General features: G+C 31.4%; 13 protein-coding genes, 2 long non-coding RNA genes and 1 pseudogene across 24 annotated transcripts in view; 8 read left to right on the plus strand and 8 right to left on the minus strand.

Annotated features, from left to right (window-relative positions):
• The first annotated feature begins 13,760 nt into the window (after positions 1–13,760).
• LOC114415332 (probable trehalose-phosphate phosphatase J) lies at positions 13,761–16,779 on the plus strand. 3 transcript variants are annotated; one of them, XM_028379963.1, is made up of 10 exons: positions 13,761–14,382; positions 14,480–14,620; positions 14,715–14,786; positions 14,905–14,991; positions 15,085–15,150; positions 15,273–15,374; positions 15,503–15,650; positions 15,782–15,882; positions 15,989–16,081; positions 16,232–16,779. In XM_028379963.1, exons 1-10 carry the CDS (start codon positions 14,119–14,121, stop codon positions 16,298–16,300), a joined length of 1,143 nt encoding a protein of 380 aa, XP_028235764.1. In that variant the 5' UTR covers positions 13,761–14,118; the 3' UTR covers positions 16,301–16,779. The 3 variants fall into 3 exon arrangements, 2 of the variants coding, with proteins under 2 accessions (XP_028235764.1, XP_028235765.1); XM_028379964.1 differs by having other exon boundaries at positions 13,762–14,382; positions 15,782–15,852; XR_003667348.1 differs by having other exon boundaries at positions 13,763–14,382; positions 15,782–15,897; positions 16,232–16,263.
• A 7,636-nt stretch (positions 16,780–24,415) lies between these two features.
• LOC114415334 (NDR1/HIN1-like protein 13) lies at positions 24,416–25,793 on the minus strand. The gene has a single exon (XM_028379965.1). It carries the CDS (start codon positions 25,384–25,386, stop codon positions 24,607–24,609), a length of 780 nt encoding a protein of 259 aa, XP_028235766.1. The 5' UTR covers positions 25,387–25,793; the 3' UTR covers positions 24,416–24,606.
• A 4,378-nt stretch (positions 25,794–30,171) lies between these two features.
• Positions 30,172–31,855, minus strand: LOC114415335 (ethylene-responsive transcription factor RAP2-4-like). The gene has a single exon (XM_028379966.1). It carries the CDS (start codon positions 31,316–31,318, stop codon positions 30,410–30,412), a length of 909 nt encoding a protein of 302 aa, XP_028235767.1. The 5' UTR covers positions 31,319–31,855; the 3' UTR covers positions 30,172–30,409.
• A 12,207-nt stretch (positions 31,856–44,062) lies between these two features.
• On the plus strand, positions 44,063–46,794 carry LOC114415336 (transport and Golgi organization 2 homolog). The gene is made up of 5 exons (XM_028379967.1): positions 44,063–44,228; positions 44,355–44,538; positions 45,373–45,579; positions 46,178–46,369; positions 46,442–46,794. Exons 1-5 carry the CDS (start codon positions 44,146–44,148, stop codon positions 46,592–46,594), a joined length of 819 nt encoding a protein of 272 aa, XP_028235768.1. The 5' UTR covers positions 44,063–44,145; the 3' UTR covers positions 46,595–46,794.
• Positions 46,795–50,382: 3,588 nt separating this feature from the next.
• LOC114415337 (uncharacterized WD repeat-containing protein C2A9.03-like) lies at positions 50,383–55,629 on the minus strand. Of its 3 annotated transcripts, XM_028379970.1 has the most exons (10): positions 55,434–55,501; positions 55,198–55,327; positions 55,017–55,103; positions 53,270–53,318; positions 51,958–52,092; positions 51,766–51,876; positions 51,581–51,672; positions 51,397–51,502; positions 51,196–51,282; positions 50,383–51,105 (listed from the first exon to the last, which is right to left on the minus strand). In XM_028379970.1, exons 4-10 carry the CDS (start codon positions 53,297–53,299, stop codon positions 50,695–50,697), a joined length of 972 nt encoding a protein of 323 aa, XP_028235771.1. In that variant the 5' UTR covers positions 53,300–53,318; positions 55,017–55,103; positions 55,198–55,327; positions 55,434–55,501; the 3' UTR covers positions 50,383–50,694. The 3 variants fall into 3 exon arrangements, with proteins under 3 accessions (XP_028235771.1, XP_028235769.1, XP_028235770.1); XM_028379968.1 differs by lacking the exon at positions 53,270–53,318 and having other exon boundaries at positions 55,198–55,353; positions 55,434–55,629; XM_028379969.1 differs by lacking the exon at positions 53,270–53,318 and having other exon boundaries at positions 55,434–55,518.
• A 5,771-nt stretch (positions 55,630–61,400) lies between these two features.
• LOC114415339 (probable beta-D-xylosidase 7) lies at positions 61,401–65,334 on the plus strand. Its single transcript, XM_028379971.1, has 5 exons — positions 61,401–62,190; positions 62,253–62,422; positions 62,524–62,621; positions 63,351–64,124; positions 64,471–65,334. The coding sequence occupies exons 1-5, from the start codon at positions 61,504–61,506 to the stop codon at positions 65,058–65,060; spliced, it is 2,319 nt and encodes a 772-aa protein (XP_028235772.1). The 5' UTR covers positions 61,401–61,503; the 3' UTR covers positions 65,061–65,334.
• Positions 65,335–77,782: 12,448 nt separating this feature from the next.
• On the plus strand, positions 77,783–79,986 carry LOC114415340 (phosphatidylinositol transfer protein 3-like). Its single transcript, XM_028379972.1, has 5 exons — positions 77,783–77,909; positions 78,036–78,212; positions 78,537–78,635; positions 78,954–79,196; positions 79,513–79,986. The coding sequence occupies exons 1-5, from the start codon at positions 77,835–77,837 to the stop codon at positions 79,741–79,743; spliced, it is 825 nt and encodes a 274-aa protein (XP_028235773.1). The 5' UTR covers positions 77,783–77,834; the 3' UTR covers positions 79,744–79,986.
• Positions 79,987–81,099: 1,113 nt separating this feature from the next.
• On the plus strand, positions 81,100–86,366 carry LOC114414292 (annotated as a pseudogene).
• Positions 86,367–87,389: 1,023 nt separating this feature from the next.
• Positions 87,390–91,679, minus strand: LOC114415341 (2,3-bisphosphoglycerate-dependent phosphoglycerate mutase-like). Of its 4 annotated transcripts, none has more exons than XM_028379976.1 (10): positions 91,611–91,679; positions 91,425–91,490; positions 90,254–90,527; positions 89,851–90,074; positions 89,415–89,533; positions 89,156–89,312; positions 88,695–88,796; positions 88,491–88,610; positions 87,845–87,901; positions 87,390–87,767 (listed from the first exon to the last, which is right to left on the minus strand). In XM_028379976.1, exons 3-9 carry the CDS (start codon positions 90,522–90,524, stop codon positions 87,857–87,859), a joined length of 1,038 nt encoding a protein of 345 aa, XP_028235777.1. In that variant the 5' UTR covers positions 90,525–90,527; positions 91,425–91,490; positions 91,611–91,679; the 3' UTR covers positions 87,390–87,767; positions 87,845–87,856. The 4 variants fall into 4 exon arrangements, with proteins under 4 accessions (XP_028235777.1, XP_028235775.1, XP_028235774.1 ...); XM_028379974.1 differs by having other exon boundaries at positions 91,591–91,679; XM_028379973.1 differs by lacking the exons at positions 91,425–91,490; positions 91,611–91,679 and adding an exon at positions 91,060–91,361.
• Positions 91,680–95,061: 3,382 nt separating this feature from the next.
• LOC114415342 (protein DOWNSTREAM OF FLC-like) lies at positions 95,062–96,975 on the minus strand. The gene is made up of 2 exons (XM_028379978.1): positions 96,435–96,975; positions 95,062–95,630 (listed from the first exon to the last, which is right to left on the minus strand). The coding sequence occupies exons 1-2, from the start codon at positions 96,589–96,591 to the stop codon at positions 95,299–95,301; spliced, it is 489 nt and encodes a 162-aa protein (XP_028235779.1). The 5' UTR covers positions 96,592–96,975; the 3' UTR covers positions 95,062–95,298.
• A 6,753-nt stretch (positions 96,976–103,728) lies between these two features.
• Positions 103,729–104,831, plus strand: LOC114415343 (FCS-Like Zinc finger 6-like). Its single transcript, XM_028379979.1, has 2 exons — positions 103,729–104,218; positions 104,342–104,831. Exons 1-2 carry the CDS (start codon positions 103,923–103,925, stop codon positions 104,508–104,510), a joined length of 465 nt encoding a protein of 154 aa, XP_028235780.1. The 5' UTR covers positions 103,729–103,922; the 3' UTR covers positions 104,511–104,831.
• A 4,548-nt stretch (positions 104,832–109,379) lies between these two features.
• Positions 109,380–110,442, minus strand: LOC114415344. Its single transcript, XR_003667350.1, has 2 exons — positions 110,180–110,442; positions 109,380–109,842 (listed from the first exon to the last, which is right to left on the minus strand). It is a non-coding gene; the product is annotated as an uncharacterized LOC114415344 (long non-coding RNA).
• A 4,215-nt stretch (positions 110,443–114,657) lies between these two features.
• On the plus strand, positions 114,658–130,079 carry LOC114415345 (acetyl-CoA carboxylase 1-like). Its single transcript, XM_028379980.1, has 32 exons — positions 114,658–115,267; positions 116,080–116,451; positions 116,821–117,027; positions 117,106–117,267; positions 117,487–117,579; positions 117,668–117,763; positions 117,845–118,018; positions 118,427–118,520; positions 118,864–119,051; positions 119,132–119,182; positions 119,255–119,294; positions 120,621–120,745; positions 120,829–120,945; positions 121,039–121,113; positions 121,205–121,261; positions 121,390–121,494; positions 122,217–122,303; positions 122,384–122,575; positions 122,655–122,843; positions 123,003–123,113; positions 123,200–123,286; positions 123,369–123,545; positions 123,965–124,042; positions 124,142–124,264; positions 124,451–124,720; positions 124,839–125,179; positions 125,459–125,696; positions 125,795–126,150; positions 126,244–126,457; positions 127,096–127,272; positions 127,409–129,562; positions 129,669–130,079. Exons 2-32 carry the CDS (start codon positions 116,104–116,106, stop codon positions 129,723–129,725), a joined length of 6,783 nt encoding a protein of 2,260 aa, XP_028235781.1. The 5' UTR covers positions 114,658–115,267; positions 116,080–116,103; the 3' UTR covers positions 129,726–130,079.
• Positions 130,080–130,654: 575 nt separating this feature from the next.
• LOC114415346 (tRNA modification GTPase MnmE-like) lies at positions 130,655–134,752 on the minus strand. Its single transcript, XM_028379981.1, has 8 exons — positions 134,126–134,752; positions 133,796–133,917; positions 133,372–133,575; positions 133,221–133,280; positions 132,824–132,962; positions 132,287–132,405; positions 131,508–131,735; positions 130,655–131,102 (listed from the first exon to the last, which is right to left on the minus strand). Exons 1-8 carry the CDS (start codon positions 134,703–134,705, stop codon positions 130,908–130,910), a joined length of 1,647 nt encoding a protein of 548 aa, XP_028235782.1. The 5' UTR covers positions 134,706–134,752; the 3' UTR covers positions 130,655–130,907.
• A 3,502-nt stretch (positions 134,753–138,254) lies between these two features.
• The window catches only part of LOC114415347 (sulfate transporter 1.3-like), a 4,799-nt gene continuing 3 nt past the window's right edge, over positions 138,255–143,050 (minus strand). The window contains exons 1-14 of one of the 2 annotated variants that reach the window (XM_028379982.1): positions 142,939–143,050; positions 142,330–142,685; positions 142,163–142,211; positions 141,854–142,061; positions 141,495–141,675; positions 141,254–141,319; positions 141,032–141,145; positions 140,784–140,900; positions 140,566–140,692; positions 140,065–140,351; positions 139,773–139,963; positions 139,352–139,437; positions 139,143–139,219; positions 138,255–139,028 (exon numbers count right to left, since the gene is read on the minus strand). The exon at positions 142,939–143,050 is cut by the window's right edge and continues 3 nt beyond it. In XM_028379982.1, the coding sequence (XP_028235783.1) occupies positions 138,885–139,028; positions 139,143–139,219; positions 139,352–139,437; positions 139,773–139,963; positions 140,065–140,351; positions 140,566–140,692; positions 140,784–140,900; positions 141,032–141,145; positions 141,254–141,319; positions 141,495–141,675; positions 141,854–142,061; positions 142,163–142,211; positions 142,330–142,668 (1,986 nt within the window). In that variant the 5' untranslated portion in view covers positions 142,669–142,685; positions 142,939–143,050 and the 3' untranslated portion in view covers positions 138,255–138,884. Of the gene's footprint in view, positions 139,029–139,142; positions 139,220–139,351; positions 139,438–139,772; positions 139,964–140,064; positions 140,352–140,565; positions 140,693–140,783; positions 140,901–141,031; positions 141,146–141,253; positions 141,320–141,494; positions 141,676–141,853; positions 142,062–142,162; positions 142,212–142,329; positions 142,686–142,800; positions 142,913–142,938 lie in introns of those variants that run through there. The other variant, XM_028379983.1, reaches the window with a different exon arrangement.
• On the plus strand, positions 138,916–141,030 carry LOC114415349. Of its 2 annotated transcripts, XR_003667352.1 has the most exons (3): positions 138,948–139,052; positions 139,312–140,357; positions 140,520–141,030. It is a non-coding gene; the product is annotated as an uncharacterized LOC114415349 (long non-coding RNA). The 2 variants fall into 2 exon arrangements; XR_003667351.1 differs by lacking the exon at positions 139,312–140,357 and having other exon boundaries at positions 138,916–139,052.

The raw sequence follows: 143,050 nt of genomic DNA on the forward strand, positions 1-143,050 counted from the left end.
ATTTATATTTTAAAATAAATAATATCATTATAAATATAAAATCATGTTATACACAATATTATTAAATAAAACATTTATTATATTACTACACAATTTTAAAAAAATATACTTTTTAAAAGAATGTACAACACCAGGTTAGACTAAAACGACTTTAAATATAACTTGAAGATGTCTTAAAAATGTACTGAGCCTAATTAAAAAAATTTAAATCTATCTAAATCAATCTCACCTCAGGTCAAATCATGCTCACTCACCCCTAGTTATTATTTTTGGTATAATTGTTGTTTTTACTTTATGATTTTAATGTCTGTGCATGCATGATATAAATAATTTTTACAAATCAAGCTTAGAATAATTATAAAAATAATTATGATAAAAAATAATAAAATAATCATACATACAATTTGTAACTGGGTAATAATATAAAAAACTTTTATAGTATTTGTCCTGATTACAAAGTTGTTTAATTTACTCCAAATAAAATAAAATGGAGTTAAATAACCCATTGCAAAGAGGAATTTCTAGAATATTTGATTTCAACTAATAATCATATGACACATAATTAAGTATTATTAATTTTGTAAAATTTTAAAAATTAGAATACTTGTCATATAAAAATTAATCATGATCATGAACGCTTATTGGTATCGAATTACATAATATTTTTTTCATCTTAAATGATTGATGCAATTAAGAAAAATATATTAATCATTTTTATTAAGTGCATAAGTTAAAGAACCCCCTGCTTAGTCTTATTGTATACTATTGTTTGTGGATGTTTATTGTCTTGTTTCACCATCTAGTCCCGGGCTAATTCGTGAAAATATGGATTTTCGTTACCTGGAAGGGTCGTCGTTTCTCTCATTTTTGTGCATGGGGTCATTTACACTGCGCTGCCTTTTCGAGTAAACTAATTAATAGTTTTTTTTTTCTTTTTAATCCTAATTACATATATTTTTTTATTCATCTAATTGCATTTCTTTTAAGGCTGCCTTGCAAACTAAAGATATTATGCTATATTACTACGAAGTACTTTTGGATCGCTGCCCCTGATGCAGTGGTTAAACCTAGTACTTCTGTTTGTGATAGATGTGCAGAGGAGGGCATTGATTCACATTGTCAGATTTAATGGTCCATATCCTATATCTAAAAATACACATGAACTAAAAAATATATAAAAATGTAAAATAAAGTAGCGTTACATTATTAGATGCAATGTGTTTTAGATGGGATAGCATAGTAGAGCAATCAATTAGAGTTTGGACCAATGGACCATTCTAGCTAGTGCTCCATGCACTAATAATAGAAACAAGCATTGGAACGAAACTTCCGTAAGATAACGTTATCAGTGTATAAATTAGATTTACGACAATAATTTTGTTTGTAGAATGTTCTTATTCCCTTCACTAAGTACATTTAACTGGATTCTTTCCTATAAAAAATTTCAAAAGATGGGAGTAATCTAAGATTTATCTAGTGGGTTGATTTACTTTATACGAATAGAAAACAGTCATCATTATACGCATAAAGTACACTCTTTTCATCCAATTCCAAATCTTCTATGGCAACCTTATTGGTGCCACTCATTGAGGTATTAAATCTCCCCATGCGTGCCTAATACGATTTTGGGCACCTAATCTTTGCATATTCAAGTAGAAAAATATGAGATGTAAAATGTCACCAGGGCATTCAAACCTGTAGCCTTTAAGTTGTTTGCGACTTAAAACTAAAAAGAGAATTGATGCAGGGGGTTTAAAATGCACCCAAGTTGCTCTAAACGCACAGTAGCATAATTCCGCTGTTGAGAAGAGGTTGGAGGGGGGGGGGATAAGGAATTAAAAGATGAGTGGGCATGGTGGGCATAAGTGGGCTTAGCACTAAGCCATGATTTGTGGGTCCAAGATGAATCATTGCCTAGCCATTGTGGCTGGCAAGTCCCATCACAAAAAGGCAAACTAAGTGTGGGCCCATTGGCCTGCTGCAACTGGGTTTTCCTTTGTTAATGGGATCCATTATTATTATGGGATCTTTTTAATCAATATTCTTATGATTTGACTAAAAAAATAAATATTTAATATAAAAATTAAAGTGTAAAAAAAAAGTAGGAAAAGTGTAATTTTATGTATTCTAAAATTTTATTTTTTGGTTTTTTAATGAATATCGTAAAAAATATCTATTAGTATTTGTCTATTATTATTTATATTTTTTTTTATAAACCGAAAGGGGTGTAGTGAAGGTCTCTCTCTGGGTTTTCTGAATGGTGGCTGGCGGTTTTTTCAGTTGATTATGAGATATGATTGTGTGCTCCCACAATGGCCTTTCCAAATTGGGGATAAATCTTGTATCTCTGCGAGAATGAGATTGAGAACCTTTTTGAATGGTGGATGTACGGTGAACACACCACTTTGGAGCCTATTTGCAGCGATCATTTGGATGGAGGACACACCTTGAATTTGAAGCCCTTGCAAATTGCATATTATAGCATATCCCTCTAACGAAATTTCCCCTCCTTTATAAGTAACAAAAAAATCCATGTCAAGAACATCTCGTTTTACTTAAATATATCATGTTGTAATTTGAATTATAAAAGAGAACATTATCCCACATGCTAAATCAAAACAAAAATTATCGATGCTCCAAGGAGCACACTGAATCTAGCCAGGGACGGACTCTTGCACAAAAGTCTGAGGGAAGTATGTACCCACTCACTTGAAAAATTAAATAGCTGCATTTTTCTTCTTCTTATTATACGCATGGTTGCTTTCACAGAAAAATTGTACAGCTGAGTTTCAAAATCATTATTCTTTAGATGATTTGTTTCTATTTTTAAGAGACATTTTTATACAAGGTAATTGAGTTTAATTTTCACATATTAATTGTGAGTATAATGATTTTTTATATTATCAACTAATGAATAATAATAATAATAATAACTATTTCTTACAAGAATAATGAACTATTGTTAGTGTTTGATCATTGCAACAAAATTAGCATTTACAATTAGTATTACTATCCAAGACTTGATATTAAAACAATTAGTATTACTATCCAAGACTTGATATTAAAGTTGTTATCGATATCTTGTAATGGTTTTAATTATTTGAATTTACTGTTTTTTTACAGGATTGAATTTACTGTTTTTGGTTAAATATTTGTTGAGTATGCTAATTACTTCACCCGTTGTAGTTTACATGAAATTTAAGATTTTAATATATATATATATATATATATATATATATATATATATATATATATTAAAGAATGTAATTAATTTGTTGAGTTTCATAAAAATATTAAACAATTTTCTAATATATAGATATATTATTTATTTATTTATCTACTCTTACTTTTTTTAACAACATCTATTTTTACCGTATACTACTATTGATTAAGAGTAGTTAATGAAAATAAATATTTAATGTAATATTAATTTTATAAAAGGACATTTATTTTAAAATAATTTTTTTCTTTAAAATATCATATAATTTAGAATATAAGAAGTATATTGTATTCTTTTTTTAGCTATTGTTAATTTCTTTTATATTTACCCATCTAAATTCTATTCCCGTCTAGAATGAGTATACTTTTAAAGAATGGAAGAAAAACATTTAAAATAAAAAGAAAAACATTTAAATTATTTTAAGTTGCATGGATCTAGACTTTTCATTATGAACCGAGCAATCCATTTTTCTTACAGCTTCAAGTTTCTTTGAGGAATAGAAGCACCTTGAGGAGTGGGATCTCTTAAATCACTCACTTTAATGATCACTAAGTGTGACTATATCTAAAAGCCTTTAAAGGTATAATCTCCGAAGATATCACCAATGCTTAAGGCTAAAATATAATTTTTTATGTCTTATCTATTTTTTTTTTGTTTCAATTCGGTTCCTTTGCTCTTAATTTAAAAAATTTTACTTTGATTTTTTAAAATGTTTTTCTTAGACTAAATTAGTCTTTTGGTTAGTTTCTCACCCAAAGATCATGTTTAGAAATCAGGTAAAAAAATTACTTATGAGACAAAAATATTTTTAGAAAAGGATCATGATCATTGTTTTTGCTTTCATTTTATTTTATTCACTATTTTGTATTGAAACACATATTATAATAATTTTAAAGGTAAATTAAACATACACTAATTACGTTAACTTAAAAGACACATGACAAATCATGAAAGATATTATACCATATATTTGATACGTCAGTCAAAATTAATATCATAAGCATAAAAAATATATAAAATGGTTGATTTGTTCTAACAAGGATACTTTCAGAAACTAAAGTAAAACTTTTTCAAATTTAAGAAAATAAATTGAAAAAATTAGATAAGAGACTAAAGTTATACTTTAACCTAAATTAAATAACTTCTACTTTTGTTTTTTTTTTTTTAATCAAGACAATCGACCGAAAAGAATAATTAAATGAGACGTGGACATTTTAACTTAAACCAATAGAAGAAAGAAAATGAATTAAAGAATCTTCATGCCCGAAGAGTAGCAAGACCAAGACCATAACCCCTATGTCACAAAGGACATTTTGAAGCGCATTGGATTCTACCTTTGACCCAAAGAGGTTCATGCATTATAGCATCTCTTGTATAAAAATCAAAAGACACTATGGCCTACGGATTCTACCCTTCGTTTGCAAGGTTGGCAGCCAAAAAGGGAGTGAATTAAAAGTTGTATCAGAAACTATATATGACTAATAAGTTAAGACATATATATTGGAATCCAAGAGACATTGGAACTTGTAAATATTGCAAATGTAATCAAGTATTGCTACCTCACAATTTATCTTTTGTATTAAATTGAGGGAAACACGAGATGATTGATAGGTTTGTTGAGTTTATATTTTGCTAGAATTTAAATTGATGTTAAAAAAATGGATTAATGTTGTTTGAGAATAGAACTTTAAAAATGAATTTGATAAAATTAGCAAAAAAAAGTTAGTTAACGACGAACTAGTACATGAGTACGTCAATTTGGTTATTGCCAATCTTCAATATATTTTTCATTTCTTTTCAAAAAAAAAAATTAAAATACCATTTTCGTCTTGAAAAAAGAAAAAAAGGTTAAACATTAATTTAATTGAACACTAATATATACAAGGTACGAATATTTGATTGTAATAAAATTTATTTGGAAATAAATTAAAATATCATGTATATTAATCTACTTTTCATCATCTTTAAAATAAAATAAACAAACCTTTAAACTTTATGTGTCAGGGGAGTTTTTAAATCCTAATCAACGCAATTAAAATTAAAATAAAGCAGAAAAAGTAGAAAGCTTATTAAAAAATAATCAAATTTATTAGTCAAATTATAAATTTAAACTGAAATATAAAATAATAATTTAATTTTTTTTTATGAAGTAGGATATCCATCTATAGAAAATCAATGATTAATTTCCAAAGATCGACTTTTTTCAATATAGTTTACAAACATATATAACTTTTTGTTTAAAGAAAGTGTATATTATTCATACTTATTGTTCTTGCAAGTCTTCTGGGAACCTAACCTAAATACAATCTCTAGGCGAATTCTTGGAATTAGGTATATGAAGATAATCTTATGAGTTATCATAGTTGTCTGGAATGAGTGAGGATGATCTGAAATTACCTTTCCCTACACATGCAATTGGGCCTCAGTCCACCCTTAAGCAGGATGATCGAGGGCTTGTCCGTGACATTATCCCAGAAGCCGCCAACGCTTAGGCATGCATTAGCGTATATAGGAAAATCAACCAAGAGCTTTTCGATATACAACACTTCTTATTTAAAGTATAAATATTTTTTAACATACTTCATATTAATTTATAATTGTACTCTTAAATTTGGACATATATTATAAAATTATTTATTAATTTAAATTTATATTTATAAGTTTCTAAATTTATTTAACCTTGTATATTGTATCTTTCAATGAATTAATTTGAATACAATATATCTTGTAAATTCAAGCCATTTTTATTTATAAAGTCAAACCAAATAACTTAATATTAAAACACAAATTAAAATGAATCATTTCTCTCTCTTTCTTTGTCTCTCTCTCCATATATATATATATATAAAAGTATTGAAAATTCTTATGAATTTGTTAATCAATTTTTAAAGATAATAATTAATCTAAGAATTGATAAATAAAATATCTATTACATAATATGATATTGATAACATTTTACTATTCCACTGCCTAATGAAAATATATCTTACGGGCAGATGCCACTGTATGCTTTTTTTTGTGAGCAACTATAGTTTCTCATATATTTTAACTGGTTACAGTACATTGCACACGGAACAGACTAGACCTAAAATATTTAAAGTTTAATTTTGACACATTACTAATAAAATAAAGTTTACATTATAAATTAATTAAAATTAATTAAAATTTATTAGAAAGTAAGTTTTATTTTGATAGTGTTAGTTAGTATAAACACATTATTAGAAATTATTCTATATATGATTACTTTTAAAATAATTATTATAAACTTAATAATTTTTAATTATATGATCATTAATATTTTAGTTCATGTATTGCATGGGCCAAACGTAATATATAACTTTATGATTATAATTATTTATTATAAAAGGTGAAAAATTATTTCAATTATACTAGAAAAACATAGAAAGTATAAGTCTATAAGATGCCTTCACCTCGTACACCAAAAAGATAACAAATATCTTCTCCTATGCTCTTTTATTTACGGGTGAGTATACAATTTAGTTTGTTTAAGGTCTAGTTCGTGAAATCCATATTTTAAGTGAACTAGATAAATTTGTTTTATGAAATAAATGAATTTTTTTAGGTTCATATTCAGTTTGTCAAGCCTGCAGATAAACAAATCGGTCCACAGGTTCAATTAATAATTTATTTTAGAAAAAAATATATTTTTGGTTGTTTGGCACAACCATAAACAAGAAAGAGGTGTGACACAGTGAGAGGCATGGGGTTGTAGGGAGGCACGGAGTGGAAGAGAAAGGTGCGATGCGTAGAGAGGGGCGACGCTTGCGAGTCGCGGATGAAGGAAGTGACCTTCTCGTGTGGTGTTTGGCAGGGGTAAGGGAAGTGTGACATGATGTTGGTCGGGGTAGGGAAGTTGCACATAGTCGAGGAAAAAAAAAGTGAAATTGTGGGCCTTGCGGCGAAGTGAGGGTCGAGAAAAGAGACGCGTGATGGGGTGAAGGCCAGGGAAGGAGATGTACAGTGGAATGAGGGTTTAAAATGGAAGGTTTCAAAGTCTGAAGTCTCAAATTCTCAATCTGTATGATTTTTATTTTAAAATTAATTTTGTCTTGTACGAACTACCCGCGAGCTCACAAATAAAAATTCGTAAGTCTGCGGACTTAACAGACCTGATTCAAGTATTACTTATAATCATACATATTTATTAAAAAAAAAGACTCATAATTTGTCTGAACCACGACCTTAACATATCAGTCCGCGAACCTAAACCTATATTCTCACCTCTACTTATATTTGTTAAAATAACATAATGATAAAATGTTATTGACAAGTTGTCAAGTGGTTAATCCAACTTTAAAAGAGTTATTTCGCACTGTCAATTAATTAGTGAGTTATTCCTCAATTTCATATAATAATTATAATTAATGACTTGTTTTTTTTACTTATTATTAATTTTATGATAACAAATTATTCAAATTCAGATGATATTTGTAAATAAATTTGTTGACAAGTTATTTTAAAAAACTTTTATGTCTATTAAATGTAACATAATATACTTTATTTATATTGATCTAAATTTTGAACATAACATCTAATAATTTTTTATTATCCGTAAATTAAGAATTAAAATCATATATAAAAAAATTATAATAACTTAAACACTTTATTCAACTATCTATATTAAACTATATGGTGTGTTAAGGTGAAAGAGATCCTCATAAGTCATATATAGTCGGTTCTCACCCAATGGAATAAGCAAACTCAAAGTAGCTCCATAATATTGTAGAGTGTGGACACGATGGATACACGTGACCGTATCACTGCTATCTATTATTTTACAAATCCCACACGGCTCAATCAAATCAGAACTCCTGTCATTTCCTTCTCCGATCTTTTTATTTTCCTAAAAGAATAACAGAAATTGTATTGATATAAAAATTTAGTATAAAAAGTTGTTAATACAAAGAGATAAAAAAGAAAGTATAAAAGATAAAATGGTTGATGTGATAGAGATAAATAAAAAAAGTAATATTATAAAAAAATGTATAACAATCATAGAAAACTATGATGGACAGGAGGGGGAACAGCTGAAAATTTACACATAAGAAAAGCAGTCACGTATAGAGAAAGGCATCCTAGTTGCTAAAATTCCTTCGTCGTTTTGGGACCTTTTGCTATTAAATTTCTATCTTTGGTTTCCGTTGGAAGCAAAACTATGCTTAGTTGGATTATTTGACCTTTTTCATATTCTTTAATAACAGCGGCAAACATTTGATTCAAAAGGGCCTCCAAAGTCCAAAGCAGTTATTGCCGTTTGGTCCACTTAAATTTTGTTTTCATATTCAATGATAACCTATTATGTTTCCTCATGACTTAATGCAATTGGAAACACACAAAAAGAAGTTCTAGAAATAACAGGATTCACCAATACGAATAACAGTTTTATTGACTGTTACCTAAAAGTAATTTTTTTTTATATAAATACAACATTTAGTATTATTAATATTTTATTAATAAAAACTTACCGTATTAATATTTCTGATACTAACCAGTAAGTCAGTAATCCTTCTCCTTTCCCCCGTTTTTTCTAAGTATTTGTGGCCACTATTTACTCTTTAGCATGCGATCGAAACTTCTTTTGACAATACCTTATTTAATCTTGTATAAGAAAATAATAATTATTAACGGGAAATGAGAATATTAAAACCATAGTCTGAATTTTAAATTTATCTAGCCTCATTTCGTTTGGACATGGAAGTTTGCCTGGAAGAATCTCCAAGGCCACCAGTTTTGACTGTACGTACGTAGGATACGAATTGTAGATATGGAAAGAGCAAGAAGAAAGCTATATGACTTTTTAATATATTTTACTCGAGCCATGCAAACCGTTTGAATTTTAAACAAATGAAAAGATTAATAGCACATTTTTTATACATTTTTTCATTAACCCTTTATTATTGAATAAAATTTATGTTGATCGATCGTAAAGAAAATAAACTGAAGCATTCAGCAAAAAAAAAAAAAAAAATTGAAGCTCACTTGATTTAAAAGAAAGTTATTCAATAGTGTTTTAAAGAAAAACATGCTAAAAGTAGAGTTTTGGTTGCTATACATTTTTAGTGTAAAAGTTTTTACCCTAACAAAAAATTAGAAATTATAGTAAATATAATAGTTTATGTTTACATGACAATATAAAATATCTTTATATTAGTATATATACTTATTTTGTCTAAAAAGTATGTCATCAACATTTTCTAAATAAAAGATCCATTAGGAACAACTTTAATGAACTACTATTAAAGTGGCTTACTTTGTTTTTTTGTAGTCTTGTCATGCTATATGTAATTTTTTACTTGATATATCTTAAGAAATTTTTTTTCTTTCTCAAACAATGAATTTTACAACGAGAAAAAACTTTTGATGAAGATTCGAAATTGAAAAATAGAGAAGGTGTATATTCTAATCTTTTCTTTTTCATTATTTTTATTTTCATACAAGATAATTCCCAATAAAAGTAGAAGTTAATTCAAAACTCTTAAAAGTTTTTTTAGAACTCTAATTTTGTTTTATTTTATTTTATAAAAATAAAGAGAAAAATAATAAAACAAATAGAAATTCTAATGATTTTTTTTTTGAAAAAAAGACATTTATTATAATATTCTAAAATTAATTTATTTGAAAATAAAACGAGTTAAAATTTATAATAGGTGGCTCACAATCTCCTAAAAATAATAGAAAGAAATAGGTATTATAAATTTTCAGAGCTTTTTCTAAATCGACAAAATTTTAACTATTGACAATTTTAACTGGTCAAAACACTTTAACACTCGGTGAAAATTTTAAGAGGTGAGTATCAAAGTGAATATACGTCGGAAGTGGAGGAGGGAGAATAAAAAATGAAAAAAATCAGTAGCATTCCTGTGAAAGATTCACCTCACACACATTTTCAATTTATCTCTCACAACTTAAATAACTAAGCTGACTTAAGAGAAAACAATATTATTATAATATATTTAATTAGTATAAAATGTGATTTAGAAAGATAACACTAAGAGTAAATACGAAAGATAGTCATATTTTTGCATGTCATAATTAGTTATACAACATGATGGGTTTCTTCGCAAATAGCATTTTTCATAAATTAAATGTGACTTTGGCTCATTTCAAATTAATGGTACAATTTTGAAGGAAATATGTAGGATTATAACATTGATAAAAAAAAAACCAACTATTGGTATATTATAACAAAATATAAGTATATGTATAATAAATAATGATGAAAGTTGTTAACATAATACTACAAAAAACAAAAATTAACGACTGCATGTACATTCATTTATCCAAGTACATATCCTTAATTATTGGTACATTCAATGGTTGATATTTTAGGTATGTAGGATTCTCAAGGTTCTTAATTATGAAGGCAATACATTTTTTGGGGTGACAAAATATCAAAATTAAGAAAGGCGAGAAAAGAAAAAATTGACAAAATATCAAAATATTCTTAGCATATGAGTATCAACCAATGTATAAGTACATAATTGCTTGACAAAGGAATGCATGAACTAAAAGCCGAATGGCCTACTTCGTATGCATTTAACTCTATATTAACTAGTTATCGTTGGCATACTTGATGGAAAACGATACAAAAGAGAAACAAAACTAAGAAAGGCAAGAAGAAAAAGAAAGTACTTATTATGCCCCTGGTTTTGAAGTATATAGACAAGGTAGGTAGGTGCTACTTGTCTAAGTTTCAGAGAAACTATACAAGGGAAGATCAAGTGGTTCATCTATCATTGGTTGATAGCTCATATGCTAGGAATATTTTTTTGTACCTATATTCTAAATCGCAATATACCACATACAAATTAAAAATGGAAACCAAGAAAAATTGAAGAAATGTCGTTACCTACAGAATAGAAAATAAAGAATGTGGAGAAGTTTAAATACCTTATATAATAAGAGAGATAGAAAGGTCCTGTTTATGAGATCAATGTAAGGGAATGGGGAAAACAAATAAATGTGTCTAATGCAAGTCAAGCTTGAAGACTATGTGTGCATTTGGTTTGCCAATTTAGAGACTCCAAAAAACGTTTTACACTTCTCCAAGTCCTCAATGGAGAAGCAATAATGCTGATGGATTGAAAAAATGCTAGTTACGAGTTCAACCAAACGATAATCCAAAACAACCTCATGGACTTGTATTTTCTAAAAACTTACAAATTAAAAAAAATACTGGACTTCAAGTACTTGCTAAAGATTGCAAAAGCAAAATTGTAACCTATTATAAAAACTTATTTCCTCTCTCAATTTTGTGAGTGAATTTTACGTTTGTTGAGAGAATTCTCAATTGCATTTCATTGCTAGTATAGTATATATTTATAGATCTAATGTTTATATATAATTGATTGATAAACGATAAGTCATATCCTAATCCAAAATAAGATAAGAGATAAGATAATAAGAAATCATATCTATGTTAATATAAACAAAGCTATAACAATTAGATAAGATCTACATTCAAATTACATGATCAGTTAGGATAAAAGATACTAGTAGATAAGATCTTCATTTAAGATTATAGGATAATGCTGGTTCATTATGCCCCCGCAAGATTAACTTGTTGTCTGTAACTTTGATCTTGTATCCAAGACCTTGAATTTTATTTGTTGCAAATGATTTGTTAAGCTAATATTTTGTGGATACATGTATGACCAGAAGCCTCCCTACTTGAACTTTCTCTTTGACGAAATGGTAATAAAGAGAAAATGAAGAATGGGATTTGTGCACAAATAAGTTGCACCAATGTTATCAAATAGTAGTTTAGGTGGACTATGTAGTGGAATATGAATTTCAATGAGCAAAGTTGCAATAGCAATTGCTCTGTATTCAGTTTCCGTTGAGGACTGTGCCACTGTTTTTTGCTTTTAGAGCCATGAAATTGGATTACTACCAAGGAAGATGGTGTATGCCAATGTAGATTTTTTGTCATCGATGTTGCCATCCTAATCAATATGTGCAAGATTGATTGATACTATAGAGTACATTTATAGTCTATGTACAATTTAGTGATAAGTGATAAGATCTATCCTAATCTAAAGTAAACTGTGATAATTAAATAAGATATGCATTTAATTTATAGGATGAACTGGGAGATAAAAAAAAACTAAGATAAAATCTTTATTTAAGATTACAAAATCATTTTGTTCTATTGATTTTTGCATTAGCCAAATTTATATTTTCCATCAGAACTAAGATTCCTGCAACGTATAAAATACAATTATAATGACAAATTATCCTACCATTTAAGTGTTTTATTTTTTTGAACCACCCGAATATAAACTTTATCCATATTAGCTGGCAATTCTTATCTCATGAAGTTCAAGACAATAAAAATTATTAAGGTGGGGTAAATTATGTGGTCCTTTTCCGCTTTCTAAGCTAGTGTAACTAGGGGTGGGAATAGGTCAGACCGGCCTACAGAGACTTACGATCTGGCCTACATAAAGTCTGGCCTGAACTGGCCTATTTAATTAAAATGTTAGGTTCAGACTTTTTTAAAAGCCTATTAAATTAAATAAACTAGGCTTAGGCTTATTAAAAAGCCTTATAAACTTGATAGACTGGCCTATATATATATATATATATATATATATATATATATATATATATTATTTTTTGGATACCAATATATAATATTATTTCTTGGATACAATTAATTTTTTTTTGAAACTATCAGATTTCAATTACAATTTAGGACTTTAATTACAATTTAAGTGTGAGTCATGTGTCCTTTTATATTCCTTATTATTTTGATTGACTTTTTTTTTAACTTTCCTACTCCATAAAATATTAAATATTTATTATGAAGAAGACTTTTAAAAAGGCTATCAGAGGTCATACTTTTAAAAAGGTCAGGCCGAGTTAAAATAAAAGTCTTTGATAGGCTATAGACCAGACTCAGACCTCAAAGATTTACGTAGACTAGGCTGAGGCATTTCAAAGCCTGACCTGACCTATTCTCACCCCTACCTGGAACCACTTTCAAATGGTCTTGCTTTGCACACTACAGAAACAGCAAAACCCCTTTCTGTTTCACCATTCAATTGTTCCTCCTCTAGTCAAATCTAAAACCCTGATTCTCATATCATTAATTAATATAAAACTGCCCGTAACACTATTCCATTATTTTTGTAAGATTATTGAGGACGCAAACTATTAGGATTATTCAATATTGACTTGAGTAATAAGTAAAAGTAAAACTAGTTATGCAAACCACATATTCATCATCCAAGAATCTTTTCTGATAACACCAAACAATAAAAAGAAGCGGTCTCCGCTTGGAAATGTGGTGTCCTTTTAACTTGGACTACAGGATAATGCATATAATAAGTGGTAAAAATGTAACGAAACTACACGATCCTTGCAGTGAAGGTTCCAAATTATTATGTACACTTTTTTTTTACAGCAGAAAAAGAAAATAAAAAAGGAGGGTAGCTGTGTGGGGGATCATGATGGTGGCCCCTCCTATATTGCATATTTAGTATATGGTTGCTGAAAAGTACAAGAAGAAGAGAAGAGAAGTGGTTGTTTCGTCGGTTTGTGCCGTGAAGCCTAAGTTTATAAATTGACCAGACACACCTGCCTCGTTCGTGACTTGGCTAGGCAAAGCCAACTAGTAAAATCAACTCTGATTTTTTTCCTAGCAACTTTTTTCATTCTATAAAAGGCCTTATTCAGCAGAGTAATAAGCCACGTACCACAATCAACCTTCATCTTTTCTCTTCTCTGTTTTTCCACTCCTTCTCCACACCCCTCCCTTTTATTTCCAATATTATTCTGCCTAAGCAGTTTCTTCCAAATTTCCTTTTACATTTTCCAATTTCTTTATTCTATCAAAAGGGTTAATTTGAATTTTGAAGGAAAGGAAGATAGATATGATGACGAACCAAAATGTGGTGACTCATGAGGTTATTAACACGCTGATTGCCATGGCAGCTTCCATTTCAAACTCAACCGTGTTGCCAAGTGCAACAGTACCAGAATCCATGGCTGTGCTTGGTGGGTTTTGGGGGCTGCCCCATAATAAAAATCTTGTGAAAAGATTGGAAGGAGCCAAAGTTAGTGCATGGATTGATTCAATGAGAGCTTCTTCCCCAACTCGTGCCAAATCAGAAAGCCAAGAAAAAAGATCTTGGATTGTAAGCACAACATATGATGAACATGTTACATGGTTTATGATTCTTGTGTGGTTATGCTCATCACCTGACTCTGCTTCTATTTCACCACTCTTTGCAGCTTTATCACCCTTCAGCTCTGAACACCTTTGAACAGATAGTATATAGTGCCAAAGGAAAGCAAATTGTAGTTTTTCTTGACTACGATGGAACTCTCTCTCCAATTGTTGCAGATCCGAATAAGGCTTTCATGACTAGAAAGGTTTTCCTTTTGTTCCCATTTTTCTCTTATACTCATATCCATTGAATAAAGCTTATGTTTGTGATTAATCTGAGGCTTTGGTTTCTCAAATTAGATGAGAGCAACACTAAAGGGTATTGCAAGACATTTTCCCACAGCAATCGTGACTGGAAGGTGCAGAGACAAGGTACATTTTCTTCAAAGAAAAATAAGTACAAAAAGTGACATGGAAGTGATTAAATGATTCTTTATTTTTCTTCTCTTGAGAGATTTAATTGGAGTTCTTTCTGATTTATATTTTTCAGGTATATAACTTTGTAAAATTGGCAGAACTTTACTATGCGGGAAGCCATGGCATGGACATCACTGGTCCAACAAAAAGTCCAAAGCAAGTGAGAGAGAGTTTCTGAAACTAATCAGTGTGTCGAAGATTCTATCTTTCTGTTTCTTTCTGCTTAGCTTTGCCATTTGTTGCTTTGTTTCAGGGTAATAATAATAATAAAGCAGTGCTGTTCCAACCCGCGAGTCAATTCCTGCCAATGATCGATGAGGTTGGTTTTCTCTTTTTTCTTTTATCTAAATGCAAACCTCTATTTCATTTCCTCCCAAATTGGCCTGTGGCAGCACATCAGATATTAACCGCGTCGTACGTTATCAAAAAATAATTTTTCAGGTGTACAAGATCTTGTTAGAAAAAACGAAGACTGTCCCAGGGGCTAAGGTTGAGAACAATAAGTTTTGCTTGTCCGTGCACTTTCGTTGTGTAGACGAAAAGGTACCAGTCAACTTACCATATAATTGTTGAATCAATAGAATTACCAAACCCACACGCACACGCCAAAAAACTTTAATTGTTCGGAAACCATTTTTTTAAAAAAAATTTGTACTCTGTTTTTTCCTTAGAGTTGGGCAGCGTTGGCGGAGAAAGTTAGATTGGTGCTCATTGAGTATCCACAACTTAGGCTAACCCAAGGGAGAAAAGTGCTAGAGATCCGTCCAACCATCAAATGGGACAAGGGCAAGGCTCTTGAATTTTTGTTAGAATCATTAGGTGAGTAGATAACTATATATATTAATTCATGCAAAAATAGCCCTACTTTGATATCTCACCTAGCTATGCTACATATATAAGTCATATGTTTGTTCTGATTCACTATAATAATACTATTTGCATATTTCTAGGGTACGAGAATTCGAATGATGTATTTCCAATCTATATTGGTGATGATCGAACTGATGAGGATGCTTTTAGGGTAACAAATGCTGCCACGCCTAGCTTGCTAGTTAGTTAGTTAAAAGTATATATATTGCTATTCTATATATTTCATTTTCACCTGCATATGTTTATTAATTGACTTGTTAACATTATGGATATAATATAATTAACAGGTTTTGCGCAGTAGGGGTCAAGGAATTGGGATTCTCGTTTCTAGAGTTGCAAAAGAAACAGATGCTTCCTATTCCTTGCAAGATCCATCAGAGGCAAGTGCTATATATTCAATATCCACCACAATTTATTATAATAATTTAAATGTTTAATTCACGCATCAATCTTGTATATCTTTATTGTGAATGGTGAATCTAAGAAATATATAATGTAATTAACAAATATCTTAATGGTCACATTTACAGGTTGAGCAATTCTTGCGGCGTTTGGTGGAGTGGAAAAGATCGAGTACTGTGACTCCCGCAAGTGTATAGAGTTTGTAGGATGGATGTAGATGATCAGTTCAAAGAATTGACACCACCACCTTAGAATGGTGAAGGGGTGATCGAATTTTATCACTTTTTTTTTCTTGTTGATAATGGAAATAGCATTATTCCATTATTATTATTATTATTATTAAATTTTTAAGGACAAAGTCCGAACAAATAGATTCCTACACACGTTTGCATGCGCATGCGGATAGTGAAAGGCAGATGTTTTATGCCGCAGTTGCAAATGGCCCCCGTCAACTTTGTTGCCATGAATTGTACTTATCGTACATGTGGCCAATATATATACTGAAAAAGATAACTACAATTGATCTCCAACTTCAAAAGCCGATTTAGACATTCAGAAATACTAGTAAATTAAATGAGTTAGTTTAGACATTTTAATGCGGTAATAATCCTTACAAACATTTCATATTAGTGATCATTCAATTCATTTGATCCCCCTCATCGATGGTTTTCCTTGACTGCTCGACGTATGGCATATATATATACCCATCTCAGTGAATATTTATACTGCAAAAACAACGCCTTTTTCATTATCTTTTTTATTTAATAGAGTATCTTTTTTTGCTTTTTACATTAAAGAGGTGTTACATGTATTTGTAAATCTAAATTTTTATTAAGTTCCATTTCTTTAATTTTCCATCTTGTTCTTACTCGTATCAGACACAAACCAAACTCAATTATGAGAGACCGCAAATTTGTAGTTCATCTTTAACTGTATATACAGTGCAGTAATTAATACCACTATTTTAGGACATCATGAACCTCGATCAATAAATGGATAGTATTTTTTAAAATTTCGTAATATATTTTTATTATCTTTTACTTCTCATTTAAGTAGAATAGTATTTAAGAAATAAACATAAATTAGAGATATAATTTAAATTAAATAACTATTGTTATTTTAAATAAAACGTTCTTTTAAAGAAAACTGAAAGTAATACGCAGTTACTTTCTCCATCCTATAATAATACGTTATTAGCTTTAAAATAACTATCATTTTTAGTTTTTTAATATAACATTAATTACTTATTTTTACTTAGTATATTTATTATAATATATTAATATGAATAAAACAAACTAAAATAATTAATGATGATTAAGTTAACTTTATGCAATTATTTTTTAACAAACAAAAATATTTTTTGTAAAATTGTTATTTTTTTAATCTATTTATTATTATTATTATTATTTTTATAAAATAATGTAAGATGATGATTATAATTACACGGAGGATGAAGTATTTACTAATTAAAATGTTACTGTATGAAGGCAGAAGGCTAAAGATAACAAAAGATACAAAAACCATGCGTAAAATCTTGAACTTGGTGTCTTTTACGCTCATTTCCATAATATAATAACTAATGTCCTAATTAGGGAAATAAAATAAAAACATGTTAAAAAAGAAAATATTTAATACATTAAAAAACTATGCTACTACATTCAATATTTAGAAGTATATAATAAAATATGTTTAATGATTTCTAACCAATTAAGGGTTATATTAACATAAAAGATCATATTATCTGTTTTATAAGGAAAAAATAATAATAAGTATACGTAAAATTCATATATGAGTTTTTATTTATTTTAAAATTATTTCAAAATAAAATAAATAAATATCGTATGTGTATCAAATTTCTGCAGTGATATATTGTTACTCGATATAACTAATTTTAATTTTCTCAGTTTATCTACAATGGTTCATAAGATATTCTTATATTTCACATAAATATGTTTATTTTACATCATTATATATATATAATGCATGATGATAGTAATTAAATTTAAACATAGATATCATATAAACTACCCAAATCTCTCATCACAAAACAAATCCTATATACAAGAAACTAAACAATTTAGGGACAAAATTTTGCCATTAATGACAAAATTTTAAAAATTACATATCAATTACATTTTAAAATTTGATTGGCGTAATTGAGGTTATATATATACTCCTAGATCAGAGGGAATAAATAAAAAGAAAAAAAGAAAAGCAGCAACACTTATGAATTGTAAGAACATATATAAGAAAGTTTTAATGATTAATTTTGCTTAAATTTAGAATAACATTAAATAGTTAAGATAAATTCTTTAATTTCTCATCTCTCATTCTTTCTCACTAACATATACACTGACACACACATGCACGCATGAGAAGTATCTTGTGCTTAAAAAATTTCTCTGTAAAGATACTTCTTGTGTCACCAGTGTAACAGTGTTATATAGCACTCCGAGCTTGAAGACTGCAGGCGTGTTGAGATTGGACTCATGTTTGGATGACAGCTGTTAACGTATAGTTACGAGCAAAGTGTTTTAAGTGAATTTTAAATATTTATTATTTAATTAATTAATCATTTAAAATTTTTTAAAATAAAATAATTGGGTTGTTAAAATTAATTTTAAGCTATTAAAAAACAATTAATATTTTTTCAAATTAATTTAGCCATAAATTTCATATTAAAAATAATGCTTGACGTAAAATAGGTTATAAAAAGGTTATGTTTGATTATTTATTAATAATGGATGAAATAAAATAAGGTAAAATGAAATATGATGGAAATATTATTTGTTACCTAAATATTTTATAATAGTATAAAAGATGATTATGTCCCATATCTTAAAGTAAAGAAAAAATGAAAATGTTTAAATAGAATAAAATAAAATATAATATGTATTTCATTAAGTTTTATTATATTTCATATGTAACATGATTCTGTTTAATTTCATTTCACTGTATTTCATTATTTTCATCCATTTTCATCAATCAAAATGTAGCTTAGTGTTTGATATTTTTTCTTCCTACAAAGTTTTGATAAAGTTAAAACGATGAAATATCGATAAAAAAAATGACGAAAAATAACATATAGTTTAAATTTTTGAGTGTTTTTAAAATATAATAAACATGAAATTAAATAGTGTTATTATTTTATTTGATTAAAAACAATGGAAATAAAAACCTTTACACGTGAACTTCGATCCTTGCCATCAGGAATCGTGCTGTAACATGTGATGGTCGATCTGATCACAAATCCTTGAGTGACAAGCATAAAAAAAATCAAAGTGAGAAAAATAAATTTTCATTGTGTAACCAAGAAAAAAAAAAATCAGTGTATGTGTTCTATACACAGCAAGCTTTAATATGTAAATCGTACATCTTGGCTGGCGTATATCTTTCTCAATCTCACCATGGATGGATGACAGATAATTTTCGTGTCCTGGATAAAATATTTATATGTCTCACTTTTTTAATTTTATGATATATTCTAAATTTGTATTAATTTAAAATTTTAAAATATAAATTATATTATCATTTAATCTCATTTTGTAAATAACTCTCTTAAAACTGTTTTTATCACATACGAAAACTCTTTTTTTTTAAATTTATTCTGTTTAATATATCTTATTTTATTCAGATATGGGAGAGGAATCATGTAATAATATATAATTTATACCTTTTAAAAATTAAATAATAATTAATAAATATTTTTAAAAAAAAATTAATTGACGACAGTCATGTGTTTATTATGTAACATTATTTATAATCTACGTAGTAATTACTTTGATTATATGTATTCATAACTATTATTTGTAGTTGATATTGCAACAAAAAGAAATTGATTTCATTGAAAGTGTTAGTATAATTTCTAATAAAAGTTGAAATGTTTTCAAATTGAAACGGATCATTTTAATAACAAGAATAAATAATAATTTATTGGTAAAAAGAAATATCTTTCTCAAAATTTAAATATTTCCAGACATAAAAAAAGAAGGTTAATAAATATATTAAACTCTATTGAGTCTCACCCTATTTTATTTTTTTGGTACAGAGTCTCTCCTTACGTTAATAGCTATTTACTAACAATTGTAATTTTTACTATTTTAATAAAAAATAACTATTAATTAATGTTCTCTACATGTGAATATTTTATAAATTTTTACCAAAACAATATTTAACACACTAATTTTAATTAAAAAATTATGGATTAAAAATAATTTATTTTTATCATAAATATTTTTAAATCACTATATTTTATAATTTTAATATAATAAATATTTAATTTTCATTATCTTATCCGCTTTTAAATACATTGCTAGTGAATTTCACGAATGTTAATTCAAACATATTATATGTTTTGAATTAGCATTCTTGAAAGTGAATTTCCTCTTTTAATCATAGTTTATTATATTAAGCATATTAGATTATAATTAAGAGACAAAAACCGCATTCTATGATAGTGGAAAAAAAATTAAGCATGTTTGATTATAAGAACTTTTGGTTACAGTGAGAAAGAATAACAATAAATATAGTTTATTATATTTTATTTGAATGGCTAAGATTAATTAAAATCTATTTCACCTCCCTACCCAAAAAAGTCTTTTTTGCGTTGCCATCTTGTGTAAAAAATCTACTGATTAACGCCAACGTTAAAATCTATTTATAATACGATTTTTTTTTATGTGAAAATGGGAGAAATATTACATATTAACTATTAGATCTTATTAGTTTTGTAAAAAAAAAAAACACTATCAGATCTTATTATAAATAGTTAATATTAAAATATTAAATTATGTTCATTTTTTACACGTTATTTTTCTAAATAGTTACGTGACATTAAAATTTGGAGTTTTTGACCATTCGTACACGAATATATGACCTGGCTTTACTTTTCTAATTCTCTTATATAGAAATGGTCTATCTCACGGTCTGTGTGTGTTTTGCATCATAATAATAGATGTGTTTCTAAATTCTATTTGGTTAATATATATTTTAAAAATCATATCACTATAACTGCGCGATCCATTGTGATTTCTCTATCTTTGATTATCATTATCCATATGTTTCTGTACTTTGTTTTCCTTCTGCTGTTTCTTGTCCTGAATTATGCATCGCATTACTAAACTCGCAAATAAGACAACTAACATGTCAAAAGGATTAATAACCCTAGCGTACATCCATCATTGAGTCATAAAGCCCTCAAAGACACTTCCATTATTGCCCTCAACCCTATTCCACTACATGGTCCAAGTGCTGTGAACTTAGTCAAGTAATTACCAAATATAGGAAATTAAAATTGAACGGGATATAGTCATATAGATATAGTACATGACAATAATAGTCTCAGATTCTCACTATAGATAAACCTGCTCGTTCCTGTACCTCCCAACTTGTATACTAGCCCTCTATCATCATCCTTTTGCCAGACAAGAATTTAGAAAGAGGCATAGCTAGGTACAAGGGTTAATTAAATTAATTAATAAAAACTATATATGTAATTGGATTATATTGAGTTGAGAGAGTTCCACCACAGGGAGCCAGGAACTCCAAATCTGGAGCATATTTTTTTATAATTGTGATCTTGATTATATGTTTAAGACAGTTCCTAAAGCTATAAAGTGAAGATCTGGGACATTAATAAACTAATTAAAAGAAGCACTTATTACGGCAGAGGGCTGATAAAGACTCTAATTCCCAACATCGATCCCTTACTATTAACAATTGGAAGCCCCACCCTTTGTTTAATTAGGATATTGAACTGAAACAGAACCTTTAATTTTCTCACAAAGAGATGGTGTACTAAACCACTGGGCACCCAGATTTGTTAGAGCCCCACCTCAATCAAATATCATCAAAGTGGAATCTCAAAATAGTAATATATTATAAAATGGAAGAGATCTGATTTTTAGTTTAATGGGTTGTTTTCAAAGGGTTAGGTGTGTGAAAGGGAAACCCACTACTTTGTGAATCTTATAAATGGTTGAGGAGGAGTTGGAATCCACTCAAAGTGCTTATTTTGCAGAAGACATTGGGATGCTTAATGGGGACACCAAACATGCTTCCAAGCCTCAGAACCCAGCCCTTCATTTTCATACGCGTAAAGATAGGTTTCCACTAGATTCAGTTTCATCATTGGTGCCTTAATTAAACTGAAATAAACTAAGTCTTAGAAGCTCCAATTATTGGTAGAAGACGGGCACTCCCCCAACGCATCCATCTGAACACCTCATCACACTTAATTTGATTAATTATGCTAAAGACCAACAGCTTTCATTCATGTTAACTATTATTCATTAGTTGAGAGAGCTAAAAATATAAAGCCAACCTGCTATGTTTTATTTTTCCTATTATGGGTTATACTTATATCGAGGCAATTTAAGATTTATACGCCTTTCATGAGTCGTAGGTTATAACCTTTATGCTAGCAATAAACCCAAGAAAGTTGAATTACTAGATTACACTCTACTTGACAATACCAAACCCATCTTATTTCGATATATATATATTTAAAGCTTTTCCATTCCCCACCATAAAAAACTCCCACACCCTAGTAACCTTTGTTATTGTTTAATTAAATATTGGTCAAGTTCTTCCTTTTAACAATTAACTAGGTAGCTACCAGCTACCAGCCATGTGGTTCTCTGCAAATGCTTTATTTTACCATGGAGATACTCAATAATGGATCTTCATGGTCATAGGGACATGAATTGGTCCCCGCATAGAGGGTCGAGCTTATATAGGTTTTGGTTGTTCATATATTGTTGTGTGTATGCAATGTCCAAAATAAGACAAACTTCGTACGATGTCGATTAATGGTAAGTTGTTGGTTAGCACCATTTTGGAATTAATAATTGGATAAGCGCATATGGCCGAATTATTGTTGCTGTTGCAGGGAGCAAAACAGTGGATGATTTTAATTTGCATAAAAGAATTATTAGAAGGACAAGTACCAGAAAGTGATTAGCCATAAATCTATGTGCATAAAAAAAACAAATAACAAAGGCTTTATAGCATAGCTTTCGGCATCCAAGCCAGCTCCTCAAAGGGACTGATGTAACCATAACGAGCAAGCACCTCACTTTGGTGACTATACAATGCCAAAGAAAATGCTTATATGGGCTGGCATTTTACCTTACCTTTCCCAGAAGCTGAAACTTTTAATGTGTAGATCACTGAGCGCTTCATAAGAGGGGTGTTTGTGTTTGGACATATCTCAAACGTTTGGTATCTCCTTTTCACATTTATGGACTCAAGAAACTCCAGACATCCAGTGTTTTGCACTTTATAAATGTTGTTCGAGTTAGAGAACATATATACCCCACCTGAAAAACTAGGGTTTTTTTTTACATAGGAAAATGATTTTCCTGCTACATTTCTTTTGACCATATTTTATTTTTACACAAGAAAAAGATTGAGCAGAATTAACTCGTGAGAGCCTGGGAACAGTATGTTTGGGGGAGAGAAATTAAAAAAAAATAAAGGAAAAGAAAATATTGATAATGATACATTTTTTTCATTTAATTAAAAAGGAAAAAACTGTATGCATTAAGCAGAATTTAAATAAGTTGTTCATAAGTTCTTTCAGACGTGACCTTAGGCATAAATATCTTAAATATCTTATTGGGTTCTTCAGCAATCACCATATATGCTTATGCTTTTTTGTTACTAGTCCCTGAAAGAATTATCTTTTGTAATAGGCTCTTACTACAAAAACAAAATAAACAATTTAAAAGTTGTCAGATGAAAGACAAAATAATTGTAGAGACAAAAAAAAATAGGAGCATACGTTTACATGAACCAACAAATAATATTTATTATTTTATTTATCACAATTAGAATTTTTAACCTCACTAATTACCCTCTCTCGCGTAGCGTTTAATACTTAGCATTTTGATGTTGTACATCTTTTGTCTTTTCAGATCACCACATTAATTTTCAGTAAGATAGTTGTTTGTTCATTGAACTTGATTTACATTTTCAACTGAACATCGACTAATAGAGATAAGAGGATTATCATGAGTTTACATTACCCTGCACCTGCTTCTTATTTTTAAGAAAGGATAAGACGAGTAATATAATAATAAATAAAGATGAGTGCATAAAAATGATCGTAAGAGTTTATTATACGGATATGATTATTCAACATTAAATAAAAAAATTCATTCATATGAGATAACATATTTTTTTATCCGTAAAAATCAAATATAAATAATAAAGATTTACAAAAACTCACATATTATTTAATCAATTTAGCTTATATAAAATTTTTAACATCTACTTTGACAAAACATAAAAATGATAATAGGCAGCTAATATACACAAAGGATTAATAAATATATATTTAGAACATATATACATACATACAACCTTTTGCGATTACTATAATACGGAAGTTCGGTCAAAATTAAACCAAAGCATTACCGAAGAAGGAAACTTTAAAACAGCTGAAATGAAATTCAAGTGAAGAGTCCGATATAGATAAATATATATCTACGAATCTAGCCAGCTAGTGTCGTTTAGTTTCGCATTGTTGAGAGAGTACGTGAGTGGTTTTGGCCAACGTATCCAACTTCACTTTGCACGTAACATCGAATTTCATTGTCCCACTACGCAACAAGCCCATTTTCATGTGTGCTAGGGCGTGAATGGCCAACGAGAATGTCACACTCACTTTCTTCTTATCGTTCCTGACGCTTTCCTCCACCTCCTTAGGGAGAACGGCTTTTGAGGATGATGTTAAAGTTAGCCCAAACGTTGTCGTATCGTGAGAGTCTTGACGGAAAGTAGGGTATGCTCCTGAAGCAATATTCTCTTGTCGCCTTAGAGAGAGGGAGACATGGCCTTTGCCATTATACAAAATTCCCACGTCGGAATTTGGATTGTGGACTTCCAAAGTGACGTCATATTTGGGGTGTGGCTTGGTCTCCACGACCTTAAAGCTTGTGATGGAAAACTTAGGGTCCTCTGGTGTGAGTAACATGGAAAAAAGACCACCTAGAACGGCTCCGAGAAGAATTGCAAGGACCAAGAATATAATGAAGAACAACACGCAACACAAGCAGCAGCGTGACGTTTTTGCTTCCTTGTTGGGAGGAGATTTCTTATGGCTCTCGGCGATTTGGGCGTTTTCCGGCGGCGGAACACGGTAGACTTGGTCCTTGGGGACCTGGACAACGTAGGTGCCAGGGTCTAAGTCTGGTAACTTGAGTTTGTCGGTATTATGGTTCTTTTCAAGAGGTGGGGGTGATGGCGACGGTAGCGATGACGAAGACACCCGCTCCTCCATGAGAGTATGAGGAGCGGTGAGGAGGAGACAGGAAAAAGGGTGTTGCAATAAGGTGGGAACGTTATTAGAGAGGTAAAGAGGTGCGTGGATTGCATGGGGGCGTCAAAGTGGCGTTAGTGTATGCACTATGCGTGAGAGGGGTGGTAATCTGTGATTGAGAGAAAAAAATGGGTCACGTTTGTGGAGATGTTCCAATATGAACGGGTCAACTGTGTCAATTACACAAAGGTGCATCCATAGGTAGATAGATAATTAGATTTGTTCTACTTTAGCCAATTTCTTCAGAATTGGAAAAATGAAATAGAGACCTATATATGGATGATGCTGAAGATCATAACAAAACCGTAGAAAATGAATCCAAAATTATACGGTATCATCCGTCAAGCAGGTTGTAGTTCATTTAATTTGCTATGAGTTTGTATACCGATATGATGGGGTTTGATTCTTCAACAGGCCAATTACATATTCCTCTAAAAAGAAATGAAATGAAGCAAACACACTTAATTAAGAGGGGGAAAAAACAGCCTAACATTGCACTAAAGGAAAAAAAAGAATCCTATATTGGAGCTATGATTGTTAATAGTGTGATGTACCACCCTCCCAAAACAAAATTGAGTTTTGTGAGATTAAGACAAAGTTACATAAGGAGGCCCAAGACTTTCTCCACACTGGACAGAAAGGTAAATAATGATAAAGCCCAAATAGCATACCGACAGACAAAGCCCAAATCTTAAGTATCTGTATAAATCTGCCTACAATTCAATTAATTTATATCAATTCCCGCCTAGCTTTTATTTACAATAGTTTGTTCGTAATATTACATATATTTTTTAACAATATTATTATATACGGGTGTTTATTCTTAAAACAAAGTGTAGGATGGGAATAAAAGTTTAATAGAACAGAATGGAAATATTTTTTTCAAATAAAATTTATTATATATGCTTCGTTTCTAGGAGGTTTCATAATTTTGTTTCTTTTACTTTCTTGATTTAGGTTTGCTGTCATTTTCTGTTGAATATTTTAGATTGATATGTTTTATATTAATGTGGGATAACTCAATGTTTGTGGGCATTTAGATTTGGATTTGAATTTTTTTTTTATTCCAGGTCAATCGAGAGTTAGATCCCTTAGTGGGTTTGTTGTAGTTTGATGTGTTTTTGTACTATTTTTAAAGTCTATGAATTTTTAAATTTGCATAATGGCATTGTTGTGGCTTGTATTATTAGTATTTTTTTTACGGAAGTTGATTACTAATTAAAGCTAGGTCTTTATGGATTTAATTATTTGTACTCGTGTTATATAAATTGAGGTTAACGAGCATTTGCATGAGTCTTAATGATTATATTTGCATGCTACAATTATAGGCGCAGCTACTTCAATTAATTATTGCAAATTTGTAACGAGTTATTTTTTTTTTTACTTCAACAAGTTTTTTTTATGTTTTTTTAGAGAATTTTAATAATGTTAAAAACTTGTATTATTGCTTTTCTAAGGTTAATTTTTTTTTTTGAACAAATCCAAGGTTAATATTAGGTTGCGGGTAAAGTATGTTTATTTATCGGCCGTTTATACTGTTAGGTTTCCTAACCTATCTAAATTGACAAACTTTAGTATTTGCTGGTTAAGCCCTATTTATGATGATGAGCTTGTTTCTATATTTATGCATATAGACCTCTTGGCCTACCTAGGCTAAAAGCTCTGCTGCCCTTTTTGTACGCCTTGTAATAAAATAAGGCTTTTAATTTTCACCAAGAAAAAAAAAAGATTCAACTTTTAAACAAATTAATAAAGCATGATATATATATATATATATATATATATATATATATTATTCTTGTCGTTTGAAATTTACATTATATTTCTTTTAACTTATATATTGATGATACACTTATACTTATTAAACTATGCTAGACAATAATTGTCGACTAATAAGTAAAGAGTAAAGTCTTACTTTAACCTTTACGTTTTTAATTTTATGAAATATTTATTTTTGTTTTTCTTATCTTATAAAATGTTACACCGTTCAATTCTTTTCTCCTATACTTTCATGAATTCAAGAACTAAAGTAAACTATATTTTTCAAACTAAAAATTAAAGTATGAGTTTTATATAATCAACGCCTAAAGTTAAGTTTTATTTAATAACAAAATGTACATATATAGCAGCAGGGCCAGCAACTTCAAACATAGTCATATGTGCCTCTAACAGTTATCGCTCTCTCTTTTTGTTTATAGGATTCATTGAACCAAAACAAACAAGGGTGTTTTGCAAATCTAAATCTGTACACGCACAAACAGAAATCAAAACTTAAATTACTGATTCTGTAATCGTTAAAATTTAGAAATAAATCAATTGGGTTTAATTATTTGGTTTAAAAGTCAAAAAGCACGTTTTGAACTCATCATAGTTGTTTTTTTTTTTATTACAAACTCATCATAAAAATAAGAATTTGTATTGATCCAAAAGTAATGATTATGTTTTGAAACTTAATCCAGCTTACTATAGAATTGATTTGACTTGAAATGTATTTTTTTGAACTCATTGTAAAAAAATTATTTGTAATTATCTAAAAGCAATCATAATATTTCAAAACTTATTATAAATTTGATTTTTTTTTTTATTTTACTGTTAGTTTCTCGGTTGATACTTAATATAGAAGATATGCAGATTTAGCTATGATAAAATATTTTATTATTTAAAATTAAAACATTTCATATTATTTCTACTTACATACAATAAGTTGGAGATCGATTCTCTCCCTTTTGTCGGATCATGTTGTTGGGACTTGGGGTAAATGCTCATTTTTATTCTAAAGGAACCTTATCATAACTATTACAGAATTTACTTATCAACTTAAGAACTTAAAACAAGAGGAGAAAAAATAAATTAAACAAAAATTGAAATCCTAATTAGCCAAGGTTTCAGCATTAGGATGAAATTATCTTCATCTTGGCAGAGTGATAAGTTGTTATACTTTCTCTATTATATCTATTGGCATGTTGGCTGCATCGGCATCATCGTCAACAATTGGACGTCACGTCCATAAAAGAACAAATACTATGTGCCAAAAAGAATAAAAAGAAACAAAGATAAGCAAATTGCAAGTATGATTTTCTTTTTTTTCTTAACGAGATTTTATCCTCGCTTAACTCGCTCTACTAACACTATCTTCTTAGATCTCAGGATTTGATTGTGCTATGGTTCTGCTTCACTGACCGGATAACGTACTAGTATTTGCGCATTGAAAGATGAAAGATAAGTCTTAACCCAGAAAAAAATGGAGAGATAAAGAAATTTAGTTTTTATAATAAATGTAACCCATAGTATTACTTCGGTTTGAAAATAAATTTAAATTTTAATATATCTTACAAACGATGGCAAATTAGAGAAATTTAACTAATGATTTCGTAACAAGAAATATTAATATTCATGCAAGATTCTCAGCGTTCGAACTAGCATAGGAATAAATTCTCACAGGTCTAAAAAAGCAAAGGAGAACATGTCTTCCTAACTACACCATATGTGAATTTATGAGGGAGGCATTAGCGACGGATTATTATAGTCAGAGTAAAGGATAATAAGAATTAGGGGATGTGTCTCATTGAATGAAGTAAATAAATGGCAAGAAATCACCCCCCCCCCCCCCCCCCCTATCACATGTGATAAGATTGGGCAGACAATATTGATGAGAATAAATCTGAAGTCAAATTACAACTGAACTCAATTCACACAATGTAACATTCAGCTTATTATGTGAACCTTTTTGTTGGCTAAAATTTACACGAATTTAATTATGGTGTGTATTTTAGTTTATTTGAATGAGACCTATCTATTAAGAGTCTAACTCAATAGTTAAACAAGACGTATCAGTGTTATAAATTCTTAATATTATATTCAATTTTTATGAATAAAAAAATAAGAAAAAATTTGCCTAAATTTTATCAAATAATTAGACATTAAGAAATGACGTGTAAATTTGTTGTTTTTTTTTTATAAAAAAAAAAGTCATGCCTAACATTAACACTATGTTTGGAAAAGATAAAGGAAATAAAATGAATGAAAATAGATAGGTGAAAAAAGAAGAAATAAATAAGTAAGAAATAAAGTGAAAATAAAATTATAAAGTTGTTTGGTTAAAAAGAAAAATGAATTATTAATTATTAATTTGTTGAAATTGTATTTCTACATCAAAGTTGTATCATATTTTGTACAATAAAAACGAGATATAGGAAAAGAAGATAGAATTGTGAAATATGATATATGCATGGTGTACGTGACAGTTTGAAAAAAAAACAAAAGTTATAAAAAAAATTATTATTAATATAACTAATAAGTTTGTGAACGATCATGATTCTTGTTCTAGATCACTCATCACTGGAAATGGTTTTTTGGCTATAGCCCGAGAGATTCATAAATTGAATGGAATACTGGAAAATGAATTATACTGCACTTCCTTGGATGCTCAACTACAATCCCTAGTGTCGTGTTTCCAATTTATCGTGAGAACACTTTGTTAACTAGTTTTTAAAATTAGTTAACAAAAAATCAACGATATCAATAAAAATAAAATTAGTTATACAAAAATAATATTTCTGTAGGGCTACTCAGCGTTCACGAATCACTTATAGTGGGAAAAAAGATTAACATCGTAGAGAAGTGACCGACGTCATGTAGCTCATTGAATGTCAGCTGTTGAACAGAGTGTATTTCCTGTATAGACCTGCATGCTATGTTGAAGAATGAAGAGTGTATACATTAATTCAGGAATTGTTAACACACAAATAGTAGAATAATATATTTTATAAGATGATGAAATTGAAGTAGATTACAGCGATGCACTTGAAAAACATATTAAGCGGACTAATTCTCCCTGGTCAAGCAAGAAAAAAACCAGCTGTGAGCAAGGTAGAGAGATTATACACAGAATAGTACTAGCCCTGCAATTGCCAAAAACTCCATTGCAGTAGCAGCCACCTAAGAGACACTAAGACCTAGACTAGACCATACATAATAGGACACTTCACAGAGAATCCCAATCGATCTCATAAGAGGGGTACTTCTGGAGATTATAATTATCCGAATCACCTTCCCACTGAGCCTCGCTCACGTCAGCAAACGTCAGATCCGAAAGCGGCGAAGAACCTTCCGACGACCAGGACGCAGCTTCCACCTTACAAGAGTTGTTGTTCTCCTTGTCGGAAACAACCTTCTCCGCGAGTTTGGAACGCGACTTCCTCGGAGGCTTCTCGGTCTTCCCCTGTTTCTGCAGCTCAGCCAGGCCTTCGCAAATGGCCTGAAGCTTGGCGTCAACAGCGGAATGAAGAGGCTTGTACTCCCCGAAATCACCACCGACGGAGGAACCCTGGTGTCGCAGGTTTGGGAAGTTGAGCCTGGCGAAGTCACCTCGGAGCTTGTACGCGGCCTTGTCGTATGCCAGAGCGGCTTCCTCGGCGGTGTCGAAGGTTCCCAGCCACAGCCTGGTCCGGTTCTTGGGAAGTCTGATCTCAGCCACCCACTTTCCCCAGTGCCTCTGTCTCACCCCTCTGTAAAGCTTCGTGGGCTTCGGAGGCATGCCCGCGTGCTTCATGGGGATGGGCTTCGGCCCAAGGAAGCTCAGGGTGTTGCTGCGATTCTGATGCTGCTGGGCCTGGATCTGGATTTGGGCTTGGATCTGAGAGATCTGAGATGGGGTTAGGTGGTTCAGGCCCACAAGAGATGTGGGTTGCGCTTGCCCGAAGCCAATTAAGCTTTGGGTGTTGCTGGATAACCCGTTTGAGTAAAGATTAGGGAGGGAGGGGGAGGAAGGGAAATAGTTGGGAGAAGGACTTTTCATAAAAGGTTCAAGAACTTCCATTAGTTCTCCCCTGAATGGATCTGAGTGATGTTGAAACTCTGGGCTGCTGCTGTAAAAATCCATCAAAGCTGCCATGATACTAATTAATTCAACCTGCGTCTTTCTAAAACTTGAAGAACAGGTGGTTAATTAAAACACCCACTGACAAAAAAATTTAAAAAGTTTTCTACAAGAAAGGAAAGGATGAAGGAGATTTCAAATAGACAACCTCTTCAGTCCCGGAAATAAAAAAAGAGAGAGAGAAATTAGCTTTGAGGGATCAAAAATAACCCTCTTGGCTGGTTTCAAAGAAAAAAATAATTATGAAAATTAATTTGACTAGCGAAATTCGACAATAAAACCTGGATCTCGTTTCTGAAAACACCTGGCTTTCGAAAAATCCTTCTAAGTTTGCTTCTTGGTGAATTAATAGACAAACCCGAAAATCTTAGCTTGAAAGACAGATGATTAACAGAAAGGGATTCAGAGAAGCGGGGTGTTACAGAGGGGGGAGGGAAGGAGAAGAAGAAAGATGAACCACACAAACTAAAAGCTCTCGAGAAAATGATGGAGACAAAAAAAAAATATATATCTGTGAGTAAGTACCTCTCGCCACTCTTGGTTTTGGCTTTCGGAGTCTCTCTCTGTTATATAGCACCCTATCACCTTGATTACTATTGTTAATCACTTAATCAATCCCCTAATTATCGCTGTCGTAACCACTGGTTAGTTTCAGCTAATTGCAGTTCATGACGCAAGACACACCCCTCATCGATTAAGGTACCCACCAATCAATTAGCAACACGTGGTCCTATCAACGTTGGATAATTGACACGTGCCCGCTCCAAACCGGCAGGTGTCGGTGTCTTTTACGTTGTCATTTTCTTTGGATTGTCTTAAGCGTGTTGACCGTATTTAGTGCGAGTTCAGACCAACTACTTATCCTCAATAGTTTTGAATTCTAAATTTTCTAATGCATCCTTCAATTCCTCTCTTTTTCTATTGCCTCGGTTGTACGTTTACTTTACTATTCAATTTAATTTAATTAGCTTAGAAGATTGAACTTCTGCATAGATGAGTTGTTTTATGAAAATAACTATCAGTCCAAGTTAAAGAAACAAACGACTAATTCATTCTTTAAGTGATTTTTTAAATAAGTAATCAGAAGATAATGTATATCTTATGAGGAGGGGCGTCAGTGTCCCATTTCAGAAGTGGAGAGCCGTTTCCTCTTTTGTTTATGGGCAAGATAATGGATGGTCAGTTTATAAATTTAATTTTATATGTATCAGTTAGTATTGCGTTGTTTAATATATAAATAAATAATTGAACCAACTTATGTGGTAGATCAGACGGGAAAGTTTTCTCTTGTAGTAGTTAGTAAGTAGAACTAAAATTAGGTCATATATAGTACAGAATTTCTGATGAACCATAACAGAAAACCAGAAGAATGAAGAGCCTAGAGTCCTGGACGCAGAAAAATGAATGACGGGGGCCAAGCCTACCCAGCAAAGATACATGCTATCATCCACCAGCGCAATTTCAATATTTATCCTCATTTTTTTTTAATCTGAGAAAAGTTATTAAATAGATGAAAGAATAAAATAATTTTATGAAATTAATTTTCTTTGTTAGAAATAATGCAGCACAACAGCAAACATTCCAAAATTTATATATATTATGAATTGTAAATGGAACAAATAATAAACATTGTGATGAAAAGTTAAAATGATGCATATTTTGGAGCTTTTTTTTTTCCTATTAGCACTACATATTTACTATGGGACAAATGGATTACTATTTTTTTGAAAATAGTATTATATTAAATACTACAATAAAACCATTTAATTAAAAAATTATTAAAGATTTAAAGTTTAGCGAATTAATTAAATAATTAGATAGTAATATAGTAATAATAAATAATTTTATTTTTAAAAAAGAGAATTTTATTAATTAGTATCTCAGGGTTAAAGAATCAATAGTATAAAGTTTATATCAAAAATCATTTTCAAGTGTATTAATAATATTTTTAATAATACTTATTTAGTCTTTATTTATTAATTACTTTTAAGATAGTGGTTTATATTTGTCATAGATAAAAATATAAGAAAAACAAATATCATATTCATGATTTTCAAAAATGTAAAGTACTTAAAAATAAATTTAAAAAACTTTAAACCGACAGATAAATTAAACCATAGAAAGAAACAAATTACTTCAGTACTATTATATATTTTTCCTGCGACCTATGTTCAAATCAATACTAGTATTAATAGGAGATCATAATTAGTAAAGACTACAGATCATTAATTAAGCAGGTAGAAAAACTGGTACTGGTAAATGGAATGTACCCGAAAAGAAAAAGTTGTTAGTTACGTTAATTCGCGGTCAATAATAGTATTAAAACCTAGACAGTAGAGAGGTACCTAGAATGAGGTGGCTACGTGGGCGTCGAATCAGAGCCGTTGGTTGTTCAGAAGAGGCAAGATGAAACTATTGCGAGACGATGATGTCATGGTTACATAGAAAAGATAGTGACTGTTACCGGAGTGGGCCCAGAACGGGGTGACCGGCGGGGCCAGGGAGGATAAAAGGGTCACTTCACTCACTGCCAGTGCCGCATGCTTAACCATGGTTAAATTTGCGCGTTGACTGTGGTTGGGTATAGACGTGGTTTATGGCGTAGGATTGAAGCAACAATAATAGAACATGGGAGTGAGGCAAACTCTTGAAATGCGGCGCCAGTAGGTGCGTGGGTGACATGGAATGGAATCTTGGATTCCACGCATTTTTTGTGCGCACTCTTCTCGCCTCGCCTACTCATAACTCATACGTAAAATAAATTACGTAGTATTGTATAATTTATTCTATTTAATGATTTTTTATTTTAAATATTCTTTATCTTGTGTAAAATCAAAACAAACATTTTAAAATTCTTAATTAAATTAACTAATTTTTAGTTATGACAAATTAGTTAATTTAATCTTATAAAATAGATCATCAAGAGCAAATATTCTAGTCATATTTTGTGTTATTATCACTTGTTACACTTTGAGTTACTCAAATAATTTAATTTCGTAATAGTACTGCTTCGACTCCCTTGGTCAGACAACGCACGACCGGTCTTATATTTAGTTTTTTTTTTTTTACTCACACATTTGAGATTAGAAAACTATGTACTACCTGCATGCCCTATAACTAAATTTAATTACTAGATACATTGATTAAATAATTCAATTAATAATATTTAATTTTAAAAATCTTTCTAAAATATCCTTCATGTAAAATATGAATAAATGATTCACAGGAAATAATATTTTATTAAATAAAAAATATAATAAAAATATTATCATTGAGATAAAAATTAGTTAATATTTACTTATATTGATGTTTAATTTTTTTTATTAATATTTAAGTCGAAAGGAAGTACCTATTATAGTTTCTTCAATCAATCGATCCTCACTTCTCTTCCATTTTTAGAATCCAATCGAGACCAGCGTGCCATCAATCCTTAACTCCTAAGCACCCCTAACTGCTCACGCGTGGAGGCGTGAAGATCTCGAGATGGGATAAATATCGGGATAAGATATTCTCTCAAAATATCGAATTGGTCAATTACAACACATCCTTATATGTATCTTGATGTTTGTCCTAGAAGAATAAATTACACTTTCACTTTGATTGTTTCTAAATCTCCTTTCTCTAAGGCATGATTTAGTTCTAAAAAGAATAATAATTTACATTTGACTTTATTTTTTTTTATTGAAATGACTTTGAATCTATTTATCACTTTATTATTTAGTGAAACTGGTGTAATTGTAATAGTGGATGATTTGTTTTCTTAATACTTTGTATCCTGATCAAAACCAGCAAAGATTTAGTCAAAACAAAAAAAAATTAATTTTAATAGAAAAATACTACATTCATTTAACTTTATATAAAAAAATATATAAAACATTTCACAAAATAATGCCTCAGTCTAATGTAAGAAAAGTTTTTGAATTCCAAAAGAGCACTTATGAAGATAAGATACTTACCCTTACTCGCTCCAAATTAATGAGAAAATGCTCAAACCTACTACTTTCCCTGTTCAATTTTTTGTTTTATTTTTTTGCTTAAGTATATTTTTAACTTTTGAATTGTTAAAAAAATAGCTCATATAATGGTAATTTATGAATGATAAAAGAATCTATGTAACAAATCATAATCATTAAAGTAAGATGTGAATTTGGATTACACGAATTCCGGATTAGTGTTAGCCGCTAAGGATAAACTTTATGTTTTTTTTTTTAATTTGTATTGTTTATGTAGTATTTCTTTCTTACTTTTTAATTTTTATAGTTGAGGTGAATAGGTGGTGAATGGTGATGGACGAACTCAAACTCGGTGTGTTGGTTAAGTTAGTTGACCGAATTGATGAGGTCATTAATGAGAATCCCGACAAATAAACAAATAATAAAATTATTTTTGATTTTATATTTTTCAGTAAAATTTTAATTTCTCATTTTTTTAGTTTATCCTATTAATTTTATAAATATTTTTTTAATTCATATTATTACAACAACTTGGTAAACTTAGTAATACATAACAAATTTTAAGAGATATTATATCGTATGAGCGTTTGTTATGCTAATCAAAGTTAATTTAGTTAGTGTAAAAAATTTACAAGAGAAACAATTTAGTTTAATAAAATAAACATAATAAAAAATTAAAATAAAAACCCAAAATATATTTTAGCGTATATTATAATGCAATGTATTTTTATAATGAATTTTTATCTCTTTCATTCGACACTCATTTTATCTTATACGTTTTTTGTTTTATTCTCAAACTCTTTCTTTACTATAAAGTTGTTCGTCAGATTACTTGGATCAGAAACGGGATACTGAAATGGTTCATTTAATTCTAAAAATTGACTTTGTGAAGAATTTATATTTTTGTTGGTACATCGTGAAGATATGACATAGAACTGATTTAACCGGTTTAATTTTAACATTGTAAAATTATAAATATATATTTTCTGTTTAACAATACTTGTATTATTAAAAGTTAAAATAATATTATTTAATTATTACTAATTTATATAGTTGTACAAGTTTTCTTTTGGTATATTAGTTGTAGAAGTTTAGTGGGATTTCAACTTTCAATTTACTTTTTTTCCCTCACATATTCCCATATCTAGAAAGAATAAATGCGGCATAGTCCACTTTTCTACTGAAGGCTAAATTAGATAGATTCCTTTCATATTTATCATGCTTGTGTATTAGTTTAAATGGAGTTAGAGATAATAGGTAAGTTTGTTTAAATTAAAATAATAATAATTTTAATTAAGGGAGTATAGTCTAGAGGGTGAGAAAGTTATAAATTTTGTGATATTGTATTCAATTTTTACTGGTATTTTTTTAAAATAAATGTTTTTATGCAAATATTTTTAAGGGAACAAATAAAATTTACTTTTTAAAATAAACAAAAAAACTATTTTTTACGTAAAAATAATTTAAACAAACATACTTAAAAATAAAATAAAAATCTTATTTTATTAAAATAAGCGTTTATTTTAATAAATAATTTTAGATAAACTGATTCAATAATTAGAATGATTAGCTTGTTTTGTTAGTTGTTCACCGGTAGAAAATAATTTCGGGGGCCAAAAAAGTATAGTATATATTTTTCATTGATAATATTTCGAGCTTGAATAAACCTAATTTTTAAATTAATACAATCACATTACAAGCTAATGATTGTAAAATCATTTTCTTCAAATTAACAGGAAATTTTGAAAATACCGTTAGACGGAGTTTTTAAACTTAATTAAATATGAGAGTTTTTTTAATCAAAATAGGGCGATTTTCAAATAAATAATTAAAATGAGTAGATTTCCAAAAAAAAATGAAATGGACAAATCGGATTTCATATAAAAAAAGTGTTTTGAAACACGATTTTACTTTTCAGTTTTCTATATTTTTTTATTTTAAAAAAATTCTGTGGCAGATGATAAGCTGCCACAAATTGTTTCGAAGCAGCCACAAATTGTTTTCTTTTCGTATGTATACTTATTTTATTCTATAGAAGAAGAAATTAAGAAGATAAATAAAATAAGTTTAGAGAAACTATCTATTTTCTTATCATATAAATACTCATGAGAAAAATATCAAAGTTGAACTTAATTATATGTATATCGTCTGTCTCCAAAATCACTTTCTTCTGGTCCTATGTCACTCAAGCTTTGCTTCGCACATGCTCACCATAAAGTATTTAGTATCTACGGTGAACAATACTGACTGATCAAGAAACGCTAAGTTTAGGCAATTCACATTCTAACGCATCTTTCTTGAAAACATGTTACTTGCTTGTCACGGTAAATTACTCCACAAAAATATAACGACTCTTCATCTTATTAATAATTGTACCGATAATTATTGATTACGACCAAACTCCGTCGTTCGATTACCATGTCTCTCTGAAAAAAATAATGTCAATTTTGTTGTCAAGACAAAACCCAGCTGAATTATATATAAGAAGTTTTTGCCCCAAAATCTCGAGTTTTCCTTTCAAGGCAAAACCTAGCTAGTCGAGCTCGAATTTGATGTACAAAGTTAGAAGACAGAAGAGATTTATCATTTATGTGATTCACTATATCGAGCCGGGACTCATATTCCATGACCAGTGTTGAGTGTTATCAAATTTATTGATAATACTCACAAGGGGCAAGTTGATTGAATTTTAGGACACAATGTTAGTACTGTTTAGCAACCACAAACAAGGCCGAAAATTAAACGAAAGCAGGTAGCCCAAGTTACAATAAGGTAAGAAAGTCCAATTGATGGAAAATGAAGAATTAATTGACTTTGTCACATTGCACCCCGATTTTCAACGATTTGAGCTGGAAAGGTGGTAAGATAGAGTAATGGGGTCTCAATTGATTAGAGTGGCATGCATTGTTGAGAAGCATAGGGCATTTCTGCAAATGGAGTAACCAATCCAATGTAACCGTCGTTTTCAAGTCGCAGCCAGAGATATTTCGATAGGATTTGGTGGGGGCGCAAGTTACTCCAATTTCAACTTTTTCACGGCACCGCACATGCCTAAGGATAATCATATCATGTCCAATACCTTCCACCATTCTTTTATATTCCCTCTAGTAAGCTCTCAAAAGCCTTAGGAAGAGGAGCTCTTATTAAATGGTTTTTAATATTTATTTATTTATTTAACTTGTTGGAATTATGGATTCACACATAGGTCACTAAGCCCATTGTGAGTGTGGGCATAATAAGGAGAACCAACATTGAAGGCTAATGGATATTTTAATAATACATAATGAATTGAGGGCCATGGTTGGAATGTTTCTCGAGAGAGAGCAAGTTGCATGCGCCTAAAGTGATCTCTCTTTTGTGCCATTCACCTCTTTTCACCACAACTTTTTTCTTTGCCTTTCATTTCGCTGTTTCACAGAGAAACGCAAGCCTTTTTGGTCTAATTTATTTGTGCCAATCGGGTACTTCACATCAAAGACTCCCCTTACGAAACTGTGCCCATAATGAGTGGCTGTGGCATATGGGATAAGTGGTTAATTAGTTAATCCAGAATTAGCTATTGAGGAGCTTCTGAATTATTAAAGGCAATTTGAGTATCACGTGAAAGATTAGTTTCACAATCAAAAGACGTGAGAAAACCTTATTTTAATTGTTTGAAATTAAAAAAAAAATGAAACTTTACCTTTTATCTTACTTCCAAAGTTGCAACAACATTTTGATTGTTGATGACCAACTTCAAAATTTAACTTGTATGCAAACCAAATTCCAATATTATTGCTCGTCAGACAAACTGAATTTTTAAACTGTAAAATTATTTATTATTACAAAAAAAACTGTACTATATTATTTATTGGTTCATTGGTTTAATTGAATAGCATAACCCTCTAACTCATGATTAACACAATTAGATTATCTCATACTCACTGCTACTTGTCCACTTTGTATAGCAATACTTAAATATAATAACAGTGATCATATTAACTAATAATTCATAATTATTGTGATAAACGAAAAGTACAAATTTAGATTATACAATCATATAAGAATGATCAAGAGGATACATGTGTTTCCATTCAGAAAAAAAAAGAGATACATGTGTTCTTCATAGGCTAGATTTTTTCCCCATGTGTCTTTTAAAACTTAAATTAATGAACTTAAAAAGATGCCAAGATATTTGATAAAATTAAATTATATAAATGAGTCAAATTAAATGTTTAATGAAGTTTACTTACTTTATGAAATAAGAGTATTCGAATGAAAGGAAATGTAAAGAAGGATAGAAAGAAGAGAATGAAGATCTGAAAAAACAAATGAATTATTTAGATAGTTTTAGGTATTTATATATACAGAGGGATAAGTGAACAATGCTTAAATATCAATGTCTTTTTCAAAACACATCCAAACTTTTAAGAATATTTGGTTGTTTCGGATAAACAACCAACCAATACAAATTAATTTTTGTTTAAAAAAAAGACAAATTAATTTTGGTATATCACTATATCTTATTGAATATTTAAGTTTGGAGGTGATAATATATTAGGTTCGTAAAACTTGTGGGCTTGAAACACGTTGTTTGTAGAATTCAGTACTGTTGAAACACCATCAATGTGGACTCTAAGGCGTGACCCAACCCTTCACGACAATTAAATCCTGATATGTATATTTTTTCTGGACCAAAGCCCCTAACGTCCCCATGAAGTTTAAACTAAATACTAGTATTTTGGATTTCTAATAACATATGTAAATGCATTGGGCTGGGCTCAACAATCACATCATTAAACTGCAAAGGGAGGGGGGTTGGACTAGGAGGAAGGAACGGGCCTGAATAGCCCGAGTTCTTTTCCCTGCTATTTTTCCATGTTTGAAGTGATAAATGCGAATATTTTGTTTAGTTGTCAAGTGTGTCATTTGGAGCAGGGTTATGTATGAATAGGTGGAAAATAATAAAATCAAGGGGAATGAAATACAATAATATTATGTTTTATTGTCTGAGTTGATAAAGTAAAGTTGAAATATAGTACAAACTAATGAATCTTATTTTATTTTATTCTATATTTGTCTTTCTAATTTAGGAGGAATGAGATTAAAAGAAAATCATTTCATTTTATCATTACACATTCAAACAATGAAGTTGATGTTTTTATTTCATTATGTTGTATTTATCTTTGTTCTATTTTAATTCGTTCTATTCTTTTTCATCTCTTTCTATCAATTCAAACATAGAGTGAGTGATATTACATCTTTTTATTCACTAGTCATTCAATCCATTCATTATAAATTTAAGCAAAACACTCACTTATAAAGATCAAGTTTAATTGATTGGATTAATAATTATTACTGGATTATTAATAAACCATCAGCCATAATTTTCTAAACCAAATAATTAAAATATTGAATCGACCATGATTATAGTAGGAGTAGAGATTTGTTGTAGATTCTTTTAAAAACAAACCTCGCAAGGAGAGATTTTTTTTTAAAAAAAAATTTGTTAGCAAGTGAAAAAAAGAACTCTATTTTCATTGCTTGAAAGGTTTCATGACCTAGCCTTATAGTTTACCAATGGATCTTGGAATTAAGCTCCATGTCTCAGAAGGAGGAGATCCTTTATCTAACCTCTCTGCTTGTAAGAGGATCATTCGTCACATCATACATCTCAGTATTTTGAGAGCTGATAGTATTCAACTCATAATTAAGCTCAGCCAATACATGGTTACTCAAATGTTTTACTTACAAGAAGTTCAACACCAACTACATAATTTGAAATAATCTCCTACGCAATTACTTCTATTTCTAGTTCAATCTTCTTTCACTATTTCTGCTTAATTATGCAGATGTCTACTATGGTAACTGCTTATTAGAGGCTCAATAATGCCGGTAATTTTACCCGTAAGCACATGTAACACGTTGAATATTGAACCATTGCAACAACCACTCTTGAACACTTTTGGTGGAAGCAAGTCGTCAATAATTTTGAAATTTTACCTCAAATAGCTATGCTGTTTTGTGTTAACAATTCTTCTATTAAGTTAGCCTCAATTCCTACCTTCTATGATAAGTTCAAGTACATTGGCATCGCCTGTTATTTAATCCGTGATTACATTTCTTCTGATTTACTCATATTAATTCATATCTATATATCAAAATATTAGCTTGTAAACTTCCTAACCATGCCACTTCCTTCTCCATTCTTCTATGTATGCAAAAACAATATATAAAAATATATCTAATATAGAAATTAAAATATGATTTAATCAATAATTATTTTTTTCATCAATAATGTTTTTTTGAGTAATTTTTTTAATCAATTTTTTTGAGTAAGTTAGAAATGATTGCTTTTCTAAAAAAAAAAAGAATTTACACTAAACACATACTTAAAGAATGTATCACAAAGATTACATTTGGATAATTGAATAAATAATTATTTTTTAAAAATTTCAGAAAACTAATAAAAGTAAATTAATTAATTAATAGTACCTGGTTTTGAATTTTCATCAATGAAGTTTTACGATAATGTAAAAAATAGTTTTTTAATATTATTAGTATAATTAGATGGTACTCCCTCAAGACTCAAACAAAAGTAAAATTAACTAATTTTTGTAATAATTAAGAAATTTATTTAATAAATTAAGAAATATTATCAGCACCTTCTTTTCATACTACCTTCTCCAATAATCTCTTTATGTTGTTTGAAAATTGTTGAAAATTATTAAGTTGGATAGATCCCACTCATCATTTAATAATAAATTTTAAGCTATCAAATTTTTTGTCCAACAAAAAATGGGTTGAATTATTTTTTTTTTAACCCAGATATCTCTTGGCTAAATTAATGATTAATCTCTTAATGTATTGAAATTGATTTAAGGGATTGTTTTCTTTCAACAAATATTTTTTTTTCATAATTACCTATCAGTGAAAGAATCTCTAACCACATACTTATGGGACAAGATACTACCAACCATGTTATATCTTGTTGATAATTAGATACTTTGATGATAATTTTTTTATTTTTGAAAGTAATATTATTTACAAATAAAAGAAATAAAAATACTTAACAACATATATAATAAACAACATTTTTTAATGATAATAATTTTGTGCATATTTATTTTATGAAAATAATCATTTAATATCATTATCGAGTGAATTATAAAAAAATTGTTTACTAAAATTTAAACATCTATAAATATGTTATAAATAATTTTCACCGTAAATGAAATGGAAAGTTGGAAACAATGTGAGTGTATATAAGGAATGAATTAAGTGTGATAAAGGCCTATAATCTAAATGTTATATAGATCAATAATTTTATTACTTTACTAAATACTGCATTATTATATTTTAAAGGAGCTGAACTCATTTTGTTAGGCATCTATTAGCCTAAGAGCTGTCCAAATTAATGTAGGAGACTGTAATAATGAAAATAATGCTTTTATTTAAAGTTTAAATTTGAAGAAATAAGCCTCATCAAATCATTTCGTTTAGGTTGATTAAGATTTCTCTGTTTAAGAGTAAGATCCACTTTGATTGAAGTTTAATAAGGTCTATTAGCACGGTAAGATATAGTTGACAAATTTTTAAATGAATTTCAGTATCTCAAAAGGATCAATATTTGATATTTTTGGTCTAGGGATATCTTGGGTTAAAAAAATGATAATAATTGAGTCCACGTAATAAAAGAGTTTGAGTAATTTATATATGAAGTGATTTGAACCTCATCAACATTATTATAAAAAAAAACAAAAAAAAACTTGCATGTGACCATTTGATTTGGTTCTTCTTCCGAATTGGTGGCTTATATTACAGAACTATTCGAAACATCATATCGGAAGTAGGAATGAAAAGCTGTCCTAATTATAGTTGTATTAAATTCAACATGCTCCTCTCAGCGGCTAAATTAAAACAACGAATTACGAACCTTTCACTGGGTCACGTATGTGCATCATCACCACCAATTCAATAAAATCTTATAATTAATGCAGGTTTTATGGCTTTTAATTCGCTCCATTCTTATGCTTTCCTTGGACACAGAAAAGAAACTATCCTATTACCCCATCAGAGTACTGAAGGTCTCAAACCACCTAACAAAGCAAAGAACTTCGATTTTGAATGAAGATAGACCAAAACTAAGAACCCCAAATTTTAATTTGGACACTCTAATAGTACTAAGTACTAACACCATTTTTTTCTCTTTTTATCGTGTCACATCACTTATTTTTTCTTTTCTTATCTCATTGTCTATGATCAAGGAGGGTCCACCAATTTTTTCCCAAACTTATTCAGTTTGAATTGTATCAATGCTACTAACATACCAGCATAGTAGCATGTACAGTTACGGTGTCATTTTCTATGCTTCAACGTTAGAGAGCGTGTAACTGGAACGACTCATTTCACAAGATAAGGTTGAAAAAACTTGCAAGTTTTCGGGAATTAATTTTGAATGATTTAATTTTTACACAGTTAATGATCCCCTTTTGAGCCACTACATTTTCTTTTGAACCTAACATCCTAGCTTGTAGAGTTCACAGCTTGGGGCAAGGACATAAAGCAGCAGCTAGCAAATAAAGATTACGATTTTAATTGAAGAATTATAAGATGTAACCTAACTAATCGGTTGTTTACAATAGACAATTCTTTTTTATGCCTCCACCTCGATCATAATTAATGCTAGCATTAGTTGTGTAACGGTGCTGTGTTAAAAATTAGCTACTTGCTTTAATGAAAAAAATGGATAAATGAAAATAACCAACTTAGCTTGTTAGCCTATAAAGCCATTCATTCCGTCACTTACAAAACTACCAATATACGTTGTTGCTATATTGCTGGAAGCTTAGAGAGTAAGATACATTGCCTGTTTGGTCAGTGCTGCATTCAACTCAACGATTCTGAACAATGTGTATAGCTTTGTTTCTTTGGCAATGCCACCCACTGTACCCTTTTCTTCTTTTGAATAACAGAGATGAATATCACAATAGGCAAGCTTTAATTTCTTCTTCCTGTGTTTTTTTTGTTTAACAAATTTTTGGTACTTGTTGACTTGTGCAATATATGCATGCACTTACATAATAATTATTTTTTACATAATCATTATTTGGATGAAGGCCTACGAAGCCAGTGTCTTGGTGGGAAGATTGTGATATTTTGGCAGGAAGGGACGAAATAGCAATGGGAACATGGTTGGCTTGTTCCACACAAGGAAGGGTGGCTTTTCTCACCAATGTTTTGGAGCTTCATACCCTCCCTGAGGCCAAACGTCGTGGAGACCTACCCGTACTATTTCTCAGGGTATATTTAGTACGAATTGTGTTATTCATACAATAACTCATACAACATTTTATATAATACTAACACTTCATGAGTTTATCTTTTTTCACAGCATCATTGTTACATCTCGTAAAATTTCACTCTCTTTCTTCATAGTACTTGTATAATTTCATTAATTTGTTGCATGAATTGTTATACAAATAACGTTTCTTGGACTCAGGATTTTTGTAACTTCACTGTCTGGCTAACAGCAGAGAAATTAAAAGAAATGAGATATGCATGTTTTATAGGAGAGAAAGAGACAAAATAAGTGAGGATCTAATTCTCTCAGACACGTTTCGTACATCAAAGCATCACTATCCTAAACTCCAACAGTCATGATTTTGTGTATACCTAAATTACACTAAGTTTAAGCCAACCAATGTTATAAATCTGTCTCACGTGTTATTGTTTTATACTTGAAGTGATGATGTGTGTTATTAGTTATTGTATTTGTCTATTGAGTAAGCTACTCACCTCAATCCAAATTTTTAACTCACTTAAATTAACCACGCATGTTTCCTGTTTAAAAATAATTGTATGATATCAGGGATTTAAAAAAAAAACCCTATCAATTTGCACTTTTAACAGAACTATAGCATCAGCTTTTCCTTTTCAAGCACAAAGAATAAGAATGATGATTACTACTATCAGGGAAGGAACATTTTGTTTTACATCTTAAGACACCCGAATTCTTTTCCAATTTCCATATTATGCATAAGTATAAATTGGTCAAATTAACTTCCAAAGTGATTGTTCATATTTCCTCACTAATTCGTTTTTGCTTCTTGTATTCATGTTGATGAACAATGGCAGAGCAGCAAGAAACCGAAAGAATTTGCGGAAAGCCTAAAATTAGAGGCTCATTATTACAACGGGTTCAACATAGTTGTGGCTGATATTGTGTCGAAATCAATGGTGTACATCTCCAACAGGCCCAAGGGACAACCTATTACCATTAAAGAGGTTCCACCAGGCCTGCATGTACTTTCAAATGATAAGTTAGATTCGCCGTGGCATAAGGTTAGTTAATATGGTTATTACATTACGTCTTCTTATATTAAAAATACACTGTCTAACTTATTCCTTCATTCCCTCTAATACACAGTACTATATTCTTGTTTAAATTCTATGTTATTTAATAATCCAAACATAAATTCTGGATATAAGCTACGAAATCAGGATACAGATTACGAGATTTATAAAAAAAAATGTGATTCAATAATAATAATGTGTTTAAAAGAGCATATTAATATTTTTCATTTAAATTAAACCTTTACTTCAAACCACAGAGAAACTAAACGAGAGGAGACCGGAGAGAGTTGTAGGGAGGAAAAAAATTGTCATTTTCTAAGAGAATAGTTTTTTTTTTTTTTCATGTTTTATTTGTAATACATCTGGACAGGAAAACAATACCTTGGTAGATTTGTTAACCAGCCAGTTTAAAATTTTAATCGTGACACTATAATTACAGTTTGTGATGGCAAAATATCAATGCTATTATATCAGCTTTACACGTCCTGCGAAGGCAACCAGAAATATTAATTAATTCTTGTGTATGTTATGTTTTGAAATTTTCTCTATCAAAGCAATCCTACTTTTAGTTTGACCCCTTTTGCAGGCTCTGCGCCTAGAATTCAGTTTCAAAGAACATGTAGCCAAATATGGGGAAGGTGAGATACCTGTGAAGGAGGTGATTCAAAAGCTAATGAAGGACAAAGTTAAAGCTGACAAAAGCTCACTACCTCGTATTTGCTCACCTGATTGGGAATTCAATCTGAGCTCCATTTTTGTTGAAGTAGAAACACCACTGGTAAGTTAAGAATTATTTCGATCGATCATAATCATGGAATGCATAACCTTTGACTCCGTCAATATAATACAGGGTCTATATGGCACCAGGAGTAGTGCTGCATTAACCGTAAGATCAAGAGGGGAAGCAAACTTTTATGAGGTTTATCTGGATGACACCAAGTGGAAGGAACATGCTATCGATTTCCATATCGGGAAGTTGAACTATAAAGCAGTCACGGATTAAGTAGCCTAGGCAAAAGTAATATATAGCACAATGCTCCACCATTCATAAACGAGGAAGGATCAAAATCAATTGATCCATTCTCTTCTTATTTGTGTAATTCATATTGAGAAGATATGCCGTCGATAAGCACGGCTAATAATAGAGTGCATGTATGAAGATTAGCTAATGAAATGAAGTTTATGATCATTAACAGTACAAAATTGTACCGGCCTAATTTACTAACGAGGGTACTAAACCAATGCATCTGCTTATTAGGGTTTCATTCCTCGTTCCAATAATATTAGTTTCGTTTAGAATTAGAAGTGCTATTTATTATTCTTTTACCCAGATCCAGAACACCAGTTTGTTCCTATCTTCACTCGGTTAATTAGTGATGCTTGGCTTGATTCGATCTTCATTGATTGTGGGATGTGGTCATCTATTAGAAGTTGATATGTGCGATTAGGAGAGAAAGATAACAAAAAGATTACTGCTTGAGAAGGAAAAATGAAACTGAGAGAAGATGAAGCTTCTGTTGTGAGTCTCGTGACTCGACTGAAGAAGATGATGTTTAGCAGTAAAAGGGGAGTGGGAGGTGTCACGTTGAACTGGGAAAAAAATAATTGGGAATTGAAGAAATTCAAAATTCAAAATTAAATTTGAAATTTAATAGTAAACGTAGGTTGGAGTGGGTGGTGTGAAATTGGGAATGGGGGAGAAATTGAAATGCCATTTTAAATCTTATAGTTTAAATTAATGTGAAAAATAATTTAATGGAATTAATCATACATTATAATTTATTAAATATAACATAAAAATAGGGTGTGAAAAGAGTTTAAAGAATAATACAATTGTGGGGTGTGTAGAAATTAGATAAAAAGGATATGATGACTAATAATAATTTTAATGAGAAAAAAAGAGGGCTTCCTTAGCACACAGGGAGATGTATTTAGCAAGAGCGACTTCTTAAATCTCAGGTCCATGAGCCCATTTTGGAAACTCTGCACCTAAAGAGCCAAGACCTATTGCTAATGGGCCTAACAATCAATTGAGGGGTATTTTTTTTCTGCACTTCCGAAATTGCTTCGACACTTTCTATATTACTCCCGGAAGCAATTCGGTGAGTGCAGAAAGCAATTGCCTCAATTGGGGTGTAGGGGGACGAAGAACTCAATGTCTTATGGCCCTCGTTAATTCCGTACCCTTATCTCTAAATTCACACCACAACTATTTTCCATTTTTTTTACAAAAATACTTTTGATAGAAATTCGTTTCCGTTGTGAACTCAACACAATAAAAAACCTGTGTTTGTTGTGTCAGTTTTCTTTTAAAAAATAACAAAAATAAGCTTTTGTTTTATTAATTTTTTGTAAAATATTTAATCCAACGTATTGGTAATTTTTTTAAAAAAAAATTAATACAACAAAAACCTATTTTGTGTGTTTTTTTTATAAGAAAATTAAAACAATAGAAAGAAGTTTTCGTTCTCAACTCGTCATTGAGAAAATTCAATCCTTCCATTGATTCTCTTTTACTTTAATACATCAAAATGTCATTTTTTACTTAATTTTTTGTAAATTGAACTAATTAAACTATTTTAAATCTCCCACTCAAAGCGCACTAGCTACAATATTAGATTTTATCTAAAAAAATCTAACTTTTTTATTTTTAAAATCCTAATTTTGCTCTTATAAATCCTTCATTTTTTTACTATATTTCTATTATATTTTAAATATGATCTCATGTGTAAAATTTATCATAAACCCTTCAAATATTTAGATAAAAAATGAGAATACGAAAGTTTTAATTATAAGTTAGCAAAAAACACTAAATTTATTTAATTCTAAAAATATATAAACTATATTAATTGTTGAAAAACATAAGAGACCACGAATGGTGGATCAAATCATCGTAGCAAGTGCAATTAGATTGTAAAGTCTTCACATCGATAAATTAATCAAGATGGTATACAAGTAAACTAACGACTCGTTTCCATTTAATTGTTGTCACTCGGAGCTTCCCAATGGCATTGCAAGATTACTATAAATTCCAACGTTGAAGGTTTTGCCACCTTCTCGCGTATCCATCTCTAGAAAATGACCACCTACATGTTGAGTCGGTTTCAGAAGTGGCTCAACTGAACAACCTGTCACTGTTTTTACATAACTTGCTATCTGCTATGACCGTTGAACAGATTCACATCTTTAATTAACCATCACACCCAACTTAAACGGAGATGATCAAATTCTAACACATAGTCTCAAGAAAAATAAGCATGTTGTATTTAATAATGATGATGTAGACTTTGGTGCCAATTTTTTTAAAAAATAGAGTGGTAGCCCGCGTATGAAATTGGGAACTTGTTACGCAAACGCAGGCAAAGCTTTAGTGGGACACTTTCAGGATACGCGTATGTTGCATACAGATTGCAGTAAACCACGATTTTTCGTATTCCATGGCATTTTCCTCACTCTGTCTATCTCCTGAGTGTGTACACGATCACACTTACCACATTTTCCCTTTGACCAATTTAATTTAATAATGTACAGTTTGCAGTAAACCAAAAATTTTGGTATAACATCATAGAATTGAATATGGGACGACATAAAAAGCATAAAAGTAAAAGCGAAAAAGTAAATATTAAATCCAGGGGTAAGGGGGGTTTCTTGCATGACTTAATTTTGTTTTGTATGTGTTATGTGGATGGGAGTGGGACCTCATTATCGATCGAATGAACGTCAAATCTTCATTTGTGTTGTGTTTGGTCGGTAGTAAAATAATGATTCATTGATTCTTCAATATTTGGACACTAAACGAAACTCGTCGTCTTTATTAGCTTTAGAACAGTCCAGGCATAGTATGTGTATGTGTAGCATAGATTATAGATATTTAAAATGAGCATAATGTTGCCCGTGTCGACGGCACTGCCGCATGCATGCCTTGTATTACACGCTAGTTTCGAATGTAGTACTATTCAAATCAATGTGTTTAATTTTCTCTGTTTTTGGTCAAAATGGTTTTAATTAATCTCTGATTACTTAAATAAAATATGACAAGAAGAAATCTAGGTCACCCGGGAGAAAAAATAAAAAAACGAATAGGTCGCACGCAGGGGCAATGGACGCACGCCGACAAGTTGGCTTGATGGTTTGGGACATGCATGCAAGTGTGCGACTGCCGTGAGGCTCACGAGTGATGACACACAAGCTTACTTGGGATTATTAGGGGAACTTTTGATTTGAGTGATTTTTTATTTTTATTTTTTTTAAAATTTTAAATTAAATTTATTTTAGAAAAAACAAAAATAAAAAATAAACACTCATCGAAAACGTCGAATATGTCAGACATTCATAATAATACTTTAAGATGATATTAAAATAATTTTTGAGTTTAATTTATGTATATAAAATATTGTATATATTGACAATCTTTTCTCTTTTACTGTAAATCTCGATATTTATTGTACTTCATAAATAATTATGACTTTCATCAGATGGTTCTCATAATTTTATTTTTTTATTGTAATTAAATTAACGAGAACACAAAACTCTCTTTAATTTATGATTAAAATAAAGAAGCCTTTTAAATTTGTAGCTTTCAGATTAATTAGTCCCCCTTCCATAGACACAACCCGGCAACACCCTTCTTTTGTCATAAAAAGACAATATGTAAATAGAAGTAAAGTTAGAAAATGAAAAGTAGAAATAATTAATAATATTAAAAAAAAAGAGTCAATAGTCCATCCCTTGTCATTATTCTAATACACATTAAATTCTCAACTGAGAACATTATAACGCGAGACATTCAAAGAACAGGAAGATCGTATGGGAAAAATAAGTTTAAAGCAATATATTGCTATTGTTTTTAATACACAATAGCATGCAAGGAAATTCTTACAAAGGCAAGACTAATCAGCTATTCTATCGCTAATAAAATTGAAATTAAAGAAACAAAAATAGCTTCCTAGAGCCAAAATTTACAACTTGCTTCTCCACTAAATTCAACAGAAAAATAACCCTAGAAAAACACTTCACCATATATATTTTAAACCTATTTTAGAAATCCTCTGGTGGATATGCACATGGAGTAGATTGCTGTACATCTTGAGGCACTCCACTCCATCAAAACGAGTCTAGGTAATTATAGTGACGTTTTCTGTTGAACTCTAACAAGCTACCATAGGTTCGGTCAGCAATACCCACAAATAGAGCTTCTGTGTCTGGGCTAAAGGATATGCCAGCAATCTCACCAAATAGGTCAATCTCTTGACCTTGTTCATAACCTGAATGTGAGTCAAAAATATGGACGAAGTCTGCAGGTTCAGCCATGGCCAAAAATCGTCCGTCCGAAGTGAATCTTAGTGCTCTTATTGCACCCATTCTTCCCTTTAACACAGCCATAGATTGTGAAAGATTTCTTATGTCCCACAACCTGCATGTTTTGTCCTGATTCCCAGTGGCCAATATTTGTCCATTTGGGTGCCAAGCTGATGAAAAAGAGTAGTCCAAGTGCCCCTTTAGGCTCCCAGTAATCTGGGTGATACCATAAGATATATAAAATCAGAAATCATATTAAACATTAAGGAAGATAAAACCTTACAAACAATTGCAAATTGAAGATACCTTTCCAGAGTTAGCATCAGCCATCAAGCACTCAGTACTGTCCCCAAGAACAGCTAACAACCTTCCATCCGGACTAATAGAAGTGTTCTGCAAAGGCCAATATGTAAACATAATATAACTGCTATTTTCCAAAAAGTGTTGCAAGAGATGAAGAGTTGAAGACTATAGTAACAGGAACATTTATCAGTTGATGACACTCACATTAACAGACCAATCATACTTGAAACAACCAAGAGAAGCAAAATTCTCTGCATCAAAAACCCGAAGTTGGGAATCATTATTTGCTGTGATTACCCTCAACGACCCACTGCAAAGTGAAGGTTCAGTTACTAACTAAACCAAAAACAAAAATTTCAAAGATAAAGTTCTGTGTTTAGCTGCTTACGCTGGATTGCGGTAAACATCCACGGCATTGGTTATGGCATTACCATCTGTAGTTATTTTACCACAGAATAGAACTCCAGGTTGCTTCAAATTCTGGCCACAAATAATTCAGACGCATTAAAGAGGGGGATTTCATATAGTTAATTATTATATTGAATGAAAATATGAAATAATGATCAATCCTACCTTGCATATAAGCTCACCCTGGAAACCACCTGCCACCATCAGATTTTCCTTAACAGTCATGGTGCTTATTTGCACTCTGGAGACAGGCTGAGCTAAGAATCCAGGATGCGTCTACATAAGAACAGAAGAACACTCATATCTAATGCATTGAGTACAAAAGAAACACATCTGATTAACTAAATGGCTACGTACAAGGGTTGGAATAATTGGTTTGGCTACGTTAAGCACTTCTTTACTTCTTTGTAGTAATGCGGACCAGTGCATCACTGAATAATTTTGCATAAGGTATACATCATGCTTTGAAGTTGCCCACAACAAATTCCTCAGCTGCACAGACAAGAATTGATGACATTAATACCAACAACCAACAGGGAAAACGAAAGAGAAAGATATGATGTGGTAAACAAGCCACCAATATCAGTCTAAGCACCAAGGTCCAGAATTGAACATGGCCCTTTAATTAGAAATATTTCTATCAAATAACAATTAATGTAATTGTTAGAACTAAGAGTAGTAGGGTATACAGTGTACCATGTCAGAGTATTGTGGCATTATTGTTTTAGTATACTGTTATTGTTATTGAGTCTTTGTATGTCTACATTTGTACATGACCTAGATTAGTGTAAATAGTACAATGTCAGTTTTAAGTGCAAGAAATTCTCTTTTACTATTTCCATAATAATCCCTAAAATTTCAGCACTCTATATTCTACAATGAGTTACACAAATGATGCAATCAGAAGTAACTGTAGTGCTATTTTCTGAACTTAAATGACAGGAATTGTATTTGTGGCAGATGACATTGGACTTAAAGCACAGACTTATAGATAGTAGAAAAAGCCTTCTATCTTTGTCATTTCCTTTCTTGCAAGAGGTAGAAGTCAACTAATGGGGCGTTAAAAGATGGGCATAATGCATGCCAGTGGCCAAACTACATATGATAACTTTGATTTCTGGAGGGGAGAACAAGACAAAGGTAGAGAACTAAAAAGGGCTATGGTTAAAATCATGTGTAAACACCACAATGATTGTTACACAATGAATCGTGCAATTTCATTGAAATCAACAATCACTGGTGCATGCACGGTTCATGATCTCCAATAGGAAGGCCGGAAAAATACAAAACTTCTGAAGAAAACTTGATCATACATGTTCTTAACAAATAAAAGTAAGCGCTTTATGATGATGATGTGGAATTGCAATTTCTCTAAAATACTATAGAATTTATCAAACAATCACAGTTCCATGAAGTATGTGTTATCTTCATATAAATGCTAAATGTAACTTCTACATCAGTAGTCAGACAATAGACTATCAAAGTAGGAGAAAGACTTTACATAAAGTAAAGTGATTAATGATAAATATTCTATAGACAAGAAGATCCTAGAAATATACAGCTAGGCATGAAGCATGAAGAGGCAAGGCCTCTCTTGACATGGACAAGATCAACACTAACTAGTAACGGATATTGTAGATCCCTCTGGTCAGATATTTTCCTATCATACCATAATATAAGGTCCTGCCAAGCTGCTCATATTCCACCTGCTTTAGAAGCTGACATAGAGGGCCCAAATGCAAAAACAGGTTAAGCAATAAATTAAATTACAGGAAAAAAAAATAATGTTACAGCCACTACTGACACAAATAACAAAGAAGAATGCATGCTTGTATAAGGGTAAGGGATTTGATCATACATGAAAAGTAGGAAACATTTAATGTGGAACAAACATGGAATTGCTAAAGATTATTCAAGCCTTAAAGGTGCAGAATACGGTACAGATTCACACCTTAGCTTAAGAATTAGTAAACAATTGTAATTGCAATGTTGCAGTTGTAATGGATATTCTGCAACTGTATTAGTACAGAACTTACCAATATTATAGTCCTAGTAGTAAATAAGAAAGCTAATTGCATTGTCAAAAGTAAAAAGAGAATACAAGACAATCTGTCAACATTGTAAGCTTTCCTCTCCGGGAATTAAACAAGAAAACCCAGAACTAAAATATTTGGCTTCAAAATCCAAAACAGATTGCTTATTTAAAGAAAATTAATCTAGGGAAGGCTAACTTTAATAGTGTAAGACTCTGCTAGTTCCACTTTGAAACAGTATTGGTATAATATTACACAGAATCATTATTTTAGTTTCTGGGAAAAGATGGAACAAAGTCAATAAAAAAGCTCTGCTCGTCTAATCCAAAGTGTTGCATGTGGATGTAGATAGGTGCTGTGTGCGCACCGTCATTATGTTGCAAGTAAGCACAATAATACAGATGGAACAAAATCTGTTCACAGGAAATCACCAAATTTTATGAATGTCAAGTCATACCATAGCCTTGATGCATCCATATCCATAAAATTGGCATGAAACTGTCTTGTCTGTAGAAAAGAATATCTGGTGTCTATTGGAGATAATTCTTTTGAAAATTTGACTCCCTTTGTTTTTTAAGAAAGAAAGTTGAATAACAACCAAAGTGAAAACGGATAGAAAAAAGCATCCTTGCAAAACATTTACCCAAAAATATGAGGATTTGGTGAATAAAATTCTGGCATAAAAGCCTTCAGCAAATTATAAGGAAACTGCTGAAGCATCCTGATCAAGAATTTTTCATAAAGAGGATTCATTTCTTTTCTAAAAGAAATAAAATACAAAATCTAGACATTGCATAAATTTAACCCAGAACAGAGTCGTCTAAAATAGTTATTGACATAATATATTATGTTCCCGTGGAAGAAAAAGGTTTTCACATATTAATCTCGAAAACATCAGAAACTTGAACTTTAGTTGAGAATTTGTACATATAAAATGCCAGAGAGACTTTATTATCATTTAATCCTCGTATAATGGAGGTAGCCTACAATTCCATCCGTGTGTAAAGGAACAATACAAAATACATAGCCCCGCAAAACTAGAAAAGCAAAAGTATGCATAACAAAACTTTTCAGTCAGATAACTCACAGCCAGTATGGCTGCGAACAACAGTAAGAACTCCCTGCAGGTATAACCCATTTATCTGATGATGAAAATAGTTCATAAAAAACAGAATAAAAAATTATTATAAAAATTAGAAAAAGTAAAATAAAGACGATAATATGCCAAATCAATGAACGCATGCTTATGGTTTTAAGTTATTTAATTATAATAATACCCGACATGTAACAGTAAAAGGCATAACATCCCAAATGAATGACCCCAATACGCCCGAATGTTCCGGAATCTACAACATAACAAGCGAGGATGAACGAAGTCTTTACCTGAAAGTGGATAATTGTGGATTTGACAAGCCTGGTATTGAAGAAGAAGTCATAGAAAGTTTCCCCCTTCTGCACTTGGAAACACTCCTGCGAACAAAAAAAGAGAAAGAAAGAAAGGTTTAGAAAAAACGGTAGGAAGTGGTATTCATTGATTTGATTTGCAAACAAAAGAGTGAGTAACCTTGTGGAGGTGGTGAGGAGAGAGAGAGAAGTTCTGGTAATTTTTGTATTGCTTGAGTCTGGTCTCACGGTATTTGTCTCTGCTATAGTTAAGCCTCTCCCAGGGGATTCCCTGAATATCTTTCCCGTTTCTGGCTTCCGAACAAGTGGTATCAGTCTGTTGTTGCAAAAAGCTCTAATTAATTGATGGATTAAATGAAACGACGGCGTTAGAAGTAAAGAAGTGATTGAGATTACCGTCGGAAAATCGTCTTGGAAGTGGACGATGTATTCGAGATCGTCATTGTTGAAGTGCTCCATGGTTAGCCAAAAGGACTGAGACGGAGAATGCCTGGTGCTCATGTACTTATAGGGGAAGTACAAAGGAGCTTCGTAGGACTGGGACCCACCCAGCGCAAAGGGTTTTCTTTTCATTCTCTCATATAACGCTTCTGACACCATTTTTTATGGATATATGGATCATTTCACTATCTGTACCTTCAATTAAATGTATGTGATTAATTTTTTATGATAACAATCAGAGGAAATGATCCAATTAAAAAAATCAGAGACTATTTTTTAGAATAAAATAAATACCTAATTAAAAATTTGATAAAAATATAGAAACTGACGGGTCAATTTAACTTTATTTTACCATTTACGTTTAAAAATATTATTCTTTATTTTTTAATTATACTTTATTTTAAGTAGAATGAATTGAAAATAATAAAAATAGAGGAAAAATACGATATACTGTTGGAATCTATAAAAAAAAATAGAAATTAAAAAAATAAGGATTCTTTATCTATTTAAATGAAAGAAAAAAGTAGCATACAAAAATAAATGAATTATATAAAAATATTAATAATCAATAAAATGTATTTTTTTAATTCTAATTTTTTCTTAACATAAAATTAGTTATTATTTTATGAAAAAAAACTACGTTATAAATAATTTTGAAAAAGAAACCATGGAAATGAAAAAAAAAAAGAGTGATCGTGTCTCCTCATTTAATTCCAATTTAGGGGAAATCATTTTTTTTTCATTTCATAGAAATATTTTTCTTTCATATTATTTGTCCTCCCAAATAAATGATAGAAGTTTAGTATTTATATCCTAATTCTACAATTTCCTTCTTTTTTTTCATTCTATTTCCATCCAAACAAACAAACAATGATTTACAAAATTATTTGTTTATAAATTTTAATTTTTATTAATTACTTTTTCTATGTATATTCATAGTTAAATAATTTTATTGGATCTTTAAGAAAAATATCACACTTAAACCTATTTAAAAATCATTCCAACAAAAAAAAATACATTTATATTTTATATTAAATTTAGTTTCATTGAAAACTACTTTTCTCTTCCAATAAAAAAAGTATATTTATAAGATAAAAATATTGTTTGAAATTAATTTAACTGACATAAAAATACTCTGTCAAATTAAATTATGTATTATGAGGAACGCATTTTTTTTTTTTAAAAATATATGATATGATATGAGGAAATATTATATATATATATATATATATATATATATATATATATATATATATATATATATCCCTAGATATAGAATAAAGATAATAATTGGACACTTAAATAATTCTGTAGACCGAAAAGTATTTTAAAATAACTTAAGGATAACTGACATTTTTAACTATTTTTTTTTTTTGAAGAAAAACTTTTTAACATGAGTTACATAATAAGTGCATATTTTTTTATAAAAAGAAATCATTTAAAACAAAGCTTGACATAGCTGGGGAAAAAATGAAAGCGTGGTCCCCCTTGAACCATTGGTTGCTTCGGAAGGAGAAATACAATCCACCAGTAGCGATTTGCGGAGTCCACGTGGCTGGCTGAGACGAATGTTCACGAAGCCTGGCGATCGGTGGTTCCACCACGTGGCTTGTGCCCAAGAATGGCCCACATACTTTGATTTCCACAATATCTAACACCGTTTGGTCAGCGTTAGTTTAACCGTGATTCGTTTGGTTAAGTCGTTGACTTGAGGTACACTCGCGAGTCAGGACACGGGTTTCGTTTAAGTTTCACCGCCTCATCCCAATTGGTACAGTATTTTCAATTTCACCTGTGTTTCTTTGAGAAACAAAATGAATAGACCAATATAAAATTATATTCATTCATAATAAAATTTAATGTTTTTATTTTATTTAATTATAGACTTGTTTCTTTTTTAGAGAGAAATATAAACTTGATTGAGTTACTCTAACTTTCAAATGGAGGAGGCTAGAAGGGTAATGCCAAGTATTGCGAACAAGGAGAATGAATGGTGGGGACTGGGGATAATTCAGATTCAGAAAAGGTTAAGAGTTGTATCGTGTACAAGTACAAACGACGTAGATGCTGTTTTCAACATAATAAAACTAGGCTGTAATGGAATGTGGTAGTGTCTGCCGTGAACGACGTCAAGACAGCATTGAATACTCCAACAGCTACAGTAAGTAAGGCATCACTGGATTGTCGTTTAGTCAACAACAAGGAAAAGAGACGCCACGCTTCAAAATACATTAGGAAACATTACAATTTTATTGTACTATCAATTATTAATTTACTATAAAAAAATATATTTATTTAAGTATTATTCTTCATATATTTGTATTTTAAATATTATTTTCATCACATACATCATCTTATTTTATATTTAGTTTTTCATTATAAAAATATAGTTTTTTTCCCTCACTTCTTAATATAGGACATTGCAGACTTGCCTGCATGGGCAGATTGGGATCATACCGTATCATAAATCACAATCAATGAAACATACACACCTGCACGCAAACTGCAACAACGCTTCTGATGTTAATCTCCACGTATAAAAGTTTTTTGTTTTTATGCTGTCATATTATTTATTAATATTATTATATAATAGAAAAGGCCTAGAAATAAATTTTATACGTTTCATATAAATAACGATAATTATTTTCGTATAATTTTTTAATATCTTAATAGCCTTTTGGAAACGCTTTTACTAATAAATTTTCTGTACATTAAATGTTTTTTAAAATTAAAGAAATAAAAATATAAAAACATATAAGAAATAAAAATATCAGATCAAAAAAGAAAATACAAATTTTCTTTACTTTCAATGACAATATGGTAAAGCCGTAAAGACTCTATCTTACTAAATATGAACAAATTAAAAAAAATGTTGAAATTGGAAGACTATATAAATTAAGACGCATAGTGCATTTCACTGTATATAACTATATATGACTGGTCTGTGGAACCAAAACTCTGAATATGTCACCGGTTTAAGTGCATGCACTTGCACGGTTAACGGGTTAAAGGGTAGATGGATGAAAGGTTGATGTAGAACTAATAAAATTTAGAAGACATTTATTTCCTGAACTATTTTATTATTTTTAAGAATACTGGATTATAAAAAAATTATCTCATGTTTGTTAAGAGCTCATAGAAAAATTAATTATGAATGTATTTTATTTTAGAAAAGATAATATTTAATCCCAATAAAAAGATAAAAAAATTATTTTTATGAAATATGAATATCTTTTCATGACTAAAAATTCATATATAATCTCTTACTAGTCATTATATCACTTGTAAAATTAATATTCCCATAATTTGATTTATTTTAGATTTCATTCCTACATTTCATAATAATTTTTCATTTTCCTACTATACTCTTTTTTAATAGTCAATTTTTTCTCCTCTTTAAATTATCATAATCGTGAAATACATAAAGAGAAAATGAAGAATGTAACTAGAATTTTTGTAAGAAGAACATTTAGTAATAATTATATATATTTCTAGAAAAAAAAATCGATTAAGCGTATCTTTTGATTATTCTTGGAAATATAAAAAGTAACCCCAACTAATTTAAATTATTAACCAAATGTATTTTTTAATAATAACCGAGAGCATTCTCATGTTATATTCTAACAAATATTGTCGAAAATTAAAAAATATATATATATAATTATATTTGAAACAAACGATTCGTGATACATTAATTAAATAGTTGGCTCTAGGCTTTAGATAAATAATTAGTATGTAATTGACTCTTTTCTATATGTTAAACAATATATGTTTTTTTTTTAATTATACTCATAAAGAAATGCTTTGATTCCCGATCACGTGCATAAAAAATATATAAAACACACTTTGATGTATGATCAAATGTACAAAAATTAACATATCAATCAATAAAAAAACAAACATAAACTTAACTTATCATGCATAACAATGCATGACTCTGATAATATAAAAATATTTTTTATATTTTTATTATATTAAATTAAATTCTTAAAAAATGTCTCTCTTTTTAATACATACATATGACTGACTGATAATATAAAAATATTTTTTTATATTAAATTAAATTCTTAAAAAAAAAGTCTCTTTTTTTTGTAACATATTAAAAACATCTTATTGCACAAACATACAAGACATACATGAGAAGAACAACACGGGAAAAAAACACAAATAGAGCAAAACAAAAAAATACATGAATAATGGATGTTGATAAATTGAAAGCATGAAAATAACTATTTACTATATGTATTTAAAATCTAAAAGATCAGCATAATAGTTTAAGATTATGTACATTCACATAAATGAGAACCATCTATTTTGTAAAAAAATTTATGTTCGACTCCTATTAATCATCGCCAAATATATTTAAAATCTACATATTGTTTAAGATGATTATATAATATTTTTGATACATTGAATCTTATTTCGATTCAAAGTTAAGATTAATAAATTATACTTAGATACTTTATGATGTTAATCAGTTAAATTTTTTTGATGTTTTTGTAAAATTTTGCATATAATTAATCATAAATTACAAGCGGACCTTTAGTGGCTTAAGCGTATTTGTTGTGAGCTTAAGCGAGCTAAAACATAATGAAGAAAAAAGTTACTCAAAGAAAAAGTTACCGGTAGGCGATTGGCAATTAGTTATAAATTTTTGGGATATAGATAATTTTGAATAATAGATGTTATGTCATACAAATTTGTCTCAAAACTGTTCACTTGTTTGAGTTTTCAAAAAAGTGCTGGAAGTTCAGATTCCATCAATAGTCTAAATTGATTAACATTCATATTTTATTTTTATCTTAAAAAAGGCTGGCTAGGTTTCTAAATTCTAATGGTTAGATTTAGATAAGAACGCGTCATTATTTTAGTCTGAACTTAAAAGAGGTAGCAACCTTCCATGTCTTGGTACTTATGTGAAGAAGTTCTTAAAGCATTAAAATAATGAATATAATATTTTTTTAAAAATGAAATAGTTTTAAATATGAAAAATAAAATAAGCATGTTATTATTTAAAATAAATCTTTAATTTTGTTCATTGGTTGATATATTGTTAGGAAATTCAGTTTGACAGAAATTCTTTAATTATTTCTCTCATTAATAAATAAAATTAAATTAAAATGATATTTTTTAATTTAATCTACCAATAATATCAATTTTAAAGAAACTAAGTTCTAGCCATTAAATATGTAAAATCAATTTTTTAAAAACTAGATTATTTTTCTAGATAACAAGTTTTACCACATGTTATTATAATTAATAGACATTTATCAGATCTATCATCCTAATTGATTTTAAATTATTTATTAAAGACACAATGAAGAGAAGAGGAGGAGAATTAAAACTTTATATACTTCTCTTGTCTTCTTGTATCTATAGAATTTCAAGAGAGAAAACAGAAAAATTCAAAACATATCTCTTCAGAAATGTCCAAAAGATACTAAAAAAATTTAAAAAGCTATTTTTATACGCAATCAAGAATGCTCTATGCTATCTTAAAAAAAAGAAAAAAATAAAAATAAAAGAATGCTCTATGCTCGGTTGAAGGTTGGGATGCTTGGCAGTTGGCACTGGTTTTTCAAAGTTTTGGGCGTCCAACATTAAGATTTGGGAGCCCAACATCTCACACAAGTTGGACAATTACTTCCTGGACCTCAAATTTTGCTTCCTGCGTTTTTTTTAAGCTTCTGGAAAACCTAATCTGAAATGTGAAATTACATTATGAAAAGATCTTTCAAAAACGTAAAAGAAAAATTACATTCCAAAAAGATCTATCTAAAATGTAATTATATATTTTAAATTAGGAGCAAGAAACAATGATGGAGGTGCAAGAAGTAATTATCCATGGTGCTTGACACTCTACTAGGAATTGGAATAGTTTATTTTGATTGCTTTCTTGGACATTTTAAGGTGAATTCTTCCTTTCTTTATTACCAAACATGAGAACTTAGTAACAAGTAACAATAATTGAGAAAAAGGAGTGTAGTAGGATGAAGTTATAGTTTTTCCTCCTCCAGAGCAAAGCATGGCCCTCAGCATCCTTTACCTGAGTCTGAGTCTCCTCACTGTCACTGTTCAGTCATCTAAACCAGAAGCACCTTTCGCTTGCGACTTCTCCAACCCTTCATCCAGATCCTACCCATTCTGCAACCCCAAGCTCCCCATTCCCCAAAGAACCAAAGACCTTCTCTCCCGTCTCACCTTGGACGAAAAGCTCTCCCAGCTGGTCAACACCGCCCCTCCCATCCCCCGCCTCGGCATCCCCGCCTACCAGTGGTGGAGCGAAGCCCTCCACGGCGTCTCAGGAGTCGGCCCCGGCATCCTCTTCGACAACAACTCCACCATCTCCTCCGCCACCAGCTTCCCTCAGGTCATCCTCACCGCCGCCTCCTTCGACTCCCGCCTCTGGTACCGAATCGGCCACGCCATCGGCATCGAAGCCAGGGCAATCTTCAATGCTGGCCAAGCCAATGGCCTCACGTTCTGGGCTCCTAATATCAACATCTTTAGGGACCCAAGATGGGGCAGAGGCCAAGAGACTGCTGGTGAAGACCCTCTCCTCACTTCTCGCTATGCGGTTTCTTTTGTCAGAGGCCTTCAAGGAGATTCCTTTAAGGGAGCCCATCTTCTAGCCTCTGCGTGCTGCAAGCATTTCACCGCTTATGATTTGGACAATTGGAAGGGCGTCGATCGCTTTGTCTTCGATGCTCGCGTATGTATGTATGTATATTCACTCTACTTACTGTCTTTTTCTCATATACATTATTATTTCAGGTATCTTTGCAAGATTTAGCGGATACATACCAGCCTCCTTTTCAGAGTTGCGTACAGCAAGGACGAGCCAGTGGGATAATGTGTGCTTACAATCGTGTCAACGGAGTTCCCAACTGTGCTGATTACGGTCTGTTAACCCAAACCGCCAGAAATCAATGGGATTTCCATGGGTGATTCTTCATTAGTTGCTTCTTTTTCTTGCCTATTTCTTCTTAGAGAAACGGTTTAATTTGTTAAAATTGATTTTTTTGGGTTGAAATGAAACTATCAGGTATATCACTTCGGATTGTGGAGCAGTGGGGTTCATACACGACAGGCAAAGGTATGCAAAATCACCAGAGGATGTTGTAGCCGATGTTCTTCGGGCTGGTATGTTCGGACCGATCGCTTATCTTTGTTTTTTATAATAATTGAAAGCATTCAAGTTCAGACTGTAATTACCTAAATCGCATGTTCCTTATACATAAAATCATACTAAAGCTTCTGTCACTTGTCTTTTGTCGGTTTACGATTATACATGTCTTTTGAATGTTAATAATGGCCCTGTGCCACTACACTACGTACACAAAAAAACTAAAACAACCAATGGAGAAGCAGCCATGAGTCAACTCTGGGCCCGATTCGAAGGTACTTTTTTTTACCAAAAAAAGGTTCAAATGTTTGGGCCAAGTGTTGGGCTTTCCATGATTTTATCCATTTGCAAAAAAAGAAAACAACAACTTTCTGGCAGAGAAGACTCCCACACTTGAAAGTTGAAACTAGCCTAATTAAAATTGGGTCCGAACCTTACTCGTGAGTCCAGACAGAATGAGTAACCTTTAATTTATTTATATATTTTTAAATGGATCTTATATTAAATTATTAATTACGTTTTAATGTAAATTATATATAAAGATCCAAGATATTAATAATAAAAAATTAAGAATTAAATAATTTTTTTAGTGGAGAGGAGGGATTATGTGTCTTTTCTATAAGAACTTTTGAAGAGGGAAAATGCAGTGTACCAAAAAGGAAGGACTACTTCCTGAATTTAGTAACACGCAACGCTATTGTAACTGAGATGGATTTCAATGATATTTTTTTAAAAAAAAATTGCAGGGATGGATTTGGAATGTGGTTCTTATTTGACATATCACGCTAAATCAGCAGTGTTGCAGAAAAAGTTAGGCATGTCTGAAATAGACCGTGCCCTTCAGAATCTGTTCTCTATTAGAATGAGGCTAGGCCTATTTGATGGAAATCCAACAAGGCTCTCATTCGGCTTGATTGGCTCCAATCATGTATGTTCCAAAGAGCACCAATATCTGGCTCTTGAAGCTGCAAGAAATGGCATAGTCCTCTTAAAAAACTCTCCCACACTTCTCCCACTTCCAAAAACAATCCCCAGCATTTCCTTAGCAGTGATAGGTCCCAATGCCAATTCTTCTCCGCTAACTCTTCTAGGGAACTATGCTGGCCCTCCTTGTAAATACGTTACAATACTGCAAGGCTTTCGGCACTATGTTAAGAACGCGTTTTATCATCCCGGCTGTGATGGTGGACCCAAGTGTTCTTCCGCTCAAATAGACCAGGCAGTGGAAGTTGCAAAGAAAGTGGATTATGTGGTGCTGGTTATGGGATTGGATCAAAGTGAAGAGAGGGAAGAACGCGATCGCGTTCATCTTGACTTGCCGGGCAAGCAACTTGAACTCATTAACGGCGTTGCTGAAGCTTCTAAGAAACCAGTTATTTTGGTCCTCCTTAGTGGAGGGCCTTTAGATATCACTTCAGCCAAGTATAACCACAAAATTGGAGGAATTCTCTGGGCTGGTTATCCAGGGGAACTTGGAGGCATTGCACTTGCTCAGATTATCTTTGGTGACCACAATCCAGGTGATTTTTCATTTGTATTTGATTATGAATAAATGTCTTAGATATAGTAAGCATCTTTAACTTTAGTCCCTGACTTTACATTTTTTTTTTTTTACTTTTAATCAAAATATCATTCACTACAGTCCTGTTTTACTATATTTTTTCAATTGAATTCAGGTCCAAGGTAAATCATATTTTGCAACATTTTACATGGATTAAAGATACTAACAGTTGTAATCTCAAGAAGGACTAAAGTGAAGATTTACTAGTATTGTATTGATGAAGTAACGAACAAAGAAACAAAATGGCCTAATAGTTCATAAATTTTAAAGTTTATTACTGAAATGGTGTCACGAATACAATGTAGGAGGGAGACTACCAACTACTTGGTACCCAAAAGATTACATCAAAGTACCAATGACAGACATGAGGATGCGAGCTGATCCTTCAACCGGCTATCCCGGGAGAACTTACCGGTTTTACAAGGGTCCAAAGGTGTATGAGTTTGGCTATGGACTAAGCTACTCAAAGTATTCCTATGAGTTTGTTTCTGTCACACATGACAAGCTTCACTTCAACCAATCATCCACTCATTTGATGGTTGAAAATTCCGAAACCATAAGTTACAAACTAGTTTCGGAGTTGGATGAACAAACCTGCCAAAGCATGTCACTCTCAGTCACAGTGAGAGTTCAAAATCATGGAAGCATGGTGGGGAAGCATCCTGTATTGCTGTTTATTAGGCCTAAAAGACAGAAAAGTGGAAGTCCTGTGAAACAGTTGGTGGGTTTCGAGAGTGTTATGCTTGATGCAGGGGAAATGGCTCATGTTGAATTTGAGGTAAGCCCTTGTGAGCATCTTAGTAGAGCAAATGAGGCTGGTGCAATGATAATAGAAGAAGGGTCTCATATGTTGCTTGTGGATGATCAAGAGCATCCAATAGATATACATGTTTGATGCTACAGATTTATTCTTCAACGATGTCAAGATAATTTTAGCGAACATGTCTCTGAAACACGCTGCATTTTGGGATTATGAGACCAAGAAATGTACTATAATTTGATTTGAATCTTGGCTCCATGGTATTTGCATCTGAAATTCAGATGAACGAAGAACTATTTGAGTGTTGCATGTAAAAGTTGGTCCTCGTCGATTATTGATCGGGATAAACCTGGTCACTAAATAGAATTGTTGTATGCATCATCTTATAGTGTGTTTTTTTTTTTCTTTCTTTCTTCGCTTCTAGAGAATGCTTAATATGTATGGTTACAAATAATCGTGGAATACATTCCACGACACTAGAGTTCAATTGTCCATTAACTAAGTTTATCAATTTACAAAATAAAAATTACTGTTTTGGAAGGTTAAAAACTAATAATACTTCATTACATGTTGTTATATCAGAACCATCTTTAAACCAGAAAAGAAGACAGTAGAAAAGAGCACAACCAAATAACTACCTCTAATATATTCCCTTTTTATACTACCTTATATAACAACAGTATTATACAAAGGGAACCCACCCTAACAATATAACAGAAAAGGTAAAACTGTAAAACTGAATGTGTCACACCAGTAACACATGTCATGTGGAGATTAATAGCTAGCCACCGTGTAGTAAAAGACTACCTAATAATATTTCGTAAATGATTGTTAAGAATGTGTGTATATTTTTTTTCTCCTTCTTTCTTGAACTGGACTGAACACTTTCTGAAGCCCAGCTACTAACTAGCGTTTTTATGGTGGGCTAGATGCTCAATGGCCCAAAATCTTTATAAGCGAAGAGGGTGAGATTCAATGGTTGTAAGGGCTCTTTGCTTGACGATGGTAGAGTTCTTTTCCTTCTCCACTACATCAATATGAACTCTCATTCTCACAATTACATGCATTCTCACTAAAAACTTTGCTCCTTTGTTACCATGTCCTAGAATCGTGATTCTCTCCATCCACATGTAAGATGATGTGCACTAAATGTCTTCAAGGGTATTTGGCGTTCACTACAAAATTCATCTCCAATTATAAGGTGTAACTACTCTTGGAACTTCAGTTCCAGCAATATTGATATGATTATAGTTGATTTTATTGGAATTGATATCCATCAAGAAATTCATTAGGAATTTTCCATTTCTGTCAATACCAATTTTCAATTTGTCAATAGTAAGTTCTCAACAAATCTTTTGAACCTAAAGTAATATTCCAATTGTCTTGATATCAACTAACATAAAAGACTAATTGTCGTGTGTATGCAGTAAGAAAGCTCATTAATTAAGTGAAATCAATAACATTAGGAATTAATCACAACAACAAATAATTAGAGAGTATGTTAATAAGAGTGGTAGAGAGTATATATTACATCAATTACTTCTTCTTTTTTTCCTTTTTTTTTGTTTCTATCAGTGTCTAGGTGTAAATCAAATTGGACTCTCCACAAAACATTTCTCTAATTCTCATGTATTATTGTTTTTTGGTAATGGGATGAAAAGAAAAATAAAACAAAAAGCCAAAGTTACTTGTGAATTAGAGTATACATTACATCATTTCTCTCTTTGAGATGCTCTCATATCTTTGCTAAAAAAATCTGCTCTATAATTGCCTTCGTGAAAAGAGTGATGAAGCATTACTTGCCATTCTTCACTCAAACTGTCACGGATGCTTTGGAGATAGTGGCATACACGTGAGAGGGTGAGAAACAATGATTGATCAACATAATACCCCAGCTGGTCCCAAGCCAAGCCATATTTAAGCCATGTAAAAGTCTAAGAGCTTTAATATTCACATGTAAGTATTATATTGTTCACACGTGACACGGGATTACTTAAAGTTTGACAGACTATAAGATTAAAGACTCAACCAAATCCTAAGAGTCTGCAATGATGATGAAGATGGTTTTCTGGCCCAACCAGTCAACAACTAGATATGTTAAGTCCTTTATTAATTAGTTGTTGGGTGTGGGTCCTAGGATTTTAGGATAACTTGAATACTTAATAACAAGTTGCATGTCGATGGAACATGGGTGGAATTTATTGCCCACTGGTGGTAGAACTTGCGAGACTAACAATAACAAAGGAGCTTAAAGCTGGAAAGTGACTTGGGTACATAATGGGAAAGCATCGACCACCAACTCAACATGTGTGAATATTCAACTAATGTCACATTGTTTCGGGTTATTGAGTCCTGCTGAGAATTGGTTTCCAGCTATTTTAAAAATAGTGGGTTGAGAAACTCAATTTGTTATCCTAATAGCTTTTCCGGTTCCAACAGAATTATTTTCGGTGAAAGATAAATATATGGATTCTAAAGAAAGAAAATAATGAGAATGCATGTGGTACATAACAGTTAGACTAAAAATTTATTTGAAAACTATTTAGTTTAGTTTATAAAGAAAATGAGAACTTAACATATAAGGAAAAAACGAATTATGGTGAAGGATCGATAGCCTATACTAAAATAATTTTTATGAAATATGTTGAATGTTCAATACTATTATATTCCTGATGATGCTGGGAAGGTTTGGCGTGGGTAAGGAGAAGAGTAATGCTAAACACGTACATTTTGATACACCCGTACAAATTTTATTACTTAATTATTATAGTAATAAACTTTATTTTGGTGTTTATATATCTATTTTATAATAATTAATTATTACCAGAAACTAATGCGAAATCAAAACTACTTGATTTTCCGTGAGAAGAATTGGTTACAGTTTAATTGGCTTTCTTTGCAGAATGGTCTTTAGAGACATTAAATGCAAAACCAGTACGTCTTCATTTTTCTTGTTGCTGTCAATGTGATGGGAAGATAAGGTCACAACGAAAGAGTGACATTCAATGTATATATAGTGTCACGTAGACTTTTCAATGAATATTTATAAAAAATAAAAAATAAGTCAAACTTTTTTAAAAATTAAAATTATCTTAATAATTTCATAAAATTCTTTTTTTATGAATTTAAATGAAATTATATATCGATAGTCAATAATTTATGAATATTTTTATTTAAATCTTATTTTGGCTTCAACCCAAATATTTTTGTTTAAGCTCCGCTACTGCCAACCGCTAACATACCATTCAAATATAGGTAGATGAAGAATTAAAGTAGCATGCATAACTCAAACATGGTGGATCTGGTGAAATTCAGGGCATGGGCTTGGTTACGTGCAAAACTCAAAACATTTTCATGTATCAATGCATGAGTGGTGTATGGAACCAATCATAAGTCTTGAAGAAAACACGGGCACATGGAGTGTTTATATATCCTGTGATGGACAGATTTTTTATTTTAAAATGTTGAGTTGTGTGACAGACAAAGGTTTTTCGTCGACGTGTATATACGGACCATACGGTGGACAATTTCCTATGTTTTTTTTAGCAGGAATAGAGTTCTGTTCTTATGATGACAGTACTCTTTTTGTATTGTGACTTTAATTTCATGTTCTTGATGCGGGCTTTTTCTGATTCAATTTTTTGTGGTATCGGTATTGGTTATAGAAGAAAGACAAAAAAAAAAAAAAACTACTAATTGCTCTATCACATCAATAACTCAACACTAATCTTGCATATATATATATATATATATTTTGATGAATGTCTTGCAATATATATATTACACTCTTGTCTTGCCTTGAAAAAAAAGTAGCATGCATAAATAATGACTTCATTATTATAGCTTTAATTTTCACAAAACGAAAACTCAATAAAACTTACACTAGTTGAGTGGTTTTGTCGTATCAAATTGATGTTTAGAAAACATTTTCAATTCAAAATAGATAGACGTAATAATCTTAGACATGCAAAAAGAAATTTCTCTGCTCATTAACTCTATTAGTACGGTGACATTCAACTGCCAGCCCAACCACACTATTTAATTTAAATCCCTCGACGGCCTCTTTTCCTTCTTTCTTTTTTTAGAATAAAATATATTTATATTCCTCAACTATTTTATATTTGTTTTTATCCCTCAACTCGTTGATCGGTTTTGGTCCATCATCTATTTTTTCATTTAGTTTCTGGTCCTTGCCATCAAGTATTTATGTTAAATATTGACGTGATAATTTTTTTATTATTTTAAATTATTTTGTGATGCTTTATTTTTTCATACGGTTTTAAACCTCTGGAAATTATTAAGGGACATTTATCCTAAATCTTCCATACATCACCATTAAAAAACAACTAAGAAAGCATTCTTGGAACTACCAATTCCAAGCAAACTAATTTCACAGGTTTCCATTTACCATTCTAATGTCTACCAATTGGCACAAAGGGGCTTAGCATCCTTCAATATGCAATTGCATATAGCTAGAAAATTTGACAATGGTAAAAGTAAAACCCTTTATTTGCACGATACGATATCCTTTCTCAATTTCATGTTACCCTCTTTCATTTTCGATCTTCATAATCAAAGTAAATTATCGCAACCACAAACATTGATCTGGCCGTCAAGCCTTCGCGATAAAGCTTGGTACATCGTCGCGGATTTTGTGCTCTTTAGTGGTGGTTGGGTGTGAGTTGAGCACCACAAGATGCACTGGTGGGTCAAAGAGCATGCAACCCTATTCCCTTAATTTCTTGGTAAACCCTCATTTTTCCTCTTTTTTTCATCACTCCAAAATCATGAAATTTCTCATATGGAACAGAGATTTGAATGTGCTCGAGTCAAATTTGCTCGTTAGTGAGGTGTCATGGCGATGACTGAGAGCCCACGACAGCGATGACGGCTCATGCCTTCTCTCAACCCATTTTTTTTCCTTCAAATGAGAAAATCTATTGCTTACTTTTTCTTTTTTCAGTTTCTATTTTGATGTTTCTTGTTTTTTGTTTTTATCCTTATAATGAAGTTGGAAACTTGTTTAAATTTTTCTTCGCCATTAGATATTCTTCATTTCTTTTAGTATAGATACTTTTATCATTGATGTTAAAGTAAAATAAAAGTAATTTTTGGCGGCTGCCACAAAATAATTAATCAAAATTTGAATAATTTTACAAAATATTTTTTGGCAGATAAAAATTGCTAGAAAAAAAATGTCACAACCTGATTGACATGTCATCAACAGACGTTTAATACTAGAGATAAAAAATCAAATGAAAACATAATTTAGAACCAAGACGGGTCAACATTTAATTGAGAAACTAAAAATAAAAATCTAAAATAATTGAGAGAGTAAAAATATATTTTACCTGTGTGCAGATCTCTTTATTATAGCTTTAACCGAATAAAGAGTATAAAACTAAGTTTTTTATTTGGTTACACATAAAACCAATTTAATAAAGAGATTTTTTATAAAAAAAATATTCAATGTATGTTATACAAATAAATATTAACAATTTTTGTTATAAAATATATTAATAATAATAAAAAAATACATTTATAGTATATGTTTTAGGTATTAAATTTTATGATAATTAATTATTTTATTAATGTAAAGTACTATACATTTAATATATGTATATATTGAATTTAATAAATTTAGTAAACATATTTAATGAATATAATATTTAATAGTATTGTTTAACGTAACTATATATTATATTCCATTTTACTAATTGCTATTCTAGGGATAATGGTTAAGAATTAATAAATAAAAAATATTAAAATTATACTAACAAAATTGAATATTATACTATCAGTTTTTTTATTATTATATGTGTGTGAACTTAACTATATAATAATATTAAATATTTTATTTACTAAATGTAACGAAATTTTGTAACCATTATTGATTACCTTAAAGGGGTTGTTAAAAAGTTTAAAAAAAATTAAAGCATTTGATATTTAATGTTAGTAATATGAAAATTTGATGAATATGATTTTCATATGAAATTTGGATTATAAACGCATGTGTGTATTCTGTAATAAAAAAAACATATGTGGATTTAATATGTTTTATATTCATAGTTCCTATTTAATGATAATTATTGGGTGTATGAAAACTCTGTAAAGAATTTTGATTATGTGAGAGTGAGAGGCATAAGTATTAATTATTATATAAATTAATATTAAAATTATAAGTCATGTGATTCGTTTTAAAATGTCATAAAACTTTTTAAGTAATAATTTTTTTAAAAAAATTTCACCATCAATACATGATTTTAGCCTTCCAAATTACTTTTCTTGAAAATTACTTTCTTATTTTCATCATCTATGTATGCTTTTGTATGGACCAAATTAAGATGAAGAGTAACTCTTATGATATGCTCAATTTAGAGGATAAAATTAGAGATGATGAGAATAAAAAAATATTTAAATTAAAATAGAATATAAAAAATGCATAACCCACATAAAACCCAACTTATTTCTCTTCTAAGTTTTTCTTTTGACAGATTCTCTTCTAAGTTCTAATTGTATCATTTAATAAGTGTATCAAACAAAAAAATCAATTTTACCACTATGTACATATATAACCACCACCAAATTATTTTGGTTGAGGGACAATTAATGTAGTGTCTGTGCAGCACTTGACTTTGCCATTATAGCTTTAACTTTAATGAATAACTTAGGGTTGTTGATTAGCAGACATTATTGGAGGACGAAAATGTATCTGATGTCTTCAAATGATAAAAGTAACTTGAAAAAAAAAGGTACAAGTAACGCAATATTGATTTTTGAATTTACTAATAAATATTCTTAAGACACTGATTTTTTTTTTGTTACATCTTAAGACACTGATCGATGAAATATTGAAAAATTAGATATGATATAAATTTGTATTTTTAAAATTAATTTAATATTCTCAAAGTTCTGTTATTAACAATCCTAATTTTGTTAACATACAAAAGAATTTAACATAAATTGTACACTATGCAACTCATGTAATTATAAACAGTGTTTTTAAAAAAATGAAATTAATAGAAAAATAGAAATGACATAATGAAAATTGTAATTTTACTAGCTAAATAAATTTATTTTAAAGTGAACTTATATATAAAATAAATAAGTAAAGATATATTTTTTTATTAATTTTATTTAAAATATATCATAATTCGTAATTTACCTTCCAGGGATGAAGATGAGTGAGCAGTTTATCGGGGCTTTTAACTCTGAACTTATCTAAGGCTTAGTTTGACTTGACTTGTTTACTATAAAAGTTAAACTCAATTTTTTTTTTAATTTAGATAAAAAAGCCAAACACAAATTATAAAAAAAAATTTATTAATCTTGACAAGTCGGCCTGTTTAAATAATAATAATAATAACAATTATTATTATTAAATAAAAAACTTTTAAAACTCTTCATATTCTTATAAAATAATAAATAAAAAATAAAAGTATTTTTAAGGTGTATTGTAACCTTTACGCATTTTACTTCTACTTTGCATTCTCACTTTCTTAATTCATTTTCTTCCCGTGAGTTCTTGTATCTAGGCCAAATAGTCTTATCCATCAGAGTTAAAGTCATTCCTTATTTTTGTATGCATTTTCTTTAAGAAGTCTCGGAATCAGATTAATACTTTCAAGGAAAAAAATATTTTGTAAAGACATTTTTAGATTATTTAAATATTTTTGTTTGATTATATTAGTACAAATCATCTCTAATCCATACATTTTTTAATATTATGTTCTTTTTTTTCATTTTCTTTTCTTTTGACATACAGTGTATTTTAATTACTTAAATTTAATATGATTTTGTTTATCAATTATTTTTGGATTTGTATATTACTTATATGAAATTTTTTTAATTTTTTTTTTAGTTAGTATCTCACTAGATTTTAAAATAATTAATTGATGAAAAACGTCTTTAAACAAATTTTTAAATAGACTTGTAGGTCAAGTCAGACTTTTATCTCAGCGGAGTTGACCCTTTGAAAGAAGCCTATTACAAGTAATGAACTAAACTCAAGTTTTGCGTATTCAACTCAAGCCTTAACTCGACTCATTTCCATCCCAACTTCCAACTCTCTTTTTTATAAAATTATAATCTTTTTTATCAAAAAAATTATGTAACTAATATTTATAAAAAATATATTATTAACTGTTATTTTTTGTTTTGACATGCACACCGCATGACTTGGATCACAATAAAATGGACAAGTGTATGTAGCTGTGGCAACGGTAGAAGGCATCTGAGAAGCAGAATCCACACTAGGACCAGTGCGGCGAACGCACGCATATGGTTAATTCTTTGCTTGTTTATCGTTTACTGGCATCCACTTTCTAAACACTAGGGGAAGAAAATCTCTAAATTTTTTAAATAATAAAAAAATATAAGTTGAATAGAGTTAATAAAGAAAATGATGGAATAAAAAAAACTAATAATATAAAAATAATAGGAAATTAATATAAGTTAAAAGAAAATATAAAATTTTAGAAATAATTTAAAGGTAAAATTGTCAAAGTAGAGAGTAATTAATGGATGATTATCTAATTTTAATTAGTGAGTTAGTTTTAATCTGCATAATTAAAGAGAATTAATTATTATTATTACTTTAATATTATTAAAAATAAAAATAAAATGATCTAAAAAATGCGAAAAAAATAATTACACAAAATTACATTACTATTGGTATAAATTCAAGCGATCCTCGGTTCATGTTAGAGGCGTACCATTTTATTTCAGTTTTTTTCTCTCTATTTCCTTCTCCACTTAAAAGGGCTTGGTAGTTGGGTTTTGCGCTTATAATATGTTTGGATAGAGCAATTTAAAAAGGAAATTTATTTTTTCAAGAAATTTAAAATAATTCATGATAAAATATCTTGTTTGGATATAATATTTGAAAAAAAAATAATTTTTGATATTTTTATGAATCATTTTGATTGACTAAAACAATAAGATTTCAAATTCTCTAAAAAAATATAGAATTTGAAATTCCTTTTTCAGAGATGTTCACTCTAACTCACGTTTTTGCTCACAACTCTTTCTCACTCAACACTCACAAGTACGAGTGATCAAAGTTTTTACGGCCGACATCGACATAAGTTGTTTTTCATTAACGTTGACCGATGTTTTTTCGGTTAGAATTTTTTTGTATGATGTCAACCAAAGCTATTTTTTGTCGATATCGGCTAAGATTTTTTTTAGATGATGTTGATCAGGGTTATTTTCTCATTCACGTCAGTCATGAGAATTTTTTGCTGACGTCGACCAAGAATTTTTTTGGCTGTTGTCATCAAGGTTTTGTCAGTTGATGTTGACCAATGATTTTTTTTGCCGACGTTGATTAGATTTTTTCTATTGACATCGATCATGACTAACTTTTGAGTAGACACATGCTAGGGTTTTTCAGCCGACGTCAACTAGGTTTTTCCAGCCAACATCAACCAAAGCTATTTTTAGCCATTATCGGCTAGGGTTATTTTTCAGTCGATGCTAGCTAGGGTGTTTTGGCTGATGTCAACTAGATTTTCTTAGCCGACATTGGTTAGAATTTTTTTTTGCAGACATCGACTAGGGTTTTCTGGTTGACATCAGCCAAAACTATTTCTTAACCACATTAACTAGGTTTTTTGGTTGATGTTGGTTATGATTTTTTCTGCTAACACCAGCTAGTTATTTTTAACCGACATTGGGTATGACTATTTTTAGTCGACATTGACTAGGTTCTTACAGTCAACATCCACTAGAGCTTTTTCGGTCGACATTGGTCAAACCTATTTTTTAGCCAACACCAGCCAAGACTATTTTATAGCCGATGTTAGGTAGGGTTTTTTGTCTGACATTGGTCAGGGCTATTTTTTAGCCAACTTCGACAAGAAATTTTTTGGTTAACGTTGACCAATGATATTTTTCGACTGACATCGGGTAGGTTCTATTGGTTTGCATCGACCAAACTATTTTTTTAGCTAATATTGCGTAGATTTTTTTGTCAACGCCTACTAGAATTTTTTAGGCTGACGTTGGCTAAAAATAGCATTGATCAATGTCGTTCGAAAAGATCCTAGTCAGTGTCGGTCAAACAAACCCTAGCCAACGTTGCTAAAAACACCTAGCCAACATCGGCTGAAAAATAGACTCAACCAACGTTAGCCGAAAAATAGTCCCGACTAACGTCAGCTGACAAACATTCCCGACATACTTTGACAAAAAAACCTTATTTGATGTCAACCGAAAAATAGCCTTGATTGATGTCAGTTTAAAAATATCACTGGTTGTGGTAAGACAAAATAATCCTAGTTAAAATCAATATTTTGTATTTTTAAATTATTAAAAGTTGAAAATATTTTTAATTAATATTTCAAAATTAGATTGTGTTTGTTTTCTATAAAGTTTAGTATTAAAATTTCATCTATTTAAAATATAAAATTAAAATTTTGCATATAGAAAAAATTAAATTATCTTATCCAAACAAAGAATTTAAAATTAAAAAAATTTAAATTGATTTATCCAAATAAATAAAAAAATAAAATCAAAGCAATTCAAATTCTAAACATTACCTGAAGTTTTAAAATTCTCAATCTAAACAGAAGGTTAGTTTTGTTAAATACAACTATTACGTTAATTTTGATAGATTATAATATTGTCGGATTGTTTATGCGGGTTCAATTACTCTTCCTTAATTCTTCATAATTAAGTTTTTTTTTATCACGTATGGTAACCCTTTTAAACTTTTCAATAAAAAAAAAAAAAAAACCCATGTGTGCCTTAAGTTGCGAACGGTACGCGTTACCTGTTAGAAACTAATATGAAGTCAAGATGCACAAGTAATCTAAAATTGATTCATTTTGATATATTTCCAAATGATATTGAACGATGCCTTACGTTGCAAAGGCCAAAGGGAACATTTACTTGTTAAAAACAAAGCCAATGTGAAATGTTAATGAAATGTCAAAATGAACAGGTAATCTAATTTCAATTTCTGTCGTGCTTTTTGGGTTATTTGTCTTGATCTCTAAATTTTATATCAGTTAAAAATTATATAATTTAACTTTAAAATCAACACATGGTCTTATTTTTTTTAAAAGTTAAAATAAACAATCTGTTGGAAACCTGGTAAAGAAGAGAAAAAAGTTGGGAGAAAATGAAACCTTGAATGAAAATTGAATATCGATCAGGGAAGCAAGAGCGGAGTCAGGAGTATACTTTAGTAAAGAAAACATAAATTTATACATGCAAAATATATGCTAGAAATTTTAATGAGTGTATTTCTGTGAGTAAAAATGTAAAATAAAGGAAAATGTTTGATAAACACCTATATATTATTTAATGTTCAGAGAAAAAAATATAAATATGATAAAGTTTATAATGTGATAAAAAAAGAGAAATAAAAATAAATAAAAAGTGTTACCAATTTAATTAAAAAAACGATTTGTATATCATCACACTAAAATAAATATACTAAATTTAATTCCAGAGTTATTAATGATAACAAGCGATTACATTACCATTTAAAATTTATGATTGTTTCCCATTTATGTCATAATTTTTATATCAACTTATCCAATTTTTATCTTGATTTTGTTCATTTTTGGATTTTAACCAGGACAAATATAGAAGGGGACGAGCAGGGTTCGAGTCCCCATCTTGGAACTTTTTATTTATATACATATATATTTTAAAATTAATTATATTAAATTATTTTTGTATGTTGTTATTATAATAATGATTAATATTAATTAATATAAATTGTGTAAAATTAATTGTATTTATTGTAACAAATAAAGTAATAACTAGTATAAAATTATATAAAATTAATTGTGTGTTTATTGTTTTTTTTTGTATGTAATGCATGATAGAAGAAAATTTTACATAATATGAATCAAATACGAATTTTCTTGTTAAATAAATTATTTTCACTCATATAAATACAACATGTTACACTACCATACTAATCATTTGAGTTTCATTTTATGTGTTTGTTGTTATTATAATAATAATTAAGATTATCATCATTTAATATAAAAAATAGTTTTAATTTTATGTGTAAAAATAATATTTTTAAAAAGAATTATTATTTATAAAAAGTTAGACATTTAAACAATTATAAACGAAAAAAAATTCAGGCCTTTTATAAGTTTTCTGCATCCGTCATTAGTTTTAATTAATAAGGTACATGATAGGTTTTGTTGAATTTAATTTATAATAACTATTTTAGAAGTGATTTTTATAATATATTTTTTTATTGATTGATGATATATTTTAGTAGGATAGCAAGGGACCAAATTAATCATAATTAACAATATAAATACACATTAAAAGTTTGGAGTTGACCAACACCATGGCCTCCCAGGGTCAACCTCTCTCCCAGACATAATAGAAGACTTACTCGGATACTCCTAACAAATGAAATGAACTTGCTGACAAAATTGAGCTATTTAACCTAAGTGGCTATAAAATATATGCCACATTTCAATGAAGATATCAAACCTAAAAATATCGCAGGGATTTACTTTGGTTGTCTCATTGTTGGATGTTATGCCTTAATCATTACTCCCTTCGTCTCATAATCACCTATGTTTAGACTTTTTTTATATAGACAAAAAAAATTAAATATTTCAAAAAAATTAATATTTATTAGGGAATAATTTTATTATAGTATAATTATTCTTTCTCTTAATTTCAATAAATATATTATTAAGTCTTTCAAAATAATATTATTTATTGCAGGATAAAATTAAAATAGATATTTTAATATCTCATTAAAAAAATGAGAACATCAACTAATTTAAATCAAAGGTTAAAACTGTAATTATCTTTGGACAGAGGGAGTAGAAAGGAAAGTGAATAACTATTACTAGTACTACTATAAATTGGTACGATTCAACTATTCATTGTTAATTTTTAGCGTCCCTATACTAAAATAGCATGAGTGTGGATTTGAACAAAACTGCCTCCAACAGTCATGATAAAATGGCAATATCAGCAGAACAGCAGGCAAAGGTTAGTCTAATTATTTTTGTATATTAGTAACAAAGATACTATTACTCTTGTTGCATGTGAAAATACCAAGCCACAAAGTTTTGAGTAAAGGATGTAGCCCATGATATAATTTGCTTTCTTTTCCAGATCATTGAGGTGAGAGGGTTGATAGGGCCACTATCTGATAAGGAATCTGTGTACTGTTCTGATGCTTCCATCTCAAGGTATTTAAGGGCACGAAATTGGAATGTCAAGAAGGCAGCTCAAATGTTGAAGCAAAGCCTAAAATGGAGAAAAGAATACAAGCCTCAAGAGATCCGCTGGGTAAGTTATTTAATTGTCTTGACTCTTTTTTATCAAGTTTAAGAGATAATGCATGGTTGAGATGTGTCCTTTTTCAATAAAACTAGGTTAAGATGGTTAAACTGAGTATTTTCTATTCACTTCCATCACTCTCTTTAGAGGAGTTGAGAGAATGCCAGAGTAAGCTTCAAAAAAAGTGCTCACAGCTCATTGTTAAGATTGATCAACTGAATCTGGTTCATTATTGTCTCATATGGTGGAATTTATGACCTCGACAAGATCTAGACTTATGTGATGCTTTATTCTGATAAAATGTTGTTTGACATGGAATATTTCTTAATGCAGGAAGAGGTTGCTGCTGTAGCAGAGAAAGGGATGTTGTATAGACCAAATTATTCTGACAAGTATGGGAGACCAGTGATTGTAATGAGACCTTGTAACAAGGTTTCTTCTGAGAATCTCTTTCAATCTCTATCTTGTTTAATTTAATGCCTGAAAAAGGAAGAATGAGAATAGGGGAGATGTACATTGTGGCCAGCTACCTCATTATTTTTCATTTTCACTTGTAGAGAACACTCTTTAATTTTTAAGACTTTGCATAGCAGTGCTGACCCTTTTACTCTCTGCTTTCTAATTGATGTCAAGGGTTTATGGATTATACATGTAACTAGTGTATTTGGTTAGAATCCGATTTACTATCAATTTTTAAAATTAATATCATTCATGTTTTTATTTCATATGTCGTCTTTGTTTGTACTGCAGAAATCAACACCAGCACAGGACATGATTAAGTATTTTGTATACTGCATGGAGAATGCCATTATAAATCTGCCACCACACGAGGAACAGTTGGCCTGGCTGATAGATTTCCAGGGTGTCAAGATGTCAGATGTGTCATTCAAGACGTCACGTGAAACTGTCCATATATTACAAGAATATTATCCAAAGCATCTGGGTTTGGCAATGCTGTACAAAGCACCTAGGATCTTCCAACCATTCTTCTCGGTAACTAAATAAAAGGCTTTTCATTATAGCACTTGCATCTTGTGTTTTGACAGTGTTTTTAAATACATGATGCTTTGGTATAAGCCATATATATCTGCATTGACTTGGTTAAGTGTTAAATGATGCTTGCGAAGTTAATGATGAGTGTATGCTGATTACTTTGGATGCCACTGATTCATCATTTAGTTGCTGAACCATAGAAGATTATTTTTGCTAGTATATGGTATTGTTGATCTTAATTGTCATGTTAGATGCTATTTAAGATTGATCATGAATCTAGTACTATTTTGTAATTTGAAAGAGTGAACTGCTGCAGATGCTAAGGCCATTTCTAGAGACAGAGCTTTACAATAAAGTAAAGTTTGGGTATTCGGACGACCACAACACAAAGAAGATATTGGAGGATTTGTTTGATATGGATAAACTTGAATCTGCATTTGGTGGGAATGATGATACAGGATTTGACATGAATAAATATGCAGAAAGAATGAAAGAGGATGAAAATAAGATTCTTTCTTTCTGGACACAGGCCAAGTCTGTGTCTTAAATAAAGCTCCTTTTCCTTAGATTCAATCAGGGAAGATGCAAACTCTGATGCTTCTTACAATACATCTTGGTTTCTCAAAGGGGGAGAAATTAGAAGGAGAAATTACCGACCTAAATCAGTGTTGAGTAAACTGTAATGCAGTTACATGCTATGACATTCTAGTTTGAAACCTAAATTCTAGACACCAAGTGTCGACTTCATGTATGATTTATGATTATAAATAATTTTGCCTCGTTGCTTGAAGCTTCTGACCTTTGAAACAGGCATGGAATGCATGAGATTGACAATATTTTCCCTCATAACCAAGGACAATTCTAAGCATTTTTAATTAACAAGAAATAAATAAATAAAATATACTACAAGTCTACAACTCGCAGTATCAATATTATTTTTCTTCGTTGTATATGAAAGGAGGGAGAAAATGAGAGGTATAAGACTAGAGTGGAATATCCAGCAAAAATCTCATTAGAACCGATTCACAATTATAATAATGGACCTGAACTGCATATTTCACCGTTTCCTAAGATGTATCAACAACGGGCTCATGGAAACAATTACTTGCTCGCCGTATGAGATAAATTACAGCGTTTCCACATTTATAAGATACATCAACAAGTAGTCAGTGCCATGCTAAATTAGTTAAAAAGAAGATTTAAGGACCTTAGTCAATTGCAACATCACAATAAGGTATCAATCCAAGTAGCGGATGATTACTGACTAATAATTGATCAGAGACTCCAGAAAGTGCCACATTTTCTGATATCAAAAACAGTAAAAAACAGTCAGATTATTTACCGCTTTGCTTATTTTCCGTTACTCTTATGTGTTGCCCATGCTAATCAACCAGACTAGTTGCAACCAAAGGAAAGATTTTAGATTTAACATTTATCCATGTAATTCGTGGAAAAGAAAAATAAAGCTTACAATTTCTCCTAGAAAAAAGTAGCACATGGAGTAACCCCGTTGGAGTATAAATCTAAGGTAAAATCACACATCAAATAAAAATAAAAAAGTTAAACACCATATAAATGAGAAGAAGAATTATATATTTATTTTTACATCAATAATGTCTTCAATAAATAAAAAGATTTTAGATTTAACATTTATCCATGTAATTCGTGGAAAAGAAAAAAGAAACTTACAATTTTTTCCAGAAAAAAGTAGTACATGGAATAACCGTTAGAATACACATCTGAAGTAAAATCTCACATCGAATAAAGATAAAAAAATTAAACATCATATAAATAAGAAGAAGAATCATAAATCTATTTTCACATCAATAATATCTTCAATAAATGGATGAATGTCAACGAGAAAATCATCATTCAATTGCAAAACTCTCCTGTTTTTAGACTCATGGGTTTCTTCGACGACCCTTGTGCAAAGCATTCATTTCTTGTTACAGATCGAGGTATCCTTTCTTTCTTTTCTAGGTATCTAAGTTTAACATCTTGCAATGAACATGATCCATATGATGATATGCAAGGGAACTGGATGATACATCACATGATGTAGTTCCAATTTGGTCTTAACTCAGTCATACTCGTCAATTATAACTCAAATCTCGATGCACTCCTTGATACAAATCTGCTTGAAGTAAAATGGAGTATTACGTTTATGCTTTTATCAAATGATGCCTCAATTTATGTATGTTGCAATGTAATTATGTTGTTAATAACATCCTAACAACTACACATATCCCTACGCTATCTTGAAGGAATATTTTCATCCTCCTTTGTGTAGTCTCAACTCTGATAAGTAACACATGATAATTAAAATTATAATAATATTTGGGTTAAATTATTTTTTTTCTATCTTTATATTTATATTATAACATGATAACAAAAAAACACACATTACTATTTAAAAATACATAAAATATTAAATATTATATTTGAAGAATGCTACTACCTATTCTAGTTGAAGTGTATTAGCATTTAACACAAAATTTAGATGATAAAATCATCGGTTGCTTTATTTTCCAAAATTTAATTCAAGGATATTGTCGTATTTTATTATTTAATTTTAAAAAAATAGATTTTTTTTCTCTCGTATTATTCTCCTGTACATAAGGAATTTTTTATTTTATTTTTTAAATTAAATGATAAAGTACAATAATATTCTTAAATTACACTTTGAAAAATAGACTATTCGATGATTTTTTAGTTCATTTTTTTTATATTGAATGCATCAATTTGATGGATATTAACATTCCCCATTATATTTATTATTTATATAGTACGATTCTCCCATTTCCTTGAAGATGATGGTTTAAAAATTAAAATATTTTTTTTGTTAAAAAATATAATATTTAATTTTATAAAAGCATACATCTTAATTTTTAATATTTTTTATTCATTAATGTTTTTTATTCATCTATCTTAATTTTTAATATGTACTAATGAAACTTATTTAAGTAAGAACACTTTATTATCATAAAAAATGAGAACAATGATAGTTTTATTTTATTTTTATATAGGAAACCATGATAGTTAAGATTTAAAAAACATACATGCGAACTTTATGTGATTACTAATTAATAAGTTGTTAATTTTGATCATATACCTGTAATTAATAATTATATAGGTCTAAATTTATAAATCTCACACTAACCAGGCGTTTTGGTTTCTTGGTTCCCTCACCAAGAAATTTCCACAAGGTTATTTAAGTTGACTATAAGATTAATCAATAGTTTGATATTTAGTCATATTTAAAAAAAATGAACCTATTAAAAAATATATTATGCGAGTCCTTTTCCAAAAAAATATATTTTATGAGAATTAAATTTAATTTTTTTCTATAAACTCAACGTGTGTTGCTAATTAAACAACACCTATTGCTTAAAGTTTTTATTATTTGAGAATAAGAAAAATAAATATTAACGATTAAATAAATGGTTAATATTAAACACACGTCATACATAAATTTTCATTTTTAAAACAAATTATCTGAAATTTTAAATATTTATATCTTAATTTTTTTTTAATCTTGATCATATGTTTGTAAAAAAAATAAAATTAAACATTGCCCATATGTTGTTCTTCTCGTATAACAAACACTTTTGCATTAAATACATGTTTTACGTGTTTATATATTATCCCTTCTAACACCATCATATTAAATGAGTATTACGATTGCATACAACCACCACAGTACGTACATGTCGATTGACATGGACAATTAGTTTGTTATTTGTTATTAACCTTATTTAAATTGTATAACTGTCAGAATTTACACTAAAGGATAAGGTAAATGTTCGATTCTTAGATGCAGAGTTGTCTTAAATACTTGTAAAAATATTCATAATGATATCTAATTCGAATATAATTACTTTTATTGAAAAATATTTATGAGACATGTAGAAAGATATATCGTAACTTTAAGTATTTTAGTTTATTTCAAAACATTTCTTATTTAGAAAAAAGAAAATATTAGTTATTTTTAATGATATCTTAGTTTACACATATTTTACCTCAATATTTTTTTTAAAAATTATGTACTAATAATATAAAATAATATTATATTATCATCTAATCACAACTATAATAATATTTTTAACTTATCAAAAATTGTTTGTAACGCAGATAGTAAAAACAACTTTTTTAGCCGTAAGAATTGTCATTTGTGATAACTTTTAGTTGTAAAATTCTACATTTTTAATTGTCACAAATCATAACTTTTTTTTAAATCATAAATTAATTGAATTTTATAATAATTATTTTAAAAATCATATCAACTATAATTTATATTTAAATGATAATATAAATGCATGACTATTGAACTCATTTTTAAATAGATTCATAAATTACATTTTAACTCTATTAGTAAATATATTTTTTTTATAAAAATAATGATTTTATCATTAAAAGATTTTGTAATTAATGTTTTTTTAATATGTACTAAAAAATGAGACATCTAACACAATGTAAAATAATTTACATTCTTATTTAATCACAATGATATATATATATATATATATATATATATATATATATATATTAAATTTGTTGATTTGTTATACAAATTGTGGTTTCTATTATCCTCTTAAAAAAAAATCATGTAACAATGTTTTTTTTAGCATGCACACCGCCTTATTTGGACCACATTAAAACTGGTTAGTGTAACTGTCACACAGTGGCAGGATGCATTAATAAAGAAGCAGGAGCAGGAGCAGAACCTGAATCTACACTTGAACTAGTTCGGCGAGCACGCGTAAGGTTAATTATTTGCTTGTTTATCGTTTTCTGGCTTATCCACTTTCTCAATATTGCAGGGTGTTCATCTTAGCTACTAGCTAGTACCATTTATTTATTTCCATTTTCTTAAATATTACGTTAATCTTATCATGTTCTTTTTTTCTTCTTTGCATTTCCTCGAACTATGGTTATGATGTATTTCGTGTTTATATTGTCTTATGACTGTCGGTTCGTTTTTGTGAGTTTAATCGCTCTTCATTTTCTTCTTAGTTAAGTTTTTTTTACCCCGTGTGCCTTGCGTTGCAAAGGGTATACGTTACCTATTAGAAAGAAAGTGAATGTAAAATGTAAACGACATGTCAAGATGCACAAATAATTTTAAAATGATTCAATTTGATATCATTTCCAAATGTCTTGGAATGATACCGTACTTTGCAAAGGGTGTACTACCTTTTAGAAGAAAAAAAAAGTGAATATGAAATGTAAATAAAATGTTAAGACTTAAGAAGCACAAATAATCTAAAGTTTATTCAACTTGATGTCATTTCCAAGTGTATTGACTTGTCTTGTATGTGTACGTGTGTTTGTTGTGCTTTTTTATTAGCTTTCTACTTGCCGACTACAGTGAAGCTTAATTGTCATTATGTTTTGTTTTGTCATGCTCTATGGGTTTACAACTCTTATTCCTCAGGATCTCTAAATTTTATCTTAATTGAAAAATTCTTATGCCTAATTTTTATAATTAATAACAACAATAAAATCTTATCTCAAATCTTATCTCATCAGATAAGATGGTAAGATCAGTTACATGAATCACATACTTTCTTCCTTGTATGATTAAAACCAAACTATTTTTTTTGAAGCTATTAAAACCAAACTTTTATAATCAACACATGTTCTTATTCTTAAAAAAATAAATAAACTGTTGGAAAACATGTTAGAGAAGAAAAGGTTGGGAGAAAATATAAGAAAAATCCATTATCTGAAAGTGAGAACGTGCATGGAAATAGTATATGAAGGAAGTGAAGTTTATATGCAACATGTTTTGAGTTAACCACTCCTAACAAATGAAATAAACTTGCTAACAAAATTGTGCCAACTAACTTTGAGTTAACCACTAACTCTGGTAATATAAACTATTTAACATAAGTAAATGGCTATAAAAGGAATTCCACGTTACGTCGGTGGACCACATAGGTTTTGTTTAAGGAAACAATACTTTTATAGTTTGTAGTTATATAGGAAATTGCAGACGAGTCCGCATAATGAGGTGTTGTATAAAAATGTAACACTATGTCATTGTTGTTCAACTGTTCATTGTTAATTTTTTGTGTTTCTATACTGAACAGTATTAGTCAGGAGCTGAAAAAAAACTGCCTCCAACGGTCATGAGAAATTGGTAATATCTCAAGAACAGCAGGCAAAGGTATGTCCAATTATTTTTGCATTTTTTGTATATTAACAAAGATACTTTTACTCTTGTTGCATGTGAACTGAAAATATCAAGCAGCAATGTATAATAATTTGCTTCCTTCCAGATCAATGAGGTGAGAAGGTTGATAGGGCCACTATCTGATAAGGAATCTTTGTACTGTTCTGATGCTTCCATCTCAAGGTATTTAAGGTTGCAATATTGGAATGTCAAGAAGGCAGCTCAAATGTTGAAACAGAGCCTCAAATGGAGAAAAGAATACAAACCTGAAGAAATTCGCTGGGTAGGTTACTAATTGCCTTCAATTTTTTTTTGATGAATTTTAATTTTTAAGAGGACCTGAGAGAATACCAGATTAAACTGCGAAAGAAGTGTTCATAGCTCAGCCATATCTATGACTGCTTACCTTGTTTTATTTTGTTTTGGTTATATCTAGCAATATTCTAGATAAACTACCAGTAACTGATTTTGTTAACATATTATTGTCTCGCGTGGAATGTGTGATCTGGACATGCTTTAGGCTCGTGTCAATTTTCACGCAGTGATATTTTATTCTGTAAAATGTTATTTCACATGGATTTCTCCTTAATGCAGGAAGAGGTTGCTGAGGAAGCAGAGACAGGGATGATGTATAAACCAAATTATCATGACTAGTATGGGAGATCAGTGCTTGTAATGAGACCTTGTCGCCAGATTTCTTCTGAGAATCACTTTCAATATCTATCTTTTTGTTTTGGCACAGTTATGCTTATTTAATTAATAAGGATGTAATCGTATAAAAGTCAGACTCAGCGCTTGGAATGAATTAAAATGTAATAATGAGAATAAGAGATGTATTACAGTACCTTAGTTTTCCATTATATGCTGTATTTTGATTAGTTGGAGCCCTTGCAGAAAGAAACTTTGATAATCCACAAACTCTGTTTATTAACACTTTTTTTCGAGTAACGTCATCCATGTTTCTCGGTAACTAAATAAAAGGCTTTTCATCATAACACTTGTATCTTCTATATGGTGTTTATATATACATGCTGCTTTGGTATAGGCAATATATGATATATCTGCATCGACTTGGTGAAGTGTTAAATGCAGCTTGCAAAGTTAATGAGTGTATGCTGACTACTTTGGATGACGCTGGAGGATTTATGGTCTTTTCTCCTAACTGATGCATTTTATTTTTTTTTTGCAAAGATTATTTTTGTTAGTGTGTGTGTGCGTGTGCATTGTTGATTTTTAAATTGTGATGTTAGCTGCTATATAAGGGTGATTATGAATCTAGGGCCATTTGTAATGTGAGAGTGAATTGCTGCAGACGGTAAAGCTCTTTTAGAGACTGAGACTATTAATAAAGTTTGGCTATTCGAACGACCACAACACAAAGAAGATTATGGAGGATTTGTTTGATAAGGATAATCTTGAATCTGCATTTGGTGGGAATGGTAACACAGGAGTTGACATAAATAAATATGCTGAGAGAATGAAAGACGATGACAATAAGAAGCATTCTTTCTAGACACAGGCCAAGTCTATGTCATCAGTTGCACACAATGCTCCTCTAGATTCAATCAGGTTAGATGCAGTTTCTGATGCTTCTAACACTGGGAAAATAGACTGTTCCCCTGTTCTTAATTGATCAATACATCATGGTTGCTCAAAGGGACAGAAATGCCGTGGCATTGTGGAATGAGAAATTACATACCTAAATTAGTGTTGATTCAACTGTAATGCAGCAAGATGCTATGACATATATTCAAGACACCTAGTGTCAACTTCATGTATGATTTATGATGATAAATAATTTTGTCTTGTGCCCCGAAGGTTCTGAGTTTTGAAACAAGCAAGAAATGCAAGCTTATGCGTCAGCTTCTCGTGTGATTGACAATATTTTTCCTCATAAACAGGGATAAATTTTAAGTAATTTTAAAAAACTAAAAACAAATAAATAAAACCTACTATCAACATAAGTTTTCTTATCTTCGTTGCATATGAAAGGAGGGAGAAAATGAGATGTACAAGAGTAGTCAAGGAAAAGTAGGAATGTAGGGAGTTTTTATAATAAAACTTTCAAAATATCCAGTAAAATCCACAATAGAATTGATTTACAATTACAATTATCATAATGGACCTGAACTGCAAGTGTTACAGTGTTTCCACATTTATAAGATGCATCAACAAGTTCTTGGAAATAGTCGCTCGCTCACCATATGAGATAAACATACATAAAAAATGGGAATTCATCTCTAGATATACTGATTCAACACTGTACTCGCACATCGAAAACAACCTAGCTTTAGGACAAGTGCAAATATTCTATGTACCTAACACAGTGCCACTGAAAACATCTTCCCCCTTTGTGATTCAACTGTGACATTCCTGATTAAATGTGAATGTATTTCCTGAAACAGTGAGAAAATGCAATTTAGCATATTAATATAGAAGCAAAAGAAGAAGAAAAGAATCGGTGAGTGTTTACCTAAATAACATATCATTGGAACATGTCATCCAACTTCTGCTTGTAAAGAGCCAAACGCTGGGAACAAGTAGAGTTGTCAGTGCCTTGCCAAATTAATGACTAATAGAGCATCAGTCCAAGTAACAGATGATTAATGACTAATAATAGATCAGAGCTGCCAGAAAGTGCCAACATCATCCGTATACATTTAATTTTTGTGCTCAGTACCAAAGTGCAGTCAGAAATTTGAGGAACAAATGCCACTTTTTTGTTGGTTTCAAAAGCAGTCTAGAAATTCGCATATAATTGAATTTGTTATCAGAAACTAATCACTGCTTGTTTTCAGTTATGTGTTGCCCATGCTAATCAACCAGACTAGTTGGAATCAAAGGAAAGTTTAAATAACAATTTCTCCCAGATGAGAGTAACAGTGAGGCTTTCTTAGTTTAACAAGAAGAACAAATAACAATAACAATCATAATAAGTAGTAACATAGCGCTTAGAGACACGTGACAAATAATTTCACAAGCAAAAGCATTTTTATGTTCTATTCAATCTATTGGTAGAGGACTAAAAGTGCCATTGCAGTCTTCCAGACAAATAATATCTATTGTTAAACATTTCATTAGAAAAGAGAAGTGTCTTAAAAGGGCTATAAACAGCATACCCTAGTATAGGCATAAACTCCAGCTTCGGAAGGTCCTATGGGACTCCCCCTCCTAATGAATCTTCCCTCTTTGAAAATGTAAAGCATGGGAATTCCAGTTGACAGTTCCAAACTAATGACCTGATGAAAGGTGAAAGAAAAAAATCATAACTATGTATGATAAGCAAACTTATGAGCCACAATAATTCTGAATAACCCAGTCACCTCTTGGGAAGTTAATTTATCAAGGTACATGATAATGGATCTCAATGAATTCCCATGGGCTGAAATCATAACATTCTTTCCAGATAAAAGTTGAGGTTCAATCTGCAGAATTGATGTCAATAGCATCAGTCCTTTATCAGCGTTATATGATGACTTCAACCATACAAGAAATTTGGCCATACAACATATATCAAACTACTACATAGTTCCTCTCCTGCATATACAGGCTTGAAGCTACATTAGTAGCATAAAACACCAAACATATAGCAAATACGTAACTGAACTAAAGCAGAGTTACAGAGTTGAGAGGAACACCTAGTTTAAAGATTCACCACATTTCTGGAAAACTTGAACATCAAATTTAACACACAAAAATGAGGAGGGGAGGGTGGATGTAATTTACAAATGAGAATTCTTTTTAAAAAATGAAACAAAAATGAAAAAACTAAATTTCCACTTACTTGATCTCTGAAATAGGCAACTGCTCTTTCAGCACACATTTCCAAACTTTCACCATTTGGAGGAGGTATGTCATAACTTCGTCGCCACTCATGGACTTGTTCTTTCCCGTATCTGTCTGCTGTTTCTTGCTTATTGAGACCCTGCAGCTCCCCATACCTGAAAGGATAGCAATTATGTTATACCAATAGTATGTTAATCTTATTCATGACATTGTAAAACAGAAATTTCAAACACTGGAAGCAGGAAAAAGATTACTACATTCTTTCATTTAGTTGCCAAGCTGCTATGACTGGAATGGACTGTTTCTTTGTATCTTCACTAAACACTTGACTCCATGACCTTGCTTGTTCACTCTCATTATGCATAAAGATAGGGACCTGCTGGGAAGTTGAGGATTTAGGAAATAACATTTGAATACTATACTGCAGCAGATAAATTTTTTTTTCAAATGGTCTAGAATAGAGTTTATGTATGTAATCAGCAACAAGCATAGCAAAACCTGTCAATTTTTGCATTAACCAATTTTCTGGATTGTGGTGTCAGTATAAATAGATCAAAATTCCTGTCTTTTCAGTTAAGCACTAGAGATTTGGAATATGGTATGCTTATTCATATGACCGAAGCTTTCTAAGGAAATATTAGTTGCATATTGTGTCAGTGTTGACAGCAGAAAAAAGGTATCCATTTGTGTTACCTTCCCACGACGGTGCTGGGTCATGGCAAGCATGGCTGTCATTTGTGCACGAATCAAAGCCGATGTAAATATGACATCAACAGGAATGCTGCTAATTCTTTGTCCAGCTTCAATTGCCTCATCTATACCCTTCTTGCTGAGAGGGACATCAACACACCCTGTGAATAAGTTCTTCTCATTCCATAACGACTCACCATGGCGAATAAGGATTAAAGCAGCTTCATCTGAGTCAGAACATATTGAACAACAGTTAGATAACACCCAACCGACAACTTGAACTGCCTGAATGTTGCAACCACCTCAAACTTGGTGAATCCAACTTCAAGAAAGCAATAAACATGGACACATTTAGCAAAGAAGGTCATCCAGCAATAAGTATAATTGACATGAGCATTTATCTTACTTGATTTCTTGTGAGTGTCACCAATGTTGCTTCTTGAAGGGGACAACACTGGATCAACCACTGATGTTTGCGAAGCTAGGGATTGAATTACACAACAATTCCTCTGGCCAGAGCGGTTACTTCTTCTCGTTGACAAGCCATTACTGCTGATAAAATCCCTAGCCACCAATCTTACTAAATTGTTTTGATGTTTTTGGTGATTATTTAAATTATTCAGATAAGAATGGGACTGCAAAGTGCCAATAGCCTGGTAATATACTTCAGCAGCCATTATCTGAAAATTGAAAACAAACAGCTGAGAAAGACAAAACCACTTTAGAGTTGACAATTCAGGAACAGGGCAACAGTGCTTGGTTGCTGTGGTGCACAAGAGATGTAGCTAACATGTAGGTTTATTTAGTATCATGATGTACCCTCAAATATTTGAATCAAGGAAGCAACAAAAGGATACTTACTTGCTTAGAAGAATGTTCAATGCCAGAAAAAACAAAGAAAAAAAACTACCTTACATCACTATCTAAATCATCATAGCCATAGGGAAATTAGAAAAATGATTTCAAATAAAGAGATAGCAGATCTATAAAAGGAATATAGCAACGAAACAAGAGAAATCCCACATAGAAGTTTGATACGTAAATAGAAAAATAATGAGAAAGTTCCTTTTTTTTTTAATTTTACAACAAGTATTAAGTCAAAAACCACGAAAACAAATGGAATCAGCGTACCCCAGATGCAAGTAATCAAAGAAAAGAGCTAAACGAAGAAGCAAGACAAATGTGAAAGAGAATATAATGACATTAATATACCAGGTTTATATAATAGACGTAGTGAGGAAAACGAGGTGGAGGCAATGCAAGAGTGCGTAGAATGAGTTTATTATTATTATGATAGAATGTAAGGAAGAAGAAGACGATGATGGAAATACAGAACAGAAGCAAAGGTAATGTCCAAGGTAGTTGTAATTGTCAAGAGTCTCAACTGGCACGAGAAATTGACACAGCATAGAAATACAAAGAAGAAAAGGTGGTAGGTTTGTTTGTTTGTTTGTTGTGCACAAAAAAGAAAAAGGGTGAAAGTGAAACACCAAGAGCAGTGCACAACTCTTCTCTATATGGTGGGCTTGATAGTTGACACACAAATGGCACGTGTTTATGTTTATGTCATCACATACCAGTTCTTTGAAGACCAAACTTGACAAAGGCAGTCTCTCCCACCAACCCTCCCTTTGCTAGTATCACTGTTTTAATTCAACATTTCAACGATGAGATCAATGGCCTTGAAATTGAAATTTTCAAAGGCTATAAAATATAAATTAACCATGCTCGCGTGTTACATACAATAAACAACAAACAACTACCACATCGCTTCCGGTGGCTGCAATGGAATATGCCCTCGCATTGTGCGCCTGCCTTGAATCACCCATTTTCCTCCTGTACCAAATGAGGAATGAAGTTCTATCTTGGGCAAAATTTAGATGATTTTTCTAAATGTTTTTAAAGAAATCAAATAACTCATATTTTAATACATAAGCAATTACATTCAAATTGTGTGAGGTTTCTTTATGTAATATTAAAGAGATTAATTGATGTACTGAAAATATTTTTATACAGGCATTCAATAAAATTTGATCACTTTATTATTAGCTCATCATATTTATTGTTATGATGTTTTGAAAACAAAAACAAATTATTGTTATGATCTGATATTTAACATTGACAATAAATATAAGTTAATTAAAATATTTTTTTTAAAAGAAAAAGCCACCATCTTTGTCATTAAATAATTTTAAATCATTTGACTGTACTTTCATAAATTATTTTATTTATTTTATTAAAATTAATATGTTGACTAATTGTTACTGCCTCTAGTGTTTATCATAAGAAAAAATGATTTTACATTTATTTAAAAAAAAATTAAAGTAATATCAAGAATTTAGTTAGTTTATTTAAATTATGTTAATCTTAAAACAAAAATGATTTTTTGAATGATCTATCTAAAAGAAGAGCATTGTTTGATTCTCAATATATGTCAAATTTTATTGGATTAATAATAATCATGCATTATAAATAGGATTAGTCTATTACTTAGTGGATTAAAAAATATTTTTGGACTGTCTGATAAAAAAAAAATCATTGATTGACACTTGATATCAAACTTAAAAAGAAAAAGTGTTTTCACCTTGTTAAATGAATGGGATTTTAAATATATTCTCAAGACAAAGTTATGTCCCTTAATATCAAACTTTATTATTATTATTATTATTATTGAGGGCCTCGTTTATATTGAAAAATATTGGTGATTGTGAAAAGTATCAAAAGGACAAAAAATCTAGCCATTCACAAACTATTAGATTCGATTTCGATATTTGTCTATATATACAAAATATTATTAGAAAGAATTTCCACTTTTTAACACTGAATGATACTCTAAAACGTTTGAAATTTGAAATTAGATCAGTGAATCCTCTTCGAAATTTTTAAAAAATGAAAAAAAATTTCAAATGTGAATAAAATAGTTATATATAACCAAAACGTTGTTTTTTATTGATAAATATAATCAAAATATGTTTTTGCTAAAATTTATGTCCTGAAGGGTTGTACAAAATATGTTTATTGACATAAATATACTAATGTATTTTTTGACAATTGATTTTGATCTAGTAACGTATATTTTTTACATATATAAAATTTAAATAAAAATTATAGGTTTTATAAAAATTTATATATGTAAACATATTAATTATTATATCAAAATTAATTATCACAAAATTTATTATCTAAATTTACATTAGATATACATTAAAAAATTTAATGTTATATATAACAACATTAATTATATTATAATATAATTGGTCTATTAACTCAATTGATTAGAACATCGTGTTAAATATGCTAATAATGTGAAAATCACATTCGTGTGAAACTTATGAATACATAAACCTCTTACGAATTGACCAATTTGTATAAAACTTATGAATTGCCCAATCATATCAGTGTTAGGGAAGGACAAATAGAAAATCATACACAATTGCTGTGTGTACGGCAATTGTGCTGGTGCCAGAACAGCCCTGCGTCATTGTTTCGTGGGCTACTCATAAATTATGGGCTCATGTTTCTCGTTGCTTTGCTGCCATTTCTTTTTGCATTCCTCTTTTTTCTCTTTGCATATCCACTTACTTTTTTTATATTCCCATTCATCTCACCTTTACACTCCTCCCCTTCTTACAACCTCCCATAAGAGAAATTATTAAGTGGTTATGGTTCCTAATTAATCATTACATGATACGTAATTGAGTAATCTTATTTTTTTGTACAAATTGAAAAACTTAAATACATATCATATAGAAATTGGTTTGAACCGTGAACACTTGGTGGTCCTAAACTACCGAATAATGTTTCCTCACACACCGCACAGGAAGTACACATTCTTGTTTTAAGCCTTAGATACGGATCCCTTACCATTTTGTAAGTAAGGCTTATGATGAATACTCAGTGCTATTGAGCATAATTCTCTGCTTACTAGTGTGCTCAATATTGAACTGTATTTCTTGTTGTGTGAAGTGGTGGTAAGTAGCTCCATAGCATAATTTAGGAACTTACACCTGAACACTGTTCATTGAATGCTCCTAAAAATCTGACCATATAATCCGAATTCCTTGCTCTTTAACCATGAGAATTGAGAAATGCATCACAGGTGCACAATGCACTAGAACTTAGAAGTGCATACTTGCTTGAGAGAATCTTCATAAGACCATAACTTTTTATATTTGTATCACCGGTTCACTGTCAAAAGGGGGAAATTGGATTATCCTCTTGAAGCTCAATGATACTTCCTAGTTTTTTAAGTTAGCAGACTCATCTCCATGGATCTGGACCAACTATGGAAATTTGTTTCAGAGAGGTGAAACTAGCACCATGGAGTTCTCATTTGGGTGAATGTAAAATGGATTAGAAGGTTCTTGAGCACCGTCCACTGTGCACATAGATAATTTATGAGTGCTCATTGTGAGAAAATCAGAGAGTAGAACCCTCTCCTAGACTAGATAAATGAAAGATGCTAAATGAAAAGTTTGAGTGTATTCTTTGTTAAACTCTAATTTATTCCTGTGTTAAGCTAACTGAGAAATCAGAAAGATAAATTATTACAGTCTGATTCAGATATTACCAACTGTACATGGTAGGTTGAACTGACTTTTAAAGAGCAACGTAACTATAATTGATTGCTTCAATTGCTTGTATCAGCTGTGTCCTGTGTGGGCAGCTTGAGCTGCTGTATTACTCTATGTTTCTTGTATAGGAACACTAAATTTTTAACCAACACTTATTTCTACAAAATGTCTAAGCTATTTTTTTGTTATTTATGACTGGACAACGACGCAATTAATAAATCCAACTATTTTGATATTGATTTGATCATGAAAAGAAAAAATTATAGTAAACTTTGATTTTATATTTTTTTTATAAAAAAAAAAATAGACCAAAACAAACCCAACTAAAATAGATGTCGTTCGAAATCAACCCAAACCGCGACCACACACTTTTGCTCTTGTATCGAAGTGATTTGTGACTCAAATACTACCATCAAAACGTTAGGAAGAAAATGTAGGAACCTTAGACAGCCACCAACGGTCATAAAACTTAACCCTCAAAAGCCTAAAGAAAAAAAAATGTGACTGATTTATTTCACAATCAAGCCCTGGTACTAGTATAATCTTAATGGAAACAAATCAATCCAAGAGCAGTGGCCCTTCCTAGCAAATCAATATTCTTGATTCTTGACGAAAAACAAAACCCATCTACAATGAATGCAGATATAAAAGAATAGTTTATTATAACGACACAAAATAGACTACATCATCCTCAAAGTCCAGGATAGATCTTGATGTAATAATATAATTAAGCAGGGTCGGTCCATCAACATATATAACATGATAATATGAAAATGTCGAGATAAGACTCCACATCAAGATTGAATTAAATAGACATTAGAAAACCCAAATCGAAAGTAGATTAATAATAACAGTATTACTGAAATTAATTACGTAATTAATTCTCATTGTCGAACTCCTCGTATTGCCTGAGGACCTCAGCACAGCCAGAAGCAACCTCCTGAGACATGAAGCCCATGGCATTGGCGAACCTATCATCGGATGCAATGCCGTTGTAGCGGGTGAGAATAACGACGGCTTCGTCGCGGCCCGGGGTGACTTCCTTGCATTGAGGGTGAGGGCTGCTTACAAGCTTGGCACTGCATATTTGATCTGCGTGATCCTCGTCCACGTACATTGTGTATGCTCCAGTTGAGTCAGTGTACCCCTTCTTGGTGTACACAACCTCGTTGCTAACCCTGCTCTTGCATTGCAACATAATCTCAGCACCTGAAAACAATCATTAATCAAACAATACGTGTGTTACAAACTAGCAACAACTAGTAAGGGAATGTTTGGATTCACATTAAATCATTCAAAATTACCTTAGTTTTAAAATAAATGTTCACATGTTTAGTGTCACACTAAAGAATTGATTCTAGATCTAAAATTAATTGAGTGAAAGTGACTTAGGTTGTTTAAGATTTTGTGTTTGATAAAAAGTGTTATACTAATATTACTTTTAAGGTGCTTCTACAATAAAAGGATGCAAAAACAAATTATTTTACTCAAAATCAACTTTACAAGATCAATTTCAAATTTTGCAAGATCAACTACACTCAAATTTAATTATACAAAACTCACCCAACACGCTGTAAATAACAAAACAAACAAAAGGGGCAGTCTAGTAACAAGAAGCTGCTAACATCGTGTTGAAAATTTTTACATGACAACAGTAACGAAACACTAACTAACAAAGATTTCTGCTAAAATAAATTCTAGGACTTCGTTACTAGATCCTGCAAACTGCATAAACTAATTTATAGCCACTTATACAGTCAGATCTGACACCCCATCAGTAAAATTCGAAATGAACTACTGCATTTTTTCGAAACTGAAGGTTCTTAAGCGTAAAGGAATGAAATTTAAGTAAGAAAACAAAAGCATATGAACGAAAAGCTCAAAGATTGCATTGAAGCAACAGATATTCACTTTAAGAAGCAGATCTGAAACTTGGAACCGTATAACATAAATACTAGTATTTTTTTTTTTAAGAATAAAAAGAGTAAAGAGAGAAAAAGGGTTAGCAGTTACCGGCAATGTAGGTGGTTGCTGAGGTCTCAAAACCAGCACGGCAAGGGTCACAGTAGACGCGACCCTTCACGCAAAAAGGGTTCTTTGCTGGGCGAATGGCCACAACCATGGCCGGAAGCACACACATAGCCAACAATAGCACTGCTCTCGAGGCCATGATGCTCGTCACAGATAGAACAAGAACAAGAAGAAGAAGAAGAATATGAAGAAGAGTGTTTGGTTATAATAGATAGATGAGTGAGCACAAAGCAAATTGAAGCTTGAGGATTTCAATAAAAGGGATGGTTTGAGTGTGTGGGGAAGCTAGAGAAAATGCATAAAGAAAACAAAAGCAAAGCGCGTGATAAATGTTCAAGTGCGTTGGAGCGCACCGTAGAGGAAGGTGGTCTGGCAACTAAAACCTGCCACGTGGTTATGATGGTCTGATGGGGTTACGTGGAAGGGTGTAAAGAGAAGGGAACATAGAGGAAAAGAACTGAGGCGGTGTAAGAGCATTGTACAATAATGTTTGCAGCTGGCGCTGTCGGTGATCGCATGTGACTCTGCTAGTGAACACAAGCTGTTCGGTTCTCGCAACATGAAAGTGTATCTATTAACCCCGCGTCACGCGCCGAAAATTTTGCCTTCTCTCTAATTTTCACTTTTGGGAGAGTTGAGTAGCCTTTAATCAATGTCCATGGAAGTGAATTATGGCATTTGGCAAGTTTTTTCTATTCTAAATTTTGGAATCTGTAATTTTCGGGAGACTTTATTCAACTATCATTGCTCACTTCTTTTTTCTATGCAGAAATGTAGGGAGATATTATCTTCTATAAACTAAAAAAATAATAGAGAGGGAATCATACTAGTTTTAATTAAAATAAAAAAGTATTTTAAATTTTCATTTTTTTATTCATAGAAATGAAAGATAATATTAAAAAATTTATAATAACTTTTATATTTTATTTAACCGGCTGAATCAAGATCTCTTTTGACCGTTCTTTTTTAATAAAAGAGTTCTTACATAACAACTTATGATTATCTTGAGTCAAAAAAGATTAATTAAAACTTAAACTTGCGACTAGGAAGATGTTAAGACTTTATTTTTGTTTCATTACTAGTCCTTTAATGTTGATTATCATCGTTCATTCGATGATTAACCTCATTGTTTATGTATTTATTTACATGAAATAATTCTAAAATTATATTTGCAATTTATATCCTCTCGCATTTTAAGAAAAGTTAGTTAATATAATCACCACGAATCAAACTCATAACCATCAAACACAAATTGGTGACCTGGCATTAAAATTTGATATTGGTACCTTTGATAAGGTTGAATGGAGCTATCTCATAGTTCTTTTGTTGAAATTGGGTTTTGACTCAAAATGGGTTGGTTGGATAAAAAAAATGTGTATTGAAACTGTGGTCTTTAATGTTTTATTGAATGAAGAAGTCATTGGTCCTTTCCTTAATTCCCAGAATAAGACTTATACAAGAGAATCATTTATCTTCCTATCTCTTTATTTTATGTAAGGAGGAATCACTAAACTTATGAGCAGGGTTGTTAAATTTGAATTGCATTGAACCAAATTGTGATGAATTGTATCGAATTATCGAACCGTAAATGTAGTCCATCTGAACAAAATTATATCGTCAAATAGTTTGGGCGAATTAAATCCAACTATTTTAAAACTGTATTTAACTTGATTGAATCCAATTCTAACTGAAGAGCTCTTTAAACTGTTTCGAATTGGAAATGATTTTAAGGGTAATTTTTTATAGCAAAATAATTTCTTTAAGTACTGTATCTAGCTATTTTTTGTATTATTTTTATTTAAAATAAAAGCTTCATCTTAATAATTTGTATTTTAAATACACCAACATTAAAATAAGTAATGAATTATTATTTTATATATGAAGATTTTATATATGGTTTTAAAGATAAAGGCCTAATTTCATACTGTAAGTTTTAGAAATTTGGAGCTAAAGAATTAATGCTCCCAGTACATGAAAAAACAAAGCTTCCATGTCTTGCCTTGTAATATCCGGGTCATTTTCTTTGCCTCATTCAATACCAAAGTAATAATATAGCTCAAATAGAATTTTGGAATTATGTTTGTTATTGGTGTAGTAATCAAGGAAGGGAATAAAAATCACAGTAAAAGAGGGGCAAGAAATAAATGTTAAAATGTTTTTTATTTTGTTATGAATCAAATTTAAGCTATTAGAACTTCTTGCAATTTTTTAATTCACCACAATGGTTCTTATTAAAAGCTGAAAATGCCTTGCGCATATGGAACTATGTTTGTTGCTGTGCATCAGAAAGTGAAGGGATTGTTTTAAACCTAAGACGCACATATGCATGAAGGAGTAGTGGTATTTTAGCCCCTTAAAAAATTATAAATTGTTGTTTTAGGCCGTTACTTTTAAAATATTAATTTTAGCATCTATATATATGTTTGGAAATAGTATACCTAAATTTCAATTCATGTATAGAGGAAAAAATATTGACTTTAAAAACTAAAACTAAAATATTAATTAAAAAATACGATTAATATTTAAAAAATGGAAACAAAAATCAAAATTTTAAAAAATTTCATTTCTAAAGTACCATGCATTAACACCCATAGAGGAATACATTCGGATATCCAGTTTTTAAAAGACATAAATTTTGAACCTATGTGAAGAAAAAAAGTGGGGTGAGATCGAATACTTTTTTGGGTCATGATTTCAAAGAAGAATGTGGTATACGTACCACTGCACACCCTAAAAAGTGAAAAGGGAGGTGCATGAACCACACCCAACATCATTGGTGCCATTTTCTAATAAGAGGTACTATCGAAAACAAACGAGGCCAGCAAGAGTGGAGCAGTTGTAGCTGGCAATGTTGCTGTCCTCCCAGAAGCAACACTTATATATATTGCATTTTGTTAGCTTGTTTTAAATTAAATAAGCTTACGTTCTCAGCCACATTATTCTATATTTCTATGTATAATTTTCCTTCCCTTTTACTATAATGATAATATTAATTATAATTTGTATTGCATCACATTGTTGACGAGGTAAAGCATTAATTGCCCTCATTATATATCATATTAGGTTAGAATATTATTGAGTGCTTGGAGCTGAGGGAGAAATCACTCTTGTCCCCTCCCTTTCCCCCTTTTTCCTTTTCTGAAGATGTCATCCTTCCAAGCCTCTCGTTTTGATAGAATAGCAAGCCCTAATCTTTCTACCAAACTTAATAGAATCCCCGGTGTTAATTAAACCAACCCTATTCAATCAAGTTAATCTAATATATCCACGTGTACGTAAGGCACCTTTATATTTCAAATAGAAATCAAAAGTTATAATTGAAACAATATATTGCAAATTTAAATGCCCTTACAAGAATTAATAAAAAATCAATAAATATATTTTAGTGTTAATCTAATTTTTCAATAATTTTTAGGCTAAATTGTAATTTTGATTCCCTAATTTTTTAAATCCATGAATTTGGTCTCCTTCTTTTTATAAATTTATGACTCTAATCATCCTAATAGATTATTAACTAATAAATGTGATTATTAAAGATATTAAATTAATTATAAATTAAATAAAATTATTAATCATTAAAAACTTTAATAAAAGATTATTAACCCAAATGTGATATTACTCTCAGTGGAGTGGTAAACGATAGTGGAGATAGAAGATGTATATGCGGAGAATTAGGATTAATAATTCAATTTTTTTAAGAATTATTTATTAATAATTTATCATGAGGATCAAAATCATCAATTTATAAGACTAAGAAAATCAAATATTACAATTAAAATTCAGGAAAATCAAATTCATGAATTTAAAAAATTAGAAAAATCAAAATTACAATTTACTCTAATTTTTGCTTGATATAACCATATATTTAATTATACACACAATGTTGAACACTATAATATTTTTTATGAACACGGGATTTGCTAATGTACCCTTACCCATTTTTAATTGAAATGCACGGTAACTTGTACCAGAATATTTAGATATTAATAAGTTTTTAATTACTTTATTTTAGAAACATAATAGTAAAATAGTAAATAGTAGTAATTCATTATTATTTATTTAATTAAAAAAACTCATTTCTCTCCATAGCTCCCTTTATTTCTGGCAATAATCCATTAATCCACCTCTATGAATATGACTATATATCCCCCACAAATACTTGTGACTCACACATGCACTCTCTCTCCATCCGCATATAGCACCCACCACCCACACACCACCACCATCACATTTCCTTAGTGGGAATAAACATCGAACCTTGTCCTACTATTTGTACATTTTTGTACAGAGCCCAAAACTTGAAAATAATGTATCATTGGTCTCTTCGGTAGATGCTATATGGTGGGCAACTGTGAACCACTTGCGCACCATCACCATTCACCAACCCCTCGATGTAAATCTCTTAAGCCATTATTTGTGCTAGCAAAATGAAGTCAAGGTCAGATAAGTGGGAAAAAGACCCATAAATCTGAATTTTATGGCTTTGTCTTAAATGTGATGTTAAGTTTTCTTATGTGGTTATTCATGACTCATTTGTGTAAATCTCCCCGATATTTACTTTTCTTGAATTCCTCGAATTCTCCAACAATTGATATTAAAGTCAATAGTTCGACTTGGTGAATGACTCGATGACAGCAATGGATCTTAAGTTTTGGCGATCCCATGTATCAAAAGTCATCATGGCGGTGGATTCAGGCAACATGTCCCGTGGATGGAGCGGCAGTACAAGTACTGCAAGTACCTAGAGCATGTGAACTCTAATAGTTATATTCGTGGAGAATAATGACTTTCGCGAGGCTATCATGTGGAAGAGACTCACACTTGACGAGAAGATGGTTGGAGTGCAAGTGTGAGGTGAAGTCTCACATTTGATAGAAGTGTAAAAATTGAGTATGTGGTTGATGCTCATTGGGGTAAATATCCATGGTGTAAATTCTAACTCAAGAGGTCTTTACCCATGAGGTAAATCTCCGCGGTGTGATTTTTTTTCTCATAAAATAATTCCGTGATAGAATGTGAGAATCTTACTTTTTAAGTTTAATTTTCTTTTACTATAGTCAAAATAGCATATTACTCTTGTTAAGGTGATAAATAATTAAAATAACAATTAAAAATATCATGTAACTCTTCAATTTTTAAAAAAATTTAACAAAATATTTATAATCACCAACCACACATAATTTACTTGTTTCTAAGATTCAAGATTATCAGAAATTATGATTCTTGACAAAAATTCTCCTACCAAATTCCCCTAAATATAACATATCTACTTAATAAAAAAGAGAATAAAGTAATCAACTTTTGTGATAATTCTAATTTTGTTGTTCACCAATATAACAATTTCTATGAATACTTGTTAATACAACAAGTGCCAGATTTATTTTAGTCACTGTAGGTGGATGTATGGCTGCAGACAAAACTCTTTTCAATTTATGTAATCTAGAAAAGAAAACAAATTTTAATAACCACATCAACAACAAGAATTCCTCATGTTTTACATGATTTTCATTTGCTTCATTCATGGAATATGATTTACCCTTTGGGCCAAATTTTTTAAAAGCAAATGATCAAATATTGCAATCAATTATTGTTCTTTTTCTTTTTTCTTTCTGAAATTAAATCCTCATTTCAATTAAGTAACCATGCCTTCTTTTTTTTAAAAAAAAAAGAAATTAAGCAACCATTTCAATATAAAAATATTTTACAATTTACGCACTCCTATTCTAATTCACTAAAGTCTCATTATTCCAAATGTTTCAATAACTTTTTTTTCTTTATTTAGGTTTAAAGTCAATTGCTAACAAATTTGTTTCCTGTTTGGTAGGAGGAAAATAGAAAAAAATAATATGAATTTTATATGGGTTCCACACCTCTTAGAGTCTATTTTTAATTTAAATATTTTTTCTATTTCTATCATCTCTATTAAATATAACACTTAGACTCAAACTATTGACACTAAAATCAAAGTCAAACATATTTCATTAATAAAATAAAATTATAATAACAAAGTAACTTATCGAATATATATGTATATGTGCTCGTTAATCAGAATTTTTAGAGTATTAATTATAAAATTAAAAGAATAAAGTATTTATTATAAAAATAAACATAAAAAAATCATATAAAACACAATTTTATACATTTTAATAAAAAAAATCAACCTTTTCAACATGGAATCAAGGAGTTACTTTTCAACCTTTTTATCTACACTTCCAAAACAAGCAAAGGAGAAGATGACAATCACATTGTGGGCATCATGAAAATGCAGAAGTAAAAAAAAATGGAACTCTATTGATATATCACTGCAAATATCAATCACTTTGGCAAATCAATTCTGGTTGGATTGGAAGCATGCTTGACAAGGCTTACTCCCATCTCACTCTCACCCTGTCAAAACACTCTCACATGGAATCCACCTCAATCTGGTATGTTAAAATTAAATGTTGACGTTGCAATCTTTCAACAACATTCTAGCTTTGGTGTTAGACTCTGCATTAGTGATGAAAAAGGAACATTTCTACAAGCAAAAACACAGTGGAAACATGGAATTCCTGTTCCCAAGGAAGTTGAAGCTTGGGCCTTTCTCCAAAGTCTGCTTTGGATTCAACAGTTGGAATGTCACAATATTTGTATTGAAGTAGCTAGCAACAAATTTGTGGTTGATGATTTATACAACAGACAAAATAACAAATGTGAATTCCATTCTCAATAGGTGTAAAGATTTATTGTTCAATTTTTCAAATCCAAGAGTGGATTTTGTTAGGAGACAAATTAACAAAGTTCTTCATTCTCTTGCATCGGCATCATTATCCTCTGCTAATATCTATGACTTCTATCATATTCATCTATGTTCTTTTGAATGAAAAGAAGTAGATTGGTTTCTATAAAATAAAAAATCCTTTTTAATTTCTTAACTACTAATGCCCTCAGGTTACAGGTAAAAATTTATCATATGTATATAAAAAAAAACAAAACAAAACTAAACTGAGTAAAAATAGTTTGATTTTAAGGGAGATTACATTTGAAAGATACGGAGTTACTAAATGCAGTGGAATTCAACCTTTCCTACAATGATGTGAACATTTTGGTTGGCCAATGATACTCATCCTAAGAGATTTTTTTTTTTGGGAGACTCGAAAGTATCCGAAGTTCCCATCCAATAACAAAATATATTTTATATTTACAATGATAATAATAATACAGGTCCAATAATAAAATAAAATGATGGCAACTGAAAAGGAAAGGTTGAGGTGAGATTTCATTTCTCGTTAATGATGAACATCACTCTCATTCAACGGCCCCGATTCACTCCTCGGTTTTAGGTTCTTGTTTTATTTATCTCCCCCAACGTTCGACTTTTTCTTCTCCACCCTCTCACACAAAACGCTACTCTAGACTCTAGTAGTAGCAGAGTAGCATCATCGTCATCATCAAACCTTGGTGAATCAAAAAGAAAATTAGAAGGAAAAGATGTTGTTGGGGAAGAGACCTCGTCCTCCAATTATGAAGAGAACAACAAGCATGTCGGAAATAACCTTCGATCTGAACACGTCCTTGGACGATGATCCGAACAACTCCGTGAAGGGACCAGGAGGAGATGGGCCTCCTGTTGGGCTCAACGGTTTAGATCAGAACAGGGTTTGGGCCATGGTTTCACCCAGAAACCACCATAGAAGGCAATATTCCGAGGATACCCCTGGCTTCTTGCGCGTTTGCTTTCTCTGCAAACGCTGTTTAGTACCCGGCCGTGACATCTTCATGTACAAGTAATTTCTCTTTTTTACCCTTCTATGTCGATGTGGCTTTAATCTTTTGTTTGTTGACATAGAACATAAGCTTGGTTTTGATGTCTATGCAATTTTAATTATTAAAAATGAAAATTATTGCAGAGGTGATAGTGCTTTCTGCAGTTCAGAATGCCGTGAACAGCAGATGAAGCATGATGAGAGAAAAGATAAGTGTCGTGTGGCATCATCAAAGAAACAAGTTGCGGCAAAGCCTAATTCTGGGTCTCAAGTTACTACTAATACTAAAGGCGAAACCGTGGTTGCCTTGTAGTTAATTGTGGCATCCAAACAAGGATTGATGATGCAATATCATTATTATTATTCCTATATGCTCATGCCCTTAGCTTATTTATGTTCATATACCTAGCCTTCTTCTATCTCTTGGATATTTTTCATTTTGTTCTGGCTTTGTAATTTTTGTCATGGCGCTTTTTGGAGAGTGGTTTTATGCTTGTTAACGGGCAACATGGGCAAGTATTTTTGAAGCACGCTGTAGTGATTTCCGTGGTAATTTTTAACCGGAAACCTAAAATAAATGAAAAAGAGAAAAATTGTAATAAATCCATGGTCTGATTTCTTTCTATGGGGAAAACGGCTTTCACGTCCTTAATTAGTTACCTCTTCTTTCACATCGTTGTGTTGTGTTTCTCAGTGGTGGACTAGTTCGTTGATTGTAAACTCCGTGTGTTTGACGAGCAAATTAGATTGTGTTTAGTTTTTCTTTTGTTCTGGCTTTGTAATTTTCATCTTGGTCCTGTTGTTTTGGAATATCTTCTTGCTTGTTAACGGGTAACACGGGCCACTATTTTTTAAGTTTGTGTTTGCATATTGGGACGTGTAAAACTCATTGGAGTGATTTTCACGGGATTCTGAACCGGAACAAGTAAAAAATTAAATAAAAATTGTAAATCATAATCTGTTTTCTTTCTGGGTATTGGAAAACTTCATTCACTTTCACAAGATAGTTTAGTTTATTTGACCATTTTATAAAATATGTTTTGATCAAATGAAGGAGTTTGACAAACAGGAGTATATTTCACAAGCTATTAATTTATTATTTTAATTTAATTTTCATTTATTTTTCTTAATCGTTTCTATGTTACCTTTTAGTTATTTTTATAATTTTAATTTATAATAAAATATTTTATCTTTAAACAACCAACATGAATTTAAAATGAATTAAAATATAAAATTATAATTAATTAGATTTTTTTTGCAAAACAAAAAATGATATAAATATATCTTTTTATTTCATTTTATAACAATTATAATTATTTCATTTTATTAAATACTCTTCTAATTTATTAAATTAATTTACAGATTTTAAAGTAGCATTTCAGCTAAACTTGCAAAACGTACCTTATGCATGTAGAGGATGGTGAATTGGTGATGGGATTGAGAATTTGAGAAGTTATTAACTTTTAATGGCGTCGTTACTCCGCTGATGAATGATCTCCCTCTTTTCTTCCCAGTGGCGACGTTAACAGCGAAATTAATATATTTAACAGGTAGGTTACGTAATCTGACCCCGTTTTATAATTTTTTATATTTAATTATTCTTGTTTAATGTTCAATAGTGAATCCACATGACATGGTCAACCCACCGAATCTTTCTGTTGTTTATGTTTATACTTTAATTTGTACTTGTAGTAGTAACGTGGACACACTTAATAGTTAATACATTTCTTGTCTCATGAACAATAAGATTTATCAGAATTATTTGTTTAAATTTCAATCCAGGCACTTGCTTAAGGCTTGCAATGCTGTTCATAACTTTTTTCTTTTGCATCTAATCAAAGAGATCCACTTGCAGGCAACTCAAATCATGAACAGAAGGTATAAATTAAAGGGAAAATTTATCGTACTTTTAAGATTTGGTACTTTTAACCACTTGACAATGTTCGGTGCTTGTTGCTAGTCGAAAGAATTCAGATATAAAACTCAATGTTAACATGTTCATGTTGAGATACCAAAAACTTGCTTGAAAAAAAACACTAATATGCGTTGTACAAAGCAAGTTGTAGGATATATAACTCTTTTATAGGTACCAAAGTCTTTTCTTCTTCAGCTTTTGTGTTTTCTCATGTTAATTCAACTAATGATGTTAATGTTCAAACATACATGAATTTTTTTAGCATTTTCTAGTCATTCATTCTTGCTAATTGACGATTATGATAATCTCCTACTGCAAATCTCTGTATTAGAATTTTGATTCTGCACAGTGACTAAATCTACAAACCTATCTACCAATACAACCATTGTAACTTTTTTTGCATGAGCTCACTTGCAAATATTTTTTTTCTAACACGATGCAGAAAGAAAATTAAAATATCAAAGATGTCCATTCAAATACAAGAAGCCTCATGATCTGATTTGTACCCCTTTCACAGAGGAAGAGCGTTCAACAATCTGCACAACCTGGCCTGCTACAAATCAGTGTAACAGAGCAGAATGTTTATCATGCAAATGGAAGAGACTACGGCAATTTCTTTACATATATTCCTAACACAACAGGTATGAAGAACATGACAAAATTGAGGTAATTAGCAGCAAACTAAAACTGAGACGTTGGTTAATTAAAGTGAAGGAATAAGACAAAGTAAAAATAACAGATAAATCTTAAGAATTGTTAGACATAACTCAAAACATTCATTCATATATTGAAAATCGGTGATTCATCAATAAATTATTATAGACGAATAAAAAGAAAAATAAAATGACATAATTTAAAAATAAATTCATCATGTGTGTGACATCTACTCATCCTATAATTCCAAATCAATCGACTTATTAATCAATTCATAAATTGAGTAAACTAATCTAATGATAAGGAATTTTTTTTATTATTTTATATATTATTCAAGAATAAAATTCTATTTCTATTACAAACAAAGAATTTTAAAACAAAAACAAATAATACCTTAGGCTAGAACCAGAAAAGAGGAGCAAAATTAAATTCTGAAATAAGTATATTTTTTGGGGAAAAATACAAAAAAAAGTACATAAAGAAAATGTATAAATAAAAAGGGAAATGCAAAAAGGTGAAACAATTGCCTTCATTATCTCCCCTGTGAACGTCAGAGAATGGGCCAAACATATTGGGTCCATTAGTCCAATATACGTCCGTACTGTTGATTTTTTTTTTCTTTTTCTTTATTAAGTTTACCAAAGAAAAAACCCACCTACACTCCTTCATTTGCGACTTCTGAAAATGCATTGGTTAATGACAACACTCGATCAAAAAAACTAAAAAGGCAATTGTTTAAAACTATTTCAGAATGTAATTTTATATTCTGGAATGGTATTCCGAAAGTTTAAAAAGACGTGGGGAGCAATATTAGAGTTGCATGAAACAATTGTCAATAAATTAATGACAACATGTCTAATGAAAGAAAAAAAAAAGACCAAAATGAAAAAACATGACAAAAATTTATCACCTAGGCCATAATTCTACAAGGGAAAAATCAATTAAGTCCTTTTTTGTCCCTTCTAGTTTGCAATTTTATGTTATATTGAAAGGCTCCAAGGTTTAGTTAACTAGGGGTAAAATGGGATGACTCGTATTTTCTTTGGTATTTTTATAAGACATAATCAACTAATTTATAATTTTTTTTATCAATTTACCTGATCGAGCCAATCGGTTCAATTGGAAAATCGGTTAATTAATCTAATGTCGATTTCAAATAAACTACAATACTGACCTTGACAAAAATTGGAAGAACTAGAAAATTGATCAAAACACTGTAAAACCTGGTAAAGAAAAAGTTCACAATTGATAAATGAATAATGCTTAAAATAATTTCATTTTATTTTTTAAATAAAAAATTAACCTAAAGTATTTGTCATTTTTATTCTAGGTGTAAGCTTGCTAAATTCAATGGACATAATTATGTATTGTTGAAACTTAGACATAAGTGTTATGATGTATTTGATTTGAATCTTTATGTATATTTTGAATGGTAAGAATTTAAATGATCCTACATTTGTAGTTTTTAGTATTATTTTTCATAAAGCCAACGAGCTAGGGACTCAAGAAGCCTCGATAGATTTTCTCTACATGCGCAAAACCTATATTGGCAGATGAGATATCATGCATATTTATACTTCGAGTATCCTTTATTATCACAACATGTGTAATTGTGATACGTGTTAGCAGGTTGGACACATTTACTATGACACTCACATTTCTTTACATGTCAAGTGTAGTGCTTGTATGACCTTACGTCCTTGACATGTTAGAGGTGGTGCTTCTAACTTTGTTTCATTGGTACCTCAGATGTGTCAAGAGACTATTTGTTGTTTTCTCTCTCCATTTTGTCATATAAACTTGTAAACTCAGTTGTTCTTTTGCTATTCCGTAAGTTATATGTCATAGCTGTTCTCAATTGGTAATCTTGAGTGACTCAAGCATTTGGGAGCTTTCATGGTCACCACATCCCTTAATAGTAGGGGCCCCTATGCTCATAAGTCAGTCTTCTGACCCCATCCATAATGAAACTTATGTGTTTAGATAACTCAACCTTTCAAACTAGTTCATAGCCTCTTAAAGATGCTGCTTGTATAGATCAATCATTCAAGACGGTTCAATTTTAAAGTTATGATATTCTATTTCTTTATTATTATTATTACTATTATTATTGTTATTAATTAATATCGATTGGTTTATAGTTAAACTATCGAAATTTGAATTAGTGTCTTGGATTGGTTTAGCTACTAATCTGATTTTAAAAATATTTAATTTAATTCTTATAAAAAAAGTTAGAGCTAAAAAGTGGATAGAATGAAGTAAATAAAAAGGCAATTAATAGACATGGGAATCTTTAATGCAACATGAACTATGGACATAAGTCGAAAGGTCCACAGGCTGAAAATTGACAATAACAGGCAATCATAAAAAATATAGATAAGATGATGGTCATAAGTTGTTAAAAAATTGCAAGAATCACATCCTTTTATTTAATTTATTAAATTAAATGACAAGTTTATCTATAAAATTTAATTCAATAATTTTTCAGGATTTGATTTATAACTGCACATCCTGCAGTTGATTTTGAAACTTCAGGGGATCATCATCATATTCATAATTCATATTTTCGCTCAGAAACTGATTCCTGAACTTCAATTAAACGAGGGTTTGGACTTTGGAATTTTAACATATAATTAGCATTAAAACCCGTAAGTGCATTACACGGTTTTTAAGGAAAAAAATAAAAACAAAATGAGTTGAAGAAATAGAAAAATTATTCAGCTGATAGACTAGACAATTTTAATAATACAAATGATAAGAAACAGTCATCAACTCGGCTATAAAACAGTACATCAGGCCACCGTCTAAAGCTCTGTAGCACAAGCGTGTGATCATTGGTCAATGGTACCTATGCTAATCAACCACAAAGGACAGGGGCAGCCCCGCTATATAATGTTATAAAATACAAGAACAATTCTCATAAATCTCAATCATATAACGGTGGATCAATGGTTCCTATTAAAAAATATACATACCTTTATGCGAATCTTAATTTATTAAGCAAATTAATAATCCCTTCAGACTGCACCTGATTATGTATCCTTCCGGAAGATTTTCCATAATATCCTAGGTATTCCTGATAATTTTGTCAGTTTAAATATTTATTAATAAACTTTACAACACTTTAATTTTTTTTCTCCCAAACTTACATCAAGCAAGTTGATAAACTGTAATCAATTATTCTAATTTAACTAAAAATATCAAATTTGAGTCTCGAATATAAATATATAATTATGTTAAATAGTTAAAGATTTTTTTTTATCATTTATAATAGTCCTATCCAACTTAAATATATTGGTTTAAGCGAAAAATATAATCTTACCTTATTCTGTGTCCCAAGAAATAACTTTAATTTTCCTATCCTATATTTTTGCTACTAGTATTATCTAAACCAAGAATGCCAAGAAGGTTACCATCTTCAGATTCTTCAAATATGTTGAGACCAACAATTGACGAAGCTCCTTGCCGAGATATTATCAACGCTGTGGTTAGCGTACAATGATCTCCTGGAGATTTCTTCGATCATGTGGCAGGTAGGAGCCTTTGATATTGCAGTTCTGCGCAAAATATATATAGCAGTGTCTAACAATTAATGAATGCCATATTATTTTAAGCAGGTAGGAGCCTTTGTTTCACGCTTCATTTCTCAAGCCGTGCTTTGAAGTTAGACAGTACTAAACTACACAAATAGGCCACCAGTTAACAAAATAAAATAATTAATAATTATATTAATAAAAATCTCGTGAAGTGATAAAGATGCTGCTCTCCTAAAAGATAATCTTGATTAGTATGATTTATTAGGTGCTATCCACTTTCATGGACACACATAAGCATGAGGTGATGTGAATTATTGTCATTACTCATTAAGCCACTTTGCGCTTTTACTATAGGCAAATGACATTTCGGTGGCAGGGCCATTGTCTTAAGATTGGACAATATCAAAATAAGTAAAGCCATATTGTCGAGGACTCGATGAGTGTTTGATTACGTACATGCATGGTTGTTGTTTTTTACAGAATTTGTTTTTTTTTTTTTTTTGTACAAACGTACATGGTTAGTTATGAACATTTCAAGTTTTTTTTAGAGGAATTAACATTTCAAGTTAATTTGTGCGTTTCGGAGTCGAATTAAAAAAATTACAGTAATAAGCATAAAAAAATTACAGTAATATTATTGAAACGACAAAATTCTTAGCATCACATAATGATGAAATTGTAAAACTTTGCTGAAAAATGTTTCATATAATTCTATTAGTACATATACACATCAAATTCAAAGGATATACTACATTTCTCTCTAATAAAGTGAAAAAAATATACCATGAGAGAATTAGGAATTTCAAATTTTGTGTAATTAATTAAAGTCATGATAAATAAATAAAAAGTAATATTTAATTAGTTTGGACGAGGAGTCAAATAGAGAAGAAAAAATAAGAACGGCAGAAATAGAGAAAAAATATAATGAAAAAAAGATATTTAGATGAATAGAAATATAAAGGAACAAAGTAAGAAAATTTCTCTCCGTTTGTTTGGACAAATAGAAAAGAATCTATAGAAAGAAATAAATTAATTATATAAAAATATTTTTATAGCAATTAAAAATGTAATTTTTTAATCAAATATTTTTATACAATGGTAATTTTTTTATTAAAAAAAGGTTTATACAATGGTAATTTTTCAAACTTATGCATGTTAAAGACCATGGAACATTGTAGGGGAGATGCGGTGGAATTAAAGGTGGAGGAGGGCTTTATTTAGGTGGGAGGAGGATCTATAGTAAGAGATTTAGAGAATGAGTTTAGGACATATGGGGTTAAATGTAGAGGTGCATGATGAATCAGTGTGGAAGTTTGATAATGTACACAATCGACATACAAGGTTTTGGATTCATGGATTACATTAGATACAAGGTGATGAAGACAAAATAAGGAATAAGGATAAAAAACCTTTAGAAAGACTTTGAGGACTTATAGCAAAGGTTAGAATAAAAAAGGTCAAAAAAATTCTTCAACAAGTGTCAATCATGCTATTTGAATTTAGGTTCAAGTTATAAGTGAAGAAACTTCGAATTATCAATTACACCATGTTTCAAGAAGAGTAGAGGGTGTCACTTTTGTTGAGTGATTTTATTAGTATTTTGTTAGTTGACCTAAACTTGTGTTAAAGTGACACCCTCTACTCTTCTTGAAACATGGTGCAATTGATAATCCGAAGCTTCTTCACTTATAACTTGGTCCTAAATTCAAATAGCATGATTGACACTTGTTGAAGAATTCTCTTTGATTTGCACCACCTATGAGCTTGTTTTAATTTAAAGAAATTAAGGTTTAATAAGGTGAAAACTCTAGGATTGTGGCCACCTCTTGTCTAGCCAAGGAGTTGCACAATGTTTCTTATGTTGGTGTATCTTAATTCTAATTTTAATTAGGTATAATGATACCATCAATTGTTGTTATTAATATTAGTTTTAATTAAATTTAATGACACCATCAATTGTTATTATTGGTGATCATTTCATCTTCTCAATTGTGCAACCAACTTGATGTCATTCCTATTTATAGGCGACACATTTTCTAATAAAAAAGGACAAAGCTTGAATTTGAGTTTTAATCACCTTAAATTTCTTTAGTTACTTTTGTGATTCAAGAAATTGGTTTATTAAGGAACACCACCTTGTGTGTGGTATTAATTCCGGAGGAGTGATTCTTCCAACCATCTTCTTCATTCTCCTTATCCATTTCATTTTCTAAATTTCATACAAGAAAAAAAAATCTTTAAAGATCCATCTTCAACCCTTATGCAAATGGATTTACATCACAAAGTTTATGAAACACGCGTGCATGATGTATTTGAAGTATTTGAAAATTTAATTAAGTTGTTAATCTTATATATAGTATTTATAAAATTAACCCATTGACAAGAGTTAATAAAATCATTTGGTTACAAACTACAATTATTTATAATTTTTAAAATAATAATAACAATAATAACATTATAAAAAAACTATTTGAAAGAAAAAATAAATAATACTCAAATATTTTATCTAAAAAAAGCAAAAAATTAATTATCCCTACAATAAATATTATAAAAGAAGAGAATATTTTATTAAAACATAAAAAGATAAATAACATACAAATGATATTATATATATTTAATTAAATTTTTAAAATGAAAATAACTACTTAATATTAATATTTTATAGCACTACCTAATAAAAGAAAGCAAATTGAAAAAAATGGGTGGAGATGCGGTAGGTCCGTCAGGGAATATATGAAATATGAAATATTTTTAATTTGTTTGGAGGAAGAAATTATTGGGAAGATGAAACAGGGACGTTTGCCAGCCTACATGGACCCTTTTCTTGTCAACATTGCAATTTTGGAGAGAAAAAAAGATTGTTTGTCCAATCGACATGTGCAACACTTAAATCGAGCTTTGGAATGATTATATATATGCGCCAAGAAAAAAAATAAAAATCCATTCAACGTGAGACCTAAGAACAACCACATTTAAACTGTGTAGATTACCAAAATCAAACTGGTCATCACCTACCCACTTTGTAACATAAAAAAAAGGTTAAATCTTCAACAAAGTAAACAGAACAATTCTTATTGTACTTCATACCCCTTTGGTTCAAAACTATCATGAGTTTCCAAAGTTCTGCGTTTTGAGTCAATTCATCTTGTTTGAGCCCCTGTTCTTCTAACTCGTGAAATACTATGTGACAAAATTGATAAGTTTGACTTTTTGTGTCATTCATCGCCCCACTTTTCCCATTAAATTAAAGCCAAAATAAAGGGCGGTAGACATGTGAGGATGTCATGAATAAACCTAACCCCCAACCATAACCGAAGCCATAATTTATTGAAATGCTATCTCTGCTTATATGCGTCAATATAAACAAATAAAAATAAAGTCCTAACGGAGTAACCCTAGTTACAATTTTATCCATACAAAGAATGACAATGACAACCTCTTTTTTTTTTTTTTTTCTTCTTTTTGACAGAAGTAGTGCAAGAAATTATTTCTTATATTATCGTATATGTTATTAAACAGTGCTAATCTTTTTCCATCACCATCTTTCGTTATTTATACACTACTAATGACCATTAAAATATTAAATTTATAGTTTGGTAGGAAAAAAAATAGACAAATGTAAATTCGTCTCATTTGAAGGCAAACACGTGCAATAAACGTACTAAATGTTATTTTTTAATCTGAGTTTAGTTTTTAATATATTATGTAAATTAACAATCGTTTTAAATCTAATTAAAAATAATTATTATAAAATGATAATTTACAATTAGATAATTAGATGACCGAATACAGTACATTTTAATTGATTTTTCTTATTTGGTAAATGTAGTCATATGGTATTCATTAAGATAGAAATTGGATGCAATTTCTCATATTTTCTTTATGCTAATATTATTTAATTAAAATCAGAGTTTCACCTTGGAAACTTTGCTCATATTTAGTTAATATAAATATTAAAAAAGAGAAAATAAATTATGTATTACAAATATAAAATAATTTTATATCATCATTTAATTACAACTTATCATATATAATAAATTTATTAATTTTTATGATAATTACTTCAAAAATCATATAAATAATGATTTGTGATTAAATAAAGAAAATAATTTTTTTAATAAATAAGAAAAAGAAAAAAATGAAAGGAAATTTTTGTAGCCTTAAAAAATGGATTGTTATTTATTAATTATAACTCGAATTAACATGATGATATCTGGATGTGGAAACAGACAGTTTTAAATAAAATAATAGTAAAAAGGGATACAAGTAGGAGATGGTGGCTGCTGTGTTTGTTTGTTTGATGAAATAGGAGGAAGCATCGCTTCCCATATTTGACTCATCTACTACTGATTATAAGGAAGAAGGGTTGGTGGACAAACATCACCACCCAACAAAACAAAACAAAACAACGCATAGTCAATAGAGGCACCTTATTCTACATGCTTATATGTATGTTATTCTTATGTGATGCATTGATGACGTGACATGCTCCTCCTCCTCCTACCTTAGCCAAACCCCCCAAATTCTTTGAACCATTTTTACTACTACAACTACAAGTAATTTATTCATTCTCACCACCCACTAAGAGAGAGAGAGTGAAAGGGGTAGCTGGGAACCACTACTTACTACTTCTACCGAGAGAGGTGTGGCAGAAGCAGGTACCACGTGCAGCTTTCATTGAAGAAAGAGAGTGATCCAACACTCCAACAGGTCCCAACCCAATACCAACACCAAACCTACCTCACTCACCCCATCCATCAAACCCTTTTGGTTTGGTTTTTTGCATGATCATCATCACTGATTGATCATCACCATTTACATGGACTAACCCAACAACTCACCTCTCAATTATAATTCACCTTCTTAGGCTCCCAATGCTTCTCCAACTCCCACCAATTTGCTAGAATAAAATTCAAAACAACAAAAACAGATTCTTGATTTCGTCCCCACAGCTTTCTTCCCAAGGTCTGTGCTTGTTTGTGACTGTTTCTCCTCCTTATTCTATCTGTGTTCCTTTGTTTGATTCATTCTCTTATCTTCATTTTTGTATTTTTATTTTATTTTTTACAACCCCTTTTACTGAAATGTTCAAAAGGTAGCTGAGTTCTATGTTGTTCGTGAGTTTAAGGAAAAGTCTTTGATGCCCTTTTGTTTAGAATTGGTTTTGGTGTGGAGGCTCCGATAGAAAAAAATGTCTTTTTGGCTAAATCGGAAGTTAGAGGGGCTAATTGATTGAAAAGGTAGCGTGTTATAATGAGATGCTGACCTTTTTTGTTTTTGTAATTGATGTTTTCGCCATACCGAAACTAAGAGTGAGAGAGAGTGAACTGCTAGGCTGTGTTTGTCTGTTTGTATCTTACAGTGAAAACTGCAGGCTTGGGAGGAATGGGTTTGTAATAGAATTTTACGGGTGAAATCCTGATTTGCCAAAATGAGTTAACCATTTGTGGTTGACCAAATCTGGAGTTACTTATCAAGTCCATATGTGGTTGGCCAAACAGAACTTAACAACTTTTTTTTATCTGTCTATTTTCTTTTACTTCATGTCAATCTTGCCAGTAAAAGTTTAGATGGATTTTGTACTGCTTAATTATATGCTTTATCTTGAGTTTCGTCTATATATAATAATTAATAAGCTGAACAAATGATTCTTCAAAAAGTTTCCAGAATTCCGTTACTGAACAAGCAATATAAATTGAAAAAAGAATCCTAATTCCTAATTGATTCTCATATGTCTTGAGCTGCTGGTAATCTATTTTTTATTGTGCTGTACATAGGAGACTTATTGAAGGAGCGCAATAATGGCTGACATTGGGCGTAGGAATGGATATGCAAACAGTGTACTACCAAATAGGCCACCTGCTGCAATATCTGAAGTAGATGAATTCTGCAATGCCCTTGGTGGAAACAGGCCAATTCATAGTATATTAATTGCAAATAATGGAATGGCAGCAGTCAAGTTTATACGTAGTGTTAGGAGCTGGGCCTATGAGACATTTGGCTCAGAGAAAGCCATCTTGTTGGTTGCCATGGCTACTCCAGAGGACATGAGAATCAATGCAGAACATATCAGAATAGCTGATCAATTTGTGGAAGTACCTGGTGGGACCAATAACAATAACTATGCCAACGTGCAGCTTATTCTTGAGGTGTGATCTGTTGACTTTATGAGATTTTATACTTCAAGTAATTGTGATAGCAGTTTTTGTTAAGCAAAGTTGAAAGCGACAAAGTATGGATGGAAATTATACCTGGAAATGTTCATTTATATTTTTCTGCTTGTTATAAATGTTCATCGAGAAGAAACATAACGCTATCCCCCTCCCATGACATGAAATATTCATTCGATAAAAAAATGTATTGCATAATTTGTTCCTGTTGCCAAATATCTTTTTTGTTTCCTATAGTTCAATTCAGTTTGTTCTTGTCATTGTAGATTTTAGTGCTTATGTAGTAATGATTCTTTTGACCTATATAACTTATATAATCTGCTTACTGGCATGCAATGTACTGCCCAGATGGCTGAGATAACTCATGTTGATGCGGTGTGGCCTGGTTGGGGTCATGCATCAGAAAATCCTGAGCTTCCAGATGCATTAAAAGCAAAAGGAATTGTATTTCTTGGACCTCCTGCTATATCTATGGCTGCATTGGGAGATAAAATTGGTTCATCATTGATTGCTCAAGCAGCGGAAGTGCCTACCCTTCCATGGAGTGGTTCTCATGTAAATTTCCATCTCCCATTTTAGTGCCTTTCTTTTTTAAGGGATACCAGCTCATGACGTTGAAGTTTCTTCTTACAGGTGAAAATTCCGCCTGAAAGTTCCTTGATTACTATTCCTGATGAAATTTATCGGGAAGCATGTGTTTATACAACAGAGGAAGCAGTGGCAAGTTGTCAAGTTGTAGGATACCCTGCAATGATCAAGGCATCTTGGGGTGGTGGTGGTAAAGGAATAAGAAAGGTTTGCTTCTTGCATAATCAATACTGTAGCATTTAGAAAATCCTATAGCATTCATGCTGTTAATCTTGTAAGCTAATTTTGTCTTCCATGAGTATGTTAATTGTTTTCAAATTGAAAACTGCATAAATACCTATAAGAACAAGAAACTTTGTGCCAATCTTATTTTGGTATGATTTGTTTGGCAAAGTTTAGAAACTAATAGGCATATGGATTTTTTAGGTTCATAATGATGATGAGGTAAGGGCATTGTTCAAGCAAGTTCAAGGTGAAGTTCCGGGTTCACCCATATTTATAATGAAGGTTGCATCCCAGGTTAGATAATCCACTGATCTATGATCTGAATGAACATGATTCTTGGAGTCATGGTCGTATTCTGATTATCTATTTTGTTTCTAAGTAGAGCCGACATCTAGAAGTCCAGTTACTTTGTGATCAGTACGGAAATGTCGCAGCTTTGCATAGCCGTGATTGCAGTGTTCAAAGGAGGCACCAAAAGGTACAAAAACATTTTGTTGCCACACCAAATTTCCATGGTGAAATGAGTCTCATGAATGACCTAATCAATTGTCTGTAACAGATTATTGAGGAGGGGCCCATTACTGTAGCACCCATAGAAACAGTGAAAAAACTGGAACAGGCCGCTAGAAGGTTGGCTATATCTGTAAATTATGTTGGGGCGGCTACTGTTGAGTATCTTTATAGTATGGAAACTGGCGAGTACTACTTTTTAGAGTTGAACCCTCGGCTACAGGTAACTACTGTTGACTAGATCGGTTCTATCTTTATTGTATGTTATAACCTTGGTTTTGACCTACATCACAATTATTTTGTTATCTCTTGTAACTTATTCTCCTTTTGACTTTTGTTCTCCATTTGATTATGATTAATATGCCAGTATTTTATTCTAAAACGGACATGGAAGTGAGTATTGCGTTTTTATGATAACACTTAGAATTTTTATGGTAACAGGCATTTTAGCCTAGTAATTATGTTTGGGAAATGCTTCTGTATATTTTTGGAGATTTTGTATGGATGGTGGTGGTGCTTGAAATCAGCTCTTCCCGTTTTCCAGACCCTGTTTTGTTTTTTTATGTTATTTCATTTTTCCTTTATTTTTGACAACATCAGTGATTGTTTTGCTATATTGATTGTTATATAGGTTGAACATCCTGTTACTGAGTGGATAGCAGAGATAAATCTGCCAGCAGCACAAGTTGCCATTGGGATGGGTGTTCCTCTCTGGCAAATTCCTGGTACTACTTCAGATATACTCTTTATGCTAAATTGTTCACTTGATTCCTATAATTGTCCCCATTTTAAGTTTTAGTCCCTGTACAAGGAAGTTGTAAGTTTTAGTCCCTACACATGCATAAAAGTTTAAGTTTTGGCCATTGTTGCTAACATTGGAGAATTTTTTGGCAGTGTGAAACTGCTACAAAAACTTCCTTACAGTGATAAATCGCCACAAAAATTAAAATGTGGGCAACTGTAGGGACCAAATGAATAGTGTAACCTATTCTTTACTATTATTTACTTTCTTCTTGTTTGCTATTTGATTTGATTTCTTACATGTATTTCATGTGTCTCATTTAATAGAGATAAGGCGTTTCTATGGGGTGGAACATGGTGGAGGGTATGATGCTTGGAGAAAAACATCCGTTTTAGCTACCCCTTTTGATTTTGACAAAGCACAATCTACAAGGCCAAAAGGTCATTGTGTGGCTGTGCGAGTAACTAGTGAGGACCCTGATGATGGTTTTAAGCCTACAAGTGGCAAAGTGCAGGTTAACTACAAGTCCAACAGCAGTATCATCTTTTACTTCATTCATCCAGTAACTTGTACTGAGTTCAAGTATTTGTGCAGGAGCTTAACTTTAAAAGCAAGCCAAATGTGTGGGCGTACTTCTCTGTCAAGGTAAGTCTTCTGTTCTTCAATGCAGGCATAGATTAAATGTTGGGGTGCTAAATTTTTTTGGACTATTTGCAGTCTGGAGGAGGAATTCATGAATTCTCAGATTCACAGTTTGGTAAGTAGTAACTATTAATTAATTAAACAAATAATATTGATTTTCAAATGCTCAATATATCATTTTGATCTTCAATTGGGAAATTGCAGATTCCATAATATCATGTTGATATTGTTGGAATATCCACAATGCCTGCCTCAATTCCTGGGTGCAACTTATATATCTGTTGGAAAGTTCACTTAATGCCACTTGGTTTTAAGGTGGAATTTAACATGGTACTAGAGCCTATAGCCCATCATTGTGAATAACCTATTCCGGTAGGCATCACCTATTCTGGCAGGCATTTATGGAGGGGGGTGTTAGAAAGTCCTACATCGCCTGTCTCAATTCTTGGGGTGCAACTTATATACTAGTTGGACAACTTCACTAATTGGTTTTAAGATGGAAGCTAATGTGTATAGGTCTTTTTTTTCAGTTTTACCTAGTGCATATTCTTTCAGTGCATAATGAGCAATACATCTTGCCTTGGGCAATATGATTAATGTTTGCAAGAGCTAGGATGTACAGTTGGGTTTGGTGGGAGGTTGCAAAAACGGAAATTTAAATGCATTAGTCAATAGGATTTTTTTAATGAATATGAGATATAGTAAATACAGGTACTAGTTGATTTGCATGGATATGTGTGCATGTGCATTTGCTTGTGTATGTAAAATTGTTCTTCATAGGTTTCCACACATTTAAAGCAGCTGCATTGTTGATAATAGTGATCAATAATTTTTCCTCTTGTGACAATGATTTCTTAACATGCAATGGCTGTGTAATTGACAATTCATATTCATTGCCTTTTTATGTTGGTTGTCATACTTATAACTGTATTAGTGGTATTAAATGGACTATGTATCTCCAGTAGGTATATAAGGTGTAACAGCATTTGATGTATTTACTCGTAATTGTACAACTTTCTTTTCCTGTGTTATATAGGGATCTTTCTCTCTATGAATAAAACAAAAAGAAACATATTGAGTGGCGTTGTATAAATTGTGGGGGTGGAGAAGGAAAAAGGTTATGGGAATGGAGAGGAGTCTTTTAGATCACAGGAGCTAGGGAATAGGGATGATTATTATTGTGACTAGGGAGAAAAAAAAGCAAAATATCATGTCCACTCAAGGATTTCCCAGAATTAGTGAGAGCTTCTGATAATGATTTAGAAATATTGATTCTTGTGTTAAGTAATTTATATAACAAACTTCACTATTGGGGAATTTTTAACTGTAGGGTATCAATTCTCCGTAACATTCTTTCTTGTCCTTATATTCATGTATTTACACAATTCCCTTACGATAACTCACCTTATATTAGTTTTAATATCGTATCTTTTTACCTCAGGGCATGTTTTTGCTTTTGGAGAATCTAGGGCTTTAGCAATTGCAAATATGGTTCTGGGGCTGAAGGAGATTCAGATTCGGGGAGAAATCCGTACCAATGTTGATTACACCATTGATCTTCTGAATGTAAATTACTCACATGGTGACAAATTATTTTATAAAAGTTGTTTAACATGCTGAATTGACATTACCACAATATTTTATCTCAGGCTTCAGACTACAGAGAAAACAAAATTCACACAGGTTGGCTGGACAGTAGAATTGCAATGCGGGTTAGAGCAGAAAGGCCTGCCTGGTATCTTTCGGTCGTTGGAGGGGCACTCTATGTAAGCAACTTGTTTTTTATATTCTTTTCTCTTGGACTTTTGCTAGTTTCATATGGTGGAATTCATGACCTGCGCTTCTTCCAATCAATACAGAAAGCTTCTGCTAGCAGTGCAGCTTTGGTTTCAGATTATGTTGGTTATCTTGAAAAGGGACAAATCCCTCCCAAGGTATCGTGTCTAAATGGGAAGACCATATAGTTCTACTATGCATTTGAACCTTATTGTCTAGTGATTCTAATTTAGTTTATAATTATGACAGCACATATCTCTTGTCCATTCTCAAGTGTCCTTGAACATTGAAGGAAGCAAATATACGGTATTTATTCTTACAAATTTTAATTTGATGGGCACTTTCTGTTGTCTCCTTACCTTTGTTGAGACTTATGCTGCCATCATTGGCAATAATCAATTTGTGTAATTCATGTCTTGTAAAACTATTTCTAGATTGACATGATACGAGGTGGGTCTGGAAGTTATAGATTGAGAATGAATCAATCAGAGATAGAAGCAGAAATACATACTTTACGTGATGGAGGTTTGCTAATGCAGGCAAGTATTTGTTCTCTAAACAACCTATGTGTGTTTTTTTATTTTGTAGTTTTGCCCATAACAGTACTATTCATCATAGTCAACATTATGCTTATCTAAAAAAAAATAAAAAAAATCATAGTCAACATTATGGCATTCCATGGTTTGTGAACATTTTGCGTTACTATTTCATTCATCATTAGATTCTCTGTTATAGACATAAACTATTTCTGTTCTGACTTCTAAAATTTTACTATCATGATTAAATCGTTTAGCATAAACTGTTTTTGGATGTATTGTGCTTCTCCATCTGAGAAAATGTTATGCATGAAAAGTACTTCCTGTTTCTAGAGATGTTCAAACTTTTTTTGTGCCAAACCTTGGAAAGGAATGTGGGTATTTCAGTACAGATGATTTATGCATTATTTAATGATTCCATCATTTTATCACAGTTCAGACTCTGATCAAACCATATATGGAGAGAGATTTATTAAAGCATTTGATAATTCTTTAGTATGGATAGTCTGTGGTTGGTCAGTCTAGATAGAAATGATGTGTGCCTAAAGTGCATCTTTTTAATTCATGCTAGTTATAAACTTGAATATTATTGTGCTGCATCTATAACTTTATTCCAATTTAGCTAACACAGTGGTATTTTATCGATAACATCACTATTTTATAACTGGTCTGTTGTTCTATATCTGATTCTTGAGTTATTAACTAGCAGTTGCCAATTGTTACAGTTGGATGGAAACAGTCATGTAATATATGCAGAGGAAGAAGCAGCTGGAACTCGCCTTCTAATAGATGGAAGGACTTGCTTGCTTCAGGTGAAATGAGTTCATTTTTACCTTAACTATTTCTTTTGTGGCTGAGGTAAGTTTCTAAACCTCTTTTTTTTTTTATGCAGAATGATCATGATCCATCAAAGTTGGTTGCGGAGACACCATGCAAGCTTCTGAGATATTTGGTTGCAGATGACAGTCATGTTGATGCTGACACACCATATGCTGAAGTTGAGGTCATGAAAATGTGCATGCCTCTTCTTTCGCCTGCTTCTGGGATTATTCATTTCAAAATGTCTGAAGGTCAAGCAATGCAGGTATATAGCATTCTATTCCACATTGGAAGTACAGGTGTTCATATTGAAAGAGATAATCAAATAGTATCACTGTTTGCAGGCTGGTGAACTTATAGCAAGGCTTGATCTGGATGATCCTTCAGCTGTAAGAAAGGCAGAACCCTTCACTGGGAGCTTCCCAGTTCTGGGACCTCCTACTGCAATTTCTGGTAAAGTTCATCAGAAATGCGCTGCAAGCTTAAATGCCGCACGGATGATTCTCTCTGGGTATGAGCACAATATTGATGAAGTGAGTAAATTCTTCACCTTGGTTCATTAACATTGTAATTTTACAGCATTCGTAAGTGGTTGAGTCATCTGTTATTGATAGGAGATTTTTGGTTTCTATTATTATTATTATTATGAGACAATATGCTTGCCTTATTAACAAGATATACAACTATCTCAGGTTGTGCAAAGTTTGCTTAATTGCCTTGATAGTCCTGAATTGCCTTTCCTTCAATGGCAAGAGTGCTTGGCAGTTCTTGCAACCCGTCTTCCCAAAGAGCTAAAAAATGAGGTAAAGGGATACCCTGCCACCTTTTTTTCTCTGGTTTAATATCTTAAAAGTAATCTGAGCTGGTGTTGAACTATGTGGTTTTTCAGTTGGAATCAAAATATAAGGAGTTTGAGGGGATTTCAAGCTCCCAAATTGTTGATTTCCCTGCCAAATTATTGAAGGGAATTATTGAAGTGAGTTGCTTTCCCTGAATTTCTCATTCTGGTCTTTTCCCTTCTAATGTTAATAATTTATGGGGCATGTTTTACACTGCAGGCTCATCTTTCCTCCTGTCCCGACAAAGAAAAAGGAGCTCAAGAAAGACTAGTTGAACCTCTATTGAGTCTTGTTAAGTCTTATGAGGGTGGAAGAGAGAGCCATGCCCATATAATTGTTCAATCCCTATTTGATGAGTATCTTTCTGTTGAAGAATTATTTAGCGATAATATTCAGGTTATTATGATTATTCAACTGCTTGTACTAATATTATGTGGGTAAATCTGTTATGACCTTTTATGATTTCTACCCTCCAAAGTAGTTTTTTAATGGGTGATGTTAAAACTTACAAGAATCTTTGATACATTGATTTTCTGCATTACTATTTCTGGTTTTTACAAGATTCTGATAGATCATTATATATTTTTTCTTTCTCTAAATCAAATGATTTCTTTATTGTCTTGGGGTGGTGTATATAAAAACTGATCAACACATTTTAGTTTTCTTTTTTTGCCTGTTCATTCCAATGTACAAATGATTGGTTTATGATGCAACAAAATCTAAATCAGGAACTAAATAGCTCTTTTAATATAAAAGATGTTTTCTTTATCTTTTAGTTTTCTAGAATATTCATGTCCCTTTCCCTTGATGTCTAGGCTGATGTGATTGAACGTCTGCGTCTACAATACAAGAAAGATCTATTGAAGATTGTTGATATAGTGCTCTCTCATCAGGTATGAAATTTTATAACATGTTCTGTTGGGTGTTTTGCTTCCTGGATATCTTGTTGACATTATACTGCAATTAGATTAACTGCATTTTGTGATTTTCAGGGAATCAAGAGTAAAAATAAGCTGATCTTGCAACTGATGGATAAATTGGTTTACCCTAACCCTGTTGCCTATAGGGATCAGTTAATCCGTTTCTCTTTACTCAACCATACAAATTATTCTGAGGTTGGACATTACCCTGAGAAATTGAGTTCCAAGTTATATTTTTTGGACATACCATTTCTTCTACTGGGAGAGCATTGTGAATATATATCCTTCAATTATCTACTTTTGGTTTCATCTTGTGGATGATACTTTTACATCTTTGGAACATTTTGAGTGAAATCCTGATTTAAAATTTTCTTGATGCAGTTGGCTCTAAAGGCAAGTCAACTGCTGGAACAAACTAAATTAAGTGAACTTCGATCCAACATTGCTAGAAGTCTTTCCGAATTAGAGATGTTCACAGAGGATGGTGAAAATATTGATACACCCAAGAGGAAGAGTGCCATTAATGACCGAATGGAGGACCTTGTGAGTGCTCCTTTTGCAGTTGAAGATGCTCTCGTGGGTTTATTTGATCACAGTGATCACACCCTTCAGAGGAGGGTTGTGGAAAGTTATATACGTAGGCTCTATCAGGTATATCAGTTTTATGGCCAGTTCATACTTTTTTCCAACTGTGTTTTATTTTTCCTTGGGAGGTGGTGATGGAAGGGGATTATCACGTACTTTTCTAACTTCTAATATTCTCTATCAGCCATATCTTGTCAAAGGGAGTGCCAGGATGCAATGGCACAGATCTGGTCTTATTGCTACATGGGAGTTCTATGATGAGTACATTGAAAGGAAGAATGGGGTTGAAGACCAAAGTTTGAGTAAAACAGTGGAGGAGAAACATAGTGAGAAAAAGTGGGGAGTGATGGTTATAATTAAATCTCTTCAATTTTTGCCTGCAATTATCACTGCTGCATTGAGGGAGGCAACCAACAACCCTCACGAAGCACTTACAAGTGGTTCTGTGGAACCAGTTAACTATGGTAATATGATGCATATTGGATTAGTGGGCATCAACAACCAGATGAGTTTACTGCAAGACAGGTAAAGTTTCAGTAACTCCTCATATTAGTTTGAACTTTTTTTTCCCCAAATTGTGGAAGAACTGATGGCTTAATAGCTTACATTTTATTTGAGATTTATAGAGTAGTTCTAGTCTTTTAGCTATTGGTTAGATGATTTAGGATCAATATGGGACCAATAAAATTAAAAAATTTGTTTTCTAGAAGAAAACTAAGTGTCCGGTGACTAATATGCTTTTTGTCGAGCTACTGATCTGAACCTCCTTCCTCTTCTTGACAAGCAATCTTTGGTGTTTTGCAGTGGTGATGAGGATCAAGCTCAAGAAAGAATCAATAAGTTAGCTAAAATACTCAAAGAGCAGGAAGTAGGCTCCACCATACGAGCTGCAGGTGTTGGTGTAATCAGCTGTATCATACAAAGGGATGAAGGGCGTGCCCCAATGAGGCACTCCTTTCACTGGTCAGAAGAAAAGCTTTACTATGCGGAGGAACCTCTGTTGCGTCATCTGGAACCTCCGCTATCCATTTATCTTGAATTGGTAAGTTATTTTTTTCAAGTCCCTTTACTTTATCAAGTGGAAAAAGCAAATTCCATTTATATGCTTGATCTTAAACTCAAACATTTGTCTGATTATAGGACAAACTTAAAGCCTATGAGAATATACGGTATACTCCATCTCGAGATCGTCAATGGCACCTCTACACAGTTGTGGATCACAAGCCACAACCAATTCAAAGAATGTTTCTTCGAACACTTGTAAGACAGCCGACAACAAATGAAGGATTCTCTTCATATCAAAGGCTGGATGCAGAAACATCTCGTACCCAATTGGCCATGTCCTTTACTTCAAGGAGCATTTTTAGGTCTTTGATGGCTGCAATGGAGGAGTTGGAACTTAATGCACACAATGTCAATATCAAATCTGAACATGCTCATATGTACCTATATATCATACGCGAACAACAAATAGATGATCTTGTGCCCTATCCCAAGTAATTATGGCTACAAATTTGTCCATATATATTCTTTTAGCATATGACCAAGAAGCATTTGTATTTGTCTTACATTTTGGATGTTAATTCCAGGAGAATTAACATAGAAGCTGGGAAAGAAGAAATAACAGTTGAGGCAGTCTTGGAAGAACTGGCACGGGAAATCCATTCATCTGTTGGTGTAAGAATGCATAGATTAGGGGTTGTTGTGTGGGAAATCAAGCTCTGGATGGCAGCCTGTGGACAGGCAAATGGTGCTTGGAGGGTCATTGTAAACAATGTGACTGGTCATACATGCACTGTACATGTAAGTCTTTATTTACTTCGAAATTTCAAGGAAATCTTTTCTGCATGCCACAACTTTTCCATTCAGCTTTCTAAAAGGTTTCTTTTGACAAGAAAAGTAGGTGTGAGACCCTTATAAGCATCAACAATAAACACTTCTGGGGAAAACTCTTTGTCTAAGAAACAGAAGATTGGTTATGCTAATAATTAGGAAGGAGCATTTTTCTATATATTTGATAGAGAAATGCTAATCTGCATCAAGTGCAAATACCATACTCCATACCTTTAAAGTATTTACTATCTTGAAGCATTTCATAAATACAGATCATGTGAATTCATTTATTTGAGTTTCTTGAGAAGACCTGTGATGAAACCTTTTGATTGATAAGGCTCTTTGGGCAGGGAAAAAAGTCAAAAGAGTGATTTCTTTTTGATCAAGTGGAATGCTACTCTCTTTTCTTGATATCTTTAAAATTTGTTTAGTATTCACAAAGTGTGACCTTTAAGAAGTTAAAAAATATAAACAAGGACAGTGGTGATCTTCAGTTTGTACAAGTGAACAATATATTATCATTGATAGCTATATCTCACCTTCTGTATCGAGAGGATTATTAATGGGGACTATTTGTAATGATTCGATTCTTAATTGTATAATTTCAGCTATACCGAGAAAAGGAGGATACCATCACTCATAAAGTGGTATACAGTTCAGTATCGGTTAAGGGTCCACTGCATGGTGTGGCAGTGAATGAAAATTATCAACCTTTAGGAGTTATTGACCGAAAGCGTCTTTCAGCAAGAAAGAACAGCACCACATACTGCTATGATTTTCCTCTTGTAAGTTCTATTTACTGAGTTTAGTTGAAATATAGATTTCTTTTCTGTGTCTGTTTGTGTGTGTACCACTTTTTTGTAATGACCAGATGAAAAGACAAGTCAAACCATATTTCCTGAAGAGAAATAATTCTTGCAGGCATTTGAAACTGCCTTGGAACAGTCATGGGCAATCCAACAGCCAGGATTTCAAAGAGCCAAAGATAAAAATCTTTTAAAGGTAACAGAGCTTAAATTTGCAGATAAAGAAGGTAGCTGGGGTACTCCTCTTGTTCCTGTGGAGAATTACCCTGGGCTCAATGATGTTGGCATGGTAGCCTGGTTTATGGAAATGTGTACCCCTGAGTTCCCATCTGGAAGGACAATATTGGTTGTTGCAAATGATGTGACCTTCAAGGCTGGTTCTTTTGGCCCAAGAGAGGATGCATTCTTCCGTGCAGTAACTGATCTTGCATGTACAAAAAAACTACCTTTGATTTATTTAGCTGCAAATTCTGGTGCCCGTTTAGGTGTAGCTGAAGAAGTCAAATCCTGTTTCAGAGTTGGTTGGTCTGAGGAATCTAATCCTGAGAATGGCTTTCAGTATGTATATTTAACACCTGAGGATAATGCTCGGATTGGATCATCGGTGATAGCACATGAGTTAAAGCTTGAGAGTGGAGAAACCAGATGGGTTATAGATACCATTGTTGGCAAGGAGGATGGCCTTGGCGTTGAAAACTTGAGTGGAAGTGGGGCTATTGCTGGTGCTTATTCAAGGGCATACAAGGAAACTTTTACACTGACATATGTGACTGGTAGAACTGTTGGAATTGGAGCTTATCTTGCTAGGCTTGGGATGAGATGCATACAAAGGCTTGATCAGCCCATAATTCTTACTGGTTTTTCAGCATTAAACAAACTTCTTGGTCGGGAGGTTTACAGCTCTCACATGCAACTTGGTGGACCTAAAATCATGGCAACTAATGGAGTCGTTCATCTTACAGTTTCCGATGATCTTGAAGGTGTTTCTTCTATTTTGAAGTGGCTTAGCTACATTCCTTCTCATGTTGGCGGTGCACTTCCCATTGTAAAGCCACTTGATCCTCCAGAAAGACCAGTGGAGTATTTCCCAGAAAACTCGTGTGATCCTCGTGCTGCCATTTCTGGAACCTTGGATGGTAATGGAAGATGGCTGGGAGGAATTTTTGACAAAGACAGCTTTGTGGAGACACTAGAGGGATGGGCAAGAACAGTTGTTACAGGAAGGGCAAAGCTTGGAGGAATCCCTGTGGGAGTAGTTGCTGTAGAAACACAGACGGTAATGCAAATAATACCTGCTGATCCTGGCCAGCTTGATTCTCACGAGAGGGTTGTTCCTCAAGCCGGGCAAGTGTGGTTCCCTGATTCCGCAACCAAGACAGCCCAAGCAATATTGGATTTCAACAGAGAAGAGCTCCCGCTTTTCATTCTTGCAAACTGGAGAGGCTTTTCAGGAGGGCAAAGGGACCTTTTCGAAGGAATTCTTCAGGCTGGTTCCACTATTGTGGAGAACCTTAGAACATACAAGCAGCCCATATTTGTATATATCCCAATGATGGGCGAACTCCGTGGTGGGGCATGGGTGGTTGTTGACAGTAGAATCAATTCAGACCACATCGAAATGTATGCCGATCGAACAGCCAAAGGTAATGTCCTAGAGCCAGAAGGAATGATTGAGATCAAATTTAGAACAAGAGAATTGTTGGAGAGTATGGGTAGACTTGATCAGCAATTGATAACTCTGAAGGCAAAACTTCAGGAAGCCAAGAGTAGCAGGAACATTGTGGCCTTTGAATCCCTACAGCAGCAGATTAAATCACGCGAGAGACAACTTTTGCCTGTGTATACCCAGATAGCTACCAAGTTTGCTGAACTGCATGATACTTCCTTAAGAATGGCTGCCAAGGGTGTCATTAGAGAAGTTCTGGACTGGCGTAACTCCCGCTCTGTCTTTTACCAGAGACTGCACAGGAGAATTGGTGAGCAATCACTGATCAACAGTGTGAGAGATGCTGCTGGTGACCAATTGTCACATGCATCTGCAATGAACTTGCTAAAAGAATGGTATTTGAATTCCGATATTGCCAAAGGTAGAGAAGATGCTTGGTTGGATGATGAAGCCTTCTTCAGGTGGAAGGATATTCCTTCAAATTACGAGAATAAACTAAAGGAATTGCGTGTGCAGAAAGTGTTACTTCAATTGACAAATATTGGTGACTCAGCTCTAGATTTGCAAGCTCTACCTCAAGGTCTTGCTGCCCTTTTAAGCAAGGTAAAGCACTTGAACTTTTCATTTCTTTAGCTACGTTATTATTTGGTTATGTTAATTGTTTAAGGTTTATAACTTGGTTCATCATATCTTGTAAATTTTGGTGCAGTTGGAGCCATTAGGTCGTGTGAAGTTGACGGATGAACTTCGCAAGGTACTTGGTTAGAGGACCCTGTTTGTGTCTTTTAAATGTAACGCAATTATTTGTGTTGATTCCATTGGCTAAGTTGTTATCCCCAAGGGAAAGGAGGCAGTTGCATCCCTCATTGCTGAAGGGATCCGTTGCTTCAGAGTGTAAATGAAATGAGTCCTGGATGGTAATTAATTTATGCAGTTAGGGGATCACAACCAGCATCACCATGTTCCATCTATTTATTTGCTGGTTGATTGATTCTTTTCGTATAGTTGAATAAAATTATAATAATGTGTAACATTGTTTTTAATGCATAACGATTTTGGGTAGTCAATGTATGTTTTCCACAAAGTTTCAAATCACCAATGGCAGTTGATTTTAGGCAAATATTAATCAAGATTTTTCCAACAAGTTTTAATACATCTGATTGACGCATAGAATTAGAATTAGAATTTAACATTTTACTTTTACTTTCAATTTTACAAATTTGATATTGATTTAAAATTATATTGTTTACGTTTAAGTCGTGCGAACAATTATACTTTTAAGTTGGATTTTAACCATTAATTTGGATTTAAGATCTAGAGTTTGAAAATAAAATGAATGTAAAATATATAAAATGATGTTAAAATAGAGATAACAATTAATGTTATTTTAAACTCTTAAAAAGACAAATAAATACTTATTTAGCTATTTAGGGATTCACCTCCCAACATCTATCCCAACAATAGCTGACCAATTGCACGTTGATAGTGCCTTGATGCATATCTTCCACATCTTTTACCGCAGTCCCTCTCATTCTAGCTATATGCATATCTTTGCATAGTGGTTCGGATAAACCCGACGTTAATTTTCACGGTATCCTAATGAGTATGGTACCAAAGAAGAATTGTTAAAAATTAAATAAATATTGACTTCAAAATAAATGTTCCAAATTCTATTAAAATTAACTTGCAATCAAATGAATCAATGAAATGATTTATGGATACCATGAAACAATGATGTCCCAAATTCTATTAGACGAATTAAAAACTCGCTTCGGTGGATTAGCCTACTGAATATTGATCACTTCATTTGCAGTTGTACTCTAAAATTAATTCAACAATTCACGTGATAATACCGGTATGAGAAATATACATCAAAACTGATCACCACGGCTTAAATCCATGGGAGATGTACTAGCTAAAAATCACCAAGCACATATTGGGACCCTTTCTATTTACCAATACAGAACTTGCCAAATATATTTGATAAAACCTCCTCCGATATATCTTCTCCACTTATCTGTCCAAGGGACAATGCCGCATCCCTCAAATCAATTGTCCAAAAATCCAGAGGCAGTTCCTCCTTTATTGATGATTGTAACCTTGCAAGTGCTTCCTTAGTCCGAACAAGTTGTTCACATTGTCTCTGAATTATCGTTATACCAGCAAACACAATCGAGATTCAAGACCAACCACCCTAAAAAAAAAGTTTATTTTCCTACTTTTCTTTTGTGTGTGTGTGCATATGCAAGCCATTTGTCATGGGTCATGGAGTAGAAGATCAACACTTGGGCCATTGCTTGGATGAAGTGAAAATGGAATAGTAGAAACAGAGATGTATCATGTATCTAGACTTTGCAGTGTCTAATTACATTGTTATTTTCCATCTACCCATTTTCATCTAAACTAAGCATAATCTTAACCTTTACTTCTAGTTGAAATTACCAAATACAGGTACTTCTATTAATTCCTTTCCCTTCCCATGTAAAAGTTTTAAATTTTTTAAGCTAAGACTTTGTGAGATATATGGAAAGCAAAAATGATAGCTTACCTGATTGACAGTCCATCTGCGACCCCCAGCAGGAATGCCTTCAAGACCCACAATTTGTAATACTGCCCTCTCTAAGTCATGCAATCCTTGACCAGTAACTGCACATGTAAACACACGTTTACTGAAAATATGACTCTGGCATCCTTTGTCCCATTTGGTCTCAGCACAAGGTTTACAGTCTATCTTGTTGACCACAAGGATGACTGGGGTGGATGATCCAGTTGATCCCTGATTTACAACAGAAAGATTAAATAAAGATTGCAAATTAATATGCATCATTTATTTTCTGACAGTGTGGTAGAAATTAATAACATGTAACAAGCTTAATATTAAAAGAAAGATAAAAGGTGTAATGAAATATTTATAATGTTTTAAGAGAATTATCCTACAGGATGTTATTTTTTAGGGGTAACTACAAGATCTAAATGGCCTTTCTGGAGACTTGGTTTTAAAATCCATGTAATTGATCCAACCTAGAAGAAAAAGGCTTTTACTCTTGTAGTAACTATAGGATGCCAAAATTTAAGGCAGACAGGTTATTTGTTTGCCAATTTGTCATGTGATGATATATTTAGAAGGATATATTTGTCGTAACCTATCTAAGTTTGGTGCTGCCCAGTCGGCATAGATATCTTCAAATTAACATTGCTCTCAAATGTCAAATGATGCAAATTTTTCTCCATCAAACAAAAGGTTTATATTTCTATCTATATAAAAACCTATTAAATATCATGAATAAAATAAGGAGAAAAGAGAGAAAGAACATAATGTGGTCAAACCTTAGTAGATTGAATCCTTTCAAGAAGTTTGGTGTCTTCAGATGTCCACCCTTCAACAGCACTCACAGTCATGATAATTAAATCAGCATCCCTAGCAACTGCTTCAGATCGCTCTACACCTATTAGGAGAATAGAAATACATATCTTAGTACATGTGAAGTAATGAGGTTAAAGTTAAGATGCATGCAACAAGATACATCTATTGCCGATTCAAATCAGGAAAAGTTTATATAGCCCTATATCTTACTGATTTTCACTTTTTCCAGGTGTTCCATGTAAACTACACTTCAAAAAAGAGATAATTATTTGCAAGCCTATATAAAATTATTCTGTTGCTAATGATATTCTTTAATTTTATTTTTTAAGGAAATAAAATGCATTCAAGAAAGTTTAAGATTAATAAAAGGCTGAATCACGGTGTGAAGTTGTAGTGTTCAAACAAGTTGCAGACACCATAACATCATATTAGATGGGAGTTGGGACACTGATTATACATGTCCTGAACTTAAAGGAAAGCAAAAAGAAAGAAATCCTCACCAATCTTTTCCACAATGTCATCCGTGTCCCTGATGCCTGCTGTATCAAGAAGGGTTATAGGAATGCCACTGACACTGATACTTGCTTCAATCACATCACGAGTGGTTCCAGCAATTTCAGTAACTATTGCCCTCTCACTCTGCATGCTACAAGAAGACCATGCTCAAAAAGTTAAACAATCACAATGTTTTATAAACATATTCATGCAGTTACATGTGTGTAGTTCTGCCCCTTAAATTGAAATTATGGACTTGAGAAGCTGATTAAGTATAAAAATGGTTATGTGCATGGTTTAATTAATTTGACCAACACCAAGGCTAATATCTACAGAGAAGATTCAACAAATAAGTAAAATATCAAACTAAATTATTGAATAAGTAAAATGACTGTGACATACTTTGCTCCATGCATTAAGAAGGCTTGACTTGCCAACATTTGGGCGCCCAACAATTGCTATCTGAAAGAATTTCATATCAAGATCAAAAATAGAAAGCACAACATCAGTCATCAACTCATCATGAAACTCACATAGAAACAAGGAACCTCACCTGTAATCCAGATTGCAGAAGCTTATCATAATTTGCCGTTTCCAACGCATTCTCAACCTCTCTTGACATGTTATGGATTTTATCCATAGTCAGATTCAAATCCAGTGGTGGCATCTCATCATCAAAATCCAAACGAGCTTCAATCTCAGTGAGCAATTCAATGCACTGACTCCTCAATGATCTGACAAGAGAAGAGAAACCACCCTGTCCAAGAATATAATTATCTTCTGTCATTAACACCCTCAGATCATGCAAGCTCTCTTACTAACTTCTCATTTAACTTCTCCAAAACTTGAGATTCACAAGTTGATGTTAAATTATGAGAGAAACTCAAATTATTTTACATTCTTATTTTCTTTTCTGCTAAGTACTAATGATGATGATGATGCAGTACACCATGGAAACGAAGTTGAATTACGCATGCCTGGATTCCTTCCAATGCAGCATCTGCAGCAGCCACAGATTTCGCGGCGATTAATCTCGCGACGTTTTCGGCTTGGGAGAGATCTAATCGACCGTTAAGAAAAGCGCGAAGAGTAAACTCGCCTGAAAGAAGAAAATTCCAATCGTGATTTTGGCCGCAACATCAAGGTTTTTTAACTGTCCACGACCGGATTGGGACCGTATCGGCGCATTTGTCCGTGATTTGCCGCGATATAAAAAAACAAAAGGAAACGACAACGACTGATATTTAAAACCTTGACATCACCACTAACTAGGCATGAGGTTTATTTAGAGTAACAGAGGCACGCACCTGGTTGAGCGAGTGTTGCTCCGGCTTCCAAACAAGTCCTAAGCACGCGGCGCAGACACACTTCGCTGCCGTGGCACTGAAGCTCAACCACGTCTTCGCGCGTGTACGACCTCGGGGCCAGCATCGGCACCGCCAAGACCTCATCGATGACGTTGCCGTCGGAGTCCAAGACGACGCCGTATTCGACGACGTGGCTGGCGGGCCGCCACGTCTTCCTTGCGGGCCGAAACAATCGGCCCACGATGGACACCGCGCCCGGGCCCGAAAGTCGAACGATTCCGACGGCGGCAGGTGGGCCTCCCACGGAAGTTACGATGGCCGCAATTGTGGTCCCACTTGCAACCTCGTCAACGCATTCTCCAGTTCCCAAGCGCTCGTCTTTCTTCAACACTAAGTTGTAGTTGTCTGAACTGGCTCGGGATTTAACGGTTCTGGAGGGTTTGGAGGGAATAAGACAGTGCCGCGTGGCGCCGTGACTTAAAAATAACGCCATAGTAGGTGTGCGCGGCGGTGGAGTGAAGCAGCTGAACGTGCTTATGTATATGTGAGTGTGACGAAGCACGGCGCGGAAAGAAGCCATTTCCGCTCGAGTTTCGGTTTCTGTCTTGCTGAGGCTACTGTATGGTCTATCTAACAATCTTCGTTTTCCACTGGACCTGAGGCCCACTTATCCGTCTCTAACCTTCTAACCCAAGAATATCATATTTGTATCGGGCTTGTACTGGTTAGAGAATACTATTTGCAATCCTATTTTTTCTCTTCAGTTTTCTTTAACTTTTATATTTCAATAATATCTTTTATGTGTTTAAGTTTATCATTCCAGAGCCTTTAAATTTTTTTTTATAATTCCAGAAATTAAATTTATGAACTATTTAAAATTTTATATAAAAAATACCCTTTCCATATTTAGTTTTTAGAATTTTTTTTTTTTGCATCCAAAACCTTACTTTCAACAACTAGAAATAAATTTTCATAACAGTTTTGAAAGTTTTTTTATTTTTTGACAGAAAGTTTTAAAAGCTATTGAAATACTAAAATACGAAATTAATTTAAAATAAATAAGTATTTAACATAAATTTAATGTCTATACACTTAAAATCATTTTAAAAGTCAACAAATTTATAATATATGATGGATTGTGATTGAATAAGTATGTAAAACTTTTTAGTGTTAATTCATAATCATTTTTTTCTTAATATAATTATATATTAAGACTCAAATTTAAAAATATTATTTGAGTTAGATGAAATTCATGCTAATTGATTTACGCTGGCGCATAAAAAAAACTTTCAGACAACCCTACCACTTTTAATAATTTGCTGTTTACTTTTTTTATTATAAAGAATTCATCATAATTATTTATTTTAAATTAACCTGATTTGCATGGAACTAGAATTCTAGAAGGAAGTCAAATCTCAAACTGATCATAATAACATTTTTGACGGAATACACTCTTATGTTTCTACTTTTGAACTCAAAGACGCATGTTTATTGACAAGTATCTAGTAGTATTATAGTTGGACTGCAATCGAGCTTTCACATTTTCCCTTTTGCCTGATTACGCAGTTATTCCTTCTGACTACTGAGTTCCAACGATAATGTCAAAGAAAAGAATAGTGTCACCGAAATTTTTCAAAAGATCAAGCATTCCATCATTAGGGAAATTAATTTGAAGGACAGTGATTAAGCTTTAAAGACTACCAGCATTGACCATTACTTTGGTACATCTCCACTTTGACCGGATCTTTTCGTTTGTGAATATGTAATAATAAAATGATTAACGTGTCACTTTAATTATTTCCACCATTCCTTGAAATATTCACGTTAAGAGTAAGATTACTTCTAGTAAAAAAAAAAGAGTAATATCAGTTTGTTAGGAATTAACTGTATAAATAGAGTAATTAGGTGGTGTCATTTTATCTTTTATCATTTTAATTAAATATAACGGATTACTTTGTTGGTTTTCCATTTCTCTTCTTTGAGCTCTATGATGTGTGTTTTACTTATAAAAAAGATGCCAACAATTAAGTGTTACTGATATTTTTCCTATGATGATATTATCTGATATCATCATAGAAGTGTACACTAATTTATACAATAATTTATATAATATTATATTTTGTGTTTATTTTTTTTATCTTATTATTTATTATATTTTAAATTTGAATATAATTTTCCATTCTCTCTTTCTCTCTCTTTTTGTTTGTATATTTTATTATACAATTTGTTTTACAAGTATAATTTCTCCTATTAGTTAATAGTTTAAATAGGAGTTAATTATAATCATCACTCATGTTGTTTGTTTTTTATTATACTCATCATCCTTTTCATTTGTTATCTCCATAAAACTTTCATTAGTAAATTTAATAAAAAAAATTCATTTATGAAAGAAAAAACAAAGACAAAAGAAAATTATATTTAAATAGTGACATGAAAAATTTTGTCGACAGCTATTTTAATATCCAATTACATGCCGTTTTTTAGGTTTACTTAATTGAACTTTAAATTTTGATTTAGCTTGTTAAAATTTAATAAGAACTATTTTGCACATGCACTCTTGGTAATTATTTTAACGTGAAATAATTGTGAAGTAAAAAAACAACGAATAAGAGCATTTTAAACAAAAAATAATAATTGAAAACAATGTGATCTTGTGATAGTATCAAACTAACATTTCTCACATCTAACACATCAAATGTTGACTTCCAAAAAATTTTATAAGGTGACCAGTGAAACAAAAAAACCAACAATTAGAATATTTTTATAAGGTTAAAAAAGTAGAAATAACAAATGTAATAAAAACAAACCATCTTGATTGTAATCTACTGTTTAAATAGATTGATGTTTCAGTGGATAGTATATAGGAGTTAATATATGTGTATTATTAATAATATATATCAACTTTCTGTTCTATTATACTTTTTATATTTCTTTTTTATTTTTTATTTTTTATTTCTATTTTTCTTCTTCTGTGATTCTGTCCATCCCAATTAACACACCTTAAAATGGGACAGAGGTTCAGTATTTTCCAATATATATTAGGGGATGAAAATGAAACAGCTCAAGCTTCACTATGTAATGTAAGAAGGACTATATGCATGTTCGATCTGTTTGTTGTTTCAGCAAATCCAAAAGCAAACCAATTAAGTTTGTTAATTTTAGAAGGATCTAGTTATTTTAAGAGTAACTCTAATTACTCTAAAAAGAATTATTTTTCATTTTTACTATTTTTTTAGATCTAATAATTAAAATTAATTATTTATTATAACCATTAAATCTTAAAAAATGAATGATAAAAATGATAAATAATTCTAAAAAAATTAAGTGAATCCCTCCTCTAATTTTCTAGTCAATGTAGTCATTTGGATCTTAAAAAAGAAATGAAGTATGTCGCTTGTCATATTACTACTATAAATTAATACACAACTTAAAGACACCTGCATGTGTGCTTTAGATGTATATTTTTACATTATTTTCAAACTAATAATAAAATAAAAATTTATTTATTATAAATTGTAATTATATAAAAATAAATATTGATCGTGTAGAATACAAATTAAAATACCAATTTTAAGTTATGTTGATATAGTTTGTAATGTTGATTTGTATTTTAGATTTGAGATGATTCTTTTTTGTTGGTTTGTATTCAAGATTTGAGTTCAAATTAAGCATGCGAGTCCAAATTAATTTTTAGTTCTGTGTTGTTGTTCGTTCTTTTTTTTTTTTCCATTTTGAGATGAGATGTGTTAATTAATTTTTTTTTCTTTTTTTAATGGGTGATTGATGATGGATAATAATGTTTTATTATTAAGTAGATGCTTCTTATGTAAGATGTACTTCTTTTTCTTAAAAAATGTTCCCTCATGAAAACACTCTTCATTGTACGGTTTCTTCACAAAATGGTATCTTAGTATCTTACTACCAAAGGAACTCGGAACCCAGCGCTCTAACTAATTTTGTGCGTTGTTAAAGGTTTCTTGTACTTTTTACATTAGAATATGATTTTTGAATACTTTTTTTCAAAAAAGAAGAACTTTTTGGAAGTCTGCTTCACTTGCTTGAATGAATCTGGCTTTGTTTTGCCTCTTCGTTCATGCAATAGCCACGACAACACCTTTAAAGATCCACCTACCGTACTTGTCTTCTATTATTTTTATTCAAAGCTCAAACGTACTAAATAATTACAGCAAGACTTGCAAACACGAAATGGAACAATAAACACTCTACAAATTTTTTACTGTTCTACACTCTTTTATATGAGGGGACAATGGCTCAATGAGACGGGTAGCAGGGATGAACAAGAACAACATTACAACAACTTCGATCCCTAGTGAAAAGGAGAGTACGTAGGAGACCATTCTTCACACAACATAGACCTGAGTTAGATTCTAAGGACATCCAAGTAAAACAAGAGAACGAGTTAATGCCTATCTGGTGCATGCACCTTAACTTTATCTCTTTTATTTTATAGTATTTAATTTCTAACACTTTTGAGATAAGAATGGTGGAGCTAGTAGTAGCACTAACTAACTGTAGCAGAATCGGATAGGCCACTTTCTTCTACTATAGCTTTTTGTAGTGACCAATATCTCATCTCAATTCTCATCCTTCACACCTTCTTCTTCATATATCCTTCACTAACTAACTCTAGTAAACTGAAAACTTCTGGTCTCTATTTCTATTCCCCCACAACATTTCATCTATATATGTGTCCCTATTTTTTTTTCTCTAGATCAACAGCAAAATTCATATATATTTTTCAAGGGTCCTCAACCACCTTTGGAGAACAATATGCAATAGCCTCTGCAACAGTGAGGAAGATCTTGTCCTCGCCAATCGTGTTTGCAAAACTGGATGCGTAAAGCTTGTCTGTCACTGCTGACCCAGGATTTGCCAAAACAAGCTTGTACAAAAGGAACAACTTACGGTAAGATACTATAATATGCTATAGTTACATAATAATATCAGTTACATATAATTGTTTTTGTTTTCTAATTAGTCAGTCATGCATAGTTACCTCAACACCCTTCTTCTCAAGACTTCTGTGTAACTCTTCAAAGGCTTGGATGCCACTTGTGTCTATGTCGGTAACGGCTGCAACAAATTAAAACACAAAAATTAATAAAGAAAAATAATAATAATAATAATAATAAAAAAGCTGAATGAAAATAAAGGTTTTACTGCAGGAGTTCAAGGTTAACAAAGGACAAAAGTAGAGAGTCTCACGTGACATTTCAACTATCAAAAACTGGATTTTTGTGCGGTAGTCTCCTTTTTCTTGTTCTTCTTCGTCCATCAACCATCTTAATGTCCTGCAAGAGAATAATTCTTAAGCATCACGAATAGTTCCCATAAGATATTGGATAGAAATTGGGTATTCTTCTTCTCATGAGTAACAATTGCTTGCATTTTTACATGCACATCTAAATTTAGTCTTGTGGTAAGTATCATATATAGTGTTACCTAACATGTTTTGAATCACACACCTGTCCTCCTTAGTACTTGGGCTTAATTTAAGTTGTTTCCAAAATAATAAATTAAATCACTGTACATACTGGATTGGTTTCACTTAAACTCGAGTCTGGATATATAGAACAATTTCTCATCTATCTATAAATGTACAAATGAAGGAGGAGGACGTCTTTACCTTTCTTTAACATAATTGGAGTTGGAAAAATATATTGCAGAATCGACTCTTACAATCAGTACACCTGGAATCTTACTAGCTTCTGGATATTGTTGAATGTTTCTGTAGACAGTAGTCCTAGGAATCTTCCCTAGAATAGCAGTTCGGGGCCTTGTGACTTGTAATAGGATCTTTGCAAAGGAAATAGAGACCTGCCATAAAGTATTAATTAGCAATTAATATACGAAATGAACAAGACTAGCTTTGACATTTAGAGCATAAATAACTAAGCATTAATTATAGTAGTACTTACAGCAATTAGAAGTCCTATCTCAACCGAGACAAAAACAACCCCAAAGAAGGCACCCATGCAAGCAACAAAATCAAATTTATCTATCTTCCAAATCAAAATTGCTGCCTCATAGTCTACAAGGCTGATGACAGCAGAAATGATGATGGCAGAAAGAATGGCATTTGGGGTGTACTTGAAAAGAGGAGTGATGAATTCCAGGGTTAATAACACAACCACTGACATCACAATATTAGAGACTGCAGTTTGGCAGCCTGCCATGTAATTTACCGCGGACCGAGAGAAAGAACCTGAAGGTAACAAGAACATAGATCAGCGGCTATAAGAATTAGTCTTTGAAGCTTTTTTTTTTCCTTTTTCCATTTTTGTTTGATATTTCTAACTTCTAAGCTAAAAGTATATATATGCTTATAAGACATGACTACTTATTAGTTTTTACATATTTCTTAAACTTGCAGTTGATAACAAGTTAGATTCATAAACCTAGCTTGTCTTTGAGCTTACCTGTTGCTACATAACACGAAGTCAGGGAACCAACAACATTCATTGTTCCTAATGCCACCATTTCTTTGTTTCCATCCAATTGATAGTCCTTCATAGATGCAAATGTTCTTCCAATTGCTGTGGCTTCCTGTGACAACAAAAATAAAATGATTCAATTAAACTATAGGAATAAATGGCCAATACTCATCAAGAGAGGTATTGGTGTCAAAGTTACTTACAGTCAATGCTATCATGCCAGCCACGATGCCAATTTTAAAACCTTTTCCAAGGTATTCTCCGGTAAAATAAATATCTTTAACAGATGAAGGATTGATGCCTTTTTCTATTTTTCTTACCTTCACATATCAATAGACAAAAAGTTTAGTAATGCTGTAACTAATATTGTGTCACTCTTACCATCACTATTCCATAAAATACACTAATGGTCTGCAATGTTTACGATGAAAATGGAAGTCTATTTTCTTACAATGTCTACTCCTTGCTTATCTGCACGGGTTATGAATACAAAAAAAGTGGATAAAATAACGGATATCAATGGAGCAATTGCTGGCACCCAGAAGAATTTCTTGTTTTTCTTTCCCTGATCCACACAAAATATGAAATAATGAGAAAACAATTTACAAAATCCTAATGATCAATTACGGAATAATAGAAAAATGAATAAGGGGGCGGTCTAATAATGTCTTACAATATATTTGGCAACCAGAAGAAAACCCAAAAAGCTAGCTCCGATGAGTATAGTTTGCCAGTTCCACTGCATGACGATAGATAGGTGTTAAATTATAAATCAATTTCGTTTTCAACATACATACACCCTATTAGCAATTTAATTTTTGGCATGGACTTATTCAGATAATTAGGACTTAGGAGTCCTAATTAATAATTTGCATGTATATTGAGAGAGAGAGAGAGAGAAAAGGAGAGTATACTCCATGATGGGCTTCTGAGAATACTGAACGCATCACATGGACAATATCAGTGTCCGTTGTGAAGTGTGCAGTTTTAATGCCAAGGAAACCCTTAAGCTGTTGGAGGGCAATTGTGATAGCAGCTCCCCCCATAAAACCAACAATAGCAGCATGTGATAGGAAGTCAATCAAGAATCCTAACCTGAATGCAAAAATAAAAATTAAAAAACAATGCAACCATAAGATTGTCATTATGTATATTAAACAGACCATAGTTGCAGCTGGTAGCAGTTGCACAAGACATAAACTTCAGAGAATATAATGTTTAAATACAAAATATCTTCTAGAGCATTGGATATATTGTAGTATCATATATATACCTAAGAACACCAAGTGTTGCTTGAGTAATCCCAGCAAAAAAAGTTGCTGTAAAAGCAAGTCGCTGATATTCTGTTGGATTTGTTTTAGGATCAATCTCATTACTTAGTAAGGTCCCCAACAAGAGTGAAACCACTGCCACTGGTCCTATAGCAATATCACGAGAGCTACCCATGACAGCATAAATCAGTGGTGGAACAAAACTGGAGTCTGCAAAGGATAACAAAATGCAAAATGATCTCATTCCAACAACATCCAAAGAAAATTAAACGTGTGCAAGAGCTGTTGATGAGAGACAAGAAGAGTCTTACACAGTCCATACTGTGGAGCCAAATGTGCAAGCTTGGCGTATCCAATATCCTGTTTTTCAAGCCAAGTATTAGAAGTTAGAACCTCAAAAAATGTAGCATGTAACATGAATTACATAAATTCTCCTGTTCTTTAGAAGCTTGAAATCGACGTAGTAAAGGAAACTTACCTGAGGAATGCAAAGACTTGCAATAGTGAGACCGGATATTATATCTCCTCTAAATTTTTTAAGGTTGTAACTTCTCCCCCAACTAAGTATTGGGAATATGGCCTCGATACCGAGCCTAATCTTCCTTGATCTAGGTTGATCTTTGAAGGGTCTTAGAGGATCATCAGAAAAGAATGTTTCTTTTATAGTGGATTGGAATTCCTTGAAGAGGTTCTGTCTTGGAGGAATTGCTACTTTGTGGGCTTGTGGTGCCTGACCAAGTGAAGAAGATGACATACTTCTGAGATCGATCTCTTTTGTTTCAAGATTTTCATCAGCAGGAGGACCCATTGAAGACATCAACCGTGATCTTCAATCTGTAATAGAGGGAAAAAGTCATAACCAGATGTATTGGTAAAAAGAATGACTTCAACGAGTGTGATTAGTAATCACATGACAGAATATGGTTTATATATTGCACGCAAAGTCTACCATGTTGCTTGTAGTTGTAGCTATAATATACAGTCCAAAATGAAGATTATCAGGCACAAAATATGGAATTTTAGATGTTGATTGATGATAAATAGATCCTACTAACTATGAGAAACAATTCTGAAATGTTTAGCCAACCTGAATAGAAGAGAAGGGGATATGTGACAGAAGATTTGAATGGTCACTTGTTCAAGCTGTGATGCCTTCTTAAGCAGGTAACTGCTGTGAAGCTATTGGATTATAACCTCAA

This window comes from Glycine soja, chromosome 6 (genome assembly GCF_004193775.1).
Source record: "Glycine soja cultivar W05 chromosome 6, ASM419377v2, whole genome shotgun sequence".
NCBI lineage: Eukaryota > Viridiplantae > Streptophyta > Magnoliopsida > Fabales > Fabaceae > Glycine > Glycine soja.

Excerpts from the sequence above, each read along its gene's own strand:
- LOC114415332 (XM_028379963.1), top strand. The coding sequence starts at position 14,119 with ATGATGACGAACCAAAATGTGGTGACTCATGAGGTTATTAACACGCTG. Across the intron at positions 14,992-15,084 it reads CAACAAAAAGTCCAAAGCAA|GGTAATAATAATAATAAAGC; the intron begins GTGAGAGAGAGT and ends GCTTTGTTTCAG. Across the intron at positions 15,375-15,502 it reads TTCGTTGTGTAGACGAAAAG|AGTTGGGCAGCGTTGGCGGA; the intron begins GTACCAGTCAAC and ends TTTTTTCCTTAG.
- LOC114415334 (XM_028379965.1), bottom strand. The coding sequence starts at position 25,386 with ATGGAGGAGCGGGTGTCTTCGTCATCGCTACCGTCGCCATCACCCCCA.
- LOC114415335 (XM_028379966.1), bottom strand. The coding sequence starts at position 31,318 with ATGGCAGCTTTGATGGATTTTTACAGCAGCAGCCCAGAGTTTCAACAT.
- LOC114415336 (XM_028379967.1), top strand. The coding sequence starts at position 44,146 with ATGTGTATAGCTTTGTTTCTTTGGCAATGCCACCCACTGTACCCTTTT. Across the intron at positions 44,539-45,372 it reads TACCCGTACTATTTCTCAGG|AGCAGCAAGAAACCGAAAGA; the intron begins GTATATTTAGTA and ends GAACAATGGCAG. Across the intron at positions 45,580-46,177 it reads TAGATTCGCCGTGGCATAAG|GCTCTGCGCCTAGAATTCAG; the intron begins GTTAGTTAATAT and ends CCCCTTTTGCAG.
- LOC114415337 (XM_028379968.1), bottom strand. The coding sequence starts at position 55,610 with ATGAAAAGAAAACCCTTTGCGCTGGGTGGGTCCCAGTCCTACGAAGCT. Across the intron at positions 51,877-51,957 it reads AACCAATTATTCCAACCCTT|ACGCATCCTGGATTCTTAGC; the intron begins GTACGTAGCCAT and ends GTTCTTATGTAG. Across the intron at positions 51,673-51,765 it reads AGGGTGAGCTTATATGCAAG|AATTTGAAGCAACCTGGAGT; the intron begins GTAGGATTGATC and ends ATTTGTGGCCAG.
- LOC114415339 (XM_028379971.1), top strand. The coding sequence starts at position 61,504 with ATGGCCCTCAGCATCCTTTACCTGAGTCTGAGTCTCCTCACTGTCACT. Across the intron at positions 62,191-62,252 it reads GCTTTGTCTTCGATGCTCGC|GTATCTTTGCAAGATTTAGC; the intron begins GTATGTATGTAT and ends TTATTATTTCAG. Across the intron at positions 62,622-63,350 it reads AGCCGATGTTCTTCGGGCTG|GGATGGATTTGGAATGTGGT; the intron begins GTATGTTCGGAC and ends AAAAAATTGCAG.
- LOC114415340 (XM_028379972.1), top strand. The coding sequence starts at position 77,835 with ATGAGTGTGGATTTGAACAAAACTGCCTCCAACAGTCATGATAAAATG. Across the intron at positions 78,213-78,536 it reads AGCCTCAAGAGATCCGCTGG|GAAGAGGTTGCTGCTGTAGC; the intron begins GTAAGTTATTTA and ends TTCTTAATGCAG. Across the intron at positions 78,636-78,953 it reads TAATGAGACCTTGTAACAAG|AAATCAACACCAGCACAGGA; the intron begins GTTTCTTCTGAG and ends TTTGTACTGCAG.
- LOC114415341 (XM_028379976.1), bottom strand. The coding sequence starts at position 90,524 with ATGGCTGCTGAAGTATATTACCAGGCTATTGGCACTTTGCAGTCCCAT. Across the intron at positions 89,313-89,414 it reads TGGCAACTAAATGAAAGAAT|GTATGGGGAGCTGCAGGGTC; the intron begins GTAGTAATCTTT and ends CTATCCTTTCAG. Across the intron at positions 87,902-88,490 it reads GAGTTTATGCCTATACTAGG|CGTTTGGCTCTTTACAAGCA; the intron begins GTATGCTGTTTA and ends ACTTGTTCCCAG.
- LOC114415342 (XM_028379978.1), bottom strand. The coding sequence starts at position 96,591 with ATGGCCTCGAGAGCAGTGCTATTGTTGGCTATGTGTGTGCTTCCGGCC. Across the intron at positions 95,631-96,434 it reads AGCAACCACCTACATTGCCG|GTGCTGAGATTATGTTGCAA; the intron begins GTAACTGCTAAC and ends GATTGTTTTCAG.
- LOC114415343 (XM_028379979.1), top strand. The coding sequence starts at position 103,923 with ATGTTGTTGGGGAAGAGACCTCGTCCTCCAATTATGAAGAGAACAACA. Across the intron at positions 104,219-104,341 it reads CGTGACATCTTCATGTACAA|AGGTGATAGTGCTTTCTGCA; the intron begins GTAATTTCTCTT and ends AAATTATTGCAG.
- LOC114415345 (XM_028379980.1), top strand. The coding sequence starts at position 116,104 with ATGGCTGACATTGGGCGTAGGAATGGATATGCAAACAGTGTACTACCA. Across the intron at positions 117,028-117,105 it reads TTCCATGGAGTGGTTCTCAT|GTGAAAATTCCGCCTGAAAG; the intron begins GTAAATTTCCAT and ends TTCTTCTTACAG. Across the intron at positions 124,721-124,838 it reads ATATACGTAGGCTCTATCAG|CCATATCTTGTCAAAGGGAG; the intron begins GTATATCAGTTT and ends ATTCTCTATCAG.
- LOC114415346 (XM_028379981.1), bottom strand. The coding sequence starts at position 134,705 with ATGGCTTCTTTCCGCGCCGTGCTTCGTCACACTCACATATACATAAGC. Across the intron at positions 133,576-133,795 it reads CTGCATTGGAAGGAATCCAG|GGTGGTTTCTCTTCTCTTGT; the intron begins GCATGCGTAATT and ends ATTCTTGGACAG. Across the intron at positions 133,281-133,371 it reads TTCTGCAATCTGGATTACAG|ATAGCAATTGTTGGGCGCCC; the intron begins GTGAGGTTCCTT and ends AAATTCTTTCAG.